Here is a 144,179-nt window from a genome sequence, read left to right as displayed (position 1 = left end):
TCCCTCTAACACTGCATACAATTGGTGGGGTTTGTAATTTTCATATTAAAAACCACAAAAACTCAAGTTATACTTCACTACATATTAGGAAGTTGGTAAATTCAAGTAAAAGTACCCCTGTGACTTTGCTGGCTGAAACAGGATAATATAAAAGATCCTCAAATCGGGATTCTGTTAAGTAGAAATTAGAACCAGTTGTGCAATACTAGGCAAAAGAGAGATTGAGTTTATAAGCTGATTATACTGCTCCCTTGCTCTGACTACAGAGTCTTAGTTGTCTCACTTTAGACTCTGCTGATCGTGCTGACAATTTTAAATTCCAAAAATACATATTAGTATATGTAAAGCCATTAGGAACACACTTAACTTGTCTGTTCATGCATTAATTATAATTTCTGTAAGACCTGGCATGAGTTTGTGGACCTAAAGCACATGACCTCGTGAGACGCATGACATTTTGTCTGATCGTTGGTACCAGTGGGAGTTACGGGCTGATTAGCATTCCTCCCTACTGCATGTTAAAGATTCATTTTCTCTTTCCTACAATTCAGTGCAATATAATGTACAAGAGAAAGACTAGGCAATAACAGTAATTAATTTAAATCCCTGAGGATTCACATATACTATCCCATATCTCCCATATCATATGTTACGGTAGCCAACTGAATCCCCACAAGGTACTTCTTCCCCTGATCACAGGTAGAGCAGGTCCCAAAGTAGCCTGCTGTTACCTACAGTGTTTTCTGAGGCTTATACACATTGCTAAGGTGGCTCATTTTCTCACTTTACAGATTTACCACACACTCTTCCATGTAAGAAATGCTTCACTTGTTATACATCTTAGTTAAAATCATCCCCAAAACAAGCCATCTTGAAGTGAAAGTCAAAGCAGCATCAAGAAGAGTGTGGTCCGCAGGTTGAGGGAAGTTCTCTTCTCCCTCTACTCTGCCCTGGTGAGGCCTCATCTGGAGCCCTGTCTCCAGTTCTGGGCTCCATAGCTCAAGAGGGACAAGGAACTGCTGGAGAGAGTCCAGCACAGGGCCACAAAAATGATCAGGGGATTGCAATATCCCTTGTGAGGAAAAGCTGCAGGAACTGGGGCTGTTTAGACTACAGAAGAGAAGACTGAGGAGGATCTCATTAATAGTTACAAGTATAATTGGCAGATGTCAGGAGACTGGGGCATCCCTTTTTTCTATTGTTATCTAGTGACAGGACAAGAGGTAATGGGATGAAGCTGGAATACAAAAGATTCTATTTAAACATAAGAAAAAACTATTTTCAAGAAAAAATTATTTTTAAGAAAAAACTATTTTACTGTTAGGGTGAGGGAGCCCTGGCACAGGATTCCCAGGGAGAGTGTAGAGTCTCCTTCTCTGGAGGTCTTCAAAATCGATCTGGATGCATTCCTGAGTGACCTGATCTAGGTGGACCTGCTTCTGCAGGGGGAGGCCTGGTCTAGATGATCTCTAAAGGTCTCTTCCAACCCTACCATTCTATAATTCCATTATTTTATAACTTATAACACATTTCTAGCATCATTACAAATATTAATTACAAATGAAGAATAAAGTAAGCAAGTGGTGTAGGGGCAAAGAGGCTGTCAGAGTAGATACTAAATGTGTTTGCATCATGATCATATTTAGATTCCTTATGTTTCAGGCTGCATGGACCAGAGAAAACCTCCTGATGGAAGTCAGCTCTGCTAGATTCTTTGGTCATGCAAATGGTCTATGATTGGACCACAAGACCTTCACACTGTCTGTTTGTACAATTTTTTGACCACTTGACATCACATAAAACTTGTCCTCCACCTGGGTGACCAAGGGTACTGCTTGTGCAGAGTGAAGTGTCTTCATCTGTTGAGCATAATATTTAACATAATTTGCACTGACAAAATGGTCAACAGAAATATCTGAATGGGAAAATGCAAGTGGCTCATTACCAGCTCTTGACTGAGATTAGACATGACTGTAACTAATCACTGCAAAATAACATTAAGCTTTGTGTGGCTGACCTCCTCCACAATCTTCAAGAGAGTGTAACAATTCAAAATACAGATAACAACATGGTGCAGCTTCTTGTCTTACTTGTCTGTGTTCCGTGCCTTTAGTATTGTTTACAATTTCATGTTGTTTCTTCTGTCAACACAATAACTTAATTGGATTTTATGTATCCTGTTTGTATGAGATAGTTTTCTAAAGCTATGCCTATCAAGATTGTATTCACATTTTACAAGAAAAAACTTGGACAAACTCTTATTAGGATGGCTGTAGAACTCACGAGGCAAGAGTTGTCAGAGTCAGGATGGTCGAGGATACTAATTATTGCAGATATCACTCCTTAGCATGTGAGATCAAATACAGTAATCTTCAGATCTATAGCACAAAAGACAAAATTATACCTGAAGTTGCAAGTGACAGTCAAAGAACTGGTGAGTTCGTACCATTCCAAAAGACATTTTTAACAAACTGTAGCTGTAACACACTGGAAAGCAGCCCAGGAGGGACCTACCTCACTTTCTTCAACAAGTTGCTAAATGTCATGATGCAGGAATTCTTGGACTTTTGAATAATTTAAAATTACTTGATTTGTCTACTCACTATCAGACATGCAGGACTCAGGTAATATAGCTGGGGGGTTTTAGTCTTTATTTTGAATATACATTGTGAAAGCTGCTCCGGAAACTGAACTCTGATTTTCAAAAGAGGTTTAGCAATAAGCACGTCTCAACATTGTTTGAAATATCATCTCAGAGTGAAAACATGTAACTTGGTTCGAGTTGTGCATCTTTATGCTGTCAGTAATGTGCCTCCAGTGGTTGTGGACCCCTGTGTTTGACACCTAGCCATTGGAAAATCATGCTCCAACACATAGTAGGCCACAAAAACTTCAGAGACAGCACTAAAGCAGCAGATGAGAGCAAATGGAACACTCTGGACCTTTCATGCTGAGATCCCTGAAGGTCAGTAAGACTCCACCTACTCCACCAGACACTGGAAATCTGTTCATCAAATTACAGTGCCCCTTGTTCAGAAAGCCTGGCACCAGCCTCCTGCACTGTAAAGGACATATCAGATGAAAGCACTGTGTTTCTTCTAAATTACCTTCTTGCCATACACATTCAAGCATAGGTGAGCTGCTAAACTGCAAATGTATTTTATGTAACGACATCAGCGTGTCCCAAACCATTGGCTCATACATGAACTGCTGTGGCAGATTCTAGTTCTCTGCTGTCATTTGTTCTGCTGTGTATAAGCTCCCACGACATCCACACAGTAATTAAAACCGTAGATTCAAACAGTGAAAATGGAAACAGTGGAAATGTAACTTTCATCTGATATCTTTAACCAGGTAAGAATCTTGACTTCTGTGTATTCAAAAAAGGCACTACAGTTAAAAAGTGCCTGCTTAACATAAGGGAATTTGAGCAGCTAGGAAAGAGGTGAGTTCTGGAAGAGCTCAGGGGCTTGCTAGCAAAAAAGAATCCACAAGAATAGTTTTACGTTGTTCCCCAGGTGAAAAGGATGCTGCAACCTACAGGTCAAAACATACAATTCCTTGTTTACTTAGCTTCACTGCAGAGTAAACTCAAATTTCTCAAGCCTTGAAACAAGTCCTTGAGTGTCAGGTACTAGCTGTGTGGTGGGTTGATCCTGGCCAGACACCAGCTGCCCACCGAAGATGCTCTGTCCTTCTCTCCTCAACTAGATATGGGGTGAAAATATAACAAAAAGCTTATAGATCAAGAATAGGGAGATCACTTAGCAATTACTTTCTCGAGGAAAACAGACTCAGCTTTGGAAATTAGCTTAATTTATTACCAATCAGATCAGAGCAGGATAAGGAGAAATAATAATAAATCTTAAAAATATTTTCCAGCCACACTCCCTTCCTCCTAGGCTTAACTTTACTACTGATTTCCTCTGTCTCCCCCACCTGAGCAGCACAGAGAGGAAATGGTTACAGTCTGTTCATTGCACATTGTTTCTGCTATTCTTTCTTCCTTGCACTCTTCCCCTGCTCCAGCATGGAGCTCCCCCAACAAGAGACAGTCCCCCATGAATTTCTCCAATGTGAGTCCTTCCCGTGGGGTGCAGTCCTTCAGGAACAGACTGCTCCAGTAGGGATCTCCCACGGGTTCCCTGGTCCTGCCTGGAACTTGCTCCAGTGTGGGCTTCCCATAGGGTCACTCCTATCAGGTCCTTCAGGTATCCTCCTGCTTTAGCGTGGGGTTCTCCTGGGGCTGCAGGTGGATTTCTGCTCTCCCATGGCCTCCATGGACTGCAGAGGCAAGGACTGCCTCACCACAGTCTGCATCACAGGCTGCAGGGGAATCTGCTATGGGTCTGGGCACCTCCTCCCTCTTCACTGACGTGGGTGTCTGTGGAGTTGTTTCACTTATATATTCCCACTTCTTTCTCCAGCTGCAATTGTCTTTTTTTTTCTGTGGGGTTTATTTTTCCCCCCTCTCTTAAATATATTATTCCAGAAACACTACCACCAGTGCTGATCGGCTTGATCTTGGCCAATAGTGGGTTGATCTTGGAGATGGCTGGCATTGACTCTGTAGGACATGAGTGAAGCTTCTAGCAGCTTCTCACAGAAGCCACTCCTGCATCCCCCCCACCACCAAAACCCTGCCTTGCAAACCTAATAACAACTGCTACAAAGAGCTGTCACCCATCTCTCTTACATATCCCTTAGCAGCAGAGCTGCTTTGAACTCATTAGTGAGAGGCACGTTGTTTGCAAAGACTAACTCCTGCTGCAGATTCTGATCTCAAATATTTATTTTATTAAGAGTCTAGCTTGTTCCTTGCCACTTTTGTTACATTTCCTAATGGACTACAGTAAACATCTGAAAAGGTGTCTTTCACAAGTATTTGGTTAGCACGAGGATTACAGAGTTAGCCTTGCAGCATGTTAAGTTTCTTGTAAAGTGCATTACTAGAACAAGGCAAAAAAACACAGGGCAATTCTCCTGCTTCAGTAGCCATGATGACTGATGGATTACTTACATTTGTCTGTAAACAGGAAAATAACTTTCAAGACCATAATTTTTTTTTTTAGAAGCAGAATTTCTGATCTTATGTGCTGTCCAATTTTGAATAGCAAATGGAAATTATGGCTTTTTTGGCACTTATTTCCAATATTAAGTTTACTGCCTTTGCCATTATTAAGTCCCAAAAAAATGAACCACTAGTGAGTGGGGAAAAAAATATGTTGCCAGTTTCTCACCAAATTCAATGCTTCTTTTAGTATTTTTAGGTGTTATTATGACAATAGTAATGACTTCATAGTCCCTCATTATTTCTCTGGAATTATTTTATTCATCAGCACCTGAACTTTAATTTCTCATGCTGTAATATCTCATACTTCTGTTGCTCATTGCTGCCCAGGATAGCAGCTACTTTGCTCTGCATTTGAGAGAAAACAATTATTAATCACATCAGTGAGGGTGTACAGGGCTTACATTTTGTTCGAAAATTTCAGAGACACCTTGGACAACTTCCTGAAAAGTTCAGTGCTGCAGAAATGATAAATTCTTGTCACAAAGTGACAAAGAAGACTGTTCTTAGATCCATATTTCCAAGTCATCAATTTTATTGCTCCTCGGCTGCATTAGTATTTTTAGATATTAATCTATGCTGCTTACTCAGGAAGTTCCACCATTCTACCAAAGCAGAAAGAGTGAAGAGATACAAACTTTGAATTGTGTTTCTCTTTGCTTGCCAAGAGGAGCAGAATATTATATGCTCTTGTTACTCCCTATCTGAATATTTTATTTCCTAAATATAAGCATTTCTTATATGGATGCAGTACCTCACTGCTATAACCAGTCCTTAGGGATTCAGAACTTTATCTGAAACTGCTGATAATTTTCAGCATCATTTAAAAGTATAACTGCTTTTTTCAATGAGACCATGACACGTTAGGCTATATTAGGCTACTCCCCTTGCATCAAGCCACACAAGGGAGCAGCTTTGGTGATTCAGTGAAATAAGTAAGGATAAGATTCTTCGGTGACAAGACAATAAAGCAAACCATAGAATAGTTTGTGCTCTTTAGACTTTTAAACACTGATATGAGTAAATGTGGTGAACACAAAATATCTTACATTGTCAACATAAACAGGCAAGAGATGTTAACAAACATAGGAGTGAGGGGGTGAACGTTCAAAACTAACCTTCTGAATTCCTAAGCACAGGTCTGTTATTTGCTACCTGCAACCTATATGGGCTTGTTGTAAAATGCTAAACAGAACTGACAAACACCAAATTCTCCAATTTATATAAAGATACATGCTATAGCATGAAGCTAACTCCTCCATTAAGAGGTATATCACATGTACCTACATACATAATATTTAGATGGAGAAAAGTGTGTCTATGAAATTGAAAAAGTCCCTGAAAATGTGGGAAGTTCCTTGGAAATGCACCTAAAAAGCTCAAGGATACTTGGGAACATGGGCACTAACATCCAAGATCGGTAACTGTAAGCACCAGAAAAGCACAAAGTCAGCACTTTGTCTCCAACTGTCCAGGGCAAACTGCAATCTCCCTGATGAGAAGGAAGTCAAGATTAAGTGAATGGGACTTTGGGAATGAGTGTGAGAGTATGTGTGTGAAGTTATCCAGGAGATAACTATGCTCTTAAGTTCTTAAACTGTGTTCTTAAATGTGTTCACCTGTTCTTAAAACCCCAGTATCCAAAACCACTGTATTTGCTCATGGCAGTAAGATGTGAAAATAAAGGAGAAATAAAACAACTAATAAAAATGCATCACTAGGTTATGTGGACAGACACTTCTGTAAAATGTAAACCTACCATAAATCACTGCAAGTTTAGTCACTCGAATAACCACTTAAATATTTGATGAATCACAACACATTTTTTCAGTATCTCTCAGATAGACCCTCTAATATTTGAAGATAAAGAACAAGATAATCAAGCCTGAAAGATAATGTCAGAGAAAATAAATATTGAATTTAAGACAGAATGCCACAGACAGGAAGCACGAGGCTGGTTACCAAGCTTTTCATGCAACACTTCAGAGCAGGATGAAATGAAGGAGGAAAGCTACCAAATCCTTTCTCCAGTAAAAATACTCATACACATTATCAAACCATGTTGAATGGTGCCTACACTGTTGTTCCACAATAAAGCTGTCATTGACAGATGCAGTAAGTAACATCCTGCACTGCCTCAAGGCTAGGTTCTCCTCTCCTGGAGATCTAAGGTAAATTTTTGCCAATGATCCTAGTGGAAGCAAAACCAAACACAGAGAAAGCAAAAAAAAAAAAAAACCACATAAAAATAAGAACATCTTCAACATAGATTCCTGCAGACTTTTCCAACACCCAAGGTTTGCTTGTGTAACCTGCCAGAGTTTGGCTTAACTGTAAGAAATGAATGAGTATCTGTAATCATTTTAAGTACCATGAAATCCTATTTGTATGTCTAAACTGACATCATCCTGACATCTTGATCAGAATTCTTTACATGTAGTTCAGAGGGCTTGCTAAGTGCATTTGAAAAAACTGCTAGCCAGCTCTGTGATCATTTGAAGAAATCTAGTCACCTTCAACAGTTCTAAAACCTAGGCAGCTAGCAGCCACTTCATTGTGTGGTTATACACTTGGCTTGCACCTACCTATACTGAAGGACACATGGCTCCTTCCAGCTCATGATACATTGCTGAGTTGTACATGGATTTTAAATATTTTCCCATATGGAAAGGATATGAGACTTGCTGACTCATGTGATCCGAAGAAACCATCATTTCTATTCACTGCCCAATCCAGTTGTCTGTAGGACTGGCTCCTGAGTCACACACAGCTGTGGGAAATTCCTGGAGAAAACTCGCTTGTCCTCAATGATTTCAACTTACATGAAGTCTTACAGAAACTGTTTCTGCTTATGGAACAACATCCTTTGGTGACACCAAGTAGACCTGGTAAAGCTGCACCAAAACACTGGTGACATCAGAATAACCCAGCTGCTGTCCTTCAACAGACCCTGACTTCAGAAAACCCCTACCTTTACCCTATAAAGGCTTGCACCAAACCTATAAGCATAGACCTCAGATACTATATGAGAAAACTTTTTACTCATCTAGGGTTTTTTAACCATTTCATGACCAGCTTCTGCCAATGCAACAGAAAGTCTCTGATTCATTCCAAAGCTAAAAGAAAAACTGGATGTTACCATGCTACTTAAGACGGTATATGAATGTAGCTTGAGAAAACACAAAGGTACTTTTTAAAGAAGTTACAAACTTCCTTCAGAAAGAATAAGAACTTCCTACATCTAGCATGGTATGGTAACGTTTCTGACAGCAATATGGCAGATGCTTTTAAAATCAATGCCCTTTTTTCAAGCAGAAATGATATTGGAAATGAAGTAGAAAATGAAAGTTTTTTAAAAGAACATACTTCAATATTCTGTTAAAAGCGGAAGGAGAAAGACCTTCAAGTACAGAAATACCATGTCTCAAAAGTTTTTATGTTAGGGCACATGAAAGTGCTGCATTTTCCTGAAAATAGCTGGGCAAGCCACTGGAAAATATGTAACATTTTAGACTCAAAATTTGATCAAACTAAAGCCTCCATTTTCAGTTTCAGTATGAAAATCTTTAGACCTAAAAAAGGCAAAGAATTACAAGTTGCCTTTGCTGGCTCTCTTGGAGTCCCTTAAACAATGAATAAAAGTACTAGTATGTGAACAAACAGTAGGGTATGGAAGTGTCCGTCAAACATCACCCTTCCCAACTAATCCTGTTCAGCCATATCCAACTGTGAAGGGAATATAATTCCTGAGCACAGTCTGCTTGGTGATTGCAGGTATCCCATCTGTTTTGCTATCTAGAGTCACTTTCATGGCAGGTGAAAGGTCCATGAGAGAAAACACATTACATTTACCTGCATGAAGGCTAATGCAGTCACACAGAAGACTTTAAAACATTTCTCAAACCTGACTGTCGTAACAGAGTAGTACTGAGCCATTTTCATAAGCCCTGGGGGAACGGACAAGATTTCCTCTCCTTGAAACTCCTTTAAGATGTCTTGTCAGCAGTGAGCATGGCCGTGACATATTCCACAGGCTATATACAGCTTTTAAAAACAGAGTGTTGCCACAGATTTTCATCAGTATATCTGTGTCTTCCCCAAGAAAAGAAGTAAAACTCACTAGAAGTAAAACCAAGCAAGAACTGGTTATAGCAGTGATGCTAGTTTCTCCTGTCGTTTTCATTTGTAATATGTATTGAAGAAAGCTTTTGGTTGAAGCTGTTTTTAAGCATCTTCCAGAGTTTAAAATTTCCCAACACATACATCTCCAATTTTAAAATACGGTCTTGGGTCACAGCCAATTTTGGTTTATTGTTATAAAGCTTAAAATGACATAATGATCAATGCTTGTTTCTGTATAACACTATTTCCAAAGTTAGGTTTTCCTGCCCGCCTACTGAAACAAAAAATAACTTGGTTTGCAGATGGATGAGCCTGATCTGTTGTACAGCTGGGTTGTATCGTCACACAAATGTTAACAGAAGCAGAAAAATTACCTCATCTGCTGCTGAGAAGAGAGATCGGACCAGACCAGCTGTTGTCAACAGCTGTGTGAATTCAGATTTGACTTCCATCAGCTGTGTAACCGCACCTGAAGAATGCCTTTGAGTCTAAGGAAGACATCAGACAAATACACCCGGCATAGTCACCTGGACCAAGGAAACTAGCCTTAGCAAAGCTCACTCTGCTATGAGAAAGTGTTTTTTCAAAGTGAGAGATACACAAATCACAGGTCATATCTGTTAAAGTAACATGTCTGTCTCTACACTCCAGCTAAACTCTACATGGATTATTGTGCATTTGCTTCAACATCATTTATTATCTTATTGAGGCAGTATACTCCTCCAGTGGCATCACAATGAACAACAGAACTGGATATATCTTGGTGGTGGATTCTCCTTTTCTCGAGTTTTGGAATTTATTTATTTCTAATTGATATGTCAGTAATATAACGTGCACTCCACATTCCTTCATTTTGCCAAGTCAAAACTACTCTGTGCCTTACTATAGCAGATCGTGTCTTGTTGCATTTGGAAAATAACTCTGGAATGAACAAAAAACTCTGAGCTCACAAGACTACTGCTCTATCATAAAGAAAAAAGTATCAGCTTTGGAATATTTTATTAAAAGTATTTCTAATCAATGCTAAGCACCTTTAAAGACATTTTATTGGGTTTATCATGTTTTAAATTTGTGGTTGCTTAAGAGGAACCAACACTGTGATTTCAGCAGCCAAGCCCAAATCCAACCTGTATAAACCTGAACTGCTATTGTGGAAAACTTAGGGGGATCTGACCAGACTGAGGAAGACCAGTGTTATCCCAGCTCCAAAGTGGCTATTGTCTCTAAGCTTTTTAGATATGTAAATTCTGCCTCCCACTATCCATTTATGTAAATATTTTGATGTAATTTTACCATTGCCAGCAGGTTTGGAGGGTATACTACATTTCTTTAAGAGATCAAATTACTCTCTGCATGTGTAAAAGGATCATGAAAAAAGGAAAAAAAACCTAATAGGAATCCTCTTAGGATAAAATACTAAAGTGCTCTAAAATTATGGATCCTTAACTTCCATTTGAAAATTGTTAACTTCCACCAAGTAGCACAAGAATCGTAGGCTGCTGTCTGTCAGTGTGGTGGTTTAAACCTGTCTCAGTCCCAGGTGCTCACCAAGTCATTCTATCACTCCTTCTCCTCAACCAGACAAGACAGAGAGAGAAATATAACAAAGGACTCAACAAGTCAGGGACAGGGAGATCACTCAGCAATTACCATCATGGGCAAGATAGATTCAACTTGGGGATAATGGAAAATTGGTTGATTTATTAACAATCAGTCAAAACAGAGTAGGCAAACATGAAATAAAAAACAAATCTTAAAACACTTCCTCCCACCCCTCCCTTCTTACCGAGTTTCTAACTCCTCCCCTCCAGTGGCACAAGGGATGAGGAATGGGGGTTACAGTCAGTTCATCACGGATTGGCTTTGCAGCTGCTTCCTCTCAGGCAGAGGCTTCCTGACAACTTCCCACTGCTACAATGTGGAGTCCCTTTCACAGGAGATAGTCCTCCACAAACTTCTCCAAAGTGAGTACTTCCCACAGGCTACAGTTCTTCACAAATTGTGCCAAAGTGGGTCTCATCCACAGGTACAAAAATCCTTCAGGAATTAACTGCTCCAGCATGTCTCCCATGGAGTTGAAAATCCTGACAGAAAACCTGATCCAGCATGGGCTTCTCTCTCCATGAGTTCCTAGGCCCTGCCAGGAACTTACTCCAGTGTCGACCTCTCATGGGGTTACAGCCTCCTTCAGGCATACACTGGCTCCAGTGTGGGGTCTTCTACAGGCTGGAGGTGGATCTCAGCTCCACTGTGGGCCTCCGTGGGCTGCAGGGGCAGGGCCTTTCTCACCATGGTCTTCACCGCAAGTCAAAGGAGAATTTCTCTCCCAGTGCCTGGGCACTTTCCCATCTCTCTCCACTGACTTTGGTGTCTGTGAAGATGTTGTTCTCACATTCTCATTCGCTTCTGCTGCTGCAGTTTAGCATCTGTGCAGCAACTTCTTTCCCTTCTCAAGTATGTTATTCACAGAAGTGTTACCTCAATCACTAATTGCCTTGGCCTTGGTCAGCAGTGGGTTCATCTTACTGCTGACTGACACTGGCTCTATCAGCTACAAGGGAATTTTCTAACAGTTCATTTTTTAAAGAAGCCTCCACTATAGCTGCTTCCCTGCTAGCAAAACCTGACCATACAAACTAACTACACACACTAATTAACAGTCCCTATGCTGCCATGACTGTGCATTTAGTAATCTGTAAAGTATAAATATGATAATGCCAGCAGCCTGGGATAGCATCACTTAGACAGACACCTAATGAGATGCAAGTAGCATCAATACCAGAAGTTATGTGAAATTAATTTATACTCACGGGTCAAGCTCAGATGTGTATGGGTCTTAACATTTATTAAAGCCAGTGTTTCTAAGAACATTTCATGTGTTTCTGTGGTGTTTCTCACACGAGGCTGAGCAGCTGAATTCCACTATATTTTGATTTCTCCCTTTCCCTTTTTGCCTATTTACTTCCCTATTTATAGCATGACATCATTTACAATAATGACTCAGGAGTCATACTGAAAAGAAATAAATAATTTGAAACATGTTTTCACTTGAGCTAGGAGCCTGAGCTCATTTTCATCTTCTTTGTGTTCCACAGTCTCTAATTGATTCCTCTGAAGATGTGCAGCATTAAGTTTCATAGCCAGATGTATTCTCTGCTAGGGGAAAAAAAAAATCTCTCTACTCTGCAGCCTGTCACTACTTCTCTCATGTGCCCACAGAAGGCACCTGCAGAAATATTGCTAGGCTCCTCATATCATTTACAATGGGATTGTCACTTTCTCCTCTGCCTGAAGAGGTACAAAAGACTGAAGGGGAAAAAAAAATGACAACAATCAATACTGCTACAAAAGGAACAAATGTAATTCTGCCAATAATACCACTGTGACAGTTATAGACTCAGCTATTACTTCAAGAAAACAAAAAAGGATTTTTAATTCATGCTAATATTTCGTTACATATAACATGGTCATTTGCTCTTAAATACAGAATTCTCAAAACAGTGTCTTATGGTGGTGTGGTTGCCAGTTAGCAAGCAAGGACCACACAGCCACACATTCACTTCCTCCCACCCTAGTGGTATGAGGGGAAATAACTGAAGAGTTAAAGTGAGAAAACTTGTGGGTTGAGATAAAGATGGTTTAATAGGCAAAGCAAAAGCCATGCACACAAGCAAAGCAAGGAATGTATTCCCCACTTCCCACGAGCAGGCAGGTGTTCACCTATCTCCAGGAAAGCAGGGCTCCAGCATATGTAGCATTAGGAAGACAAACACTACCATGCCTAATTTATCATCCCTTCCTCCTTCTTCCCTCAGCTTTATACACTGAGCAGGACATCGTATCATCTGGAGTATCCCTTGTGTTGTTGGGCTCAGCTGTCCTAGTTGTGTCTCTTCCCAACTTCTTGCGCACCGCCAGCCCACTTGCTGGTGGGATGGAGTGATGGGCAGAAAAGGCCTTGACACTGTGCAAGCAATGCTCAGCAGTAACCAAAACCTCTCTGCAGTTATGAACTGATTCCAGCACAAATCCAAACCATAGCCCCACACCAGCTACTGCAAAGAAAATTAACTCAGCCAAAATCAACACTGATGGAGCAGCACTAGGTAAACCCTGCCTTTCCATTCTTGAAGCCTACTTGTCTTACAGCATTACTTTTCTAATGTCAAAGTGGTTTTTTTTAACATACTTTATTGTCTACAATCACATAAGATGCAGTTTATATTTATCTTCACTATTGAAATGTAAAGTTTCAACGTAAAATAAAGGAACCTTTTTTTTTTTTTAAATCACATACATTTACATTTATACAAGCAGTGCAATTCACATAGAATCACAGAATCTCAAGGGTTGGAAGGGACCTCAAAAGATCTAACCCCCTTGACAGAGCAGGGTCACCTAGAGTAGGTTACACAGGAACTCATCCAGGTGGATTTTGAATGTCTCGAGAGAAAGAAACTCCACAACCCACCTAGGCAGCCTGTTCCAGTGCTCTGTCACCCTCACAAGAAATTTTTCCTTGTATTCCTTTGGAACTTCTTATGTTACAGTTTGTACCTGTTGCCTCTTGTCCTATCATTGGACATCATTGAGAAGAGCCTGGCTCCATCCTCCTGACACCCATTCTTTATGTATTTGTAAACAAACATTTTGTAGTTACCCAGCTCTTCGTTCTTACCCTTTTTGAAGACTGGAGTGACATTTGCTTTCCTCCAGTCCTCCGGTACCTCTTTTGTTGTCCACGACTTATTGAAGATGATAGAGAGTGGTTTAGCAATGACTTCCACCAGTTCCCTCAGCACCCGCAGGTGCATCTCATCAAGGCCCATGGATTTATGTACATCCGTATTCCTCAACTGACCCTTAACCCAGACCTCCTCAAACAAAATTCCTCCTTTAACCTGACTTCCTCTGGAGTCTGGGGCTCCTGAGGACAGACTCCAGCAGTATAGACAGAGGCAAAGAAGGCATTCAGTAACCCTGCCCTCTCAGCGTCCTCTGTCACCAGAACACCTGCGTCATTCAATAGTGGGTCTACATTGCCTCTAACATTAGTTTTATCTGCAATGTATTTGAAGAAGCCCTTCTTGTCCTTGACCTCCCTTGCAAGGTACAACTCCAACAACACTTTAGCTTTCCTAGCTGCCTCCCTACATCTTCTGACGTGTCTTATATTAATCTCAAAAGGCCATCTCTTCCTGATTCTACAGAGCTTGATGCCTATCTTCATGTTTTGCATACAGCATGTTAGACACCAACCTAATTCTGTCACTATTAACATCCTATTTCAAGCTTAAAAGCCTCTCTATAAAGTGATGTACCTAGCCCGATGCATTTCCCCCAGCGACCTGCAACTGGGGTTTCTGACGGATTCCTTCACTGTACCCACCCACAGAGCCACTTGGCTTATAAACGCCGCTCTTCCCGGGGCACTGGCGAGGGGCTTCGGTGAGCGTCGTGCTGCCGGCCGCCATTTCGGAGGCGCCGCGCGTGAGGTACCGCGACCCGCTGCACCTGCAGCCACCGGCCAACACGGCTGCGCGCGTGGCCCAGCCAAGCGCCAGCCCTGCGCGGCGCTGCGGGAACTGCGGGCCGGCGCCAGCGCCACCCACTCCCGCCTCCCGCCGGCGAGGGACGGCCCCGCGCCTGCGCAGCAGCGCCGCCTGAGGCCCGCCGCGCTGTGGGCAGGCCGGCAGCCGCTGGGCGCATGCGCGGATGGCGGCCGGCGGGCAGGTGAGGCTGGCGCGGGGCCGGGGTGGTGGGGTGTTTGTGTTTTGCTCACTGGGAGCGGCCGTCATCCCCTCCTGTTTGACGAATGAAGGAGCAGGGACTCCTCGTAGCTCGTTTCCCAAGCGCCTAATGGGGAAGTGGGTCTTTTCCGAAGTTTAGAACTGACCTGGAGGGTTAGAATCGGGCCTGATCCAGGCCGGGAGTGCGGTGGTTCAGCCATAAAGGGGTCGGCTGGTGCCGTAGCTGCCTCACTTGCGGCGGCTGCTGTTTCTAGAGAGGCTGGGGTGAGGGGAAGGAAATCTCTCGTCAGCCCATGATCGTAGGAGAGAGGGCTGAGTGGCGCTGTCTTCCGTCTTCCCTGAGAGGCATGAAGCCACATTTAGAGCCTAAATCGTCCTCGTTTTCCCCGCTGCCATCCCGGGCTGGGCACTGGCGCTCAGGGGGTGGCTTAATGTTACTCAGTCTGGCTAGAGAAGTAGCTGGAGAGAGGTGATTTACCCTTCTGCTGTGAGGAGATGCTCCTGCACAGTGTCACTAGAGACCCTCGCAAGGAAATATAAAAAGTTCAAGTAGGGGAAATTAAATGGTTCCAGAGGTCTGGTGAATTTCAGCAGTGTGAGCGCCATTGGTGTTACTGTCTCTTTGATAGTAGGGCGATCCCCCCTACTGTCACGTGGAGATCTGCAGGCAGAGGAGAGGAGAGCTGAGTGCTTCTCTTGTGTGAGCTTTCATTCACAAAAATGTATTTTAGATGCTGTAATTTTCTGTCCTGGGTTAAATTTGTTCTAAAAACGTCAACATTTAATGTACTCCTGTGATTGTAGTGTAACTTTCAGGGGAGGTGAAACTTCTTGTTATGTTCCGCAGCCCCGTCAAAATGGGGAAGCTGTAGAGGTTTTTGAAACTGCTGGGCAACATGTTTAAAGATTTATGTCTCTGCATAGGAAAAATACATTTTAAAAAGTGATAAGAATTTGTCTTGTGTGGCAACAACCTGCGTATCACCTTGAATTAGAGGACATGTATATTGTATGTCATTTTTCTTATGAGTTGAATGTTGTGCAGGCTTGCCATACTTGTAGAGTGAGTAAAGGGTATTTGAGGTCTGACTGACTAATGTTTGTAAAGCATTCTACTTTGTTATGTGGAAGGAATTCATATACACTTCCTCCTAGAATGAAGTCTACAGTGAAGTGAATTCTGAGGTACAGAAGTCATGTCTCTCAAGGTCTTATTTGGAAACAAAGGAAGATGAGATGATAACAAGTGCTGTTCTAATTTTGGGTCTTTTTCTATGAAAACTTTTTTTGTAGGTCATGTGAACATTTAAGTTATAGATGAGAGAGGAAGCAGGAATGTCAGCTCTTTGTCCACCACCATCTCCTGCAGTTGCTAAGACAGAGATCTCTTTGACTGGCGAGTCACCTTTGTTAGCTGCCACTTTTGCTTATTGGGACAATATTCTTGGCCCACGAGTGCGGCATATTTGGGCTCCAAAGACAGAACAAGTGCTTCTCAGTGATGGTGAAATAACTTTTCTTGCCAACCACACCCTCAATGGAGAAATACTTCGGAATGCAGAAAGCGGTGCAATAGATGTGAAGTTCTTCGTCTTGGCAGAAAAAAGAGTAATAATTGTGTCATTAATCTTTGATGGAAACTGGAATGGAGACAGAAGCACATATGGACTATCAATTATACTTCCACAAAGCGAACTTAGCTTCTACCTGCCGCTTCACAGAGTGTGCGTGGATAGGTTAACACATATTATAAGGAAAGGAAGAATATGGATGCATAAGGTAGGTGTATTATTCCTTACCAAAAACAACTGTCAGAGTTTTTTGAGCAAAAGCAAGAATTAAGACTCCATGACAGTTGTCATGTAGCAATCAAAAAAACTCAAAGGAGACTGACCTCTGTACAAGTTTACAATTTTGGAGGTTAAAAATTACCAATATATCACCAAATTCAAGGCTAGATTTTTTTAGACGCATGATTTGTCCTGATAATATTATATAACCTGTATCAGGCTCTCTGTGTGAAATAGGTACCATGTACAGTTTTCTGTTTTCTCTGAGTTTAATATAAATGTGTTGATTTTAACTATATTAATTAGTATATTTGTAGGTAGATTGTAAATTTACTGTGTTTCATATGATTGCTTTCACTGTTGGGGTCCAGAAAGGGAAACTGATGTAGTTAATGTTGTCCTCATTGTTACAGTTTCTTTTTTTTTTTTTTTTAAAGAGTATCAACAAGCAGTTTGGCCATTGTTAAAGTGTGTTACTTTCATATTCAGTGAAAATGGTTATGTATTTTCGTTTAAATGACGTTCTAATAAGAAAAATCTCTGTCATCTTCATGGAGCATAAGTTGTCTTAGAGCAGTAGATTGCATGTCAGCTGTAGTGTGTAGGGTGATGCATGTTTGTCTTGACAGTTTTTGTTCCTCTTCTGTTCTGAGACCTCCAGTCTTTAGACTTCCTTTTTGAGTGCTCTTATCTGAACAAATTGCAATTACAGAAATAATAAGCTGATGTTATTTTCTGTGGTGTTATTTCCCTTTTGTTACATGAACAAACTGTTGATTTTTGCTGATGATGGCTGGCAGTGTTTTTTGTCACCTTGGCTCTTGATGCTTCTCGCATTTATTTTTCAGAGGAAGAATAGGACATAAAATTCATTGTCAATATAGTAGGAATATAAATATTTAATTCTTAATCTAGTTTTCTAAAAGCCTTCTGGATATGATCCAGAGAGGCCTTGGTAGGCTTGAGAGATGGGCTCCTGCAAACATCATGAAGTTCGACATGGCCAGGTCCAAGGTCCTGCACAGGGATTAGGCAGTCCCCAGTATCATGTATAAAAAACATAATATGAGCCAGGAAAGTCTTCTTGCAGCCCATAAAGCCAACCATATCCTGGGCTACATCAAAAGCAGCATGGCCAGTGAGTTGAGGGAGGTGATTCCCTCCTCTACTCCACTCTAGTGAGATCTCACCTGGACAACTGCCTCCAGCTCTGACGCCCCCAACATTAGAAGTACACAGAGCTGTTGAAGTGAGTCTGGAGGAGGCCAGGAAGATGATCAGAGGGCTGAAGCACCTCTCCTATGCAGACATGCTGAGAGAATTGTGGTTGTTCAGCCTGGAGATGAGAAGGTTCTGAGAAGACCTTACAGCAGTCTTCCCTTACCTGAAAAGGCCTACAGGAAAGCTGAAGAGGGACTTTATACAAGGGCATGTAGTGACACGACAAAGATAATGGCTTAAAAGAGGGTAGGTTTAGATTAGGTATTAGGAGGAAGTTCTTCCCTATGACAGTGATGAGGTAGTTGAACAGGTTGCCCAGAGAGGCTGTGACTGCCCCATCCATGGAAGTATTCAAGGTCAGATCAGATGGGGCTTGGAGCAATCCACTGCCCCAGGAATTCCTGCCTGGGACAGAGGGGTTAGAAATGGATAGTCTTTAGAGTCCTCTCTAACCCAGACCATTCTATGATTCTGTGTTAATGCTTTTGACTTAAGTGAATGCTATCTCATGTTCTTGATTGTATTGCTGCTTTGTCATTTGCTGTCCTCTGTAGTGGCTTTTAATGTGAGCGGTCAAATAAGAGTTGTCCATCTTCTTAACTATAGTACATTTTCTCTCTGTTCGGACATTGATCCAATATCAGTATGTTTCCACTGTTGAAATAACCTTCAAGTGCCACTGATAATGACAAAAATATTTTCTACTAGTTCCCTCAGAAAGTCATCATTACTTCTTTTTAAGATGTTCTTGAAGCAGATAGATCAGCTGAGTTAGCTGAGACAGTGATACATTCTGAAAGAGATGTGTATTGTCTTCCTATTTTTTTCTTTTTTTTCTTTTCCCCATCCCCACCATTTTTGTCCCCTTTTTGAGGAGGGTGAAAGATTCCTGCATATATCTGCAATTTTACTACCTTACCTAAAAGAGAGAAACTTGCTTTGAAAATGGAGATTTAAATTTAGGCATGGGCTATAGAATGATAATATTGAATTTAAACAGGTTCATTTTGTAGTTTGTGTTTTGAGGCAGTTCAGCAGCTGTGGCTGCAACAGAACAAAAAAGTATTGAACTCATATCTGAAACGAACCGTGTATCTGTTCTGGAATTTCTAATGATTGTGGTTATTAGCTCTCATGAATTTCTATGTAGAGACTGACAACAGTTCCGGCTAGACTTAAGAAGAGAAGAAACCTGAGCTGGAGGACTAGAAAAAACATGGAACAGTGTTCTGATGGTCAAAGAGAGACAAACAACTCCACGCAAGTCATCTATGTGGGTTAGGAACACCTTTTATGTATGTCAATTTTATGGTCCACGTGTTTCTACAATAGTTTGGAGTAGCTATATTTCTAAAAAGAAGTGGCTTACACCATTTATTCAGCTTTATCTTCATGAAGACTGACTTCTTTTAAAGCAAAGGATCTTCATTGTCAAGGATATCTAGCTTCACTGACTGAACTCAAGGATGGAGGTGCCCTGGAGAAGTCTGCCTCATTGCAATACTGTTTTTCACAGACACTTCTTTTAGATGGGTTGGCAAATTTTATTAGGACAAATTTAGGACAAGTTACTGTAGCTTGTTCTCTATTCATCTCAAAAAAATTATGTAAACTCCTTTCCTACTTGAAGTTGATAAGCTTTGAGTAGTTCAGTTACAGGAACTAGCAAGGAACCGATAAAAATACAATAACTTTTTTGCATCTAGCAAAAGATATTGTTAGTTCTCACAGGATCTTCTGATTTTTACATAGTGTTCATTGTTCTAGTGATTAATGCCAGATTCACTATGTAAATAATAACTTGCTTGCATTATAAGTTGCATTTGGAATGCAGTTTGCTGCTCAGCTGCTGCTGAGTCTGTTTTGAGAACTTTGTCTAGTGTCTTAGTCTCTTATACATGGTGTTTTGTCTGTCTTGAGGTTTCATGTCTTCTGTCCTTTGTTATAAAACAACGTTTTGAAGACTTGTCAATGTCTCAAGATGTGGAAAAGAAAAACATTCCCATTTTTTGTAGCCTCCCCAGACAAACGATTTTTCTCACTCTGGAGGTCTCATTTTTCTCTTGCTGCATCAGGAACCATCAGTCCGTACCTTATCCATTTGAAAACAAAAATCCATACATAAAGTGGAATTCTGCACCATAATCTGATCATTCATCATTTTCGTGATCTGTAATGAAGAAACTTGATACATTGTCATCATATCCTCCCTTTCCAGCCACTCCTGCCCAAGATGTGAGAGGTTTGGTGGGGGACAGACCAGGGAGCATTTGAGCTGTTTAAAATGACATCAATTCCCGCTAATGTCAACTCTGTAAAAGAAAAGAGACTTGAACATCCAAATTTGAATCTGAGAAGTATGACTCCACAGGAAAGAAACTGTACCATTTGACTGTTGTGTGCATACATATGTAAACAAATGCCAGAGCATTTATATTTAACTGCTTCTCTTGCTCAGGAGAGGCAAGAACATTTCCAGAAGATTGTCTTAGAAGGCATGGAGAGAATGGAGGATCAGGTAAGGGCCATCTGGTTGATGCATAAGCCACACCATCACAAAACTACTTGACTGCGTCTGGTGGCTGTAGAAGTTGGTACTACTGCTTATTTTTGGGATCCAGGAAGATACTTTGGACTGGCTGCAATGACCTGCCATGCACAGGAGGCAAAGTTTTTGAATGTGAGATGATGAAAGCTGTGAACAAGTTGAAGGAAAATATATTTCATCACTGTATGGGTAAAGTGAAAATCTATGAAGAATATTACCTTTCAGAAAAGGAAGGTCATTTACTTGAACTTGAAGCTCTGTAAAGGTAGTAACTTACATAGATTGATGCTTACCTTGTATCAAGGATGGTTTTTCACTAGGTTGATACCTTTTTAAGTTACAGACCTGTGTGGAGTCTGTCATGTTGGAATATGATGGGAGACTGGAAAGAATTTGATTTCTGAAACTGTAAATATGAACTTGTAGCTTCAGTTTCTTGTGATAAATTGGATAAGTAATTTTATATGTTAGCAATGAATATGCCTTGTTTTGGTTTTCTGTCATTGTTAAAACAATTAGAATTGGATCTAAAATGCTTAATAGTAATCACATGGAATATGGTATGATGAAATTATCTCACTCTGAATACGTCTTGTTTAGGCCAATCAAACCGACAGTGAAAATAAGCATAGGACCCTGGTAAGACATTTTAGACTGATGCTGAGAAGAAAGGTATATATTTCCAGTTAGTAATTGTTAATGAGCAAAGCCCAAGCCTGATGTATCAATTTCCACTCATACCACACTTCCAAACAGTGGAAAGTTAAAGATGGTTTGCATGTGATATTGCAAGTTCATGTTAGTATTAACTTCTAATATGGCACAACATGCTTTTACTTCAAGCAGTATCATTTATTTTGCAGGGCCAGAGCATCATTCCAATGCTGACAGGAGAAGTTATTCCTGTAATGGAACTCCTTTCATCTATGAAATCACACAGTGTTCCAGAAGAAATAGATGTAAGTCCATGTGTTCTTTGCATTCTGAATTTTAAAAAGTGGCTTTGGCACTCTGGAACCCTCTTTGGCAGGCAAAACCCCACAGTTACACTCTTCAGTTGTTTCATGTCATGCTCCGGTAAGTGGTCTAGGGAATAGTTTAGCTTAACTGTTGTAGCTTGGTAAATAAAACAGTGCTAGAAGTGCTTTTTATGGTCATCACTTGGCAAAATTGACTGTGTAGGATGATACCATTTTTAAGAGTGGAGTGGAAAGGCTGTTTGATGTAAATGGTTTCAATATTGATACCTGTTTCAGCATGGTTTAGTGTTCCCATTCTCAAGGAAGAAGTATAAATAATCTCATATGCACTAATTGATACATTGATAATTGATACAAAATTGATACATCAGCATTCTGGACAACATTATAGGGAAAAAAACCCACCACTATGAGCAATCTGACTTGTGTCAGCTAAAAAACATTTAGTAACGGAGTGGCTGTCTCATTTTCAAAATGCTTTGGCTGAAATCAGAGGTCTTTTTAAGGTTGTTCATTTTTGAGCAGTCTTACAACTTAGCTTAAATAGTTCCCAAACAATTCCTACTTGTCGTTAAAACCAAAAATCAATTAATTGGAAGGTGTTGCAGATCCTTATCTAACCTTTATTTCTGTTTGCTTGCTTTCAGATAAGTGGCACAGTGCTAAATGATGACGACATTGGAGATAGTTGCCATGAAGGCTTTCTTCTCAAGTATGAATTTCAGTCTTGATCTATGCCATAGAAAAACGGTTTAAACTTCATGTATGTGCATGTGAATGTCTGTTAGCTTTTCTTTGTAGGAGGAGGAAAGATGACACATATTTGGCTTTTTCAGGTTTTTGTCCACAAAACATTGAAGTTGCTGCCTTTTTAGAAGAGTAGACATAGGTTCATAGCTGCATCTCTGTATACTGTGTTGTCACAGTTATTTGCTTGATAATAGAGTTTCTATCAACATTTTTCTTTGGTACTTATATTTTATTTTATGAGGATATAAGTTAAAGTCTTACACTTTTATGAAATGCCAAAAAAGCCTGGATTGTGTTCACAGAATAAACTGTGAGTAAGTCATTAATGGTATGACATTTAGAACATTATTATTGTATATTTCTCTTTCTTCCTCCCATATTTAACATAGAGGTGGAAGTTGTTGCACTTGAGAGCAGCTTAGTCTCTTCAGGTGGAAAGGCATATATCATAGATTTTAATTGTTGTACTGGTACCTTTCAGAATACCTCTGGTGTAACTACATTCAGTACTGTAGTGTTTAGTGCTGTCTATTTATACAACATCACATACATCACTACAGAAATTCATGTATTAAATTAACCAGTTATTCACAATAATGTAATATTTAGTTCTGTAGAGGATTTATGAGGTTATTAAGTGAATGTCATGGAATGGATTATTGTAAAATACCAGAGCCATTAATCCTGCAACAATGAATGAATCTCATACCAGATGGAGATTTATTGGGCAGATAGTAGACTGTAGGTGTCACATATCTCTTCTTGCTGATATTTCTCCCTGGAAATTTTGTCCTGAAAATACAGGTTGGCCATTCATGTGAAGAGTCTTGCTTTTTAGCTTATCTGCAAAGCTTATCAACTCATCTAGTTTCAGATTTCAAGTCTTAAATATTGTATTGTGTGGATTTATATATGTCATTGAATAAAAATGGGATTAAACTAAATGAACTGCTATATCAATAATACCAACCTCTAAAATAAGCAGTCATGCTTCCTTAATAACATCTAAATGAAACTGAGCACCTATTTCTGTCCTAAAGGAATAAATAATTCATTAGTATTCAGATAGCCTTAAATTTAACTCTTAGATTGTGCATGGTAAGATGTCCACCTGTATGATTTCAGAGTCTGAGTGTAGCTATTACAATCATTATCAATTAGAGGTGTTTATTAGAACTGATTAATCACATACAATACATCCTTCAGTAAGATAGCATAAATGTATTTTTTTATATTCACAAGTAGTAGAGAAATTTTTTTTAATACTATATACACTTGCTAGGGTATGTAGACTTTTTGAAGCTGTGGGCCAGGTATTGGGGTGAGCAACTACAGGGGGAAAGGGAGGATGAGGATAGGAAACCTCAGCAGAAATTTCTTTAAGTCAAGTTAAGAGTTGTCAAAGTTATTCCAAGTGTATTTACTGCAGCCTCAAAACTTAATCAGATAAATTCTGCTGGCAACTCACAAGTTGACTCAACTTGTGTGTATCTAGGTGCTGAAGCTTGTGATGTGCTCTTGCCTGTGTAGGTATCAAGAGCAGGACAGTTTACCTGCCAAGTCTCACAAAACTGGCTTCTGATCCACAGTTTCAGAAAATGAGGACAACCATGGAATAGACCTTCCGTCAGGATGCTTTCACATCCTCCATTATTAATAAATCTTCTGTTACTTAAGGTGATTTGTACAGATTCTGTAAGATAGTATCATTAGAGAGCTCGTGTTTGCTTTATAACTGGTGTTGGAGGTTCTGAGTCACAGTATTTTTATTCATCAAAATCAAAGTTATACATATAGGCCCATACCTATGTGTGAAGTCCTATGGATATGGTGACCCAGAGGTATGGGCCTGTATTTATACTAGGATCACTTAATTCCTATTGTGAGGATGATAACTTCTATTTGAAAAGTCTGATCAAATATATTAACTTTTGTTTTTATTTACAGTGCAATTAGTTCACACCTGCAGACCTGTGGTTGTTCTGTAGTTGTAGGAAGCAGTGCAGAAAAAGTTAATAAGGTAATACACTTTCTAATAAAACAAAATTAAATGCTGATTACTAGAAGTGTTTGGATGTTATTTGGAGCAAGGCTTAACTATAAATGTCCTTGAAAAGGAAAGGAATTGTGTTATCTCGTTGTCTTCATCTGATTGATCTAGTAGTTTATAGTTCTGCCTGAAAATTGCCTTTTCTGTTGCATTCTGGCAACTATAAGAAAACCAGTCTGTTCAATTTAGTTGGTACATATATATGCAAGTAGTAAATGAGTCTGAGCTTTTAAGATTAGGTTTTTTAGCTTAAAATATACAAATTGAAAACATTTGAACAGGCTTACCCAGTTCAGCTATGCCAGTGGGTATTGTCTGTGTACTTTAAGAAATTAGTATCTGTGTAATTTCTTGTATGCTAGGGAATAAAGGTACTTCTGCATCATGAACTGCTTGTGTTTCATGGAGCTTCAAAGTTTTTGATTCTGTAGTCACACACATGTATTGAAACAGGCAAGCTTACCATTCCAGCATCTTTTTCTTCATAGCCGTGTTTTGTTGACTTCATTGCCTGTCTAAAACTTAATTGGTAAATAAGTGTACAGAAAACTGGTAGATTTTATATTAGGTTTGGTTTATCTTTCCAGAAGTACCAGAAGGAGGCAAAGTACAGATATAAACCCCTGAAACTGAGTCCTGTAACAACAAAACACTCAGTGTGTTGTAGTTGCTGGAGCACATCAGTAGGGATGATTAGGAGCTTTCAGATTGAGAAAGGGTAAGCAGCATTAGCTGTACCTCTTTAGTGGGGAAGATTATATATACATAATTATGATCAGTTTGGGTAAAAAAAACCAAAAAGTCACTCTTGTAAGCTGTCATTTCAGAACAAGTAAATAATTACTTTTCTGTGGTAGATTTTTTTTTTCCTATGGTGTTACTATTTTTAACTCATGCTAGGAAATATTTAATTTGAACCAATACGAAACTATCACCTACACTGCTTTACTCTAGTGTTTTGGTGTAAATGTGGAGTTTCTTGATGTTTGTTTTAAGCCTACCCAGTATGTGAAGGAAAAGTCAAATGAGGATGTTTTCCTTGTTCAGAATTTTCCAGATACTACTTCTGTATTCAGCTTTTTGATTATACCAGAAAATACTAGTTTTGAATAAACTGAAAACAATTCCTGGAAGAGATACACTTGCATTTACTGTCCATTAGAATATTTCTTAGAGCCTATTTCTTTTTAGTGTAGTGCAATGTATCAGAGTTTTCTTCAGAGGAGTTTCCAGTTGACTTGCATTTAATGGGGTGTTTCTCCATCCTTTCTAATAGAAATACTAAAGTTAATTTTCAGTTAGGATATTCAGAGATAAGTTATGAAGAAGATGATGTTTTCTTTGTAAGAAAATGTGTTTCTCTGTATCAATCTGTATCCATGGCTGAGTCCTTTAATAAGCCTCTTTGATTCAGAATATCACTGCAACTGGGAAGGGTTTCATAACATTGTGCAGTCCTACAGCCTTCAGGCATAGGTGCCACTTAATGAGTATAGCAACAAAGCTGAGAGGAAAAAGTTCTGTGTAATGATGTAGCATTGTAAGTTTTCACTTTGCCTTGGGGCCATGTAACAGCAATAGTCCCATGTCCTGAGACCTTGACAAAGGCCTGAAAGGGGTACATGTGGAGACACAGTGTATTCTGATAACTTCATTTTCTGATAGGGATTAGTTTTTGTATATTGAGCTTTTCTGTCTGATTATGTTTCTAATTGTCATGTGCCAATTACCAATCACCAATCTCCAGTTTATTTTGAAAGACAGAAACCTTCTTTTTGAAGAAAAACTCATTTTTGTTCTTGAAGTTGATGCCCTTTTTGACATATGTATGCATGTATCTGTGGGTATTGCTTCAGTGTGAAATAGAAAATAAGAGTAGTGGGCCTACCACATATGTTGATTGTAGACTATACATATTATATATCATATATTTTATAGTATATAGGGCTCCTTGCTGCAGTCATCTTTTTAAAAAATTCAAGTCACCTTTAATAAAGCTGTGTTTTAAAATAAGCAGTTTATGATGTTTTGTAAAAATTAAGGAGGGGAGGAAGTGTTTTGTATGTATTGGCAATGATGGTGAAGCATCTCCGATCAAATTAACAATAAATGCTGATACTGAAAAATAATCAGAGCAACAGGGGAACCAGAAAAAAAAAATAATCCTTTGTTCTTAGCTGAAATCAGCTAACCACAGTTAATATGTTTCAATATTGTTTCACAGATGTTAGATTTGTACACGATTAAGTTAGCGTAATAGCAGGAATGTTAAAGGCTTAAGTGGTTATAAAAAGCTTAAAATTTGTAGTTCATGTATTAATTAAAAGGCTTTAAGGCCTAAATAATTATGGGTATACTTAAAATAATGTCTTAATAAACTAGACACCATAGGAAAAAACAGTTTAGAAGAATGCAAGTCTCAAGGTACACACAGGGTAATTTAATCAATTCTACACAGGTTCTGAATGGCCATGTGCATGCAACTGTTCTGAAGTAATTGCTTTCTTTATGTTGTGGTTCAACTTTCTTTTAAGTAAAAAAAACACATATTGCATCTTGCTGAAGTGGTAAAAAACATTAGTCAGAAACTGTGTTGTCATTGTTTCAGGTACTTCATGCAGGGACAGAGCACATTGTGCTAGGATAGAGCCTCCTTATATGCTTTCCAGACAGACAGGACATCGCAGGTTAAGACTGGAAGATTAGCAGGGTGGAATACAAGTTTGGATTTGGAGATAATTACTTGTAGCTGTTGCAGCACAGAATAATGAAGTACCATTGTTGCTTTCAATGGAGAGTTTGAGGAACTAATAAACATGGATGCTTATTTAGGAAATCGACTGTGCCTGATTGGAGACAATAGCTGTTGTTTCAATATGGAGTGAATAATATAAGAGGCTTAAAAGGCTAGGGAAGTAATCACAATAATTCATGTTTATTTATAGGAAGAGGTAGCAGAAGGAAAAAATGATTTTGTTTTTCTATGCACTTGTCTAAAAAACAAACTTTGTCATAAAAGTGTTGGAGTTTTTCTTCATTTGACAAGAAATTGGAGTAATATGGCTTAATAATTTAAGCATGTTGCTGTGACCTTGGTAAAGTTTTGGCTTCTCCAATAAACGTGATAAACTTTTTTGCTCATCATCTGAAATGCCTAATATATTCCAGTCAGAAATTGTGTTTGAAGGTTGGTTCATTTCTTACATTTTCATGTTTTTCAAAACTGCTTTTTGTAATGCAGATTGTGAGGACGTTGTGTCTGTTTCTTACACCGTCAGAGCGGAAATGTTCCAGACTCTGTAGAAATGAGTCTTCTTTCAAATACGAGTCAGGGCTTTTTGTTCAAGGCTTACTCAAAGTAAGTATGCGTAGGAAAGTTCTATAGTTTAAGAGTGTTCTTCAATGTATGTACATGTCTGTGCATGTGATACACACACACATACACACATTCATGTTCAAGGAAATATATGCCTTGATCCCTTTCTGATGCCGTAGCTTTCCTTATAACTATTTGCATGTTAAAATTCTAAGCCAGTCTTTTCTTTGACACATCTGTTTCTTGACTACTGTCCAGAATTGTTCCTATACTTTGAGGTATAACTTTGAGGTACTTTTTTTGCCTAGTTGAGGCTAGAATCTCAAAAGGTACTCTGGTTTTGTGTTGTATCAAAACCAAAAAAGAACAATCCATCAGCTCCACACTTTCCAAGAATTTTCAAAGGACTGTAGCAATGGGTGAATATTAATAGAAAGGTAATGCTTCTTGCTCTAGCAAGCACTCTGAAGTTACTAGGTAAATGTAATGGACTTACGAACCAGATGATGCAATACTGTAGTACACAGGTTTTCTTAGTACCTGTTCTCACTGCTATTCAGTGTTGTATTAAGGGATTTATCCAATATGAAGGACTTTTTTACTGGGCTACAGCTACCAGTTCTCTCAAAAAAACACATGTCTAAACAAATGGGATTTAATGTCTAGGCATGATGCTTTAATATTGTTTTCTTCCAATATAGTTTTGGGGTTTTTTGTAAAAAAAGTAACTGGAACAATAATTTTTTTCACTGAAACAGGATGCAACAGGAAGCTTTGTGTTGCCCTTCCGTCAAGTAATGTATGCCCCATATCCTACTACACATATAGATGTAGATGTCAATACAGTGAAGCAGATGCCTCCTTGTCATGAACACATCTATAACCAACGACGATACATGAGATCTGAGCTGACAGCATTTTGGAGAGCTAATTCAGATGAAGAAATGTCTCAAGATCATATTATCCACACAGATGAGAGTTTCACACCTGATTTGTATGTACTTCTTTCTCGCATTCTCTGAAATTTACTTGACTTGGAACAAAAGACTGAAGTAGTACAAAGTGTACTGTCCAATAAAGTATAGGAGGTATTTTTTGCTTTTGAGAAGCTTTTTCAGCTGTGGTAGTTGCATTTGTTTTGGAGCAATTTACTAGTTCTGTCAGTAGTTTAGTTGGATTAAATGTTGCTGAAATTAATTTTCAGTGATACTTTTCTCCATGTTATGTTAATTTTACTGCCTGTTTTAGTTATGGTTATAACAGAGCTAAGTGTATTTTACAGGGCCCGATGGCATTCATCTCAAAGTTTTGCTTTAAAATTGTATATTAGATTTAAAAATTAGCAGAATTATAATTCACTAAAATTTTATTTCTGCCAAACTGTAAACAGTTATACTATTGCTGTGCACAAGTACTGGACAATTAGTGGCCCTTCATGTCATTACATCCCATGCTTGTTTGCTTTTTATTTTTTTCTCTAGAAACGTCTTTCAAGATATCCTACATCGAGATACATTAGTAAAAGCCTTCCTGGATCAGGTAATCATCACTTTTCCAGAAAGAGCAAGAGCTAAAGTTCAGTACTTTGAGCCACAGTTACATATAGTTGAACAGGAACAGATAATTTGGGGGTTTGGTAGCCCTTTCTCATACTAATGCTATAATTCTTCTCTGCATAAAAAGAGAGAAAAGTACTAGTGTTATTTGTAGTATTAATATAATACTGAAACTCTTTACATATGAAAAAAGTGTACATTTTCTCTTGCTGTGCTACAATGTCTGCAGTTACAGTATTGAGGAAGCTACCTGAATGGGATTGATTTCAGATCTGTTTGAAAGGGAAAGTAATACTTTGTGGAAACAGAGTTGTAAAACAGCTTAATTTATTGCATTTGAGCAGCTAGAAAACTAAGAATGAACATTGAGTAGATCTACAAATCTGCTGTTAATGTGACTGCTTTGATATAATTAAGGATGTTACTCATGCATGCAACGTTTCTCGATATTTCAGATTCTTAAAATGATGCTTGAATTTCCATGTCTTCATTTTGTGTTACAATTTTCAACAGATCTTTCATCTGAAGCCTGGCTTGTCTCTCAGGAGCACTTTTCTTGCACAGTTTCTGCTAGTCCTTCACAGAAAAGCCTTAACTTTAATAAAATACATAGAAGATGACACGTAAGTGAATAAGTAGGAGAAAGCAGGCTGTAAGAAACTTTCTCTGTTCTTTTCTGCAACACCCTACTCTGTTGTCTTGCAGGCAAAAAGGGAAAAAACCTTTCAAGTCACTTCGCAGCTTGAAGGTTGATCTGGACTTGACAGCCGAGGGCGATCTAAACATAGTGATGGCCTTGGCTGAGAAGATCAAGCCTGGGCTGCACTCCTTTATCTTTGGCAGACCCTTCTACACTAGCGTACAAGAACGGGATATGCTCATGACGTTTTAAAATTCTCCACTCCTGACACCTAACATTTCAGTCCAGCGTGTCCCGAGAAGAAACCTGTCCGTGTGACCACCGCGCTTGTGACAATCATTGACTCGATTGAGGGCTGGAACGTTAGGAGCATGGTAACGCTACTATCTGTGCCAAGCAGGAGGCTTGTTAGACCTTAGCTAGACAAGCATGATTTTAATGGATCCATCTCATCTGTGTGCTTTTTTTAACTGTGAAAGTAAATGTTACCAGAAGTTCCTTTGCCATATGGGCCTAGTAGGTGAGCATATGTAGGTGTATGGTAAAGGGAAGCATTTTAATTTTCTTCAGAAAGTTCTTTCAGGTGTGTGTCAGTTTTCCTCTGTTCAGCTGTGTCAGTATTTTTAGTGTTTCCACAGAAAACAGTACGTTTGTCCTCTCTAAACATGGAGGTTGTGGAATAGAGGCCTTCCAAAAGTTTCTAAGAGTTTTGAAAAGTGTTTGTTCTTATGTATGTGGTACAAATATAAAATACACTGTTATGGTTTAACCCTGTGGTGGCTTAGCCCTGGCTGGGTGCCAGGTGCATACCAAATAATAATATCACTCCCCCTCCTAAACTGGACATGGGAGAGAGAAATATAATGAGAGGTTTGTCAGTTGAGATAAGGACAGGGAGATCACTCAGCAACAGGTAAATCATCACAGGTAAAACAAACATCAACTTGGGGAGAAAATAGTTTAATTTATTAATGAACCATCAGAACATGGAGAAATAAACCCAAACCTTAAAACATCTTCCCCCACCCCTCCCTCTTCCCAGGACTCTCCTTCCTTCCCTCCCAGCAGCACAGGGGATGGAGGATGGGGGTTGTGGTCAGTTCATTACAATGGACTTTGCTGCTGCTTCTTGTCAGGGGCAGGCCTCATCACACTTCCCACTGCTACAGTGTGGAGTCCCTCCCAGAGAAGATAGTCCTCCATGAACTTCTATAGCATGAGTCCTTCACATGGGCTACAGCTCCTCACAAACTGCTCCAGCATGGGGCCTCCCACAGGGACAGCTCCTCACACCCTGCCCCAACATGGATCATCCACTGGGAGAACAGTCTTTCGGGTACCAAGTGCTCCAGCCTGAGTCCCTCACAGGATCACAAGTCCTGACAGCAAATCTACTCTGGTGTGGGCTCCTCTCTCCCCACAGACTCCCAGGTCCTGCCAGGAACTTGCTTCAGGGTGAGCTTCCCACGGAGTCACAGCCTCCTTTCAGGCATCCACCCACTCCGGCGTGGGGTCCTCCATGCAATGTGAATGGATCTTTGCTCCCCAGTGGTCTCCATGGACTGCAGGGGCACAGCTGCCTCACAATGGGCTGCACCACAGGCCTAAGTACCGTCCTCCCCCTCCTTCTCCACTGACCTTGATGTATGCAGAGGTGTTTTCACATTATCACTCCCTGTTACTGCTGCAGTTCAGCAACTCCCAGCCACTTCTTCCCTTCCTTAAATTCTTTAATCACAGAACCATTACCTAAGTCACTAATTGGCCAGCCCTAGGTCAGCTTAGAATTGAGTGGCATTAGCTCTGTCAGATACAGGGGAAGCTTCTGGCAGCTCTTTGTTTAAGGAAGCCACTCCTGTAGTTCCCTGCGCTACCAAAAACCTAGCCCAGGCAAAACCACTACACCCCAGCCAGCAACTGAGCCCCGCACAGCTGCTTGCTTGCTCCCCTCTGGTGGGATGGGGGACAGAATTGAAAGAGTAAAAGTGAGAAAACTTGTGGGTTGAGATAAAGATGATTTAATAGGCAAAGCAAAAGCCATGCACACAAGCAAAACAAAACAAGGAATGTATTCCCCACTTCCCATGAGCAGGCAGGTGTTCACCTATCTCCAGGAAAGCAGGGCTCCAGCATTTGTAACAGTGACTTGGGAAGGCAAACACCAGAACTCTGAATGTCCTCTCTTCCTCTTTCTTCCCCCAGCATCATACACTGAGCATGACATCATATGGTCTGGGATATCTGTTTGGTCAGGTGGGGTCAGCTGTCTCAGCTGTGTCCCATCCCAGCTTCTTGTGCATCCCTAGCCCTCTTGCTGGTGGAGTGAGAGGCAGAAAAGGCATTGACGCCGTGCAAGCACTGCTCAGCAGTAACAAAAATATCTCTGCATTACAAACACTGTTGTCAGCACAAATACGAAACTATGATGGAGAAAATTAACCCAGCCCAACCAGTACATATGTCTTTCCACATCTCCTTTTTTAACACTACTAGCTCCTTTACTTCATAGATGGTTTGGGTTCGAGACAACCTTAAAGATCATCCAGTTCCAGTCCCCCTGCCATGGGCAAGGATGTCTGCCACTAGACCAGGTTACTCAAAGCCCCATCCAACCTGGCCTGAACACTTCCAAGAAATGGGGCAGCCACAGCCTCTGGACAACCTGTTCCACTTCCTCACAACTCTCAAGAGTAAAGAACTTCTCCCTAATAACTAACCTAAATCTTGCCTTTTTCAGTTTGAAGCCATTACCTTTGTTGTTATCACTACATGCCCTGTAAGTTCCTCTCCATTTTTGCTGTAAACCCGTTTTGGTACTGGAAGGCTGCTATAAGGTCTCTCCAATTTAGAGCATTTAAGGATGTTTGGTATTTTTGGTATGCTACAAAGTGCTATCTTTTTGTGCAAACTGTAGACAATTAGCAGCCTAAATAGCAGCTCTCTACATGTGGGAACTGGGTCATTTTTAAGCAGCTTTGTACATGTAGTTGCCTACTGGGATACTCTGACACAGATTGATGGGCCATCCTGCAGTGAAGCAATTCAGATCTTTGACACCACAAAAAGGAAAACTTGTGTCATTTATCAGCAGTTACCTGTCTGTCCTTCTGTCTGTAAACTGCTGCTAGTTTTTCCATTGTCAGAAAAAGGTTCAGATTAAAGTTTTAGGACTTCCCAAGGGACACTAAGGAGACAACCAAACTAAAAGATAAAGCAATAGGGTTTTTTTATGTTGCCATCATTCCATTTCATAATCTTTAATTATGTCACTCCAGTCTTCAAAAAGGGCAGGAAGGGCGACCCAGGAAACTACAGGCTGGTCAGCCTCACCTCCATCCCTGCAAAGGTGATGGAACTGATCCTGAATGTTATCACTGAACATATGAAGGAAAAGATGATTATCAGGGAGTTAACATGGATTCACCAGGGGGAAATTCTGTTTAACCAACCTGATATCCTTCTATGAGTGCATAACCAGCTGGCTAGATGAGGGGAGGGCATCAGACATCACCTACCTTGACTTCAGCAAGGCTTTTGACATTGTCTCCCATTATAGCCTCATCAGAAAGCTCAAGCAGTGTGGCTTGGATGAGTAGACAGTGAGGTGGATTGAGAACTGGCTGAATGGCAGAGCCCAGAGGGTGGTGATCAATGTTATAGAGTTGAGTTGGAGGCCTGTGGCTAGTGGAGTTCCACAGGGATGGGTTCTGGGGCCAGTCTTGTTCAACATCTTCATCAACGACCTGGATGAGGGGACAGAGTGTACCCTCAGCAAGTTGGCTGCTGACACCAAACTGGGAGGACTGACTGATTCCCCAGAAGGCTGTGCTGCCATTCAGCGGGATCTCGACCAGCTTGAGAATTGTGCAGAGAGGAAGCTCCTGAGGTTCAACAAGGACAAATGCAGAGTCCTGCATCTGGGAAGGAACAACCCCATGCACCAGGACAAGCTGGGGATTGACCTGCTGAAGAGCAGCTCTGCAGAGAGAGACCTGGGAGTCCTGATTGATAATAAGCTAAACACAAGCCAGCAATGTGCTTTCGTGGCCAAGAAGGCCAATGGCATTCTGGGATGCACCAAGAAGAGTGTGGCCAGCAGGTCAAGGGAGGTTCTTCCCCTCCCCTCTGCCTGGTGAGGCCTCATCTGGAGTCCTGTGTCTAGTTCTGGGCTCCTCAGCTCAAGAGGGACAGAGAACTGGAGAGAGTCCAGCGCAGGGCCGCCAAGATGATCAGGGGAATGGAACATCTTCCTTCTGAGGAAAAGCTGCGGGAACTTGGGCTGTTTAGCCTAGAGAAGAGGACACTGAGGGGGGATCTCATTGATATTTACAAATATCTAAATGGTGGGTGTCAGGAGGTTGAGGCATCCCTTTTTTTCTATTTTATCTAGTGATAGGACAAGGGGTAATGGGATGAAGCTGGAACACAAAAAGTTCCATTTAAACATAGAAAGAAACTATTTCACTGTGAGGGTGAGGGAGCCCTGGCACAGGCTGCCCAGGGAGGGTGTGGAGTCTCCTTCCTTGGAGGTCTTCAAGACTCACCTGGACATGTTCCTCTGCAACCTGATTGAGGTGAACCTGCTTCTGCAGGGAGGTTGGACTAGATGATCTCTAAAGGTCCCTTCCAACCCCTACCATTCTATGATTCTATGAATTCAGAGATGAGCACAACTATGAACTAGCGTGATTAGCATTTTACTCAGTGAATTCTAGTTGTTAATCTTGCCAGTCTTAATTTGTCTTCACACATCTCCAACTTTGCTTTGCTTGAAAATGAAAACACCTCAACCCTCTTTCTCTGTAGCATGTAAAGTGCTGTGGTGTTAGTTTGATCCAGGCCCTTTTATTTTTTTCATTTTGACACATGGCTGGTCTGTGTTACATGGAAATCAGTCTTACATTTGTACTGCATGTTGTTGTATTTCTTCTGTTTTTGGAAAAACACAAGGAATATATTTGTGTCGTTTCAGTGTAATTTTATAACTCAATATTCATTGTGAAAGAGCTGCACATGTGATTGGAGAAGCCGTGGTTGCTCTATTGCTTAAATTGTTTATAACACTCCTTAGAGAACAGGTTTATATTCTCATGATAGCTTTTTAGTGTCTCTTCCATGCAGCAAGGCATAAAATTTAACAGAAGTTAGATTTTCCTGATATACCTGACACTCAGATTTTAAAAGGAATACTGCCCTTTATTTAGATGTCCAGAATTCGCTTACATTTCCTGACAAAGATTCACAAATATTTAGAGCTTCTGAAAGATGTGTAATTCAGCCCCAACTGCACACCATTTTTGTGAATTAACATCATCAGCATTACCTGGTTGAGTAAGTAATCACGTTTTCTGGAGCTGTTTTTCTGTAGGTAGGACTCTTGCAGTGAGTTCAGCATTTCCTCAGAAGAACTTAGCAGAATTATGCTGACATAAGTTACTTGTGCTATGATTCTGTTTGTTTTCCTACCCTTACTATTTCCTTCTGCATTTTTAATCAATTGGTGCATTAGGAGAGAGCCTGATTGTGCTTAGTTTTTACTCTCATGTCTAAGATTGTGAAAAAGTTACAGTAAAGACCGCTGAAACTTCTAATGTAAAAATCATATTGAAGCCTTATGGGCTTTAAATGTGCTGATGAAGTTAATCACCTCTTTGCACTGGAAACTTAACCTTGACACTACTAACAAGAAAGCTAGTGTTTGTTTACTGAAGATGTCACTTTTTAAATTAATAAAGCTGGAAACTGTCTCAGTTGCTACTTTTGTTGTAGAACTGTCACAAATGCACTGTCAGAAGTGCAGAATGTATGGTGAAGTAAGTTATTAAATGCATCTGCATGTTGTGTTGTAAATCTCGCTCAGGAAAGAAAATATTCTAATAAAATCCATGCACAGTTTTTGATTTTAATTGCTGCTAATTTTTTTTCATAGAATTTGTGTTCTGTATCTGATAGAATCATTATCTTCTATCCTTTGAAATAAAGAAGAAACCTTTTCCCTTCTTGCTAAATGAAAAATTATGCTGACATGGTGAATCATAGACTAATTGGTAAAAGTCATGTGTGACTTAGTTCCTCCATTTCTGTGAAGGACTTACTCATTTTGAGCTGAGACAACTGTGACTTACTGTACCTCTGATGTGCTGAAATAAGAACTTAGCCTCTACTTTTCAAAATTTTTAATCCCAATTATGAGAATTTAGAAATGTGTTAAGGGGTTCAGTCATATCTAGCAATCAGTGAATACCTTTCTTCAGGATTTTAGTTCCATACAGAATAGGGCAAGTTTGCTTCTTCCAGTTTGATTTGAAAGAGGACTAGTGTTCTAGAGCATCTTTAGTAGCACATTTTCCCTGATCTTGTTTGCTGATCTCTGCATACTTAGGAAGGTGGCACAGAAAGATATCCTTTGGAGTGTCCCATTTGTTAGGACTGCAGAAGATATTCCCAGTCTACATATCAGCATGTAGTAACATCTGGTTTATTCCAGAGCAAAATGAGTTTTTTGGTAATACCCCTAAGCCACCAGTGTGATGTACCAACAGAGAGTGCCAGGGCTCCTACCTTGTGTTCTCTACTGGGAAAAGATGTTTGAAAGATTTCCCATTCTCAGATCTCTGAAGACAAAGTGGTCCAAACTACGATGATTGTCTCCTGCAGGCCTGTTGCTCACCTCCATTGTCTAGTACTTTGTCCTTAATGGTAGAGGAGTATAAACCATATGCATTAGTTTGCAGAGTAGGTTTTGCACATGAATAGAATATGGTTGTGGCTGATTACTTCTGTCCAGGCACAGAGCTGAGCTCTATTACACCTCCTGCCTAGGCAAAGCCCTGAGGAAACTCCATGGTAGCATGTCCTTGTTTACATGGTTGTTAACGTCAGTTAAAGGATGCAATTATCTACTTACAACCATGCTGTTCACATGCATGTTCAGAAGTTTCAAATATAGGAGACTTCAGTTAAAGTTCAGAAATATGAAAAAAGGACATGGTCCTGATAATAGTCATCAAGTAAGTCTGGCTTCAGTTTGAACAAAAATGACAGAGCTGCCCTGCAAGAGCTATTAACCTTCACTGAGCACGAGAAGAGAAATTTCTGTTTAAACAACATGGAATGGCAACTGGTAATTGGTCACTTCTTTTAGATGTTCCTGTCTTTATTGTCATGTAGGTGGGAGAGGCCTGTGAGAACTGGAAAAGAGACAAAAACATCCAGGGAATTGCAGGTTGTGCAGTTTCACTAGAGTACATGGGGGAATCATGGCATATGTTCACTCGGAATGTGTTTTGCCACAAAATGGAGGAGGTGGTAATGGGGAACTGTCAGCATGGTGTGAACAAGCATGAATAATGCTTCACCTACCTCATTCCCTTCTGCAATAAAGTGACTGGATTTGTGGATAAGTGGAGAACAAGTGGTCTCCCACAATGTCCTTGTAGCCATGCTGGATGTTAGGGTCTGGATGGGTGCCGTACCATTGTGGTAAATACCTGGTTGGGTGGTTGTACTCAGAGGTAGTGTTCACTGGGTAGCATCTGCCTGGAGACTGAGACCCCATGAGGTCCCACAGGGTCTGCCCTGGGTCCTCTTCCTGTCAAACATTCCTGCCCATAGCCTGGAAAAGTGACCCAGTGCATCCTGTCACAGATGACACCAAGCCTGAGGGGCAGCAGTTGTTATGTACGAGGTCAGGGCAGCTGTTCAGCAGGACCTGGACTCATGGCAGGAAAAGACAATGTCCCCAGGTACTTGGGGCAAGAGCAAAGGGCAGCCCTGCCCTGGACAGGCAGAGTCCTGGCAGCCATGCTAGTGAGACCAGCGGCAGCTCAGAGGATAAGGCTCTGTCAGAGAGTGATCTGGGCCCTGGAGATAGGGAAAATAGCTGGGCAGTGGGCCTGAGGTCCAGGGAGGTGATGCCATCTCTTTCCTTGGAGGGTTTTCAGCCCTGACAAGATCACACTTTGTGCCCTGCTCTGACCTCACAGCTGAGCCTGCTTTGGTCAGCAGTCAGACCTGCTGACCCAAACTGTCCTGCCGTGCTACGGTGGGCACGCAAGCTGCAGTCACTGTGGAGTAGAACCAGAGAACAGCTGAGGCAGGCAATGACCTCTGGAGGGCAGTGGTTCCAAGCCGCTGTTCAGATATCAGGAATATGTTATCTAGAGTTTTAGCACGTACGTTAAAATTAATGACAGCACATCTATTACTTAAGATATGAGAGCTAATTGGGACTTTTTAAAGAAGCATCTATCTGTAGCAGGGAAGCAAAGACTTTTTAGGGAGAGGAATGCAGAGACATATAAACAAGGACAATTAGGTAAAACCACTGAAGATATTTTTGGCTGAATGTCAAAGTAATAGCCTGATGCTGTGAAGTAGTGATATCTCAAAGGCAAATGTTTGAAGCTTCATGACTAACTTGTATCTAACAATAAGCCAAAATGTTTGAAAATGTACAACAACCAAAAGCTAATTTGTGAAACTTGAAGTTCCATGCCAGCTTCTCTTCCATTTAGAAAATTGTCTCATTATAGTACAACAGAGTGTCTTTTCCAGTTTCAGTTAAATATGACTAACGATTGCCAGATTTTTGCCTTTCAGCAGAAGCAGCCAATAAGAAATTGCAGGTCAGGGAATACTGAAATTTAGTGCTGCACTCTATACACACAGTAATTCAATATTTCTGACTTTAAAATGTTCAGTGGTGTAGCTGTATGATGAAACTGCAGCTTCAGCCTTCTGCATTTAATCCACAGGGATGCAAAGTAGTTTGTTCTTGCTGGGATTCCCATATATTTCAGGCTTCTTCTTCACTGGAAATTAATCCTACACCACTTTATCTCCTGCTGGCATTCCCTGATCTATCTGTGTGACAACAGCATTTGGAAATAATTTCTGATAACCTAGAATCTGGAATTTGAAGGGTTTTTTAGTAGCCAAGGGCAGCTGCACAGATAAACCACACAGAGTATAAAGGACCTGGACAGTAAAAAATGTCTAATTAACTTCATACCCTTTTTTTTTTGACAGAGAACTGGGCACTGGCACACTGGGAAATGCTTTGGATTCAGTCTGCTTTCAGCATTGTTACTGACAAGATCTGACACTTGCTCTTCAGGTTGGAGACTCAAGAAGTGACTGATTCAAACTGATAATGTATTTGGTGATTAATGATCACACTAGAATGAAATGGGCAGGACAGTAACATTCTCAGTGATCTAGGCAATTAGATACACCAGCTTGTAATTAAATAACAATGCAAACGCTTGACTGTGAAACTGTTAATCAAGGGTTTGAAGTCCAGTGAAACATAAGCACATAATCACAATCAGATTACAATTCTGTCATTGTGGAGATGCAAACTGATTTCCTCCCACATCAAATCTGACAGACATTGATCCAACAGCAAGTTGAGTCCCTCCAGCATCCCAGTGGGCTGGGCACACAGGTCAGCATCACTGCTGTCTGCAGGCATTTGTGCTCCTGCTGCTGGGAGATCTATCTGCCTTCTCTTCACTGCCTGATTTCATAATTTAACCATTATTTTTTTCTTATTTTAAGCTTTTTTTTTCTATGCCCTCATTTTCCCTTCCCCACTAAGCTCTTCTCAGCACACAAATCTGATTGCTTTTCCCTATCGGTCCTAGTTTTGCTATATCTATATCCATATTTGGAATTTCTGATAATGCTACTTAGGCAATATTGGGCATATGGGGGCTTTACCAACAGTAAAGCCCAGTGTGAGTGGCTTTGCACACCAAATTCCCCTACCAGGATGTTCACCTCAGCCTGGTTGGACTTAACACAGTTCCTAGTCATTATTACTATATTTTAGTCTCTGTTTCCCTGTCTGGCTCCTATTTAAGCATGAGTAAGTTCTCACTATACACACTGACTGTTTACATGCCAGTACAACAGTTACTTCTTCATGCTTCTGCTATGGGTTGTCACAAGTTCCCTGTAGGATCTTGGATGCTGTGGGAACATGTGCCCCACTGGACCTCTGGTATGCCTAGGCCAAGGCGCCTGTGAGCTCCAAAATGTGCAGGAAACCAAATGAATGAAGCCATGAGGCACCTTTCAGTACCAGGACCTCCAGGAGAGGGAACACAAAGGCACTTACAAAGCTCTTTATAGAGTACAGGGACATGGAGTAGCAGCACAGCAACTCATAAAACAAGTGTGTGGTTATAGTTCAAGGGATCCATGATACTAGCCTGTCGACTGCAGTGCGCTCATGGGTATTTGAGTTCCTGTGTGTCCATCCAATAGGGTTGCTCTTTGATGCCATCTGGTAGTTGCCATGGCATGTCTGTAAAATGTTAACTGTACTTCAGACCCTTTCATTGTCCCTTAAGTTCTCCACAGAAAGGCAGCTATATTTCAGAATGTTTCTTTGGATAATTGCAGCCCACATGACTGTAGCCTCTGGCTGAGATGTATTTACAGCTATTTCTACTTGAGGCAAAATTTTTACATCGATTAAAAACATGCAAATAAAATGTAATCTATGGAAATATGACAAAATTTTAATAGAGCATTCCAGTCATCTTTCTGATGCTGCATTTAAGAAAAAGGAATATATAAAAAAATGTAGCTAATAAATTCCATTAACTTACAAAATGTTGCTTTTCAAACTACCCACCCGGTTTTCACTCCCACCTTCACATATTTCAATACATTTTTTTGTCCATTTGTGAACAAACCTACCACTCTGTGAAAAGAAATGTCTGTTTGTTTGACTAGCCTTATGGATGTAGTGACAACGTGATGTCCTTAGTTTAAGAGAAGCAATTGTGCCCATTACACAAATAAGAAGTAGTTAAATATATAGGTCTAGCTTTATAGTAAGTGTCACAGTATATCTAGTTTTTCAGTTATATAGTTCTCCTAACTGAGAGCATGTATACATAAAAAATTGTGCAATACTAGAGTGAATGGTTGTGCTGGTGCAGGCTGTTGGTTCCAATGTTTTATGTGGCTTTGTTATGCTTTCTCTGCCTGTAATTTTATTTGAGAGTGCAAATTCACAAACTAAATGCCAGGATGCCTTTTGTTTTGCTAAGTACTATGATTTTTAAGTCTCTCTTTCTTTTTTTTTATAATTTCTGATGTTCAGCAATGATACGTATTACAAAACCAATGCACTGGGAGAGACGCCCAAAGGTTTCAGTGTTGGACAAAGCCCAATCCTTCTGCAAAGGATAATATTTGCAATTCACTGCAATTTTGAGACAAGCCTTGGGGAGCCAAGAGCTACCAGAGTGACACTGAAGCCACTGGCTGCAATGAGAGAGAAAACTGGTAACTACAGCTCAGAAATAGAGTTTTAACCCAGTTTCTGAAAGCTGTGGGCCAGTCCTTGTCTGTGAGGCACGGCAGGTGCTTCTGGTGGTCTCAGCTGTCTGCTGAGACTCCCACATTTGCTCTTCATTCCAGGCAAGACGATGAAATGAGCTTACTTAAAAAAAAAAGGAAGAGAGATTGAGCTATTTTGCAGCAGACTGAAGAGGAAACAGTTCAGGGCTCTGAGCCTCAACCCTAATGTGGCTTGCCTGAGGAAGAGGAGCAGGCCAGGAACACAGTTCACCTCCCACCAGCACCTATTACTCAAATTCTGCTTTTGGCTCTACAGCTCTGTGAAGGACAGAGAAGTTTTTCCTGTGGAAAGGGAAATCTCCCCATGGCCTTGCAACAGTTTAAATGGGGAAGAATTAACTATTTTTCACTTGAGGCCATTTGTCTGAACTCCAAAGAGCCTTATGATAGTGCAGAGTCTAAAAGCATTTTTGCTTTTAAACCCAAACAGGAGTGTTTCATTCCTGAAATAAAGTCTGCATTATTCTGCTGCATAATGAAAGATCAGTTCTTTGGGCTGTGAAAAGGAGGCTTTTAGATAACTTGGGTGCCAGAGGCCGCAAAACCATCCTCTGTCCTGATGAGTGCACAGAGATCTGCTGTCAGTCTATGGGCAGCTGCTTGAAACAGCTTTGCTATGGTCGATGGAGCCTGTGGCTGAACCAACCGAGGAGTTGCTGGTGGAGTTTCAAATGATCTCTGTTTGCTAAGAGAATTCACCAAATAGTCTCAGGAAGAATCTGGGAAGAACAGCACAATCACACGGGAAATGCAAACTGTGTGGTTATGGCTGTACTGAAAGAGTAGCATCAGCAGTATGTTAAGGAGGCCAAGAGGTACACAGGGAGGCTCAGCTTGTCAAAGCTTCATGTGACACCCACAGCACTGAGATGAGAGCAAGAAGGTGCACTAGCAGGCCACTGAACTGCCTGTGTGGTAGTGATATCAGTGCATGCATGCTGCTCTTTTACATCCTGCTAACAGTTGGTGAAATACTGTGGGAGTGTTCTCACAGAGCAAAATAATTAGTGCTGAGGATCTGCAGCCCACACTGTATGCGTTTCAGCACTTTCACTTGAGACAAGTTTTAGTTCCATCCCATAACCTGACTGCTCCCTAGCTCATGGAGTGCCTCTTCCCATTCAGTTTAATGGTATGCAATCTATTTTGTGCAGTCCATTAGGTAAGCCAAATCACAGTGAGGAAGGATATATGATAAGGTGAATGCTTCTAAGAGAGCCTTCTAGGTGTGAACTGAGGCACTGCTGCAGATATACCCTCTGGCCAGGCAGGTGATCACAACTAATGGGTACAAGTGCACAAATTAAACCAGATAAGAAGAAGGATAACTCAAAGGAAAACTGGAAGATGGGGGGAAGGAAAGGGACAATTATGCAGGAAGCCCAGAAAGAAGAGGAAAAAGGAATACCTTTATGTTCAAAGCTAGCATGGCATGGGATAGAGACACATGTGTTTTGAGATCTGTGCCTCTGATTAGAAAAATGGTTTCGTTTTATCATAAATTAATTTTAATTTTCAGGTCTAAAAAAAAAAAGTCTCAGTGGTAGAAACCAAATAGATATCAGAATGATCACAATTGCATGTCTTTGGGGTTTTTTCCCCACATCTGCTTTGGATTACTATACTTTTCTTTCTAGTGGTAGAAGATTGTTGAAACATACATACCCAACTCCTTCCTCCTTTGTCCTCCCTCCCAGATTATCCCTAAATGCAGGCAACATTTTTATTTCTAACAGAAAATTCATGCAGTACTCACCAAAAAAAAACAGGCAGAAACACACCTCAGCAAATATTTCTTCAACTATTTTATTGTGAATTTTTAAAGCTATTGTAATGTATATAAGTGCTTGTAAAGACATATGGCTTGATCAGAGGCCATCAAAGTGGACAGAGAGCACCTATTGATATCAGCCATGGGATGAGGCTGTGGAAAAAACTTAGTAAGTTGAAGGCTTTCAAACTTAGTTTGAAATAGTCTACAGAAGGGAACGATTTGCTATGTTCCTTGTTGTAGGTTCCTGCATTCCCAATGCAGGCTTCCATTTAGTTTTATAGAGTTGGTCTCTAAGGGCTATTTGTGCTGCAGCGCCTCCAGTTTTCAGAAGTCTGGCTTTCTCATGAGAAAACTTCTGCAGTAACAGAGAAGCAAAGCATCTTGGAGCCATCTCACACTTGCTTGTGTGCAGAAATTGTGGAATGCTGACTATTCTGCATGTCAAAACTTGCCAATGGCTGGAGAAAATAAGGCCATTATTAAAAACAGCATTTTTTTTCCAACAAAAGCATGACTCATCTGGTTCTTAAACTGTTTGAGACCATGTCGCCAAGGTTAAGCACTGCAGACTTTGCTGACTTAAGGGCAGACTTCAGAACCAGAATATTTTAGTGTTTCATGTTTGAAATTGTGTTGGCTTGGGACAGAGTGGAGGCTGTAGGTGAGCGGCATGAAAATCAAGGGCAAGATCTACCAGTTTCCACAATTCCTGAGGCAGAAGAAACCTAAATGCCATCCAGCACAATCTGGAAGGACATCATGACAGCATCTCAGAGTTTCTGCTTGGTGTGCTGAGCATATCTGGAAAAAAAAAAAAAAAAAACAGCTCTGGAGACTGTATAGTCATCCGGATAGTGTGGGGTTTAGATAGCTTTTTGATGCCCTGGGTTGTTAGCTTTACTTTTCTTGTTGCAAGATTGCACTGATGAGCACAAGTGACTCTACAGGCAGGTGGCTGCAGAGATAAAAGGTGATGAGTTTTATGCCTCATTAATCAGTGTTCTGTGGTTGTGGTGAGCCACTTGAAGCCAGATAAAGATGGTCCAGAACAAGAATTACTCAAAGTCTGCTATGTTTTAATACTGGTTTGTTTTAACAAATTATTTCTCTGAAGGAGAAACTTTGCCATTAAGTTTTGTTGGGAGTGCATGACAACTGGTCTGGGTTAAAAGGAGGCATAAACAGCTCTTGAAAGTGAAAAATTTTAGTTAACAAAACTGCTGGATTTTGTCCCAAGTGCAGACACGTCCCAATGTCAGTTTGAGCTGAGTCATGGCTTGTAAATAAGAGAGTCCTTTCTCTAGAAGGGGTTTCTATAGCATGGTATTTCATAGTCTTGATGATGTAAATATGTCATTAACTATCAGCTAATGACAGGATTGGTCATTTGGACACCCAAATTCAGCAATGAAACCCTGTGGTGTTTCTGTAAGGCTGACAGTTTACTCAGTTAGTAGAGCCACAAAAAGACCAGCCTAAATCCTTTCCTGTCCTTTTATCTTGTAGTTAAGCCTTTCTGTTAAGCACAGAGCCTTGTGGGCTGCATAGCACAAGTATTCACACAGCCAGTCGCTAATTCCTATGATGTGAGGTGACAGGTACATTTCTGATGTCCAGCCTCTCCAATCTCTTTTCTGGCCATAGTGGTTTTCAAGAGGAAAAGAAGGGGAGATGGAAGCAGCAGTAGAAGCAGAAGGTGAAAAGGAAAAAGTAAACAAGCCTGTTACTAATTTCCTCCCTGGAAATATGCCATTTAACTAGTTTTTATTAAGGCACAATGAGAACAATAACAAGTAGTAATAATAATTGTATCAGTTTTGTAAATCAACTACTAGAAAAAAAAAATCTGTGTGTGGCCAAAAAGAAAAAAATATGATGGTATTCTGATTTTTTTTCCAGTTATTCAGTTGCCTGCACATGAAACTAAACAAAACCAGAAAAGCAATTCTTTGTAAAAGCTGTTTCACTTGAGATTACTTTGTTTGCTCTTCATTGTCTGTACAGCAAGTGCTGAAAGGTGAAAGTTGCAATGAAAGTAACATCTCTTAAGCTTTTTGCTGTTTCATTTCAAAGCTTGCAAAGACATTTTTGACACTCTGTGTAACTTGGTTTTTACAAGGAGTGTTACGGCCTGTAGAAGTGACAGTCTCACTTGCTGAAGAGCGAAAATGACAAACCAAAATGTCTCTGTTCTTTAACCTCAGGAATTCTGAATCCTTACATGTTTCTTCATGAAAAGAAATCAGACTCTATTCAGATACAATTACAGAACTAGTCAGACAGGCGCAGTCCTGATGGAACCATCTCCCACTTCATATAATTCATGAAAGTTATGTAATGAATATAAAATCACTCCAGAATGACATACACCTGGGGAAGTTTACCAAGAAAACTTTATCTTTGATGCTTTGGTTTCTGCGTCTCTGTAGGAGGTGGAGTTAGGATTTCGCAGTCTGCATCCTGGACATAATTTTCAGTGTGCTTCAGATACCTCTTCTGTCTCTTTGAATTTGACTGTAAAGAATGTTCTGTCATGAAGCTAGCTCACCTCAAGATCTTCATTAAACAATGAGGACCTCACTGAATTCATAGTTTGCTCAGATTTAAAAAACACAACGCTTTGGGCCCAACAGGAGACACGGTCAGGGAACCAATGTATGACTCTGAAAATCATGATGGAACTTGGTGAGCAAAAAATGTGGTCCCATACCAACTTCCTGGAAAATAAAACAGTGAGATTGTAATCCATGATGACATAATTTGGAACACCTTGAACCAGCTTAGTAAAAAAATGTTTCTGTGATTAAAAATGCACATGGAATTTATACATAAGGAAACTTAGAGGCTGACACCAATGTTTTTTCCTCCTTTTCAAACCTTTTTTTTCTAGATCATAAAATCTCCTTCTCAAGAGGCCACTGGGGCTTTGCTTTCCAGAAAGGACCACCTCTTTTTGTGTCACATCCCTATGAGCAGAAGGAATTAAAGCACTACCACATTCTCTACATTCTGTGCATGTACTACATGGCCAGCAAGGACAGAGTAGTATGGATGGTGTTTCCTCAGTTAAGGTGCAAAAAGGCACAGGAACTGCAACTGGGGTTTTGTTCTTCACTTTCCTTTTATGTTCAGTGCAATGTGAAGCCCTTCCCCTTAGGCTCACATAAAAGGTTGTTTGACCATCTGGATATGCATAACCAGTGATTAGTTTATGTAGCCTGGGAATGCATTTACATAAATATTGGTAATTTAGTCATCTTGAAATGAAATTAAAGCATCTGGACAAGGCTTCATGCTCAAGTCTGTAGAATCCCGTTGGAATTACATCAAAAAGATTTCTTCATGCAGGCAGTGCCCACTTAAGCGTTTTTTATTTCATTTACTCAAACCCCTCTGCTTTTCCTTAGAAAATTATATTTCCTAGGCAAATTGTACCACTGCAGATAATACAAAGGGATGTCTAGAGTACCCTTGTATTTTGAAATGTATTCTACATTCACTTCCTTTAGTCCTTTTCATCAGCTGCACAGTCTTTTCTTGTGGTGGATTAGCCCACATTTCCGTGTCTCATGGAGATGAAGAAGTATGCTGCTACTTGCTCTTTAATTAATAAGTACATCCCATTTTAGCTATGGTCACAAAATTGGTGCTCTGGGAAGTGGGACTATTATTGAACCTAGAAAATGAATTTTAAAAAAGCAAGTCATGTGCTTTAAGATGTGATTTTAGACTACCAGTACTGCCTCTACCATCAAGCGAGTCCTTGAAGTTCAAAAGAGACAGTCACCTTGCAAAATGCAAGCTTTGTGATTTATTTGTGTTTTGGAGCTGTATTTACCTAATTCCTTTAGTTTCTGAAGCAGCACCTTGTGCACCTTTGAAGGCAGTAATGGGTCCTTGCCTTTCCCTCAGCTGCTGTGGTAGGAATGACTCTGCAAAACTTGTAAGATTTAGGAGATATTACTGTATGTGCAATGAAGAGTTACTGCATTCTTCTTCATGTTCCTGTAGATCCACTCAGTGAAACAGAGTGCATACAGAAAAAATTGACTCTGCCCTGCTTGCCAGTGTACATAAAGTTAGCCAACATGTTCCTGTGGCAAGCTGAAACACACTGAGGCTGCAGCCTTTGCGTGAAACAGAGAACCACGTGGCAGGTAAAGAACAAACTTTAGTACTTTCTGCTCCTGCTTCTGTATGCACAGGTTTGAGCCCCTCTTGAGCCTTCAGCCCACTCATCTTGGTGCCTGCTATCCAAGCAAGAGCATCTCTCTCACGGAACCATCTTTTTGTTCATGCTTCGGCTGTAAGTCAACCTTCTCTGTATGGAAGTGGTATCTTAAGATAAAAAAAAAAAAGGCAAACACATGGAAGTGTGCACCATTGTCTGTCTTGTCATGATAGTCTGGATACAAATTTAAACAACTTAGTATTTTGGATCTGTTGAGTCCTCAGATAATAACTTCCAAACATATATTTTATTCGTTTTATGAGACATAAACACCAGAAATATTTTTCCAAGCATTGAATAACCTTCCTAATTCATAATAACGCTCAAAATAACAGAACTTCATAATCTAGATATTCTACCAGCTGATGCTACTGCATTCAGCACCTAAACTAATTACAGGCTGCAAAGAGTTTCTCCTAACCTTTCCTCTTCTGGTTGTCAGACTGGAAAACAGACTTTAATAACACATCTGGGAGTTCAGTCTGGGGAGGAACAGACCTAAATATCCAAGTGCCCTTGCCACCCACTTGTTTTATATCAAGGCTTCTCAAAGTTGAGTGCCTCTTCTGTTGATAAAATAACCCAGACCTAAAGCAATTAGAGACTTGAAAGCTTCAAATTTCCCCTGGAGACCTTCAGTGCAGCTGTCTGAGCAGGAGAGTAATGCTCTCCTGTCGTGAAGTCCCACTTAGTAAGTGGACTGCTAGGTTCCAAATTAGCTTTGGCATCTGAATTGTGTCATTAATAGAAGGAGAGATTAGGGCTACACAGGGAATAGGCCAGCCTGAATCTGAAACAACATTAATCCACAGCTTTCTCAGTTGCATATCCATCTTTCTGAAAAGTGCTAAAGTAATACATCAACACTCAAAGGTAAGATTAAGTGCCAAGCAAAAGTATTTATCATTGTGTGTATAGGGGTCTGATGTGTTCTGATGTGTAACTTTAAATACATGGTATCCAAGAAATGCCATGAACTCTTTTATATCTCATTACATTGTCAAGTGTCTAGTGAAAAAGCATGGCAGACATTGGCTCACAGTGGATCTCCTTTCAAGATGTCGTTGAAATATTTAGAGTAGTACAATTCTTTTTTTTCTTTTTCTTTCCTTTTGCTAAGCTGTTTGCTCCATAATGGTAGACCACATTGATACAGCTTGGATTTACTGAGTTTTGTATGAAGTATAATTCAGAAAGGGTTAAAAAAGTTATATAACTTCTCTATTAAATACTGGGATCACTGAGAACTTGGGAAAATAGGCAGTTTGCATATGGTTCTTTGATGATCTGCTCTAAGCACAAGTAGAGGAGCAATTATGGTACCTTTAAGCTAAGCAGGAGCTCTAAGAGTGGGGAATCTCTAAGAGTGGAGGGAAATAGATCAGATAGATTCTGAGCGGTGCTCTTCTTACCCTTTCCCATAGCATTATAGCTCTATCCTTCTTTCATCTCTGTGTCCCATGGTAAACAGAAAACTCTTTCTCATTTCCTACTGTAGCACGTGCTGATGGGTACATTAGACCTAGGTGGGAAAAGAAGCCTGTCTGATGGTTGATATAACCTGGAGATCAGCTTGTGTCACAGAATCACAGAATGGTAGAGATTGGAAGAGACCTTTAGAGATCATGTAGTCCAACTCCCCTGCTCAAGCAGATCCATCTAGATCAGGTCACTCAGGAATGTGTCCAGGTAGGTTTTGAAACCTCCACAGACAGATACTCCACACTCTCTCTGGGTAGCCTGTGCCAGGGCTCCCTCACCTTCACAGTAAAGAAGTTCTTCCTTAAGAGGAACTTTTTGTGTTCCAACTTTTGTCCATTAGCCCTAGTCTTATCACTGAACACTACAGAAAGAAAGTGTTGTCCCATCTTCTTAACTTAAACCTTTCAAATACCTGTAAATATTAATGAGATCTCACAAAACGCTGCCAGCAAGGATGAAGAAGAGGGCTATGCTTCACAGGGTTCAGGTCATTAGTTCAGATGACATTCTCAGGTTAACCACCGTCCAGCCCATACTTTCTGTGGCTCTAAAGGCTTTAATGATTTTAATGTGCTGGAGAGATCATGCTCTGTCCTTCAGCTATATGGGATCACTGGGGAAAGCATTTTCTGTAATGTGACTTGAGTGGCTGGAAAAAAAAAAAAACCAAAACAAACTTAAATCAAAGAGCTCCTAATACAAATCAATGTGTGCTTTGTGCATCTGTCAGAATGCCTTCACGTTACATAGATGTTAGAGCAATCCCAGGAGGAGATACAATTTTGCCACTAGTTCCAGGAAAGCATTCGTTGTGTTGTGTACTGGGGAGAAGAACCGAGGATTCCAGATAAATGAAAGGAATGGATTTCTGTTCTGTCAAAATGCAGGAAGATTACAGCACTTTCTGATCCACACATTTTTAGCACATAAATTTTAAAGAAGTGTCATAATTACAAGGGTAAAACTAACTTCAGAGAGCAGCTTGAATACAATCATTGTCCTGTTAGAAACCTTGAGCAGTATTTAAGTTAGAGGAAACAATAATGGGATTTTGCTATTTACTTTTTGCTGGGTAGAAATGGCAAACAGTACTCCAATTTCAAAAGGACAGAGGGTACTTTATTGATCACCTTCATATAAACACATAATCTCCTCATATGCTAGGAGTGGAAGATTTTCTTGGTTTATGTTGCTAAGATTGGGGAAAACTTGTTTCCACGTACCTGAAGATAAAATCTGGAAGGCATTATCTAACATCAGCAGAGGTGTCACATTTTGCATTGGAGAGTTCTAGAAAGTTTTTCATAATGTAGAAGCAAGGCTAGTAATTTGGTCACATGCTCCTTTTTCCCTCTAGGTACCGTGCTTTCTCCTTAATTTTAACATCACTCAGAACAGTTGGCGAATGCCAACAAAATTGCCTTAGCATAGAAATACACGAGTTGTCATGTCTGCCCATCAGCTGTCAGCCACAGAAACCTGCTAGAACATCCTACAGGTGAGCAGAAACAGGCAGGCAGCAGAGGTAAACAAAACAATTAATGCAAGTCTCTTGACCTCAGCAGTGTTTTCTTTTTCACTCTTGAAACTAATAGCAAATTTAGACTACTGGCATTCAGCTACTTTCCAAACAAAAAAGGGCTCCTTCTGTGAGACAGTGCCATGGGTTTTGGACAGTAATCACTGTGCCTGAGTACCCTACCTACAGGTTGCTATCAGCATCAGACCTCAGTTAAATACCCATTATTTCCCTTTCCCTCCTCACCACATTTTCAGCCTAGACAATCTTGAGGCAGTTATGACAGAGTTGGGGTAAAGGCAGGCAGCAAACAGCACATATGCACTAGAGTGTGCTCAGGCCTCTGACACCACAATAGGCCACCAAATGCTCTTGGTGATGCCATTTAGCTGCTGAAAAGGAATTGTTCTAAGGGCAACTATAATTATCAGGACAATCAGCAGAGCAATAGCTGTCTTTATAAATTGCTGAACCAGAAAATAAGCTTTTGACAGGACCATCATAATATAGGGATGTCATCCCTAATGAAGCTGGCTTGGGGCCATCCTATGGCTTTATTCAGAGTTCTTGTACCTTCTCTTTGTGTGTCCTGCCTCTTGGCAGATCTGGAAATGGCAAGCTCTAGTTGCAAGGTGCAAGTAGCCATCATACAGGAGCCGGTTGTGAATGCTCTGTGAGCTGTCCTTAAGAACTGCAAAGCTAACTTTATAGCACTTTCTACACTGCTATATTCACTGCTGCTGCTTGATACAACACTGCATTAGCCGGAATATCTCCAAATTGCAGAAAGCCATCCTAAGTTAAAAGAAACCAACAACAAAAACAACAAAAAAAAACCTGAAAATAATTCAATGTAAGAAAAAGCTGATTCTGTGTCCACTCAATAACAAGGATACGGTTTGAAATCCACCCCCTCTCAAGCCATGTTATTTTACCAGGTATATCAGTGGGAGATTTTCAGGCTGTGACACTCTGGAATAAGTGAAAAATCAGGCCTGGTGGCACAGTTACTGAATATAACAGAAAGAAGATTTACTGCTCTAATATTTCTGCTTCATGCCAACAATGTATGTTCACTGTATTTTTTAAAACAACAAAGCGCAATAACATGTGAGTTTAGGGAATTTGGAGTAGAGTATTTACACTTACAATTAAGAACATTTATAGCATCTGAAAGCATATTAGATGTATTGCCATATTAAAAAAAAATAAACTCTATATCTTATTTTTTATGGGAAAGAAAATATCTCTTTCTATATGTAACCACAGGTGTACGTGTGTATGGTGCAGAAGGTAAATTGTCTATCTGTCCCATTAGGGAAGGAGGTGGAGACCACACTTTTGGGTCTCAGTTCTTTTGGCCATGCAAAGCAGATGGCTAGGGAGCAGAAATAAAGCTTGGAATAAACACGTGGAAGAAACGTGTATTTGCAGCAGCAGGTACAAGCTGTATAGGAGCTGCTCCTTATAGAGCAGTTCTGGACTACCCTTCAGATCCTCCCTCAGCAACACCAGTATCAACTCACTTTCCACATATGTGCAAGCATCTCATCAGAGCAGTCATAGCTCTTTGCAGTCCAAGCCATTGCAGTCTGACCTACTGCCTGTTGCAGCTTTGCCAATGTTGGTGAATACTCTTTTATGGTACAGAACTATTTTAGAAGCAACTGTAGTAGATCTGTGAGCTACATAGGAATTTCAAGGGGATAGCATGGTGTGAAAGAGGACTACTGTGTTGAATTAGTCCTTATGGCAAAGGGCCCTTACTGTGCAGTAATTTGGTGTTAAGTCAGAACTTAATGCTCGGTGTTGTATAGATCATGGTTATACTGTCAGTAATGGAGAGCTGTTAAATCACAAGCCAGTCATGACAGATACTGACATGCAGTATCCCACGAACCACCAAATAAAAAGGAGTGCAGGCAGGCAAAAAGCTATAATAAAGTATATTTAATTTTGCATGCATTGTGGCTTTTACCTATTAAGAATTTCATTCTGTTTGAGTCTCTGTTTCAGTTGCTTGTTTTTTGTTTTTCTGCTTTCAATTTGATTTGCTCCATCAGTTTTCTATAGATGGCACAGGGAAGCCAAGTAATACTGGTGATTAAAAAAGATTAAAACACTTTCAAAGGTGACCACATAGGAAGATGTCTTCTACAGATATGAAGGGTACGTAGTGTTCTCTTCCTTCTTCCAAGATATTCTGCTACATAAACACATCCATATCTGTGAGCCAAAAATGGTAAAAAGATAGGCATAATCTATTATGGTACTTTGTTGTAATCTTTCCCTCCCTCCCTCCTTCCTTCCTTCCCTCCTCACATCACAAGACACCTTTCGTATGCTTAGTTTCAATAATTGGAAAAAAAATCACTTTTTTTTTTTTAGAAAAAATGTTTTTTATCTAACTTGTAAGAGAACTTTCGAACACACCTCTGACAGCAACTGAGATATATGCTCAGAGGGTGTAGCACAGCATATTCCTCTGATTTCAGTAAAGCTCTGTAGCTTATAATTGGTAGTAAGACCAATCTTAATATACACAAAGACATACTTACTTCAAGAATAGATTAAGTAAAATGTTCATATGTTTTGTTTTGTTTTAATTCACATTATTTTGAAGTGTCGTGTGCCTACAGCCTTGACATGAGAGACTGCAGTAACCTACTTCAGTGTACTATCAGCTGGTCTGAACTGCCATTGATGATCGATGAGCTAAACAAAGACATTTAATTTTTCACTAAAGCAGACTTAGCTTTAGGGGTGTTAATCATCACCAAATGAGAGGCAATAAGCCACTGCAGACATGCCTTATTTGATTCTGCTGGCCAGTATGTAGCAACAGCCTCCTCTGGTTTTGCTTCAAGCTGATTCAGGCTTTGACATAAAATTAAATTAAATTAGTAAGTGTGATGCAGAATGGAGTAAAAAGTATTTCAAACTTTAAATTTGGTTCAAAAAAACTACAGCATATTTTTTGTACATTCAAATCAAAACCAGAAGCTGGCCACTTGGAAAAAGAAAGATGATGAGGCAAGACTTTTGACTTAAACATCTTTGCTGTATGTGCTTAGAATACTAGTGCATGCATCAATGAATCAATTCCTCATTAAATTCTACTGAACTAAACAGATTGATTGGGTTCACAGTCCTCATCCCTGGCAAAGTAGCAATCCCCTCCCAGTAGCAAAGAAGCAACTTCTACCGGATCTATGGGTGAACATGGCCATGGTAATGATTCGTGTAAAGCATGACTACAGTATAGGCAACTTCCTGTTTGGAAAGTCATCTATTCTTGATGTGCTTTTAAACACTTTGTTCTTTTCACCTCTTGGTCTTGGTGGAGTATGCTAGGAGTGTACTTGGTGAGTACCTCTAGTGGTTCGTGATGGCTAGAAAATAAGAAAGGAGTCATAGATTGAAGTTCAGGAGAAGAATTGTTGTCTGTGGTTTGTCCTTTCTACACTCCAGTTTGTCACCAAAAAGAAATTCTTCACAGGCAAAGCTGGCAGGTTCTTGATACAGTTTAGTGATCATGAATCACAAAAAAGAATGCTGTCCTCAAAGACACTGTCTATCCTTGTTTGAGTATATATAACTAAATGGATCTTATCAACCACATCTACTGCAGTTTAAAAACATTTTTTTCTGCACAGCATTTAGCAGGATGTAAACTAAACTTTTGAGGATACTGGGACAGTGGGAAGATTATAGTTTTTTTAATAGGGAACTTGTCTGAAAACTTTTACTGTGTTGCTGCGTTTTGACCTGGCATTGTCTCAATATTATGCTGAAGTCTTTCCAAATACCTTAGGAGTGTGGCATTTTCTCTTTTTTACCTAGTCCTTCCTAGGAGTCTGATCCCATAAACTCTCTATATGTAACATCTACTGTCTTCAATTTCCTATACAGGGACATGTGATAGAGTAATGACAATGTCAAATCAGGCTGCAGCTCAGCAAAAAAAAAAAAAAAAAAGAACTCACTCACTGGCTGAAAGCCAGGAATTGGTAATGCAATAAAAACCAGTCCTACCGGTGTCTTAAACTTGCTTATTCTGTTATCAGAAAGATTATTTCTACTGCTATTTGTTCAGACAGCTGTGTGAGAAACACCTGATGGCTGACACATTGAGAATAAAAAAGTTGTTTGAAAAAGAGTCACTTCTTAGGCTGTTCTTGCTGTGTTTGTGAAGGTACAAGGGTTGCTTCCACTCTCTTTATTTGCACATTTGGAAAGAGCAGATTATCAGCCACAATGCGATATTTCCTACAAGCAACTCAGTCTCTCCCTCAAGTCATCAACTGCTGGCAGTTTTTTAGTTACCTATTCACCTTTTCTTCTCTGATTTGGCAGCCAGCGTTTCCCAAGTCAAGTTCTCATCTAAGAGGACACAGATTCAGGACAGTTGCGCTTCTGCTTCAATCTGGCCATATGGGAGATGCTGTCCCACTTCAACTCCCATTTGAAGAGAGAAGTTGAGCCCTCCTTGCAATGGTATGTATGGCTGGGGTCCATAGTAGGGGCAAAAGAAGTCATCTTCCTTTGTCTTTTACAGTGGGTAAGGAGACAATGACAGTCTTCTACCAATCCTGTTGATTTGCTGCAGTCTTCTGCCAACCTGAGAAGTGGGCAGCCCTCTTCCCCGTGCCTTCTGAGATACAATTCCTCCAGAGACTGATTAGTCCACAGAGACACTTGTCAATGTTTACCATACTGTTCTTATGTGAAAAACACCATCTGTTTTGCATGGTTCTTTATCTTGCATCTTTCTTGTGTTGTACTGTTCCCCATGAGTTTCTGCTGCCTGCAAAAGTGACAGATTTAGTTTTGTTCACTCAAATTTAGTGAAATTAGAATTTTCCAAACTTAGTGAGCATTGCTATTGGGTTTGAAATTTCTCCACTTAAGAATAAAGAGTTAGTCACACAGCCACTTTATTTTGTGTTATGTGGCACTGAAATGAGTCTCTAATATATCCTCTCTTGCCCTTTCTTGGGATTTTTTGCCTGTGGAAAAGATGGGTCAGATGTGAAGGTGTAAGACCCTGAAGTCTCATTTGGCATGAAAGCTGTACTTATACACTCAGCTGAGAGAATGTGTTTTGTTTCCATTTTTTTTTTCCTACCGAGACAACAAAATCAACATACCTGCAAAGGTTGATTCAGTTATATGACATTGTGTATTAGTGGCCTACTCCCATAAATGTCATGAATCAGATAAACCAAAAATCCCTTTAGCTGATAAAACTGCAACATGACTGCCATTACTTATCTTATCCTCCAACCCCGAGGGAAGGGACTGTGGTCTTTGGTCTGTGGTGATGTGGTAGAGCAATCCTGTTGTGGCAGGCAAGTCTTCTAGACCACTGTGCGTTTATGAGGCACCCTGTGAAAGAAGCTTGTGCGGGTTCAGATTTTGCTACTGCTTGTTACAGGCTCCATGACAGGTCAAGGCTCTGCATTTGCTGTCTAAACCGAGGTAAGTTTTCCACTAAGCTCTGCTAACAACACCGCAGGATTAGACCTCTTCCCGGTAGTCGTGGGGAAGGACCCCTCAGACGGGCCCGTTGCGTGGGCTGGGAGGCCTCAGGGCGCCCGAGGAGCCGACGGGAGCAGTTACTAGACCGAAGCCACGTCAGACCCCGAGCCCGGAGGAGTGGGTCTCCCTGACAGCGTGCGCTATCACCGCCGCCATTTCAGCTGCTCCCACCGCTGTCACCACCGCCCTCACCAGGGGGCGGGCTTCGCCGTGTGCCGCGCCGAGTGTGTGGGGGCCACGCGGCGGGAGCCCGGGGCCAGCGGGCGGGCTCGGCCTCGCGTTAGCGCCGCCGGGACTCGGAGTACGCGGCGGAGCTGCGCAGGGCTGTCGTCTATTTTTCTCTGGCCGGCGAGGAAGGCACCTGGGCGGCCAGTGGCACTCGGTGGAGGTAAGGCGGTGAGGTGGGAGCGGGTGAGGGGAGAGGTCGGCGTGTGTGAAGGGATGGCTCCCCTGTTGAGGGAGAATTCGGTCCCGCCGCCCCACAAAAGTTACCACTGCGAGCGAGTCGCCGGTGAGGACGCGCTCCTGGAGCTCCATCCGACCACCCAGTCCCGTCCCGCTCAGCCTCCGCAGCACCTCCTCGCAGCCCACACCTGCCAAATGCGGAGGCTCAGCCGCTGCCCGCGCTCGCAGGGGAGCGTCTCCTGCTGCCCCGCGGCCGTCGTACCCCGCCGGCCCAGGGCTTCCCCCTTTGGAACGTGGGCGTCGTCTGAGAGAACGAGACAGTCCTTGTGAGGGGCATCTGGCTGCGCGGTCACTTTCGCTGTGTGAGTATAGCAGCTGACTGTCCCGGAGCTCGTGGAAGGTGCATTTTCCTAAGGGTTTTTCTTTTCTTTTTTTCTTTCTTTTCTGATTTTTCCCATTTCCACCGTGTCTCTGAAAGGTAGGTCGTTGCCTGCTTTCCTCCAGAGCTCCAGGGGTTCGCTCGGTCTTGCTTAGGCTGCTGCTGGCTCTGCAGACCTGTTGCCTCGTGGAGAGTGCCTGGAAGCTGGTGGGATCATGCCACAGCTGGCCAGGACGAGGAGGGGTGCGAAACTCCTGCCAGCCCACCGCGTGCTCAGCGGGTGAGAGTCCGTGCAGATTAGGGAGAGAAAGGAGGCGGCATTTTGGATTGTTTTCTGCCCTGCCCTTTATTTAACCCAGTATGGTGTACCCCTCCCAGCCCACATGTCCTGCAGCCCTTCAATACCTTGTGCTGTTGGAGGAAGGTGACATCCAGAATCCTGCCTGCTGGTCCAGTTGTACACGTGTAAAGAAAAAAGAGATGGGAGCCTCAGCATGACAGGCTGGGAGTTTGTCTTCTGTCATGGCAAACCCAGAGGCACAGCCTGTTAAAAATGTCAATTTTGCTGCAGTTCTTTAAATTTTGGGAGTAAAATTAGTGTGTCAAGAAACCTGCTATGCAGCTGATCTGCCAGGTCTTTTAGTTGCAGAGAGACTGCCAGGCTCCTGAATTTACTTTTAATTTACAAAGTCTGTCAATGAAAAATGGTTTATGTTAAATTCCTTGTTCATTGGTGGAACACAGGATTTGAAATCTGCAAGTCTTTGCAGCGTTATGACATTACAGCTGATCTCTCAGAGGCAGACCCAGGGCTTGTTATTGAAGAAATGAGTAATTGCTGATGTGACCTTTGGGGTACCCACTGTCTGCTTAAAAGAGCAGCTGCATTGCAAGCACAGAGCGGTCCTGCTTGACAGGGTCTTCTGGAGAGTTCTGCTTGCGGCTAATGAACCCTGCAGATACCTATCTTTCTTCTGGCAAAACTGCTACCAGCTGGCATTTGAAGACACACAGGCCTTCTTGCTCTCACAGTAACCTTTTCAGGGGCAGGTTATGGGCAGCTCTCATAAACAAAATGTTCTGATTGATGCAGGGGTGTATTGTATACCAAGTTAGCTCAAGAGCAGGTTACCTACATGATTATGAAATGGATAAAGTGTAATTGAGGATCCTTCCCACTCCTGCTTACATTCCAGTCATTTTTTTATGTAGGCAACAGGATTGTTTCTGTTCTCTAAGCCTTCTCTTTAGTTTTGTTTTTACACAGAAATATAATTTGTATATAATGAGAGATACTCATGAGAAAATCCTCTGGACGTTCTTCTCAGAGTCGTGAGTTTAAGGGTTGGATACCCTGTAGCAGGTAGCTGGGGAGAGCTTGTTCCTCCCTCTTCCACCCTGGCAAAGCCTGTTATTCAGAGGTTTGCAGAGTCTTTGAAGTGGACAAACATTTGTGACAGTTTAGCATCTCCAGTCCATGGAGTAGAGAAAACAGCCCTCCTGCATGAAAAAAAAAAAAGGAAGAAAAAAAAAAAAGGAGGAAATGGTTCTTTTGTGACAGAGTGTACACTTTTTAAAGAGGGTTCTAGAAAAAAAAGGTGAACACAAGGTAGACAGGATACAGTCAAGAAATACTGGGTTCCAGAAGGTGCTGAAGAACAAAATAAGATGTGTGCAGAATAGTGTGATGTTGCTTGGCATCATGCAGCCTTGAGTGATGATTTAATGCTTTTTGCCGTGGTGTTGGTTTTGAGTCGCTGGTGCAGCTGAGAGTACATTAGTGAGTGATGTGAAGCTTGGGACTGGACGAAATCACTTCAGATCTCTTGCTGATATTTCTCTCACAATAAATGTTCCTTTATCAATTGCTAACAAGGTACTCGGTGTTATTTGAGATGCCTGAGGAAGGTACTTGTGTTTTAGAACAGAAACTAAGACAAACAGAGAAGGCCAAGTACCCTGGGAACAGGGATCACTGAGTCTTTTGGAATAGCAGTTGTTCAAAAACATGACAGGAAAAATGTACTGTTCTTTGTTTAATATTTAGTCTTTATCATGAGTTGGGTAAACTGAGATTGCAGATGGAATAGTTCAAGACAAAACACAATGTTATTTTCATTTTTCCATTTTAGGATATAATCTCAGCATTAGATGCTTTAATAGTACCTTTCACAGCTGTGGGTCTTATGAGCTGCTTCTGTGCTAGGGACTTAGCCCTCTGCAGGTAAGATGGAGACAGCTGAAATGAGTGAGATGTAACTCATTTTAATGCTAACTAGTGTACAATTAAATTTACTTCCAGAGAAATTACCAGCTTACTACTGCATTAAGATTCTTTAGTGATGGGTAATTAGCACATTAGATTGCTAAAGGAAGAAGGCTTATAAATGAACTATGAGTGTGGTAGAAGATCTAATAGTCCTACCTAGAGTATCTGAGAGGCTCTTTTGAAGGAGTTTGGAACAGGTAACAACAGAAGAGGAATTTTTACTCACTGTTTTCTTGTGGTTGTTAATCACTCTTGCTGCCACACTCCCCTTTCTCTTTCCTGATGATTGTTGTATGCAGTGTTTGTTCTTCCTTGCTTTACTTGAAATCTTTACCTTGGAACAAAAGTGTGGACTTCATTTTTTTTTGGGTAGTTTCCTGTTGGTCTGGTGAGCTCCAGAAAAGGTTCAACAAATGTTAGAGCAGGACAAGAATGTGGGATTGAAAAGTGCTGAAGAGAGGAAGAGAGAGTGTATAGTTGAGTCATTGTACTTTGTGAATGAAAGTTTAATTTTGTTTATGCCAAAAAGATAAAAAAAGTTAGGCTAATCAAGTATCTTAAAGAGAACATTATTTAATAGCAGAGGGTCCTTGAGTCAAGATTTTCAAAGATCTGTTTGATCTAGGAAGTCTGCATTCAGATTTAAAGTATCTGCTGCTTTTGCTGTTGAGGGCATTTCCTTACCACCCTAACATAATCAGAAAAAAAAAAAAAATCTCTGTTTTTGTGTCAAAATTGAACATAGCCATATGCTATCATACAGGGTTTTAATGCAGAAAGACAGTAGCAAATTCTGTAGATAATAATATGCAGTATGGCCAAGTATTTGATAATAAAGGACCTCTCTCCTGTTAAAAACAAATCTTTCCCCACTGTAGTATTGGGTTTTGATTTTTTTGTAATTTTACTCTTAACTACCATTTAGGTGTACAAAAAAAGAAAAAAAAAGTCTCATAATTATCACCCTTTGGTCCTGGCATTTCTTACAGTTACTCTAGATCTTGGGACAACTGCAATTTGTGTTTTACATCTCACAACTGTATATAAAGTGATCAGACTTTTGATTCACCAGTACAACGTGGCATAAATGCTAGCAGTAAACAACGAGGATGGGACTTCCCTGAAAAATACAGACTTCCACTTTATTTTCTTGACTGTTTTCGTGTGTAAAAAAAGCTTTCCTGTTAGGGAATCTTGAAATTTAAACAGACTTTTTCTTAAAGATATTCTAAGTGATTTTGAATGTGTGTGCTAATACCAAGAGTCTTAGAATACCATTCTTATTTTCTCGTTTTATTGTCTTTTTTCCCCTTTGCTCTTGTATGGAAGTACCCATTGACAATGGAAATAGGATGCTCAATATGGTAGACATTGAAGTGGTGTGTATCCACAGTGCTTTCAAAAACAACAATCAAAAAACCTTGAACAAATAAACATGTTTTTATTTCATTGGTCACGTCATAAAAATTCACAAAAAGTTTAATTATAAAAGTTATAACAATAGTGGAGTAGTTTTTTTTCCTACATGAGAGCAGTACTTCATTTCTAAACACTCCTGCAAGAGGAAAGGTCAAGATTTAAAGTTATTTGACTTCAAATATTAGAGAACCGGATTCAGTCTCAAACACTGCTACTCTTTCCACAGAAGAAATTTGCAAGTATATCCTCATTGAGTGTTAACACTGAACTCCTGTGGGAAATTATGAAAATAGTATTGTCTACAGTAACTTCTTTTTTTTTTTTTCTCCCTAAGGTAGAATTAACTTTTACTTGTGAAAGCAAAGATTTCTTGCAGAAAGCTAGGATAGATGGCTCTTAAACATCCATTCCCAATACATGCTTAGGTTACACCAGTCAGTTAAGCTTGCCTGGGTACCCCAAATTATCCTGTAATGAGTATATGGCTTTACAACCTCTCCATTTCCTCCTTTCAAAGAAATACCAAACTGCTGCATCTTGAAATGTGAATCACAATTAACAGTAAAGCATGCATGACTTAATAGGCATATCTGTTTTAGACTGGTGAAAGTACATACCCAGACAGCAAACAAAGGAAGTGAATGTTTCCACACTGTCCAGGGATGGGCTTTAGCTTGTGGCGCTGTCATTGCGTAAACAAAATGTGCTGTCATCTCATGAAGAATTCATGGAATACAGTAGAATGTGAGACTGTGTCCAGCCATATCTACTGAAATCTGTGCTGACTCTTGCCTTCTCAGATGCTGAAATCCAAGTGCAGATTTGAGCCAAGAGAAGTATGTCCAGCATAGTTATAGGTACATAGATATAACTTGACATCATCTTGCGTGATGCATTATGCACAGGGAAATCTCAAGTTCTGGGCTTTATTTCAGCAAGTTGAGTGTCCAGAACTGGACTATATTAATTCCTCACAGTAGCCATAGATGAAAAGCAGCAAATAAAAAAAAAAATCAGAATAAAATATGCTTTAATAGATTTGCCTGCCATCAAACGTCAGTGAGATGTCAAAGTAGTTACAAAGTGTTTAAATTAACAAAGTAGAGAACTCAAATATTGATTAATTGTTGGGAATTTAACATTAACTATGTGCCAAACTGATCTTATGCTCCGTATAGGAAGTATATTCAGGAGTCTGAAACCCATTCTGTAAAACAGGAGCATATGAGTTAAAGTCTCCTTAGCTTGATGTCTAATTTAGGTGCCTAAAATTAGATGGCTGTAAGTTGTTCTCCTGGGAGCAGGAATAATAATACCATTCCATTAAGATTGCTACATACGGAATTGGTTTGCTTTTTTTGTTTGGTTTTTTTCCTGCTCTCTTTCTCTTCTTTCTCCAAAGTGAGAAAGGCTTTTGAGATGTAAGTTTCATTTAAATAAAGACGTAAGACTAAAGTTCCTGTCCAGCCCTCAGACTTCTCAGGCAGAATGTTGACCTTTTGTCCTTAGGTAATGGTAACAGCACATTGATTTTTTTTTTTCTTTTTTTTTCTCTTAAAAATATTTCCTTTTTCTTTTCCAGTCATATATAGTTATATAAAAACTGTATCTCTTTTCCTCTTACATTTCAATTTCACACATAAATTAAATGTATTAAAAGTCTCTTGAGGAACAGTTAAACTGAAGATGATGACTTGAAGCACTTCTTGGCTTTGCCTGTTTGAGGGAAAGATAGATGGGAGAGAAGTGGAAGAAATTTGCTTGCGTCTGTGTGCATATAGTAAATATTTTCAGATTAATTTTGTATGCTTATGAACTCAAAGCAGGTAGAGCAGATACATATTTTCTACAATGTTGTGAACCACACATGATACAGTTATTGAGTATGATGTATAGAAAGGTGGAGTTTATATTCTCCTAGGATATAGATATGTCTATTTGCAAAATAAGGATCAAAAGTGGGAATTGGCTTTTATAGCTCAGAAGGTCTCCCCACTGTTATTTTTTAGTTTAAAAATATGCAAGTCATGTTAAATTCTCATCAGTTCTGTAAGATTTTTGTAGTATACAGGACTCCAGGAAGGTCTCTTTTCCTTATACATGTCTGCATCTCATACTTTTTTTCTGCATTATAGAAGTAATGCAAAAGTTAAATCTATGCACTGTCCAAATGCAGGAGTTTCAGATCGTAAAACAATTGACATATTCTGTGGAAAGACCATAAAATTTATTTATAGTGAAAAGAAAGAATACAGAAGTTTACTGCTTCTATAGAAGTTCTTTATACCAAGTGTTCCTTCATGTTTAATGTTTAATTTGAAGCACTGAATGCTTTTTGAAAACAAGCCCCAATTAACAAATTGAAAATTATTAAATTGTTGAAATTAAAAACCTATCAAAAAGAGCAAAACTGTTAAATTTTTGTGATGAATCAATAAATAGAAGATGTATGTTTTTTCATGAGATATAAGTTTTTTCATGAGATTGTCAATTATAAAGCATGTTCTCAATTCCATTTGGTCTGTGGCTGTGTTACTTATCTTTCATGAAAGGTAATGGTGATTCTTTGGAAGTACTCTTTCACACTGAATGTTGTACTTTAGGATGGTTGTTTGAAAGCTGCTCCTTGTTTTTAATCTCTCTTCTGACAAACGTATCTTTTAATTTTTCAATTTGATGATGATTTCTGCTTTGGAATTTCCCAGTCTTGCTCGTATTCCAGGCACCATGGGGAGGATGTGCTAAATAGTTGGAAGATCTGTTGGAGGAACTCATACATGATCACTGTGATGTTTTTTGTGTGCCCTTGGTAATCTCTGTGGGGAATCTGAAGTCAGTTGCTTCACTGAGACATTGCTGGGAAAAATATGCACCAATTTTGCACAGAAAGATCACATTTTGTTAGTTCACTTTGATTCATTGGAAAAGGCAAACTGGATGCAAGATTTTGATGTACAATGCCAATGTAATACAAACTCACAGTAAACTTATCTGAAGCAAGATCAGCATGCTGATGAAGTAGTCAGCACTGCTTTCCTTGCCTTTTTTTTATTCATAAGCTTGCAGTTTCTTGGTTGTCTATGCTCACATACTTTTCTTTCATGCCACTGAATTTATTTCCTCTGTGCTGGGTATTACTCATTTTGTAGGAATTGTGTTTTTATCAACTGTGATCCTGCCAAGGTTTACTGTTTATTTCAAACAATTGCAAAGGTTTACTCAATTCTAGTTTGCCTGTTATTAATTGAAAAAATGAGTCAGTCAATCTGGTCACTTTGAGGACACGGACAGACTAGCAGATAAGAGTCTGGTAAGGGCACTTTGTCTTCTCATATTCTTACTAGAACAAGCAGTCTTGCTTCATGCTGAGAAATTTTACTTCAGTGCTTAACTTGCCAAAGACTCTGAAAAATAATTGCATCCCCAGCTAACAGATATGCAGATACATGAAAGATGTTGTTTCCTTGATTTAGAAATAAATGCTTATTTTGGTAGGAGAAGTTGTTTTGTTTCTTAGCTAAATAAAGCTGTTGTTGCCACAAACATTGACTCCGTAGGGGGCATATGTCCCTAGTACTATAATGACCAAAAAAGTATATACAACTTTTAAGACAGATGCTTTTCCCTCAAAAACCTCTGGAAGTTCACTGCTCAGAGAACTGCTATCTTCTACTTCATCACTTGATGAATCAGCCTAAATTTTTAGAGCTGTACAGGAAAGCATGTTTTTATGTAAAGAAGAGGAATCCCATACATTTCAGAGTAAGAATGGTTCTGTTCTGAAGCTTCCTTCTGGGAAGACAAGCTGTCAAGGAGACTGAGTTGACTTGTGTTGGTAGCAAAACATCCTGTCTTCAGGACTACCCCAGCCAATGTAATTCTGGAATGTTCTTTCAGTGTCTGGTGTCATGGTTTTGCCCAGCTAGCAAAGAAGCATCATGACAGTCTCTCACTCAGTGCCCCCCATTCACCCCCACCCTCACTAGGATGGCAGTGTACTTCTCTGAATGTCAAGTCTTTGGACTATCTTGTGGTAGGACAGCAGGTAGCCACCAGCATGTGAACTGTAAGTGCCCAAAGCAATCTCAGCCTTATGTGATGACAGTTCTGAGATAGTGCTACATAAGCACTGTGGCTTGAAACACAAAAGTTCTTAGTTGGTTCCTGAATATGCAATGGCAAAGTGCCATATTTTTAGGTACTGCTGTTTTTCCTCTAGTGCAACACCAGGCCTTTAAGGAGTATATCAGGGAACATACCCTTAAGTAATTCAGCCATTATAGTTAGAGTTGCTTGAAAAATAATGTTTAAAAACTTGAAAAATAATATGGAAAATGTGGAAGCTCGGGAATGTTTGATGTAAGCAAAACAACACCTGGATACTCTTGAGATAAGAAAGTATTTTGTTAAGAAAAATAATCCTGTTGATGTTTGGAAGTTGGCTTGACTTGTTAAAGTGTGACAGACTGAAAGATTGGTATGGATCAGCAGTTTCTTTAGCAAGCCACAGGATGACTTCAGCAGTTATGTGGTAGGACCCTACTAGTATGTTCATGTTCCTGTGTTTTTTCTCCCTGTTTTGCTACTGTTGATGCTAATGCTGCAGCAATATTGTGGTATTGTCATAGTTCTCTACACCCAGAGATCCTGAGAAAAGTTAATTTATGAATGAAATTGTGAGGAGGATGGTTTTGTGTTTAAAGAATCGAGAAGGCTATGGTAGATTTAATGCATGGGTATCTTTTGTTCAGACATTGAGTTACTTTCTTTTCCAGTTCTTCACTATTTTTAAAGACAAGATTATTAAATTTCCCTTGTTTTTTGTTTACTGTATCTATATTCCTTAGCACACTTAAGATAGGTGTGACTTCTAGTGTGTAAGCATGTAACTTTAGTTGAAGGCATTGTCTTTGTTAAACATCTTCTGTTTGTTGAAGTCTGTGTGCATATCAAAGTAATTTAAGCTAATTGTCATGTAATATGAATAGATAGTTATAGACAGATCAGAATCTCTAATTGAAAGTTAGTGTAATAGAAGTTTACTGAAGCTTGTACTAGAAGGATAACTGAACTCTCCTGAAATTAGACCTATCTCAACAGATCCCAGGATACGGAACACATTAAGTAGTTATTACACACAGCCTAAAGAAGCAGCAGATGTGTTTCTCTGACTTCTTTTTTTCATGAAACATGAACTTAGTGTTAAAAAAAGGCACTAGAGCATTTCTTTTTTAAGCAAGGAGGTTATAGTGTCAAAAAATTCTGGCTTTAATAGACTTGACTGAGCAGAATGTAAAGTAGCAGACTGAATCAGACCTTGATGCATAGTTGTAAGTATATGACATCCGATAAAGAATGTTTGCTGAGCCGAAAGGGGTTCATCCAAGGCATCATATGAGATTAAATCACATCAGATTCATGTCTAGGCTGGAGTAATTGCTTTTAGAATGTCTATACAGAAACCAGGAACACAATTTTAACGTATGGCCAAGGTTTTGATAGCTCAGTTTAGAATTAAGTGCTAGTTCCTCTCACCTTTAATTTGTCTCTTTGCAGTAAAAATCTCAGGACAAAATTTCAATTTGGAATACATTTGCATTACATGGAACAGTGCCGCGAAGTTTTTGGCTCTTGGCCTGAAAAACCAGGCTCGAAGTCTGCAAACCAGGCTCGAAGCCTGAAACCAGGCTCGAAGCCTGAAAAATGAACCAGACTCGAAGTCTGAAAAACCCAGGCTCGAAGCCTGAAAAACCAGCTCCAAGCCTACTTCATGTGGCGATCAACCCAGGGTCCGATTCTCAGCTGGGTGGGAAGAAATCAATCCTACTCAATGTGAGTGATAGCAGAAATCTTCTTCTTTATTGAAAGCAGGCTCTAACTTATATACCCAGCAGGTTCAAAGCTAGCTGAGCAACAGCAGCTAATAGATTACATTTTCATGTTCATCCTTCTTGCGGTTTCTGCGATAAGCAAGCTCCCTCACATTTTCCCATCTTGTTTTTCTCCGAAGTTGTTTTCCACCTTGAGCTGTTAGCTCGTTAGCTGAAAACAGCCCAACCTTGAGGGAACAGAAAGCGGCCTGCTGTCTACATGTCAGCAACTGCTTTAACCATGGCTCTGACTCTGGTCCTGACTGTGCACCAAACTCACACAACTAGAGCTCAGGCTGCCCTGCCCCAACAGGCCCAACATTATGTCCCAGGATCCATGTCCATGCTCCCTCATTTTTTCTCCACAGAACAGCACTGATTTAAATCAGGTGAAGACCAGTCCTTTTATTTAGTAACGCAACACAAAAAAACCATTTTTGTGTTGGATAACAAAGCTGGATTTTATTAACTGTTAACAGTTTTATTCTGTTTACACATTGGAGAGTAGCTGTCCCTTATGATTTCATAGGAGATCGATGAGCTATTTGGATGTCATGAAAAACACTAAAGTTTAAAGGAAAGATTAAGCAATAATTAAGAGTCTTTTAGCTGTTACTAGAGAAACCAAAGGAATTTTATTTTCTTAAAAAAATAAATAAAGAAAGAAAAGGCAGCAATAGAAAACTCCACTCACAGTTGCTTGTAGATGAGCTGATTGTAAATGGTGAAAGAGAGAATATGCTCATTGTGGAAGAACCTTTTGGCGTTGATTAGGCATCAGACACCTATTGGCTTTATGCTGCTTATCTAGGGACAAATAAGGATAGCTGCTTCCCAAAGAAGCTGTCTTGTCTCTACACAATACTAAGTGTAACTCTCCTACTTTGAGGACATCTGTAATCAGAAGATTACTGTCTTCTAAATTAAAACTCTCCTTCTCAGAAAACACAGATAGGAAGAATATATGTACATGTTTTACCTTGTATTGCAAGTCGTTCACCCTAAGACCAATGTCTTTATATTCATCCTGACTCTTCCTGCAAATATGGAAATACTTTGAGGAAATAAGAAGAATGGCTTGAATGAGTGAATCAGGTACTATGAATCTCTGCTTTTGTTTCTGTGCTTCAGGTATCTCTAAGCTTTACATTACTTTCTTTCATTTTAAACACCTCTCTGGAGTTTGATGAAGGAACCCAGAATTGCTGGAAGAGCCATTTTTGCTCTGGTGAGATGGAATAGATTTATCATTGAGTTTGTTTTTAAAAAAGGGTATTTTTGCAGTCACTCTATTATAGATTTTATATCTGTAATGAGTGAGCATCAGAATGTTGTCTTATACTCTCATAGACTGTCATACTTTAGCAAAGGCTAAAGAACTTTTCTTGGTCTGTGGATCCATTTTGTGCCAAAGCAGCTGAGGATATGAAAATTCTATGTCTCAAGTGGGAGCTGAAAACAAGATTGAGAGGTTAAAACTGAGCAACAGGATTAGTACAAGGGCCTAGGAGTCAACAGAATGGAACTGAGATCTCAGATCTGAATTCTTCTAGGTGATGCCTACATGTTCAAAGTGTCTTAGTTTTCCCTTATTTTAACTGTATTATCACAAGGGAGGTACACCTAGTTACTACTTGCCTTGGGAGTGTTACACAGCTGCTCCCAGGCTCTGTGTTCTGTGTCATGGTTGTCTAGTGGAAATATAGAAATGCTGAAAAAAAGGGGGGAAAAAAGGATGAAGCCTGATAAATGCAAATCAGTTTTCAATCCAGATGACGCTGGTTTCTGAAAAAGAGTCTAATTTCTGGATGGTCCTTGTTTCACGCTGTTGTACTGTTTTCTTGCTTAAGAAGCAATGATCATAAACCCTATTAGTTTATATGCTAAAAAACTTGCTTACATCCCACAGTGTAGTGCAGAGAGAGATTTGCAGATGTAGCAGCCTGAATAACGCTTGTCCTGGCTGCCCCTAGCCTCATTACAGCAGCCAGCAGCCCAACATAAGCCTATCTCCACAAACCCAGAGGAGCACGGGCACAGTGGATGGTCCTGGGAGACTCTCAAGCCTATGACCTGGGAGTCAATGCTGGAGCACCTTTCAGACTTCCTGGGGGTTGCTGCCTAGAGGTAGGGGGGAGTATTATGGAATGCAGAGGAGCATTTCAAGATTACACAGTACCTGTTACAAAGTGTTTAGAGGAGGAACCAAAGGTAGGGAAAGGGTTGGATCTGGGTGTTTTGGGAAGGAACGGGCATGTGAAAATGGAATAATAAAAGGACTAGTCATGTGTAAACAGCAACTGGTCAATACGTTTCTCTGGTTGTGCCCTGTACCTGAACAGTAGTTATGTCCTCTGTTCTTAATAAACTCAATTTCTAAGTTATTTTCCAGAGTGAGAAACTGTATTGTGTAGATGAGAGTATGGGGTCTAAGTGCCAGCACCTAGAATGAGACTACAGGTTGGAGGGCCTACGTGTCATTAGCACCAGCAACTGGAAAGACCAGAATCAGAGTACTTAAATGCCAGCAGCTGGACTGGGACCAAGAGTCAGGTTATCCATGACACCAACGACTGCAGCAAGTGAGGTTATGCAACAGAGTGTTTAATTGCTACACTCTAGACTATCCAGTGCATGGATAGTGTAGTCTCAAAGCCATGTGCATGTCTGTTTCTGGAGATGACACCAGAGGAGAGATCGGCTATTGGAGGAGCCAGGGGAGTCCCAGTCATCTGCTGTGGAGCTGTGTATTGTGTGCTAGTGTGCAAGGGCATCTGTACTAGCAAGTGGAGAGGAACTGAAGACACGGCAGCCCATATGTCCAAGTGCCAGTATCCAGAGACAGTGATAGGACAGATGCTGTGTCTGAGCCCAGCTGCTGGAGGGATTAACTTTGTACGTATGTGTACATGTCTCTATCTCCACTAGCAGATCTTCATCCTCCTCTGCAAGATAATTAAACAGTAATAATCTTATCTAAGTGCTTATAAAGTACTGTCTCACCTAGTTCATGTTATTGAGGGCTTTGTAAGTCAAGAGACACTTGCAGAGGTAAGAGGAAAAGATTGGTCTTTATGGAGTATCTGCTGTGGGGCAAACGTAGAGGTCATAGCCTTCTGGAAAAGCAGAGGTGGAATAGCTTACTGTCATGGGTTTATGTGGAGCTACTTTTTGCTAGGTAACAGGGAGAGGAAGCTTCAGTGCTGTCCCAGTAAGCAGTTCTCGAAACATCCCCAGTCTTTGAGGTGACTATCACTATTTAAGAAGGCAAATCTGAGCCAGATGAGGAGATGAAGGAGTGGTACAAAATGGAGGCAACCATGCAGACCTCACAGTCAGAGAAGGAGGAAGGACAGAGGAGCACCAGATCAGAAACCCCTCTGCAAGCCGTGGTGAAAACGCAGCTGTACACCTGCAACCCATGGAGGGCAATGGCAGGACTGAGAGCCACCAGCAGCTCTGTGTGAGTGAGCCCGGACAGGCGAGAGACTGTGTGAGGAGGTGACCATGGCACAGGCGATACTGGAAAGCCTGCGGGCCACAGAGCAGACCCACACGAGAGTCAGAGAGGAGCTGCAGCTGCACGTCAGGGCGGCTGTAGGGCTGCCCAGAGTGTGAGGTACACCACACCAGATCAGTGAGGAGTCTACCTGCCTTAAGGAGAGAAAAAAGGAGCCATCGGGAAAAGACTGACTCAAACCCCCATTCCCTACTCCCCTGTGCCATTTAGGGGGGAAGAGAAAAAGACACAAGGATCGGGGCTCTGAGACCAGGAAGAGGAGAGGAATGGGGAGAAGGTAATCTTAAAGGACTGGTTGTGCTCTTCATCATCTGCTAGTCTGTGTTTTTTTCTGTTTGTCTTTTTGGTTTTTATGTTTTTGGTGGATTGAACTAATTTCTATTTTCTTCCCCAAGCTGAGAAGCCTTGTCTATTTTGCCTGGATTCCTTGTGTTAGATTTTTGTCATTCCAGTGTTCTCATTTACTTGCAATCAATTGTAATCAACAATTAGAGGGGCATTATTGTTAATTCATTTGCAAAAGATCAGCTTGGCAGCAAATAAAATGGCAGTCATGAGAGCATCTGAACAGCCATAGGAGATAGAATGTTCTTAGTGCTTTCTCACTTGTACTAGTCAGTGCTGGTTGTGTTAAAATTTTGTTTCTGTGGTAAAAGAAACCAAAATGCCAGACTAGATTCCAGGAGTGATACTTGGTTTTCCTGCTGAGCAAGGTTTGTTTCTTTCTGGGAAGAGCGCAAACATCACTATATTTCTTCTCCCAGATGTTAAAAACCTTTAGGCCCGAATCACAGAATCCAGTAAACTATATAGGGAAAGCTCCACCCAGACAACTTGTTTACTCCCAACTGCAGAGGAAATGTGCTTTTAGAGATCTTTGTCAATCAAATCACTTTTGGGAGCAAGCTTGTAATAGGGCACAGATGATGTGGTGCTTAGGGTGAAGTTTTACCACATACAGCCAGATTGATCTAATAGTTCCTACCCAAAGAGCTGGTCCTGTTTGGCCTTAGAACTGTTTCAAGTTGGGAAACTAAAAGGACTGAAAAGCCATCCAATCCTCTTTCCTTTCTCTGAGACAGATGAGGTGAGGGTGAAGGACAATTTTTTGCCTGCTTTCTACCTTGAACTGGCTGATCAGTAGAGCTGGTGCTGGCACACAGGGACAAGTATAAGAACGTGGCTGTTAGCATGTGAGCAGGACCTGCTTTCCTCAGCAGGTATCTTGCTGCTTTCCTATGGAAAGGTTTCTGAGGGGGGAAGAGCAATCTTAACCATTAAAGTGATTGTGACAATTAGGTTCAAGTGTCTTTGCCTTCAGACCTTTTAAAAAGGAGACAAGACACCAGAAATCTGGAGACTTGGTATTCTCAGTTTAACTCTGATACTGTTTTGGAAAATGTATCAGTGTTCATTCCCTGGGATGCTCCATCAATAATTAGAAATGTTCTGTAAGAAAAACCCTTACAGCATTTTTTATACCATGATAGTCTTAAGGACAAGGGAAGAGAATTACTTTCATTTAGTAGATACAGTTGAGAAAGTAACAGACAAGCTTTCTGGTACAAGAGAGCGGGAGTCCACACTATACTCTTTGCTTGTTGTGTCAGTACTTAAAATGTAAAAACTAGTCTCAACAATTGCTTGAAATGAGGTTGGGGTGAGATGGATGTTGATCTCCTAATTAGAAGTGACTGGACAAGAGGAAATGACCTCAAGTTGCACCAGAGGAAGTTTAGATTGAGTATTAAGAAAAAAAAACCCAACATAAGTGTTATTAAGCATTTAAACAGACTGCTCAGAGAAGGGACTGAGTTACCATCTCTGGAGGTATTCAAAAGACCGTAGACACTGCACTTCTTAGTGCTGGATGTGGCAGTGCAGGAATAATGGTTGGACTTGATGACCTTAAAGGTCTTTTCCAACCTAACCAATTCTGTGTGATTCTGAGAATTATTCTGATTGTCCTGCATTTTTGAACTGAAACAGACAGTTCTGGATCTGAAAGCCTCTATTTGAAATGAGTGTTGTCTGCTAGTGTGCAGTTAGTACCACACCTATTTTTATATTCACAGTTAAGACATTAGAACAAGAGTAGAAATAGGATAAAATTCATTCTATGAAATAGATATTTTAATGCTTTCAATAACTGTCTAAGTTTACAACAAGTTTCTGTTTAAGCTAATTACTGTATGTAATACTCCTGAAGGCTACTGAAGTGTTTTTATGACAAGAGTGGAATATGATCTGTAAACGGAATAGGGTGCTGATTTGTACTGCAGATGTGTTATTTGGTAGGATAGCATTTGTGTAGGTCTGGTGGTCTGGAATTCCCCCACAGTACAATGTAATGTAGCAGGGCACTCTCACCAGTGAAAAGATACAAGCTGAAAATCAGGCTGTTTTCTTGCAGTGAAGGCCATTACAAACCAGCCTGACTTGGCTATCTCAAGAATAACTTGGGAGGATGATAAAATTGCTGGGAGAGCAGTAAGACAAACATCTCAGAGGTAACATTGTTCCTGGAAACTAGATGTTCTTGCTGTGTCTACAGAGATGTAAATTCAACAAGATGACTGACAGTCAATCTCTTTATTCTATGAAAGCCCGGGATTTCTGCATGCTCTCCTTTGGAGTGTGTCTGAAAATCTTCCCGCTTGAGCAGGGACACCCCTCAAGGTTACCCTCTCTTGCTGAGAGAAGGATAGTCACCCACTGTCTTTGATATGGGTGAATAACAACATTCTCCATGAAACAGGTTTTCTCTATAAAATAAGCTAGCTTTAAACTGTTAATTCAATTAATAATAACTAGTAGCTACAGTATTCATCTCATGTAGTAAGTGTTCCTCTAACCCATTGCCTACTAAAACAGAAACCTCATATTCTTTTCCTGATTGAAACTGTATATGAAATATATTTCTAATTTCAATATTTGTATTATTGTGTAAAAATAAAATTGTGTTTTGCTATACTCTCTGAGTTTGCCATCATCACCCCGTGGACATGGGAAACAGGTAACTCTTAGGATCAAAACTGAAGAGCAACAGTTTTTAAAACACAGTTCACACATAGTACTATTCTGTTAGTGATGGCAGGCAAGAATTTAACCCAGTAAGCGTGTTGTCTGAGAGACATGAGAGGAGACAGAGTATTGATAGTTGCCTCTATTCTCCTTTATTTATTGCTTCCTTTACCATGACTGATAGAAAGATGCCTTTATTTTTTAGCAGCATTTAAGCTTGGGCAACCAAGAAAGCTGTAGGCTGGACTGACCAGTTTGGGAACTGGTGTTAAAAAAAATCCCTCCATGTCAAAGGAAAATGAGAACTTGCACAATTCTGGTTACTAACAACATTTTCTGCCTGAAAATTGTATCTTGGCAAAGTGGTTAAGAGAAGTAACTTCTGGTTAACTTGCATCACATTTCTGTAGTGCTAAAAGGACAAGGATTTCCTTACATTATTTCCAATTAAAAAAAAAAAAAAGTGAGATTACTTTCAGAAGTGGAAGTGCTGCTCTGGCTTTATGGGTTTTTCTACCCATCTTCTGTGATTGTTTTGGGCCACCTTTACTTTGCAGAGATGTTGTATTGTCCACAAAGAGGGTCCATTTGTTAACTTGTTGTGTGGTTTGTAGTTTGTAGCTTATACAAAAGCTTTGTTTTAAATGCTCCACAGAAAGGGCATTAACAATTCCTGTTGCCTACCAAGCTCGTATTCTCTGTCAGGAGAACTCCCAGTACTGAGTGCCTAGCACTGACGTTTTTTTCTGGACAGAATTTGGGTTAAAGAATTAAGTCTTTGGATCTCTGTAAAGAGAATTGGGATGCTCACATAGACCTTTGGATCTTCATCAGAGGAGGTTAATGGTAAGCTGTTTCTAAGGAGTTTACTTTCTTGTAAGGAATGTTCTTACAAGTAATATATATTCTTATAAGTAATACCTTTATAAAAATTATGCATGAGATTTCTAATGAGATTTTGAACACAGTAATTTCCTGAATTAAAATATTTTTTTCCTTATTTTTGTTTTAGTTCTCAGCACCACAAGCATTACTGGCAAATGAGGGCCTGACTTCTTCCTTCAGTGGGATAGTGATAATTCATGAGTCATGTCCATACTTATTCCAATAACTTGAGCACTCACCTCCCACTTCTTCTATTTTCTGCTTTGCTTGCAGGTTGAACACCCTAGTTTAGTAATTGTGACCATGCCTATTCTAGTTTAATGACATGAGAGTTTAAGACCAGTGCAATTTAATGGCAGATCAGAGAGAAAACTTTGAGGGATCAGAAGATGTTGAGTTTGTGCTACCCATTTTTCTGACATCTTAAAGTCTAGGCTTTCATTTGCAGTGTGAATCAGATCCAGAGGAATCTTGTTATTCAGTGAAAATTGTTACAGATGATGTTTCGTTGAGCAGATTAAAGCTGAACTGAGTGCCAAAGTCTGCTTAAGAACATGTTTAGAGTCTGGTTTTATAAGCAGATGGCAAATGAATGAGACAACTGTGGTTTTCTTTCTTGGTCTACTATTAGCCTGCTGTATGACCTTGGACAAATGATTTGCTCTCGTATTTCTTGATTTCATCTGATCATCTCAAAGCACTTGAGGAGAGAAATATTTTGGACAAGAGAGTAGGATTGGTTTTGATAATTTTGCAATTATATTTTACAATAGAGGAGCCATTTGAAAACTGAGTAATTTGCTATTATGATAAAGCACCTTTTATAATCTTGATTTCTTTTTTGGTTTACTGTACTGATAAAGAAACCAAACGTAACTTGATGACATCAATGATCTTTAACGAACTATAAAGTTGGAAAATTCATCTTGGGCTGTACAGCTCATTGTGCTTGTAGGTGTAGGCGTCTTTATACCCTAGCTTTTTCTAATGCTTTGTGCTAACAATGTACCAGTTTCTTGAGTGTCACTGTGTCTGATTGCAAGGGCTTTGCATTTTCATTAGATATGTAGGGGATGAAAGAAACCTAAGATATAATGTAAATTCTGTAGAACAATGATGGCATTCCACTGTAATCCTGTCACAAAATCTTGATTTACAAGAGACTTCGTCTTGCAACAAAAATGCTTAGACTGAAAACCCCTCTGCTGAAGCATCTTGTCTCTGATGATGGAGGAAAAGAATAGAATGAGCTGCTAAAAGTAAGGCTGATCCCTGTAGCGAACAGCACAGGGATGCAAGATTTAACACTCTCAGTGTCCTGAGAGCAGAGGAATTTGGAAAACTGATTTTTTTCTACTTGCAGCATTCTTGGGGATTTTGCATTCCTTCCTGACTACATATCTAGGCAGCTTTTATTTCTCTTTTATGTGGGATTTGGAGGAAACAGAACTTTATCTAAAGCATAAAACAGAAGCAATCTTGAGTCTTGTTGCGTGCTGCTTCACAAAATACAATCACTCAAATGTGAGTGGCAGGCCATATTTTTAGGCAGAATTGCAAATAATTTTATTAGTTATCCATCTCTTACCAGTAAAACTGAAACCTGTATAGCCCAACCCTCCCACTCAAACAGATAGGTTTGCTGTAGAGCCATCAAAACTGGCTGCAGAATCCACATGGAATGATGAATGAGAATCTGCTATGATGAACTCATTAACTGGTATCTTCTTCCAAGTGCTGGCTTCTGCATCATACTGTAAATTAACTTAGTAACAAAACTGGACTTACCATATAAAAAAAGGCTGGGAGAGAGCAAGCTGTGCCAGTAATCACTGATAGAGCTTCTGTTTTCCAAAGTCTGGCATAACATTGCTCTCATCTAGGAATTAGTTAGAATTAAAAGATATCTTGAAGTCTTGTAAGAGAAACTAAGGTAGGTGTAAGAGGTTCATTTATGCGGTATCAGAAGACTTCACATGATATGAGGGACTGCATATGACTTATTACATACAGAGTTTAGCTTTGAGAGTCTGAATTCAACTAGTTAGAGCCTTTTAATGTAATGCCTAGTGCTTTGTCACAACCTATTTAAGACAATGAAAAGAAAACATGACTGGAAAGAGGTGATTTGTAAGACATGGATGTAGGCTATGTAAGGCTATTTGAATTTAGAAGTCATTTGTCTTGTATAGGTAAAAATAAAAAACGGCTTACAGGGAACTAGCAAGGACCAGCAAGAAAGATCTGATAGTTTCTGGTATTTTTCAGCAGGGCCAAATTATTCAATAGATTTCTACCAGTTGTGCTTAAAAAATGTTATGGAGATCTCATCAGCATGTTCACATGCAGTGGAGTTTCAGGTGTTACACATCTTTGTGAGTGAAGTTAGCTTAACGAGAGCAGGACGGCTTTTTGTCTGCCGTGGCAGCAGATAGCCTGCTTACATTTCTAAATGCTGTTAGATTTTATCAGTGTGTTTTGAGTAAGTGAAATTGCTTTATGTTTAAGAGAAGTAAATCTGAAAAGAGTAAAGTTTCAGTGCTGTATGTGTGAGGACATCAGTGGTTTCAAGAAAACCATAAGGCCCCAATGGGATTAGAAAGAATGTCAGAATCTGGGGTTTTTTTTGTGATTGCCCATAGATTCTTGTATGTCTTGTATGTATAAGAATCTTAGATCTCTTAATCTGTTAGGATCATAGAATCATAGAATGGTAGGGGTTCTCTCTGCCCAACTCTCAAGCCAATCGAGATCCCGCTGAATGGCAGAACAGCCTTCTGGGGAATCAGCCAGTCCTCCCAGTTTGGTGTCATCTGTCAACTTGCTAAGGGTATACTCTGTCCCATCATCCAGGTCGTTGATGAAGATGTTGAAGAAGATTTTGAACTGGCCCCAGAACCGATTCCCGTGTTACTCCACTGGCCACTGGATTCTGTGCCATTGATCACCACCCTCTGGGCTCTGTCATTCAGTCAGCTCTCAATCCACCTCACAATCCACTCATCCAAGCCACACTACCTGAACTTTCTGATGAGAATGTTGTTGGAGACAGTGTCAAAAGCTTTGCTGTAGTCAAGGTAATTGACATCTGTTGCTCTCCCCTCAACTAGCCAGCCAGTTATGCCCTCATAGAAGAATATCAGGTTAGTCAAACAAGATTTCCCCTTGGTGAAGCCATGTTGACTCCCCCTAATAACCATCTTTTCCTTCATATATTTAGTAATAACATTCAGGATGAGTTGTTCCATCACCTTTGCAGGGATGGAGGTGAGGCTGACCAGTCTGTAGTTTCCTGGGTCGTCCTTCCTGCCCTTTTCAAAGACTGGCGTGACATTGGCCTTTCTCCAGTCCTCAGGCACCTCACCTGTCCTCCATGATTGTTCAAAAATGATGGAGAGAGGCTTAGCAATCACATCAGCCAGCTCCCTCAGCACTCTAGGATGCATCCCATCAGGACCCGTTGACTTATGAGCCTTAAGCTTGCCCAACAAGTCTTCAATCTCTTTCTCTTCCACCCAGGGCAAGTCCTCTGCTGTCCTGGCCATCCTGTTATCATTGCCGCACTGGGCTTCCTGAGGGCCAGCCTTGTCCGTAAAGACTGAAGCAAAGAAGACATTCAGTACTTTGGCCTTCTCTGCATCCTCAGACACCAGGACACCCTCAGCATTTAGCAGCAGGCCCACACTCCCCCTCATCATCCTTCTGCTGCTGCTGTACTTGAAAAATGCCTTATTGCTGTCCTTAACATCCCTGGCTAAATTTAATTCTAGAAGGACTCTAGCCTTCCTAGTTGCAGCCCTGCATGCCCTGGCAATGTTCCTATACTCTTCCCAAGAAGTCAGCTCCTATTTCCACCTCTCATAGATAGCTGCTTTCTGCCTGAATTGTCCTGGCAGATCCTTGCTCATCCGTGGAGGCCTCCTACCTCCTTTTCCTGCTTTCTTGCATATTGGGACATACTGATCCTGGGCTTGGTGGAAATGTTGCTTGAAGATTGACCAGCTCTCTTGGGTACTTCTGGAATTTTGTCTCATGAGATCCTAGACCTATCCAAATCCCCACTTGTCAAGTTCCCACTTGAAGAGGCCAGAGTCAGCTCGCTTGAAATCCAGGGTCACAGTCCTGCTTTGTGTCCTGCTTCTTCCACACAGGATCTTGAACTCTACCATCTCATGGTAGCTGCAGCCGAGATTGTCTCCAACCTTCACATCCCCAACCAGACCCTCCTAATTTGTCAGCACTGGGTCCAGCAGCACACCCCTCCTCGTTGGTTCCTCAATCACCTGTGACAGGACGTTGTCACGAACAATCTGTAGGAACCTTGTGGACTGTGTGTACTTGGCTGAGTAGCTTTGCAGCAAATATCAGGGAGGCTGAAGTCCCCCATAAGGACCAGTGATTGTCACCATGAGGCAGCTCTCAGCTGTTCATAGAAGGCCTCCTGATCAGGTGTCCTGTAGCAAACTCCTACAACAATATTGCCTACCCTACCCTGAAAATTAATTTTCACTCATAAGCACTCAATCTGCCCCTCATCCCCACCCAAGCAGAATTTAATACACATTAATTGCTCCCTCACATAGAGAGCAACTCCATCTCCTTGCCTTGTCAGTTATCAGATCATCTACCATGGAAGACACTTTTACACTTACTAAAATTGAGTAGTGAAGCATTATTCTGAATACCAATTATGTCTGAAAACCTAATACAATGTTTACATAGTTATTACTAATTTCTGAAAGTGTCTTACATCAAGGAATCACACATGTTATCCTTAGATATATTAATTAAACCTTGTTTCCCATATAAGCATCTACTGTTCTTCTGGTAAAACAGCAGGAGAAAAATGGGCAGAGAAATCACAGAATGACAAGGGTTGAAGGGACCTCTAGAGATCATGTAGTCCAACCTCCCTGGCTAAAGCAGGTTCAGCTCAATCAGGTTACAGAGGTATGTGTCCAGGCAAGTTTTGAAAACCTCCAGAGGAGGAGGCCCCACAGTCTCCCTGAGCAGCCTGTGCCAGAGCTTTCTCACCCCCACAGGAAAGAAGTTTTTCCTCATATTCATGTGGAAATTCCTATGTTCCAACTTGTGCTCATAACCCGATGTCCTGTCACTGGGCACTGTAGAAAAAAGACTGGCCCTACCCTCCGATTAGGTATTTATAAGCATTAATAAGGACCCCTCTCAGACTTCTCCAGGCTGGACAGCGTAAGGCCTCTCAGCTTTTCTTCACCAGAGAGATGTTCCAGTCCCCTAATCATCTTGATAGCCCTCTGTTGCACTCTCTCCAGAAGTTCTGTCTCTTGGAAAATCAGAACTGGATATGGTACTCTGAATACGGCTTTACTAGGCTAGAGTAGAGGAGGAGGAGAACCTCCCTTAATCTTCTGGCCACACTCTTCTTAATGCATTCCAGGATACCATTAGCCTTCTTGGCCATAGGGGCTCATTGCTGTCTCATGTATTTTGCTGTCCACCAAAACTCCAAGGTCCTTCTCCAAGGAGCAGCGCTCCAGCAGGACAACCACCAGCCTGTACTGCTGCATGGCAGTAATCTAATGATGTGCTAGTGATAAAGGCATGAAGCAATGTTAAGGATGGGATCTGCAGCTTCCAACTTACATTGTAAGACTTGCAGTGCCTTAGCCTACCTTCATTGTGAGAAGAAACACATAAACTTTGTTTGATGCATCTGATGTATTTTACATGTCTAGGATGAAATGAGTTATATCATAGACATGTGTTTAACTTCATAATCTATATAGGAGTCTAGACAAGAACCAAATGTGTCACAATCTGCAACACAAATAACTACATTTGAACAGATGGTTCCCTTCCCAAAAGGTTCTGACTTTGTATTGCCTATATATCTTACTACTACCCTACACCTCATTACAGAAGAAATACATTCCATGGGTTTATGTACTTTGCTATGACAGTCACCCACATGGTTTATCTGAAGGCTTTAACTTTTGCCATGTTCTCAGTCATGGCAGTGGCAGCTATGGTTGCTCCTGCTGTACTACTGTATTTATCTGTGCCAGAGCCATCAGTGTTCTGCATTATGGAAGCATCAGTTAGTTTAAGCATACTGTTGGACTACTGTGGTCCAAAGGGCCAGAAGGCCTCCCTAGTTTTCATGCTCCAAGGAGTGTAGTGAGTGACACTTTCAGGTCTGAGCTGGGCTTGTAGCCACAAAGCCATCAGGTTTCTGTGTCCTGGATGTGCCATGGTGAAGCATCAGTGCTGGCTAGGTCAGGTGGCTTGTGTTGTGCTCGGTATGAAATTTTCTCTGTCTGGAGTTGTGTTGTCCCTGGGAATTACACAGTCAAATTTTTTTCATTCCAAAGCCCTTTCAGAATTTAACCTGTTTCAAGCCATGTCTGTCCAGAGGCATAGTTGCCTTATTCTTCCTTTTCCCCACCCAATAAGCTATTCATAGTAACTGAGAATTGATGGAGTTGCTTTTTAGAAACTTTTTCATGCATTTATTTGGTGTATATGATTGTTTATTATGCCATGTAATCTGTCATTTGGTCCAGAAAGGTGGAGTTGCTGTGTTATTATTTATAATTATTATATTTCTAAGGCAGGGCCATTAGTTGCTTTTAATATGGGCTTGGGCTCAGCAATGCAGTAAATTAAGCTAATAGATATTACATTCTTGTATTGTTCATAGAATCATAGAATGATAGGGTTGGAAGGGACCTTTAGAGACCATCTAGTCCAACCCACTTGCCAAAGCAGGTCCACCTACATCAGGTCAGACAGGAATGCATCCAACCAGGCTTTGAAGACCTTCAGAGAAGGAGACTCCACACCCTCCCTGAGCAGCCTGTGCCAGGGCTCCGTCGCCCTCACAGTGAAATGGGTTTTTTTTAATGTTTAAATGGAACTTTTTGTATTCCAGCTTCATCCCATTACCCCTTGTCTTGTCACTAGATACAATAGAAAAAAGAGATGTCCCAACCTCCTGACATCCACCTTTTATATACTTGTAAATATTAAAGAGATCCCCCATCAGTCTCCTCTAGAATAAACAGCCCAGTTCCTTCAGCCTTTTCTCATAAGGGAAGTTCCAATCCCCTGATCATCTTGGTGGCCCTGCACTGGACTCTCTCCAGAAGTTCCATGTCCCTCTTGAGCTGAGGAGCCCAGAACTGGATACAGGACTCCAGATGAGGCCTCACCAGAGCAGAGTAGAGGGGAAGGAGAACATCCCTCAATCTACTAGCCACACTCTTCTTGATGCACCCCAGGATGCCATTGGCCTTCCAGCAGGTCAATCCCCAGCCTGCGCTGGTGCATGGGGTTGTTCCTCCCCAGATGCAAGACTCTGCACTTGTCCTTGTTGAACTTCATGAGGTTCTTTGCCCAACTCTATATATAATGTTAATATTGCCCTGTCACTTGTAAATTGTGGGGCTTAGTTGTGTGCCAATCACTGTGTTTATATTGTTGCAGTGACACTTAATCAGGCATTAGTATTAAATTCAGCACAATCTGTACATGTTTTAATGGTGAAAGCTAAGCTCTTTAGACAAGCCAGTCTTGTTTCATGAGTTAAACCAAAGGAGGGAATGTACAGTGGTCCAGTATATATAATCTGATGTGAAAACTGTTTTTCAAACATATCTAGGACTCTTAAATTAGAAGATTTATTTTCAAAAGAACTGGATGGCAAGCACACAAAAAAATCAGATCCCCTAAAAGTACATTTTCACTGTGGTTTTTCATGTGGAAAGGCCAAATCTTTGTTGACCCTCAGAGTACTCTTTTACCACTTAAACTAGGTAGAAAGGAGACAGAACTACCATTAATGGACTGGTTTAGTGAAATATTACAGAAACGAGCAATTGCAAATATATTTTGTGAAATATTAAAACCTCATGAAGTAGATCTTAAAGCTTTGTAGTTAAAAGATCCTTAACATTACATTGCAACTCATGGCTGACAGGTATAATATTTCCAGAGGTGGTTTCTTCCTTTAACAAAAATATTTTAAAAGAACTGTTACAAGTTATCTTTTATAGCGTCATCATCATAGCTTTTGTCTGAAACTAATGTACTGCACTGTAGCAGATATTTGTTGCAAGCATGAGTGAATGTGTATGAATACAGAGAAAGACAGATCCTCAGTCTGCAAAAACTGGATTTGAAGTTTTAATTTGACTTTGAGCATGTTTACCCACAATAAGTTTGCAGCTTTACTTTACGAAGGTGTTAATTTGATTGTGGGGTGAATTTAAGTCTTTACAGGACAGTTTTGTGCTATTCTCTGTTCCTGTTCATCTCTGTCTCGGGGAAGGAAGAAATGCCTCAGTTCTTATTCTCCACTTAGAGCAAGTGTAGCTTAAATGATAATATTTTTTTTATATTTAAAGTTTACTCCTGAAGATCTTTCTATGCTAGTGTTTCATCTCAAAACAGACTCTATGATAACAGTAGGAGTTGTTTTAGTTCTCAGGGAAATTGAGGCCTGCAACAATAAGTTGATTCCTTGTATTCCCCACAGATATCACTTTTTCTCAGTCCATTTCATTATGCCTTCACATGAAAAAAGAAGTGCAGCTGAACCAATTCACTTGTTTGGGTTGCTGCCTGCACTCTTGGAATCTTTTCCAGCAAAGTCTCATCTTGTAATGCTCATGTGAACAGTAGTACAGCAATGCACCATCTGCACCCCAGACTAATTGTATTTATCTGATAATGTCTTAGAAACCAAAACATTATGAAGTCTTCAGCAGACAAGAAGCGTAATGCTGGACATATTTCCTGTGTTTTTTCCAGTGAAGCAGTTCTGTAACCTCTGCCTGATACTGGAATAAATGATTCAATTAATCTAACAGTCCTAATGACAAAGGGATGTGACAGCTCAGAAGCGAGCATATAAGGTTACCCCTTACTCTTTAGTAACCATATGTTGAAAACTCTTTTGTGTAAGACACAGTTCAGGTATGAAGTATGCAGTTTCACAGTCTGGATACAGTATGCCCTCCAACACAAACGGAATACGAGTCGGTATATCCAAAGATCGCTGGCAACAAACAGAAGTTTTATGTGTCCAGCCTGCCACAGATGACAACTGTTCTGTGGAGTTTTACAGGCTATTATGTAGTTTAGCTTAAGAGATGTTGGATAGGTAGCGATATATTAGAAATTAAGGGTTATATTTTGCCTCCATGGAGTGTGTCTTGAAAAACTGGAGATTAAATCAAATGTACAAGATTTCAAAGAAAATTATAAAATGTGAAAGGAGTCTCTTATATCTCTTTAGGCCAGAACAGCTACATATTACATGAATGCAACTCTGGTGAAACCCTACTTGCAGTACTACATCCAGCTCTGGGGCCAGCAACATAAGAAGGACATGGATCTGTTTGAATGAGTCTAGAGGAGGCCACAAAAAGGATCAGAAGGCTGGAGTGCCTCTCCTAAGAAGAAAGGCTGAGAGAGTTGGAGTTGTTCAGCCTGGACAGGAGAAGGCTTTGGAGAGACCTTATAGCAGCCTTCCACTTCCTAAAAGAGCCTACGAGAAAGTTGGAGAGGGACATTTTACAAAGACATCCAGTGACAGGACAAGGGTAATGGCTTCAAATGAAAAGAAGATAAATTCAGAATAGTATGGGACTTATGGGGTGAAGGTGGAACACAAAAAATTCCACTTAAATATAAGAAAAAACTATTTCACTTTGAGGGTGAGGGAGCCATGGCACAGGCTGCCCAGAGGGGTTGTGGAGTCTCCTTCCTTGGAGGTCTTCAAGACCTGTCTGGACATGTTCCTATGCAACCTGATCGAGGTGAACCTGCTTCTGCAGGGGGGTTGGATTAGATGATCTCTAAAGGTCTCTTCCAACCCCTGCCATTCTATGATTCTATGATAATATAAGAAAGATATTCTTCACTGTGAGGGTGATGAGGCACTGGAACAGGTTAACCAGAGAGGCTGTGGCTGCTCCATCTGTGGAAATGTTGAAGGCCGGCTTGGATGGGACTTTGAGTAACCTGGTCTGTGGAAGGTGCCACTGCCCACACAATTCCAGAAGTACCCTTATATTTTTACTATGTTTTCAAGACTTGTCAATGTGTTTGTAATAAAGTAAATCCCCGTTAGGCTTTCAGAGAGATTTAGATGGACTTCTGAAAGTTATCGGTTATCTTTTGTTGAACTATATTGGCATGACCACTGGGTTTAGTTTAGCTCATTCTGTTCAATCCAGTGAACAAAGTATATTTGAATCTGAATGTGTACTTGGAAGTTAGCTTTTTATGTTTCCATATTTGGAATATTTCAGTTTGCCTGTTTTGTTGTTTGTGGTTTTTTTTTTTAACTAGTTTTTTTTTTCTTCTAGTAGGAAGCAGAAAATATATTGCAAGTATTCATATTTCATAGAATAGTAGGGTTGGAAGGGACCTTTAGAGATCATCTAGCCCAACCTCCCTACAGAAGCTGGAGCTGAAGGAAACAGAAGAGTGATGATGCTTAGCAGAATTTGAAAAATCTTGATTTCCTGGAAGTAGTTGATACTTCCATTGTAATTTTAACTGGTGTAGTAAGTATTTTAAATTTTTTCCTATATTTTATATGCTCTTTTATAGTGATCATGTTCTCTAAATTTATATATTACTTGTGCCACACTTTTCATGCTAGCTTTAGCAGCTGTACTAGAGGATGAATCACAGAGTACTGGATTTTGTCTTGAATTCACAGATTTGCCACATCAGTCTGGTTCTGACCTAAATGAAGGTAATCTGTGTTTATTTTAGAGCAAACAGGTGAGGAATTTGTCTTAAAAGCTATAATGTCCTATCTTAGAACAGGAAGTGTGCAAGAATACTCCTCTAATTGCATGTACTTCCACATTTATGCAACAGTTTAATAATTGAACCTGTGCACGTGATGATAAAAAAAGCAGCAAACACAGTAATCTTCCCATGGTCAGGCAGTTGTTCAGCCATCTCCAGGAAAGCAGGACTCCATGTAACAGTGACTTGAGAAGACAAATGTCATCACTCTGATCTTACACCCCCCACCTCCTTCTTCCTCCAGCTTCATACAATAAGCGTGACATCGTGTGGTCTGGAATGTCCCTTTGGTCAGCTGGGTTCAGCTGCCCTGGCTGTGTCCCTTCCCAGCTTCTTGTGCACACCAGCCCACTCACTGGTGGGGTGAGATGAGAAGCAGAACTGTGTAAGCACTGCTCAGCAATAATGAAAATATCTCTGCATTATGAACACTGTTTTCAGCACAAATCCAAAACGTAGCCTGTACTAGCCACTGTGAAGAGAATTATCTCAAGCACAGCCAAAACCAACATGCTGGGTTAGGCTAAGAATCTCAGGTGCTAATTGATTTCCAAGACCTAGCAGTAAGTCATATTTTGGGAGAATTGTCTTTGGTGGTGTTTTTCTTCAGTAAAATACAATTAACTTCAATGTACAAATTATGATTTATGCAAGGTTCTCCAAACTATATGCTGAAATTGTATCTTGCAGCCCTCCTGGGAATACTTTAAAGTCAGTTTTTCAGCAGCAGAATATTGGTGGATAATGAAGTGCCACATATTCAGATTCTCAAATTGGGAGCGAGTTATTAAAATAAGTGCAGGTGTTGCGGGGCTGTTTAACCCACTGACTTCTCCACACATTCTGGTAGATTTCCTGCTTTCCTGCTTCTGGTTTGACAAAGCCTATTTTCTTTCTTCAATAATCTTGCAATTTGTGTTTTTGTTGGGTTGGGGGTTTTTTTTGCCTATAATTACTCTCAATCAAGCTCTGCTTTTGACATCTTAAAGATTATGTGAGTGGCTGAGTCTCATGAAATTGTATTTTGAGGAAATAAGAATCTTATTAGTGTATGGATTATGCACATGTGTTTAGAAATATGCTGGAGGTGCTGTGAATTCTTCTACTGGTGTAACCACTGTAACCAGCTTTTGCTTTGGATATTGTGCAACATATGTTCCCCAGGATCTACATTCTTAGCAAAAAGTGCCAGGACTTAGATGCCTTTTAGCAATTACCTCTAAAGCTCTTCTATCCAGCTCTGCTTTAAGAGATGTGAGGCTATGGGACAAGATACTGTGGAAAGTAAAAATCTTAACGATTCATTAAGAAGCGTCACCACAGAGCCTACCTCCCTACTGGCATTTTAGTTGTACCAGCAAACAAAATGTGTTGCTCTGGTCAGGACCTAAAACAGATGGAGACTTTCCTTTTGAGTCACAGCACGTGCTACACACAAGTAGAAACAGAAAACTGTTAGATTTTCTTTTTTCTTGGTCAGAAATTTGTTGGGGAGTTGCTGAACTTATGGTGTGGGAAAAATGCTGCATAAACCAGTTCTTGACAACTCCCACCTTCAAGCTGTGCAAGCTTTACAGTCAAATTTTGATTAAAATCAGCAACTGGCTTTACGTTAGAGCTAAACTGAACAGTGCCAGGCTGTGGGGAACCACTGTAGTTCAAAGCAGTCCTTCAAATGGCATTTACCAGAGGTTATCCACTGCGCTGTCTCTATTGAATGGCAGTGATTTTTTTTTTTTTTTTTTTTTTTTTTTTTTGCTTCAGAGTAAACTGCTTGTTGTATTATAATGGTTGGGAAGCAACTCGTCTTATCACTCCCTGCTGGTAATTTTTGCATGTGGTTTGAATGATGACTTTTGTTCCTTTCTGTCTGTAGTATTGGGTATTTACTAACTACAGCTGTGGTCAGATTGGTTTGAAAAGACAGATACTTAGCTTGCAGTGAAGGAAGTTTTCTGCTTCTTTTATTGAAAGCTTGGTCCTACAGCTCTGTCACAGATTTTTGTTTGTTTGGGTTTTTTGTTTCTTGGGTGTTTTTGCATGGTTAGAAGCAGAGTACTGCATTGTGCAAAACAGTTTGGGGAACACAAAAGCCTGGATGAGATCTTGTGTCAGCAACATGAAGTTAAAAGTAGTGTTTTGTAACTGAAAATTACCATGCCTACGTTGACAATTCTCAGAGTTAGAAAGTGTGCAGTGCACTAACTGAAGGTGCCATAGCTTCCTTGCAGATCTTTGCTTTGGGAAACGTCTCTGAAACCATGAGCTTCTTAGGACAGTTGCGGAGACACTGTGTCATCAACCCATCTCTCCCCTGTACACCCTCACCACATTAACTTGAGCCTTTGTGGGGGAAGCCAGACTAAAGCTAAAGGGTGTGAGTGGATGTCAGGTGACCTTCTTACATCTTGTTTTCAGTAGCAAGGCTTGCAGAAAGTGCTGTTTTTTTTTTCAAATGGAGTGTTAGTTCTGCTTGTCTCTGCCAGCACAGTGTACATAACATGACTTTGTGTTTCTTTGCGTGCTTTTCATGGACGAGAAAATGGGTAGTTTTAACTGAAGTGTCACTGAGATGGAATATATGATTTAGACTTTTTTCTTAAATATATCTTTTTCACAAATGTATGGTTTAAACTTAAGATTCAGACAAAAAATGGCACTAATGTTGGCCACTGCATGCAGAATGGGGCACTTGAAATTCTAAGGGTATTGCCTTACACCTTTGGTTGATGTGTTCATAAAGGAGAAGAGTGAGGCTCTGACATGAGATCTAACACCACAGTTTTGTGTGACCATGTTTTGCTGTTGCCTGTCACTCCATGACCTGACTAGCTTTTATTTCAACAAACTTAAGCCTCAGTTGTCTGATATAGCCGTAGTAAAATTCCTCCTTGTGTGGAAAGTGAGCAATGAAGCCAAACATGAGAAGTCTACAAAATATTGGATTTTAGCAGGATTTAGATCAAGTTTATGATTTCCTACAGGCTCAGTTGGCTTTGGATCAGACTGTGCAAGTTCACAAAATGGAAACTTAAATTTTGGAAACAGAAATGTAGGAAACAACTGATGCAGAATTGGTGTTAAGACAGCGACTTGCTGGATAGACAGCTTACTCTTGTGTTTGATGCTGGGAAAGTCATGTCTCCTCACTTTCTGGATTAATAAAATTGGAATGTTATCAGCTCCCTTCCTGACAGCCCTCTAAATCTTGCGTAGCTCTCACTAGAGTGCTGTGATGAAACCTGTGTGTTTATAAACAGTGTATCATTTAACATTGTTATGATCTGTAATTTAACAGAAAGTATGTGACGAAATCATGTAGCATGTTTTTAACACAGCAGTGACTCAGATGTGGTAATCACAGTGTGTATTTTGTTGTGGGTGGTTTTTTTAGTGATCTCTCTGTAAGTAGGATAAGTTTGTTATTTCCATATAGTGACTTGGTATACCTGATATTTAAATTGAATTGTGATGTCTTTATGTGCATTTAAGATCTTTATTAATTATCTGGATGAGGGGATAGCGTGCACCCTTAGTAAATCTGTAGATGACACCAAGCTGGGTGGAAATGTTGATCTACTTGAAGGTAGGGAAGCTTTACAGAGAGATCTAGGTAAGCTGGATGGCTGGGCCAAGGCCAAAGCCAGTTCCGTGAGTTTCAATAAGGCCAGGTGCCAGGTCCAGCACTTGGGCCACAACAACCCCCAGCAGTGCTACAGGTTTGAGGAACAGTGGCTGGAAAGCTGCCAGGCAGAGAGAGACCTGCGAGTGTTGGTTGATAGCGGCTGAACATGAGCCAGCAGTGTGCCCAGGTGGCCAAGAAGGCCAATGGCATCCTGGCCTATATCAGGACCAGCGTTGTCAGCAGGAGGAAGGAGGTGATCATTCCCCTGTGCTCTGCTTGGAGGCTGCATCTCTAATACAGTGTCCAGTTTTGGGCCCCTCTCTACAAGGACACTGGGGTGCTAGAAAGGATACAGAGGCAAGGTGCCAAGCTAGGAAAGGATTTGGAACATGTCGTCTTATCAGGAATGGCTGAAGGATCTGGGGCTGTTTAGCTTGGTGAAAAGAAGGGTCAGGGGAGATCTTATCACTGTCTACAGTTACTTGAAAGGAAGTTGTAGTGAGGCAGGGGTTGGTCTGTTCTCCCTAGTGATAAGCAATAGAACAAGAGGAAATGGCCCCAAGTTGCACCAGGAGAGGTTCAGGCTGGATATGAGGAGTAATTTCTGTACTGAAAGGGTTGTTAGGCATTGGAGTGGGCTGCCCAGGGAGTTGATGGAGTCACTGTCGCTGGAAGTGTTTAAGAGATGAGTGGATGTTTCTTCAGCCTCTGAAGGATCCAAACCTAAAGTGTCTGTTTAATCTCTGCTGAAAATCAGATGAGCCTGTATTTTTGGCTCCTTTGAGCAAAGTGAAAACTTTTGTGTCCCAGGGAAGTAATGGTTATACTGTTTGTAACTGTTTTGATAAGCCTAACCAATTGCTTGGGCGGGGAAGTAAGGGCAGCTGTTCAACCTGAAGGAAGGCAGTCTGTTTCAGAAGTGAGGGGCCAGTCTCAAAATTCTTGTTTATTTCTGCTTTAATTTCTTTTAGCTTTTGAGTGAACACATAGTTTTAATTAGGAGCCAGGATGTAAATATATATTTCAGAAGACTGATTCACCACAGAGTTTATGTGAAATTAAGGTCATACACTTCCCTGCTTTACATTCTTGCATGTGAAAATGCATGAGAAAGCAAGTCTTTCCATCCCCAGGCTCTGCACAGCTTTCATTCATGTTGTAGAAGAGAGAAAAAAGGTCAGCTCCTCTCTTCTCTTAGAGTAAGTTAAACAGTGAGTTTGAGTCAGCAATCAGCAGTGAGTCCACCTTTACAAAAATAATATGTAGTTTTGTATTGTGTAAAGTGATAGAAAGATGAAAATGGAAGAGCCTTAGTTGTTATTGTAAGATGCCAAACAAAAGACTCTCCACACAGGAAATGTATAGGGAAATCTTGCCTGTTCTGATTCTGCCTTGAGTGAGTTAAAGAATGGGTTCATCTGGCTGCATAGGAGAGTCATCTTCTGGATTAGTCTTTGGGTATGTGTGCTACAAAAGAAAACTTCAACATGTGACTTCTGATACACAGACGACTGAAGATAATGAGTGGTTTGCTGTATATTTAGGTTGCTTTTTCTCTACATTCATTGGTTTTCTGCAGACTACTGAATGTATGCAGAAGAGCTAACGTCCTTATTGTAAACTGGGACATTGGCTCCCTGCCATCGCAAAGTGTGTCAATCACAAGCTCAGTCAGTGAAGCAGTATTTACCTCATCTTTGAAAGACTTAAATTAACAGCTGAACGCCGCACAACTTTTGAGACCTGGAGGTTACGGGTGTTAGTAACAAACTTTCTTTTTAGAGTGCCTTCATTCCTGCCAGTGACAATTAACTAAGTTGTTCCAAGGCTAGTTGTGTTTAAAGGCTCCTTTCCGAAACCTTTGTCAGGTTTCAAGATTTCTGGATTTTAATATTATTCCAAGAGGCATGTCAGATATTGACAATAGTCTCTCTGGAGTTCATCCCTGAACTTCTTGTATTTTGCTGGCATAGAAAGAATGACTGTTTATAAACACATGATTGGATCGTCCCTCCATCATGCCATCAACAAAAGGCAAAACAAGCATTTCTCTGCTGGTTTTGTTTAGCTACTGCTTCCTGGAGAATTGGCTGGATGCTGTTCAGGAGAAGGTTTTTTATGGCACTTCAATTGTGTGGGGACCAGATTTCTCTTTGCTTAGGTATGTGTTTCTTTCTTGTGGTGCTTAAGAAAAAAAAAGTACCTTTTTCGCTTCTCAACTTCATCAAAGGTTTGGGTAACTGTCTTCAGAAGAGTTTAGTGCTTTCCGCACACAGCACAGAAAAATTTTCAATAAAGTGATTTCAGTTAAGGTGAAGCATACATAATCTAATGATGAGAATTCATCATCCTGCCATAGGGTAGGATTTTTGTAGTAGTGTGCAAATTTAAAATGTAGTATGTTATTTGATTTAAATAATAGCATGAAATCTTTAGTCACTGTCTTCAGTCATAAAACCTTCATTATTAAAAAGAAGTCTAATTGAGGTAGTCTCTGTCTACTCTGTCACCTCCTAATTGTCTGTGTTTACTGGTGATAATTCTCTCCTGCATATGTGTTTAAAAACAAAGAAAGCTCTTATTTTTTCGGTCAGAGTGGCAATTAAAACAATTATTTGTTGCCAGAGTAGGTTAGACACAACACAAACTCTATGCACTTCCTTTTGTAAGAACAATATGCCAAGTATTCCCCTGCGGAGAAGATAAATAGGGCTCAAAAGAAACTGACAGCTTCAGCATTGCTTTCTAATTATTCTACATAATCCAACAGGAAATTAAGACCACTGCTGAATTCTTGAAGGTGGGTCAAGAAAAATAATAGTCTCTGTACAATTCTGTGGGAAACAGGAGTTACTTCTGTGCAATACTGTACATTTCACTCTATCTGGGTGTAGTGGTTTTTCCTGGGCCAATTTTTTTGGTAGCTGGGGAAGCTACAGAGGTGGCTTCTTTTAACAAAGATCTACCAGAAAGGTCTCCTGTAGCTGATAGGGCCAGGGCCAGTCAGTTTTAAGGTGAGCCCTGCACCTGACCCAGGCCAGGCCAATTAGTGATGGAGGTAATACCTCTGTGAATAATGCATTTGAGAAGAAGTTGTGCAGTTGCTGAACAGCAGTAACAGGGAGTGAGAGTGTGAGAACATCTCCACAGACACCAAGGTCGGTGGAGAAGAAGGAGGAAGAGGCTGCTTAGGCCCTGAAAGAAAGACTCCCCTGTGACCTGTGGTGCAGCCCATGGTGAGATGGATTGTCCCCCTGCAGTCCATGGAGGACCATGGGGGAGCAGAGATCCACTCACAGCCCATGGAGGACTCCATGAGGAGGCTGTGACTCTGTGGAAGGCTCATGCTGGAGCAAGTTCCTGACAGGACCTGGGAGTCTGTGGGGATAGAGGAGCCCACACCAGAGGAGGTTTGCTGTCAGGACTTGTGATCCTGTGAGGGACTCGGGCTGGAACAGTCTGTCCCTGAAGGACTGTTCTCCCGGTGGATGACCCATGTTGGAGCAGGGTGTGAGGAACTGTCCCTGTGGGAGGCCCCGTGCTGGAGCAGTTCATGAGGAATTGTAGCCCATGAGAAGGACTGATGCTAAAGAAGTTCATGAGGGACTGTCTCCCATGGGAGAGACCCCACACTGTAGGAAATGTCAGGAGGTCTCTCCCTAAGAAGGTGTGGCAAAGTCCATCTGTAATGAACTGACCCCATCACCATACACCATTGCAAAGGGAAGAGGGATTGTCCTGGGAAGATGGGAGGGTTGGGGAGAGTGTTTTAAGATTCAGTTTTATTTCTCATCTTCCCCACTCTGTTTTGATTGTTCATTAATAAATCAAACCATTTGTCCCCAAGTTGAGTCTGTTTTGCCCATGATGCTAATTTCTGAGTGATCTCCCTGTCCTTATTTCAGTTTGTGAACCTCACATTATGTCTCTCTCTCCCCTGTCCAATTTAAGAGGAGGGATTGTAGCACATGGGAAGGACCCACGCTGGAGAAGTTCATGAGGGACTGTCTCCCGTGGGAGGGACCCCACAGTGTAGCAGTGGGAAGTATGAGGAGGCCTCCCCCTAAGAAGAAGCAGCAAAGTATGTCTGTAATGAACTGACCATAACCACAATCCCCCATCCCCTGCACTGCTGGTGAAGGAGGAAGGAAAGTCCTGGGAAGCAGAAGGGGTGGGGCTTTTCATCTCCCTGTTCTTATTGTTCCTTTAATAAATCAGTCCTTTTTCTCTCTGAGTTGGTTTTGCCCGTGATGCTAAGTGCTGAGAGATATCTCTGTCTTTATCTCAGCTCACAAAACGTTCACTATATTTCTATGTGAGTGATATTATGACTTGGTGGACACCTGGCTAAACCACGACACTGAGTTCTATGAGGTTTGCAAAAACAAATAGCTTGTTAATTAAAAATAGAGAACAAATATGGAAAAGTCTTGTTTGATTTTTTTTTTTTTCCTATGGAATAAAACACTGCAGCTATGACGAATGCTTAGAGGCACCATGAGTCACTTTAGAAGTAGTTAGATAAGACTTCAGAATTGTCACACACTGTTTTATTCACTAAATTTGTACACACATTATGTATGGTATGCAGTCACTGTAAAAATGCAGCAAAATAAAAAGTTTGGTTAAAAATGATCTAAAGATGAGACAATCATAAAATACTTAAAGAATTCTCATCATTGTGGTAAATTAAGAGCCTCTGTTTAGGTATATATTTAAAAGGGACAGAGAAGTTATTCCATAATACTTTAAAAATTAGGTCCTTTTTTTTTCGTTTTCAGTGTTTGTCACCGTAGAAGCTGGCCAGTTTTTAAGGCTAGCTTGTTTTATATTTGCTTTTTAACTCAGTAGAAAATGATGGTAAAAACAGTAACAAACTGACAGGGCCAGACTTGAGCTTACCACTAATGTATATTGTTTCCATATCCTTAGGGACAGGAACCTACCAGGAAGACTTTTGAGAGAAAAAGCTAATAGACTGCTCTGAAGTTGGTACGAGATTCTCTGAGAAAGACAGCAGTGCCTGAAGAACCTGTGGACAGGAAGCAACTTTTTCAGATACCTGCTATGTTTTTCTGCCAGCTGCAGCAGTGCAGAAGATTAGCAGATATGTCCATAGCACTCAAGCAAGTCTTTCATAAAGATAAGACCTTCCGCCCAAAACGCAAGTTTGAACCTGGAACCCAGAGATTTGAACTTCACAAACTAGCACAGGCCTCTCTGGACTCAGGTGTGGACTTGAAAACAGCTGTGCAGTTGCCCAGCGGAGAAGACCAAAATGACTGGGTGGCTGTCCATGTTGTTGACTTCTTCAATAGAATCAACCTCATTTATGGAACTATCTGTGAGTTCTGCACAGAGAGGACCTGCCCAGCAATGTCTGGAGGCCCCAAGTATGAGTACCGTTGGCAGGATGACATGAAGTACAAGAAGCCCACAGCATTGCCAGCACCTCAATATATGAATCTTCTCATGGACTGGATTGAGGTACAAATCAACAGTAAAGATATATTTCCTACAAGTGTGGGTAAGTACGAGGAAGAAGTCCTAAAGCATAAACTGCCTTTCGTTCTGTGTACTAAGCATGTCATTTTGAGGGACTGTGAAATTTAAGCCTTTCAACATCAGATGGGGAGTTGGAGGGTATCTTGCAGGAATTGTGTGAAATGTATGAAATGCTGACTGTGGCTGCTAGATCAAGTGGGTTTTGTTAGCATAAAATATTTTGCTTTTAGCCATTTATTCCTGGTAAGCCTCTTGCCTTTTTCACTAAGGGTGGTGGGCACTGAATTATTAGCCTGTTGAAAGCTAATCAAGTTTACAGTGCTTTGCACTTTGCCTGGACAGTTAGGCACATACAGAAAAAAAGCAGATGGAAAGCAAAGCCTAATTAGAGGGGCATCCTCCCTTTGAAATGTGTACAGCTACATGCAGTACAAAGCAACGGGAAGTCAGAAATGCAGTGAACTCTGCCTTTGTACCCTCTCTTCACTTCCATTTCAAAACTGATTAATCAGTAAATTACTCTCCAAATTACCATTTCTAAGGCTTTTTGTAACTAACAAGCTTTGTTATGGTTTAACCAGATAGCCCAGATGAGAAAGCTGTTAAGGATAGCACTGTTTTTCTTTTATAATACTATAGTTAGTTTTCCCGAAGAATAGGGAAAGTAGGTGGATGCATCTTTGCTGGTTAGTTTCCTCTGGACGAGGACAACTGTGTAGGATAGTGCACGTCGTAGTGTAGACAGCCTAAATCTTTAGCTGTAGCTGCAGTTAATAAAAAAAGATGGGATGTTATACCTTTAGAGATGTCAGTGTACTTGTGTAATTTTTATCAGATTTAGTTAATGAGTTTATCAGTTCTTGCAAGAGGGAAAGACGGGAGCTTGCTCTAAGAAGAATGAGATGTTATATGTAAGTACTTGGCCTAGATGAGTAACAAACAAGAGGAGTGCTCCTATGTTAAAATTAGTTCAGCCAGATTTTTTGCAGTTTATATGCAGCAAGGGCAAGATGATACATGAAGATGCTGCGTCTATCAGTATTTCCTGACCTTTGAAATACCTTATTCTTGGGCTTGACAGCTATTTGTCTGGACAAACTTGTGTTTTCTTTCCCAAGTCCTATAACTTATCTTTTCTACACTAATAGGTAGAAAGAAGGCAGTAAATATATCTTTTAATCTGGACTTTGCCAACACAGAAAGAAGGACGGTTTCCAAGGAAGCAGTATCATATTTTGTGTACTGAAAAATGGGTTTCATTTCTCAAGTGTTTGTCATTTTATGTTTCTTCAGAGTGAATTATTTTTTTAATTGAAACTGCAGTGAAGTATGTGATTTTGCTTCCATTGTTATTTCTGCAGGCTTCTGTTATACCAAGTTTCCATCTTGGAGTATTCTTGTATTACTCTGTGCTCTTGCAGTTTGCATATGAAGGAAATGTAGTCTGTCTGCAAGTGTGGGGAACAGTTAACACACTGGCATGCTGATGAGCTTTGCTAAACCAACAAATAATCTCTAACACACAAGCTTTTAGCTCTAGATGTTCCCTGTTTGTTTGCAAAAAGATACATCTGAAGGAACTTTTATCTTAAAAGCTCACCTATTGTAAGCCTAATAATGGAATTAGTAAATGCCCTCAATCTACTGTTTTTTTCCTCCCAGCAGCTCCTGCTGTTGTAGATTAAAGAAAATCTGAAGAAACTGAGAAGAGGTAAAGACTGTGGTTTCTGGGATTGAGCTGGACTCTGACACAAGTCAGAACAGGAGTGCTGTGAAAATCTGTGAAAGTCTGTGAAAATCTTTGCCTCTATTTGAATTCACCCAAAGGAAAGGGAAAAGTCTGCTTGAGCCTTTGTGAATTGATGGGCTGTGCTGTTGTTGTATTACAGACCAAGATGACTGGACAGTCCCATGTAGAGGTTTGATTTATATTCCACAGACCATCGCTTAGATCTGTATTTTGCTCTCCCCTCTACTTGACCCATTGTTGCAGTTACCTTAGTGGCCAGCTGCACACGTCTTGTTGTCATCTTGATTCACCAATTTGGGTATGAAACTGTTGGTAAAATTGCTTGGGAGGCCTTAGATCTTACCATTCAGAAACATCCACATTGCATTGAATTTGGAATTCTGGGTACCTCTTGTTTCAGCAAATCCCCGATTAGGTACAGAGAATGGTCAAAAGGAAGTTCCTGACTAAGTTACTTTTCTTTCAAGGCAATCTTTCTGGTTTCATAGAATCATAGAATGGTAGGGGTTAGAAGGGACCTATAAAGATCATCCAGTCCAACCCCTCTGCAGAAGCAGGTCCACCTAGATCTAGTCACACAGGAATGTGTCCAGATGGGTTTTGAAAATCTCCAGAGAAGGAGACTTCATACCCTCCCTGGGCAGCCTGTGCCAGGGGTCCCTCACCCTCACAGTGAATTTTTTTTCCTTATGTTTAAGTGGAACGTTTTGTGTTCCAGCTTCATACTATTACCCCTAGTCCTATGACTGGACACTGCACAAAAAATGTATTGTCCCATTCACTTGACATACACCTTTCAAGTACTTGTAATTATTAATGAGATCCCCCACAGTCTGTTCTTCTCTAGACTAAACAACCCCAGTTCCCGCAGCCTTTCCTCATAAGAAAGATGCTCCAGTCCTCTGATCATCTTGGTGGCTTGCACAGCAATCCCCTATCTGAAAAAAGGAAATGATACTATGTGACAATGTGTCTGGGTACTCCTATAAAGCTTATGAAATGCAATTACTCAGCTTGTATTTTGTTAGGCATTTTTCTGTTTCAAATTGACCAGGGAGGGAAGTTTTATTATTGTGTTGAGTACTGCTGTTCCTATCTATTCTGCAGTAGCCTTTGGTTAGATGCACTGTAGGCTTAGTATTTATGCAATCCTCTGTTTTCATTTAGATAAATTAATGATTGTTCATTCTTCAAAACTTTTGAAATAGGTCTTGAAAGATGATGTACTCAGACATGAAAATAAAATAAGCTTAGGAGTGTTGTTACTAATAGTAAGCAAACTAATAGTAAGTTTTATGAAGAAATGCTAAGTGGGATTCATAGGAACTGTCCACAGAATCTTTCTCATCTTAATCCTATTGAATTTGTCCTCCGTCATTTGACATTTGTCATGCAAACTATCTAAAAAGGAATTTCAAGAACTGTGATTAAGTGCAGTGAAGGGAAATAATTTCAGGATAGGGATAGCCAGGCTTAGTGCCTTTGGTTTTTTTGGAGGGGTCTTTTTTTGTGGTGGTGTTGTTCCTCAGTGGTTTAGTTAACTGAGTTGTAAATTGTTATGAATGTTAGATTTAACCCTGTCAGTGTTTATATCATCTCAATGATCTCCAGCCACTTACCAGTCTCTTGCTTCCTGTGGTTTCTTGCTATTTCCTCTCTGCTTTCTCCAGTCATTCTCATCTGTTCATTTACTGGTAAAGTGCCTCTTCTTCCAGCCATTCTCCTACCATTACTGAACTGACTGTCAGGAGAAAAGGGAGCTGGTGTAGATATAGAATTCTCAAGAATTGTGTGCAGGTGACAAAAACGCATGCTGTATACTTTGGATTGCTCAGGTGAAGCCATCTATATTAGTCCCTGTCATGAATTTTTTGATTGTGCTGGAGCTTTATTTAGCTTTAAGGTAAACTCTTTTTCTTCAGTAAATACTAGTTGCTTTTCCAGGTACCTGGTAGTACCACTATTTAAATGCTCTTCAAGGGATATATTTCCTAAGCTCATATGGACAACTTTAATACTCCATAGCCTCAAAAGTACATACACACTCGCTTTAAAAAAAAAAAAAAAAAAAAAAAAATATATATATATATATATATATATATATATATATATAGTACTTCTTGGTAAATAGGCTGAAGAAATCGTTTGGAGTGGGAAGCAGTAGGTCCTTGAGACAGCTGCAGTTTTTGATAATTTGTGGTTGTCAGCTTTCACCATATGTGGACAGTGTCAAAAATGGAGCTAACAAAGCCAGCAGCTTTCTACTTCTGTCCTTCCTTCAGACTCTGATTCTCAGACAACACAACTGAGACTTTTTCTACTCACTGTGGCCTTAAATTGGGAGGATTTCTCTCTTGTTTGGATTTTCAGTGAAAGGAGTGGGGTTTTTTCTGCTCAAAAAGTTGCTGGGAAACATATGCAGATATTTAAATCCACAGGGAAATATTATTCTAATCTGACCTCCAGCATAACACAAGCCAGAGGATGTCACCATGAGGTTTATTCATCAGGTCCATAGTTTGAAATGAGGAGACAATCAGAAGACAAAGCTCTGCTATGGTAAATAAGAACATGAACTACTTTTCTGACTTGACATAATAAAAAACGTTTCCCAATAAGGATAGTATAGCAGTTGATCTACCATCCTTCAAGATTTTCAAGACCAAGCTGGATAAAGCTCTGAGCAACCTTATCTGATCTGATGGCTATAAAAAGCAGAAACCTGGGGATGCAGACCTTCCAGATCTGTGCCAGCCTAAATTATCCTGGGATTCTTAATTCTAATTTCAGCATTGGCAAGTTGTTTCAGGAACAAGAGCTAAATTGAATAGAAACTGATTAAACATTATGAGAAGCTGCAATTTGGCATGTAATAGAAATACAAAGTCACTTTTAAGCTATGAGAGTTTTTATAGAGGAAGACTTCAAATATGATTAAGTCACTGTAATCAAATAGCCTAGTTATGACTGAACAAAATCAAAACATACTTTTAAAGTGTTTAAAGCCCAGGACTTCAGTTGAAAAATTAATATATCTTTAGAAATACACTGCCTGGTCCATCCTTGACTAGTAAATTTTGGTAGCTGGAAACATCAGAGTTTTTGCACAGACAATGTGTGCACTGCTACTTTTGAAAAAGAAGCTCAACATGTCACCATAATAAACTACAAAAGCAGATGAGGACTCTGGAGGACCCTCATGGACGTGATTGAAAACAACCACTATATCAAAAACTCAACTTTTTCAGTTGAGGTGCCCACAGTATCAGCAAAGGGGCATTTGCTGCATATAATTTTTCTTCATTCTTTGCATCCATTGCAATTGTACAATCTAGGAATTGACATTGCTTCATGCACACTTTCTCTGCAATAAAACCTGTACAATCTCTACAGCTGATTTGTTTCATTCATTTCAAGAAAAAGCTTTGCCATGGGCTGAAAGAAGGATAACTTTTCTGGCTATCAGTGGTCATTCAGTGGTGGATGCATATGGCTGTAGGCTACCAGAGGAATTGTTGCAAATTCCAAACAATTATTTTTGCATGATCTTTGTACACCTGTCACAATAATTTGTGATGTGAGCTAAAGCAGACTTTACTTTTATAAAGCTTATCTTCTTTTCATTGTTGCTGCCCTTTCTTCACCTCTCTTCAGCATGGGTGTTCTTGAGTTAACCTCTTGTGATAATGAAATAATAATGAAATAAAGAAGATACTGCAAGATGTAGACTATTGTATGGCTATGGAGTCATTAAACCTCTTGAATTCTGCGCATATATATATGTTACAGCAAAGTTAATGCAGCAGCACAGCTTTGCCCTTAGAAGATTTGATGTCTTGAAATATGTGTGCCTGGAAGCTATCAGGTAGATATTTTACCACAAGATTATGTGTCAGAGCTTCGAAGCTCCTCTCCTCTTTTTCCTGTTCCTGTGATTTGAGATCTAACAGATGCTTCTGTGTAAACTAAGTTGGCAGATGAATTGACTCAAAAAACTACTACACTTCAAGAATGACATTGAAGATTGATAAAAATAGTCTTGGCCCCATCCGCATGGTGATAATATGGTTCACTGGATAACTGTTTATCTGGCCTTCTTAGCATTGCATTACTTTCCTGCTGACTGATGGTGCTTTGGTGCAATTTGATTCCTGGTGGTTTTTGGGGTTTTTTTCCCTGGTGTCTGAAATGCCTTTATTAGTCTAGGTATTCTGCTGATGCAAAAATGGAGGCCGAACCTTTGGAGTAGTGTAGGCAATCCTCAAGCCCAATCATTGTTAACTGACAGGTGAATGCTCCCAAATCTGTCCTCCCCAACTGTCTTCCCCAGGGTACCTTCATGATCTGCTGCTAGACATGTCATTTAAAGAACATATGGGTCTGCTTCCAGCTAAGACGTATAAATGAACCTATTCTTCAATTTACTTCTGATTAACAGAAAATCTGTGCAAGAGAAAGTAAGTGCAAATTCTTTAGCTCCTTATGATTTTCTCTTTAGCTCATTTTGATTTTCCTTGAGAAGATTTTGGTACAGCTGGTATAAAGAAATGCAGTCTTACCTGGAGAATAGAGGTCTGATGCCTCACATGCCAAGTTTTCTGTATAATGTCAGTCATTAAGGGCTGAAAAGCACTTTTACAAATAAATAGAAAAGAGGTGTCACCAGATCTCTCCTTCAAAAAAATCCCCATGAGTGGAAGGAAAGCTCATGGTGAGAAGGATATGCTAGCTGATTCTGCAAAGGCTGAAAGCTTCCAGGATCTCTGGTCTCTCTAATAGTATTTGTTAGGGCTAGGATGAAGGCTGGACTGGATGATCTTAAAGATCTTTTCCAGTTGAAATGATTCTGTGATTCTATGATACTACACTGAGTAGAACAAAGAAGTATGAAACACTTGCAAGAACTGATATTCCACATGGGAGGTGGAACAGCTCTGTTGTAGCTGCCAGGTCACTTGTTCTTGAGGAATTTAGCTCACCAGCAGAATGTGATTGCATACACTGTGGGACATTGCCTTAATCTCTTAGAGGATCTGCAAGTCCACAATCACAGCTTCTAGCCTCACTGTACATGTGACCTCTTCAGCCACCTTCAGAGCACAGCTGATGTCTACAGTTGTGTTCTGTGGCATACTGTGGTTGAGCTTGTGCCAAACTCAAAGTGTGGATAATTCAATACCTTGAACATAATTTGCCTTAGAAAGTGAGTTTGTGTGAACTGAATAGTCTGCATTCCACAGTGTTGTGTGCATTCCTTTCCTTCATGAGTGAATAGCTCCTTATTTGAAATCTTATAAAACAGACTTTGTCAGATAGGCTTCAAAGCAGAGTATGTGTAGCAGTAGCATTTACAGATCATAATGACATTGTTGGTTCATATTTTTTTTTAACCCAAATGAAATAAGATGCACAAGTGGCAGCTTTCACAGTGGCTACTTTTTGCCTATTTTTATTTTTCAAAACTTAATTCATTTTTTAAAGTCAGAAATATTGAAGAAAATTTATGGTAATCTCTACTCCCATAAGATTTTCATCCTTTATATTTTTTTTTAGGGCAATGCTTATACCTTTGGGACTTGTTTTATGCATTATTTAGCCAAAGGAAGAGACGTGTCAGTTTTGTCTTTAGCTGCCCCAGCCGTATGATAAGAATAAACAGAAGAAAATGTCATGGACGTGTGAAAATAAAGAAGAATTTATTCTTGTTTAAAGTACAATCTTGATTTAACTTCACAGTTGAACAGATGGAGTGCAACAGTTGTGTGGTTCTAAGGGAACTTCTGGAATGCCTAAAGCAGGGATAAGGTCTTTGCTTTACTCAGAGGCATATGCACCAACACTGCCTTTAAGTTTGTCCACTGTCATGATTTTAGACCCAGCTGAGCACAAGGATCACGGTCTCAGGCAAAACAGAAGGGCTACTTGACTTGAGGGAGAAACCGAAATCCACAAAAAAACAAAAGAATAATAAAGAGAAAACAAAACTGAGTGGGTTGATGATGAAGAGTACAACCAGCTCTTTAAGACCACCTTCCCCTCACCCCTACCCTCTATCTGGGCTCAGACACCTGATCCCAATATCTTTACCTCCTTCCCACCTCAGCAGAAAAGGAAATGGCGATTGCAATCAGTCCTCTGCTGATTACTCCTGCACTGTCTCACCTCAAGTGAGGAGGACTTCTCACTATTCCCCTGCTGCAATGTGGAGTCCTTTGCATGACAGATAATCCTGTGTTTATCTTAAGGGCTGCAGCTGCTCACTGCCTCCTGCGTTAGCCTCCTCCATGGCTGGCCCTGAGCCCACCCTATCCTGCTTCATGGCTGCAGATGGCAGTGGCCATCTCACCATGGGCTACAGGAGGGTGCACCTCCTCCCCTCTCCCCCCACTGACTGCAGGGTCACGTGGTCGCCTCCCATCTTGTCTCACTCCTTCCATGTCCTCTTGCTGAATGTTTCCCTTCCTAAACAGTGATGGCAGAGGTGCAAGATTGGCAGGTCTGAGACAGAAGTGGGTCCGCCTCAGAGCCAGTGGAAATTTTGAGAACTCCCTGTGGGGACCAACACTGCAGCCCCAGTTACCAAGGAAAAAGTGACTCCACACAAACCCGACACAGCCACCTTCTTTCAAATAGAATTTTGGCCTTCTAGATTCACAAAATATGTAACTAGAGCAAAATTAGAGGGCTCAATAATGGAAAAGTCATTAGTTTCTTTTCAATTAAGTCCTCATGTCTTTTATAAATATCTTTTGGATGAAAGTCAAGTATATACTTAAAAAATTCATGGTTAAAAACCCCATGAGTTGATAAAAGCCATGTGTGAGCCTTTGTAACTAAACAGTGTTGCCAGCAGGACCAGGAAAGTGATTGTCCCTCTGTACTCAGTGCTGGTTAGGCCATACCTCACATACTGTGTTCAGTGTTGAGACTCTCACTATAAGAAGGATGTTAAGGTGCTGGAGCATATCCAGAGACAGGTAACAAAGCTAGTGAAGGGTCTGGAGCACAAGTCTGATGAGGAGCTGCTGAGGGTGTTTAGTCTGGAGAAAATAAGGCTCAAAGGAGACCTGATCTCTCTACACAGCAACTTCAAGGCAGGAAAGGTGACCCTTGGTCTTGTCTTTCAAGTATCAAGTGATGAGCGGAAATGACCTCAAGTTTTATCAGGGAAAGTTTAGATTGGATATGAGGAAAAATTTTTTACCAAAAAGATTGTAAAGCATGAGAACAGACTGCCCAGAGAAGTGGTGGAGTCATCATCCCTGGAGGTATTTAAAAGATGCATAGTTGTATCACTTAGGGACATGATTTAGTGGTGCATGGGGTGGTTTACTGGTGGATTTAAGCTTATGGTTGGACTTGATCTTAAAGGTCTTTTTCAGCCTAAATGATTCTATGATTTTCTTACTCTTTAAATCCAAAGGGAAGAAGGTCATATGCAGATAACTTGAAACATTTATGAGCCCATTGTTCATCCTTATAATGCTGCAGATGAAATCATCAAACTTTCTTATCAATAATATTTATAACCATCAGAACATCACTTGTGTGGTTTTCATTACTAATACATTTCTGTGCCTGGTTATGCAGAAATTCTCTGCTTTGAGGAATTTACGTGCTCAGAGAAACAAAACGTAGCAAGAGATTGTGGGAAGAGTAATTATTCCCAGAGAAAAAGTGTTTAGCATGGGTGCTGCTAGAATTTATTTTTCTCTAACATATTAGTTTGACTACTGGCTTCAGCTGAAGACTCACTGGTAGTGCTGCACATGACTAGCCCTTGTCTACGTGGCTGCATCTTATGGTTTATCTTTTCTTCATGAGTGTATTGGCATGTGTTTGCACTGGAAAAGGCCATACAAAAAGAAAAAAAGAAAATGGGATATAAATATGGTGGTTCTTGAAGTCATTTTGTTTCAGAGTCTCAAGAGTGCTTCCCCTTTAACTTTGTGGGCATTGGGTTCACCATTTCTTTGGTATGTGGGCCACTGTAATCCCTCATGCAGAGGATTGTCAATCGTCTGTGCCTTAGCTATTCACTACCTTGAAGAAAATGTGAAATATCAATTCTTGATGTGATCTTGAAGAAAATATCTGTATTCTTTCTATTGCATTGAATCTTAAGGATGATGAGAGACCTAGTACCTTAACAGATAACAGGCATGAAGTAAGAAGGACAGTAATCTCCTTTTCTTTTGAAAAATGTAAGTTGATACACCCTTGAACACAACCTTATAAGATTGCTTAGGAGGTACAGGAGAAGGAAAAAGCAGGGACCAGTCTTTGCACTGTTAAGGACAATGTTCATTTTGTTAGAATTTTTCTGAAGTACACTCGAAACTGTTTCTTATTCACTTTGTCCTCAGCAGAGGAGACTAAAGTTTGTAGTTTCTGTTCCACAAGACTCTGTTAGAATCATTCAGCCGTTCATTAAAATGGAATACATTTAAGCTTGATTATCTTCTACATTCAGGAAAAACAGTTTCAGTTCATTATTGGCTCAGTAATGCTGAAGAGTTTGCTAGTATCTTTTGTCATAGCTTCCAGGCTACCAAGGCCACATAGGATTCACAGTTGATGGTCTCTATTCAGCTGAGGGAAGCCTAGTATTGGCGTAGCAGAAAGAAATGAAGATTAATAGGGTGAGGATTGGGTCTGAAGTTGGTGACCTTAAAATTAATGAATCAAACCCTGTTTGGTTACACAGGTGTGCATCAGCATGAGCACCAGTTTTCAGAACATCTCCATGTTCAAGCCAGAACATTTATTTTGCTTAGTAGTCATACTGATTGGTAATAAAAAGCATCTTTCTTGTTTCTACTGATACTTGTGTACAGGTCAGAAGGATCTTTGATCAGAACATCTATAACAAGAATGAACCTTGTTTTACCTTGTCTAACCAGCATCATACCTCATTGTTTTTTATCTAGTTAAACCAGGCACGTGCTGCTGATGTCAGCTACCGTCCAACAGAGGTAAAGCATTAAATGGTTTGTGAGTGTACACAAATATTAGTTAGTGATACTACTGTAAAACCTGTTTCTGTAACGAGCAAGGCATTTTTAAGTGGATAATTGTTTTTCTGTCAGAAATAAAGTTTGTGTGTAGAATTTTTTTGTTAGCCAGTTGTACTGTTATATCCCCAAATATGTCTATCTGAAGTATCTTCGCTAATGGAATCTTCAAAAAGGAAGCAGCACAGAATAAATAGTTGATGATTATTGTAGCTTCCATGTGCCTAAGAAGTGTGCTGCGAGATGTCAGATAATTTTTGTTAGACTGTAACATCAACAACAGGAGCCCCACAGAAAGGCTCTGCAGCCTGCTGGTCATTCCCACACTGAGTTGTGAGCTCTGTGTCACAGAGGTGAACTACTTTTACAATAAAAATTATTTGGTTACACAAAACATACATATGTAGCATATGGACTGTGAAAATTTCAAATTATTTCAGTGTTTGACACTCTTTCTATTATTTCCAAAGTCTTGTGGTTACACATTTAACTTCAGATGATTATTTTCAAGTAGACAAAACCAGATAACCAAGCTCTAAATTGTTCAGTTTTCCCTGAAGATTGATAGAAGATGCTCTCCAGCAGATGGTGCACCAGAGTACTTGGTGCCTCTACCTTCAAATAGATATAGGAGTTTCCTAAAACGCAGATTTCTATAGTGTTTCATGAGTCTTTTCAAAAGTTTGCTATGCTTAGAATCCTTGTAATAGTGGGTAAATGCATACTGCGTTACCTGATGGGTGACTGTTTTGTATAACTGAGCAGAAAAACCTTACTTAGAGCAAAGTCAAAGGTTATACAAGACTTGACAAATACTCAGAACATCTCAGCAACAAAATACAGAGTGAAACAGGCTTTACAGATAGTGCTAACACAAAGGATTTTTTCTTCTTTCCATCTCACAGTGAGTCACATCTGAAGAGCACCGTGAGTTCTCTGCCCTTTCATATGCTTGAAAATATACAGTGGAAACTTGTATTTCCTTCTCATAATGTGAACCATTGGCACTTTGATTCAAGAGAAACAAAAGGAAAGTTGCTGAGACATCTGGAATCAGATGATCAAGAAGGGAGTAATTGAAGTCTGTGAAGTCTGTTGGAAGGGGAAAAGGAGGACAATGAACAACTTGTCTTTTAAAGCCAACACTCACATCTGGATATGGAAGGAAGTACTTTTTCTTTTAAGAAGTGAATGTTCAACTGAACTTAGAAACATAGTACTTTACCAGTAAATGTATACTGTCAATATGGTGAAATGGAGTTAGAGGTCTCGTTATTGTTCCTTCAGAGGATTGAGAGTCCCCATTTTTTCTAATAGTTTGTCTTTTGGAGTCTTAAATTTTCAAATTGAGAAGCTCCTTTTCAATCTTAGTTACATATTGTGGTAATATAAACCATCATCTGCTAAATTCCTAGCCTCTGACTACTAAGTAGACATTTCCAAACTTTTCCAGTTCTAATGAACTTTCACTCTTTTACCAATAACAAGAAACTGAACTATCTACCAAAACTATCTACCAAACTACCAAAATATCAGTCATTTTCTGCCTTCACTGAGGTACACAAAAAACCTTGCTGAGCAAGTACCTAAGTTATCTGCACCTCTGAATCTGTTCCTGTTGCAAATATGGTGGGGAGGAAAACTCACCTAGACAAAGTTAGATAAGCAGAGATGTCCTTTATTTAACAATGCGCACTGGGGACATGGGATCATTCCCAATGAATGTCCAGTGAAGCATCAAAATTAACAGATATTTATATTTAACATTCTTTTGTTCTGTTTTATTATGCATATAAAGCCTGCTTATAATTGTTCACTAAATTTGCCCTTTACCTTGATTGGTTATTTGTTGCTTTTGCACATTACATCATGCTTATTGATTGGTCCCTGATTACACGTTATACATATTCATATACATTTTTTGAAATCACCTGTGTACCTAACTGATCTAAGCTGTTGATTATGTGGTGTTCCACACCAGAGTGGTAATAGGATTCTGGAACAGCTTAATTGGCTGATAAGCAACTCATTTCTTCTTCCTTTAAAGCAGTTACTCTCATCAATTGTCCTTGGATATTTTATGGCTTGCAGACTGGGGATTCTGAATAGCCCACCATGTTTTCATTGTGTCTGATTTCTCCTGAATGGCTTTTCCCAAGGGAGCAGCTTTACAAAGGAGGCCTAGTTTTGCTCAGTTATGCTAACTTAAAAACTTACTTATAAATTTACTGTTTGGTAAAATCTTGTATAATTTTTATACTCATCTAACATTCCCAGTCTCCAGGCTGTGTGTGGTGTTGGTCTGAAGTGAAATGTACTTGCTTTCCTCTCCCACTTTTGGGCAATTAATAGCTCTCTGCACCTGCCAAAGTGCTTGTACTTGGTATGGTTTGGTCTAGATCTGGTACCATAAGTGACTCTTGCCATAACGCTCATACAGTTGTTAGACTACAGCTGCAGGTGGAAGTTATACAGCACAACTCCGGTATAATTCCAGGCTGGCAGATGGAGACAGGCCACAAGGAAGAGGGAGGGATGGGGAGAGGAGTTTTAAGATTTGGTTTTATTTCTCATCTCCCTGCTCTGTTTAGATAGTTCATTAATAAATCAAACCTTTTCTATTTTGCCTGAGCAATCTCACTGTTCTTATCTCTACTCACAAAGCTCTTGATATATTTCTCTCTCTTCCATGTCCAGTTTAGGAGGGGGAGTGATAGAATGAGTTGGTGGACTCCTGGCATGCAGCCAGGGCGAAACTACCACAATGACTTACTTTCAGCTTAGTCTGCTAGAATCCAAAAGTCATTCTCAGCAAAGCTGCTTTCCAGCCATTCAGTCCGCAGAGTGTACTGGTCCCTGGATTGTTCCTCCCCAGGAGCAGAGTGTCTTCCCTGTTGAACTTAATGAGGTTTTTATCTGCCTTTTTTCCAGCCTGTAGAGATTTCTCTGAACAGCAGCACACCAGTGTGAGGTGTCAGCTGCTTCTCCCAGCTTTGTGTCATCTGCAAACTTCCTGAGAGTACACTCTGACCCGTTATCCAGATCATTAATGAGAATACTAAACAGTATTGGCCGTGCTATTGAGCCCTGAGGTACATGGCTAATGACTTGCTTCAAACTGGGCCTTGTGCCACTGATAACAGCTCTCCAGGCCCTGTAGTTCAGCCAGTTTTCAATCCACATTATTGTCTGCTTCTCTAACACATACTTTATCAGCTTGTCTATAGTGATGGGATACAATGGCTTCACTAGAGTCAAGATAAAAACCATGACTCTTCTCCCCAGAGAAAGTAAAGTAAAAATTGTAATTGTGTGTTCTCAATTGGAACAGCTTAAATTTACCTGAAAACAGTAATTTAAAGGTAAGTGGATCTGGAAGGTTGTTCTGTGTGGTGACTAACGAGGCTATGTATTTTGCTTTTGAATTTCTCTCTTTAATGCTTCCTGAGCTGCTGCATGTTTGCCTTTTTGTTCAGCAGAGATGCTGTAGCTAGTGTCAGTGTTGCATCCTAAAACATCTGTGCTGTAAACAGATTTTTTGAATTGGCAAAGTGCCACAAACATCTCAGATTCACAGACTTGCAGCTTTTATTCTAACCAGAACTTTACTGCTGGGAAGGAAGTAAAGTATTATGGACTGCACATACAGCTTAATGATCCATGCTCCAAGAGAGCTTTCTTTTATATCCATATTCTTGCATTTGCCTGGTTGTTAAGTGATGCTTTCCACAGTAGCAGCGTTTCTGTTCAGACTTATTTTAACTCGACGATCTGAAGGAGCACTAAAACTGTAGCAGAGTTACTCTGTAAGGATCCATCCATAGCAAGTAAAAACTTATTGAATGGTTGCACTGTGTGGTCAGTGTGATGTTTCTGTGTTCTCATTAGTCATCTGAACCTTCAGTCTGTCTTAATAACCGAAAAAGAGCAGACTTTAAAATGAATTTATTTGTTTTAGTCTTCTGGATATTGTCTTTAGTGGTTGTGTGTCAAAATTGTTTTCTGCAGAATCAGGAAGTCTCAAACCTTGCACTTAATTTTGGGATAGATAGTAAAAGATGTTGTTTATAAGCGTGTATTTTTCATGTAGCTGAATTATTCCAAGAGCTTAAGTGCTATGAGAAAAAATATCTGTGTAGAAACACTTGTGATGGTGCCGTAAGAGTTCCCCATACTCCATGAGGCAGCACTCTCTCTAAAGCCCTTGGTCTGGACCTAAAGTCAGTCATTTTTTAATGTCTTGCAGCCTATTTGAAATACATTGACCATGTCCCGAGACTGATAAGTGTATTGTCCTGGGAATTTTCCCACTGGGAAAGAGTTCTGAATCAGGAGCAGCAATAGAAGACTCTAATCACGGTGATGCTTTCAGGGGGAAAATAAACAATCTAACAATGACTTTAAGTCTGTAGAGAGCAGCGAAATTGTGTCTCTTGAGTTCAAGGTAAACTAAAATCAATTTCCGTAACCAGAAATATAGAAGCTCTGCTGGAATGTAGACTGCACTGGTGCAGTGCTGCTGTCCAACATTTTTTCATATTTATTCACTTTTTGTTAATACAAAAAGTAACATTTCTAGGAAACCACAAGTGGATTCCTTATCATGGTATTGCCAGAAAGTACAAATTGTTGCAGAAATTAGTATGTGAAGTTGTGTGCCCTGCATATTGAAAGTCACTACACTGCAGTATAAGTCTGTTACGGCCAACAGTATGGCAGCCATTTAGTCCATCTTACTACTTCTATTCCATATAGCACATTTGTTGCAGGAGGTTTTTTAACACAAACTGTAATAGTTTTTCCTTGAATATCATCGTGTTTTCCAACACAGATCCATCTGAGTGGTGGGCTGAGCCTCAATACTTTGTTTTCCTCAGAGTCACATGTTAATTTTTAAGTGTAATAAATAGATGAACCTGTTCTATCTCAGGGCATGCACAAATAACTGCTTGTCTAAAGAATACATTGCTTAAGTTCACAATTGTTTATGTAGTGTTTGCAGAAATCTGCTTTTGAGGTTTAACAAGCCTATCTGTATTTGCAGATGAAATCACTGTATTGAAACTGCAGACTCATCACTAGATCCCTTCCCATGCTTCCACTTCTCATACAGTAGCCTCTTGTGATGGACCAACAGTGCATACTGTGCTATTGTTAAAAAAAAAAATGTTTTTCTCAGTGTTTTCCTCTTTCCCTGACAGAACTTTATGGTGCAAGCAGAAAAAAACTTTGTCTTTGGTCTTGGAAGACTGTCAGTTTTGTCTCATTACGGTTGCTGGCAGTGAACTCCTTGCTGTGAAAAATGTTCTTTGAACAGTCTTACTTCCATGGCCATGTTGAGCTGTTGCTGCCAGCAGAATCACAACTGCTACTGCATTTATCTCTGAGATACAAGGAAAGAAAAAATCCTTCATTATGTAAACTCTAGAGCCTCTCTATATCTTCTATCACAGGTGGTGTTGTCTAGTATATCCATAACAAATTGCACCCCAGCAGATATTATTTACCTAACATTCAGTTCCTGGAACATCACTGAAGAGTAAATTCGCCAGCTGACTAGTTCCTGCTCATGAAGATCTAATGTTTTAAGACACACTAGACTAGAAATCCTGAGGGTAAATCAGAGAAATGGATCTGTAATAGTTTGAATCTCCATCCAGTCCTACCTTTGGTAGTCTGAATGCACTTAGTCTTACTGTAGGTTTCTAAAGCTCTACTAAAACCAACAAAAAATCTCTGTAAAGCCCACCTGCAGTTAAATTGTCCCTGCATAGTAAAAACAATGAGAGGATCCGACTAGTATGTCACTTGTAAGGTGAAAGAAGGCAGAAGTTTAGATGGTATCCATTGTGTGTCTAAGGAGCGGAGTGAGAGTTTGTTTTTCTGTCATACAAAAAATATATTTTAATAATCTGTATGGAAAGCACACCCCTAAAGAAACAATTTATTATTCAGTTTTTTAATTTCTTTGTGCTTTTCATTCATGAAAATTAAGGTCTAATGAGTGTTTTCTTGTTCTTCTTGTGAATGAAATAAAAGTCATTCTTGCAGAGCTACCTTCTAGAAAAAGATGCTAAGCTTGAAATATACTTTGCCTTACTTTCCTTTCAGTACTGTCACATTCAGTGGGCATTAAATACAATAACAGACAATGTTTACAGAATTTTCAAGACCCAAAGAAGTGTTCATGCAGATGAAGTTGTTGCAGTGTAGAAATGTTCTTCATATAATAGTTCAAAAGATTATTGATACAATGGTGTTGCCTGTGACTAGTGAGGCCTGAAATGTTTCTTTCAGAGGCAGTATTTGATGCTGTCAAAACCTTGATATTCTAGACTTTGAGGAGTGGGAGTTGAAGCACAGTTAAAGAAGGATTCAGAGTGCAGTAACTGTAAAAGATCTATTAAAGACAAAAATTTACTCTGGTGATATCAGGGTGCCTCTGTTTCTCAACTGAATTTGATAATAGATAAAATAAACTTTTCTTTTTGCTAGTTATGTTTTAAAATATCCCTTTCACTTGTTCTTCTTGAAAACTTTTGTTCCCATAGTGCACTTGGTTTTTGTTGACTTATTTCCATCCAAAATTTTTATTAGCACATGAATCCTGTAGAGTCGGTTAAGGTCAAGTTAATGCAACTTTTGAAATTGCTTCTGTAATTGTTCTTTGATAATGGCATTAAGAGAATACTATGTTGCCTGGCTACATGATGCTTTAAAAGAAACAGTATACTCTTGCTCATTGATTTTCCAGGCTCATTTTCAATGAAATTAGTGGTAAAGCTTCTTTCTTCTGATTTCCAGATGGCAGATGGAGCTGTAGGCATCTGAAGAAACTTATCTTACCTGTTCATGACATATTGGAAGAATCTGTTTAAATTATAGCAACTCCTTTGTGTGGGCAATTGTAGGGCTTGAGCGCCTTGTAAATCCAAGAGCCTTTGGTTTACACTTTAATAATATAGATAGTTTTATAGAAGATTATACAATCAAAATATTCAAACATATTTTTTATTACTTTAATTCCTATTTTGCAGTTGCACTGGGTCCAAAACCTGTTAGTCACTGACAGCTTTACACAGGCTTCACAGTATGGATGTGTGTGGGTGTCTTTGCATGAGTGGTTTTGTGTGTGTGCACACGTGCCTGCCAACATAACCCAAAATCTCTTGAAAAGTACTGTCTTCTGTGAGTGTAAAGTCCCACATACTCTGATTCTGATAGCAGAAATATTTTAAATGTGTTTCCCTTTATGGAATGAGTATGATACTGCAAAATGCAGGAACAATTCCAGGATCAGGACTTTACTCGCTTAGTGGCAGAGTCATGCAATGTCTTCTGCTGCCATCTGGCATTACAAGTCTACTCTTCCTTTTAGCACAGTGGTTTCAAGATGTCATGATGAGTGCAGCTGCTCAGGTTCATCAGTTTTCTGCAGATAAACATACTTCCACACAAAACAGTACAAAGAGATTTGAGTGCCCTTAATTCTGAAAATACCACCAACCAACCTGAGTGGCTATATAAAAGACAGACACCACTACTGTTTCTGGCTCTGCTCTGAAACGGTAACAGTCACCACTACCTTTGGTACTGAACCTGATGCAACCAACTCTTATCAGCCATGTGCTGAACATTCCTGAGAAAAGATGGATATCCTGTTTAGTATTTGAAGATCAGTTAGTGTTTACATGAAAGAAGGGGACTGACCTCTTCCAGAAAGGCAGTCCTGAGAAAACAGAAAAGTTGTCTGGGGAAGTCCTTGGTTGTGCAAGGGCATGGGCAGCAACTAAGACAGAGTGGCTCAGGTTGCAGTTACCTCTTCTGAAAAGTGAGTCTGGCTTAGTTCTCTGATATTTGAGAGTGCTTAAATGTTCTGGGAGGTGGGTTCTTCTGTGAATCTGTGATTTTACAACTGTTTAACAGTTGTAAAAACAAAGTAGTGAAAAACATCTGTTGTGTTACCCCCAGATCTGATGTTATAAAAGCAAAAATAGTTAAATATGTTAAAACATATTTTAAAGTCCTGTCTGGCTCTTGCTTGTCAGCCTGCAGAATTCTGTCCCAGGACACCATACTGTATTCCAGGCTGCACTGTTGTAAATCAGGTTTAACAAAGCAAAGTCAGGGACCAGGATTCTGTTCTCGAGGATTTTTTTCTTCATTTTCTGGATCAGAAGTTCCAATTTTCCACTGAACTGTTGCATACTGCTATAATATTCTTCTCCTATCTCATGAAAGAGCACCATTATACTGGAGTGAAAAATGACTCACTTAAAACTTCTAAATCACCTCTCCATGCACAGTGGATGTTGTCATACATATACAACATTCCTAAATCAGCACAGTTGTGAAAGGAATAGAAAATTACTTGTTTTAGGAGACAGAAGAGCTGCGATCTGAGGTGTTAGAACTGCCTAATTGTTTCTTTTAATGTCCTACTGAATAGAAATTTAGCACAGTAGTCATCTGAAGAGGAAACATTTCTTTCGTGTTACTGTCTGTCAGCTACAGTTACTTGTTAATGATCATGTCATAAGTCTTGTCCAGACTCCAGTGTTCATACATTGGTTTAATAAACTCTCTTTTCCCATCCTAAGCAGTAGTACTGCTGAATAGCCACTATATTTTCTGTCCCATAAGAGACTGCATTTTGTTCACCTTTACTGTAGTTCCTGCTAAAGCAGGGAGAGCTCAAAGTTATTCTAATTGCTCTCCAGGCCTATGTTAGACTATGTGTATGTTAATGCCACAAAGAATTGTTCAAACACAGTGCTCCAACAAACCTCATTTTGTTACTATGGTGAACATGGATCTTCCAGGGCAGATGAGTTACACTGCCACATGCTATCAATATGATTATTGTCTCCAGTAAAATTAGTCTTGCTTGGTACAGGCAACAAGAACGTTCATGCTTTCTGATATTGCAGTGTTTCTCTTCTGTTCCTCTACAACAGCAGAAGCAAAAGTAGTAATAGGGAGGAGGTCAAATTGTAGTCAGGAACAGCCATTGTAAGTTCACTTAAAACTCGATGACCTGGCTTATACAGCACAAGGATTTAGGTCCCTCTGTTCTCTGATTTCAGGAAGGGTAAATTTGAGTGCTTTGTATACTTAGGTGTTTTGCAGTACTTGCATTGTAAGACACCTCTTTTGATGAAATTGTTAAAAGACAAAGTTTAGTGCCATCACTCTTTTCTTGTTATACAACAGCAGGGTGAGCTGTTGTGGATGTTCAAGTAGTGCAAAACCTCAAACAGATTTCTGATCTATACCCAGTTCCATTTAGAGCTCTGTGGAGGACAGCACATGAATACTTCTGTTGAAGTTCTGACAGTGGACGTGGCTGTTAATTTATTCACTCAAGAGTGGCACTGTTGGAGATAGTTCCACATAAAAAAGGAGAATATTTTGTTTAGAAGGCCATATAATCTCAAGACTATTTTCCTTTCTTTTGCTGTCTCTCATATGAGAGCAGAAAGGAGGGCAGTATCAGGAGGATGTAGGTACATGGTAGTCCAGTTTATACCTAATATTTTCCAACTATCTGTTTATTTATGTGAGGAACAAAGCCGAGCATTGTTTTCATTGTCCCTTGAGACAGAAACTTCCCTGACACACATGCTGAGATAGCATTAAACACCTGCTTGGATCAGGTCAGGTGTTTTTGCAGCAAAGCTGGGGGCACTTGTTGCAAATTTTTTACTCAGGACAAGGATAGGAGAAGGAAAACAAGGAGGGAGGAGGGGAGGGAGGATTTGGTTGAGATACCTTCTCCAAATTGTTTGTTTCTGGTAATGCTGTTTTCTTGCTCCATATTGTAAAACTGAAAAAAAGAAAAAAGCACAACCTCTTGCTTTACCAGGTTGGATTGTTTTTTAAACTGTGTTTCCAGTGGAAAAGGGAATATTTTTCCCACACGCATATTTTTAAAAAACAATGGCTTACGGCTGTGACCTATAAAAGGATTTTCAATGTGCAGCAAAATTGGTGTGCGCAGTTGCCAAAAGGTTTATTGGCTTCTCTTGAGCAAAGAAAGACTTAAACCCACACAAATACAGAAGATCAGAAATGCCTGTCCATCTTGCATCATAGAAGATGTAACTGGGCACTCGTTTTCATTGTATGTTACAGACAGGAGTGTGAGCCAGTTGAGAAATCCATGTACCATTACAGGCAAAAACTCTGTGGTGTTCTCTGCAGTTCCTCCGTATCTCCTTTCTGGGACGACATACTTCCTGACTCTTACCTAGAGATACTGAATTGGGCAACAAAGCCAAACTGTATTATGACTTTATTTCCTCTCTAACTGACCTATTTCAGAACAGACTGTGATTCATGTTGAAGTTAGAAAATTCACGATTATCGTATATCAAATGAGACAGACTTTTTGCCTATTGGATTGATCTCCCTCATTTATCCCCACCTAGTTTAGTTTCTTTTAACTTTTAGTCTGTCTTATTCCACTGGGGTTTTCTGTGTGTGTCATACAAAGAACAAGTTTTGTAACTGCAAGGTTTAAAGAGAACCTTCATACTGGCATTAAAACACCTATGTTTTAAAACAATAGACTGATAACTTACTGATAATCACGGCGCAAGATGGTTGGCATAGAATCATAGAATGGTAGGGGCTGGAAGGGACCTTTAGAGATCTTCTAGTCCAACCCCCCTGCAGAAGCAGGTTCACCTAGATCAGGTCGCATAGGAACATGTCCAGACGGGTCTTGAAGACCTCTAAGGAAGGAGACTCCACAACCCCTCTTGGCAGCCTGTTCTACTGCTCCCTCACCCTCACAGTGAAATAGTTTTTTGTTATATTTAAAGGGAACTTTTTGTGTTCCAGCTTCATCCCATTACCCCTTGTCCTGTTGCTAGCTACTATAGAAAAAAGGGATGTCCCAACCTCCTGACACCCACCCTTTAGATATTTATAAATGTTAATAAGATCTCCCCTCAATCTCCTCTTCTCCAGACTAAACAGCCCCAGTTCCTGCAGCCTTTCCTCATATGAAAGATGTTCCATTCCCCTGATCATCCTGGTGGCCCTGCACTGGACTCTCTCCAGCACTTTCCTGTTCCTTTTGAGCTGAGGAGATACTGGAGCTGAGGCATACTTTCCCATGCTACTGTGACAAGGCTTTTGAGCAGATAGCAGTCATAATCCTGCTTTAGGGGGTAAGTGTCATGAGAGAAGGGTAACTGTCACACACTCGATAGAGGTCAGTCATGGGTACAGTCATGCTGGCCTTGTTTGTTACTGGTTATATCATGCCTATGAGTCCCTGAATTGGTTTGCAATTGCTATATGACCCTAAGTAAAAGGAGCTTCTGCTCTGTGACTGTGACTTTTGAAGGCTGCTTGCACATTCCTGGGACATAATGTGGATCTCTGGGGTGTTGAAGACCAAGTTGACAAAAAGGACTCAGGGAGGTAGTAGAGTCACCCTCTCTGGAGGTGTTTAAGAGAAGTAGATGTTGCACTTAGGGAAATGGTCTAGCGGTTAATAGGGCTGGGACAAAGGCTGGACTCTGTGATCCTAAAGGTCTCCTCCAGCTGAAACAATTCTATGATTCTGTGACCTTTCTGTTAATTTCTTCTCATCCAGCAGCTCAGGGTCTCACCTACAGATGTATCAGGGCCAACAGTTCACTCATCCAGAAATACTTCATCAAGTAGCAGCTAGCTCAGAAATTTCAGTATCATCTTTGCATTTCTTTGAGTTTTAATAACAATAACTCAGAAACTTCAATTTGGTGGTTTTACATTCTATCTCTTCACAGTATCATCTTGCAGGTAGTAGTAAGGTAGTCATCTTTCTTCATTGAAATTTTTTGCACAGTTAAAAAGAATCTAAAGTTTTATTAAATAATTCGACTTCTGGTGTGTTTGTTGTGGGGTTTTTTTTCTTTCTCTTCCTCTCTTTTTTTAATTACAGATTTCTAGGAAAGGAATTATTATACCTGGACTCCACTTTAAAGGAGGATTTGGAGTGGGAGAAGGCAAATGCTACTGTGGCAAAGCTGAAGGACAGAGACCAGACTCCTTAGCAACTCAAAGGTCTAAATCTGAGACAGTTTATTCCCAAGAGCCGCTCATGATGATGTTCTGTGGTTGATTTATTTATAACTATGGCAGTTGCAGTGGGAACAAAACATTAGGCCAAGTTCTGACCTCAGAATATAAATATAGAATAATTTCACTCTAATTTTTTAGATTTTGATGGCATTACTTCGAGTTCATTCTACTGTAACTGAGATTAGAGTCTCTTCTGTTGGATTTTTTTTTCCTTTGGGGCTACATTTCTGCCATCTGTTTTATCTCATTTTAAACACAAAGAGCAGCAGATCGTATATTTAAACTAGTGCTGCAGCCACCTCCATATGCTCTTCCGTACCTTGGGGCTGACCAGATTTTGAGCCTCCTCTCTCCTTTAGGGATAGACTATCTGGAACGCTCTCCAAGGCAGAGGAGTCTAGCTAACCGCACACCTACCAATTCATTTCAGTCATACAAGGAGGCACTTTTTAGGGCAGTATCAGTTTGTAAGTCAGTTTATCAGGAAGGGGAAAGAAGTCAGAGAGACATTACTTAGGTGATAAATCTGTGATAGCAGCAAGGTTTCACTGTTTGTGTAAGAGTAAATGAAACAGTTAGCTCTTCAAAACTGGAGAAGTTATGCGAGAGCAAATGAAACCACACAGCCTGTATAAAAACCTAATGCATGTGAGGAGCAATGAGAACACTGCAAATTTATTATGCATCCAAGGCTGTTCTGCACCAGCTATTTTTTTTTCCGATGTGTTATTCACATGTCCTCAAGCTGACTGCCTAACGTGTAAAAAGCTGTCAGATCAAAGTCCTTAACTACAGCAGAAGCAGTGCTCTACAGCTTTTGCACTTACTACTTGAAATTGTTAAGTAGGAACATGGACTGCAGAGAAGTTAAAGGATTTGTCAGCTTGGTTTATTCAGCTTGTTTTAGTCAGTTAATACAGAAATAAAATGTTTCTTCATTTACACTAACGTTCTTCTGTAACAGTCACGTCAGGCCATGGGAAGATGAAACTGTTCATCTCCCAGTTCAGTGAACTAGCTTGCAGTGACAAGTGCTGGCTATTCCCCATCCCTCTTTTTAAAGACCTAACATTTTCTTAGATATGTTTTAAAAAAATCTGACTCAGGTAGTTTTTACAAAAATATAAAGCAGGCTGCTGCTGCAATAAGGCCTGAAGTTGGCCATGTTCTGATGGCTGAAGGGTGATCCCTTGGTCAATAGCAACTAACTTGGGTTTCTTTTATGGTTTCTGATAGATTATATTTATTTTGTCTTTGGAAATAATAACAATTGTTTGTTGTAATCCAGCTGTTTGAGTAACTGTGTGGAGTTTTGATTTAAATATTGCCATGACATCTGTAGGTATTATATCTGTAGTTTAACAATATCATAAGTGGGGTTCCCCAGGAATCAGTATTAATGCTGTAAGTGCCTTCAAAAGTGATCTGTGTGATGGGATCAAATGTATTTGATGAAGGCTGACAACAGTGCCAAACTGAGTGAGTAAGTGGACATGTCAGAAGGGAGAGCCACCCTGCAGAAAGACCTGGATAGGCTGGATGAGTTCTAACAAGAACTGTATCAAGTTCAACAAAGACAAAGGTCTTGCACCTGGGAGAACATAACCCAGGAGTGCAGCACTGGCTGGTACATACCCATCTGCTGAGTAGGTCTGTGGAAAGTGACTTGGGGGTCCTGGTAGTCAAAAAGCTTAATATGAGTGCACAGTGTACTGCTGCAACAAGGAAAGCCAACATGATGCTGCCTTGCAACAACAAGAGCATTGCCAGCAGTAATAAAGTCATTATTCTACTCTGCTCAGTACTTCTCAGGCCACATCTGGAATGCTGTGTTCAGTTTTGGTCCCTGATATCCAAAAAGGATGTGGACAGACTGAAGAGGGTCCAGAAAAGGGCCACAAGGGTGATTAGAGGCCTGGGAAGCCTACCATGTGAGGAAAGACTGAGAGAGCTTTCCTTAAGGGAGACCTTATCACTATATTCTGGTATTTAAAGCGTGGCTACAAAGGAAATGAAGACTTCCTGTTTTACAAGGAATGACATGGAAAAGGGGAGAGGTAATGAGCACAAGTCACTTCTGAGGATCTTCACTTCATTCTGTCTGGATACAAGAGGATCATTTTTCACAGGGAGGACAGTCAGACAGTGGAATAATATCCCCATGGAAGTGACAGATTCCCCAACACTGGATACTTTTAAGAATTGACTGGACAGGGTGCTAGACCATTATATCTGGACCATGCTTTTGCCTAGACAGGTTGGATCAGATGAGTTTTTAGATCCAGCCTGGTATTCTCTGATTTTGTGATTTTAGAATGTGTTAGTTCACGGCTTCACCATTTAAACTTCCTCCTCTGTGACCTTTGATACTAGCTTTAGCATTAGAGATGTAAGGATGAGACAACCAAAACCAACATTTCTTAAGGAGGTGAAATAATTGTGCTTTGATGGATGTGGTAATTTCACTGGTCACTAGTTTGTACATTAGGAGTAAGTAAGGCTGCACTGCATCTCTAAAGCTACTTGAAATTATACCAAATGAACCCTGTATGGACCAAAACCACATAAGATACTTTCCCACATTATCTGTATGTCAGTATTGACAAATGTAGAGATAGTTCAGGGATACACTGAGCAAGACATTTCTGTATGCTAACAGACACAGCAGTATCTACATCTTCAATGGGGTTATGGGACTAGTTAGCTGGGAGGTTTGGGTTTTTTAAAAAAGGAAGCAATAACTACACTGATGTAGTTAAAATCTGACTAAAATATGAACTGTAACGTGTCAGGAGGATGTTCAACAAAGCAAAGTAACAGTAGAGTTTCAAGCATGACACTAACGTCGCCATCTCAGACACAATCACATAAGGAGATGAACCCTTCAGTTTTTTTAGACTACTTGGTGGTACACAATTCGTTGCAAGATCAGTCTTCAATGAAGTGTGGTTTTGAAGGAGTCATTGATGCCACATTGTGGATGCCTGGCTGTTTACTTGCAAATGTTGGTCTGGCTGCACAGTGGTGTAACTTCAGAAGGGCTGTTCCCATGTCTCTTTGAGAGTTTTTCTATTAAAAAAGCAGTCAGATTGGTACACATAATGAGGAGGAAGATGAAAGTGAAGAGTTCTGTCCTTCAGTCGGTCATTTCAAATTAGTTATTAAATTTGATGCTGTGTAAATCCCACTTGTGATTAACACTAGAAGGAGAGTGTCCATCACTTATAGGGTGAGTTCTGTATGTATCAGTATGAGGAAATGCCATCTTAGGATGTTGTCCTGGTTTAGCAAGGAGCAGCTTTTGGCTTGGTAACAGGGGGAGCGGGTTGCGGTGAAGACCCTCCCCCGGCTCCTAGGTTCAGACCCACCTCCGGCCCGGCTGGGCCAATCTGGCGCCTCTGCGATCACTATTTAGGGGACGGGAATTTGAAATGCGAGTCGGGAGGTGGAGAGTGATACAAGATGGAGGCGACCACGCGGTCCCTTCAGCCAGAGAGGGAGGAAGGAACGAGAAGCAGTAGACCGGAGACCCCTCTGCAAGCCGTGGCGAGAATACAAGCTGTGCCCCTGAAACCTATGGAGATTCGTGGCAAGACTGAGAGCCACCAACAGCTTCGTGTGGGTGAGCCCGGACGGGCGGGGAACTGTGTGGGGAGATGGCCATGGCCCAGGCCGTGTTGGAGAGCCTGCGCGCCGCAGAGCAGCCCCACACGAGAGGCAGAGAGGAGCTGCAGCCTTTGGAATAAGTGGGCATCGGAGCAGCCCGTGCAAGTCTGCCATGCTTGTGAGTTACCCCACGGACTTGCAGGGAGGACTGGTGTGGAGTTCACCCGTCCTGAGGAGGGACAAACGGCAGAAGCTCTCGGAAACCGACTAACTGAACCCCCCACTGCCTGCCCCCCCGAACCGTTCAGGGGGGGGCAAGGTAAAAATGCCGGGATCAGGGCTCTGAACCCGGGAAGAGGGGAGGGGTGGCAAGAAGGTGTTCTTAAAAAGGCTGGTTGGACTCTCCATTGATGTATTACTCTGGGTTGTTTCATTTTGGTTATGTTTTGGTTGATTTTGCATTAAATTATTTTCTGTTTTCTTCCCCAAAACCGAGTAGCCTGGTCTGTTTTGTCCTGAACCTTAAGCGGCAATTAAGCCCTCCCTGCCCTCGAGCAATCCTCAGCCTCTTCGGTACTCGAGGCTAATCGTGGCCTTTGTTCCCTGATGGGCCTAAACCACGACAGATGTAAAGTCATGATATTAATGGGACAGAATGCACTGCAGTGAAAATCACATATCTGAAAGTTATAATACCAGACATTCTTCCGTTAAATTTTTCAGGGAAAAATGATGAGTAGCTATCGGTCTTGATCCATTAAAGTTGCTTAAAAATTTGGTTATCTGTGTGCTATCAGTCAGGTAAATGTACGCATTAAGTGATCATCTGGATTGCAAACAAGGCCTAAGAAGTCATAACCTAGTTTACAGTTACAAACTGACCGTTTGGTCCAAATTTGTTTTCTTGGGAGGATGATAGGATGGTTATGACAACTTTGCCTTTTCTATTTACAGGTGTTCCCTTTCCAAAGAACTTCCTTCAGATCTGCAAGAAGATACTCTGCCGGCTTTTTCGGGTGTTTGTTCATGTCTACATCCATCACTTTGACCGTATCACCCTTATGGGGGCTGAGGCTCACATCAATACCTGTTACAAGCATTTTTATTACTTTGTAACAGAGTTTAACCTCATAGACCTCAAAGAGCTAGAGCCTTTGGTAAGTGCAGAGTCTGGGGGAAAGCGCTGGGAAATTTTCCTTCTCCTTTTACTGAGCCTCTCCCACACTTGTTGGAGTGGATTTCCTCTGGGAATAAGGTCCATGGTTGAACATGGGCAGTTTAAACGGATGAACTCTGTCCTCTGTCCATACACCCATCCTGCTGCAGTTGTGAGATACTCAGTAGTCTCAGTAGAAAGAGAGATGTGCAATGCATTTTGTATGAAAAAACACAAGATAGGAAATACTGCCATTTGAAAATAGAAATTGATTTATCTTCTGTTCCTTCCCGTACTAAACATTTTAATTGTAATTTTATTCTGTCCTTTTTCATTGGTCAGTAATGTCATGGTACTCATAGAAATCACTTGAATGCATGTGAAGGAAATGGTGGTCTATATAAAAATTAATTGTTTTGGGTGTTTAAAAAAAAATCATTTAAGTAGGGGTTTGTGAAGGTGTTGAGTATGTTAGATTCAGAGCACACCCTATATCTGAGTGAGAAAGATGATTTGAGACAGAGGTTCAGACAATCAGCAGCATAACAAAACCAGACACTTCCTTTTAGACTGAAATAGATCAAAATTAAAATCATTGTTTTCAAAAGTAAGGCTCCAGAAGTGGAAATACTTTTGCCATTGCTTGCAAATGCAAATAAGATAAAAGTGTAGGCAGAGATGGAAAAGTAAGCTGCAATTCATAAAGCACTTTATGCACAAACCCTCACTGTGGGCATTTAGCCAGCTTTGAAAGTGAGCAGGGCAACATTTCTCTGTGGGTCAATGTTTGGAAAATACTGTATTGTGCAGCTTATTGATGAAGTGCTAGAACCACTGAGATTTTTTTTTTCCCCCATAGAGTAACTGAACAGCTGAGGTTGGCTGGCACCTGTGGATATCATGTATTCCAAATCCCTACTCAAAGCTATGTCACCTAGAAAGGGCTGCCCAGGACTACATCGAGTTTTCAGTTCTTCCACATAAAGGCATGTTGCAAGGAGGTGTAGCACGTAGCTGGAATGAAACACTTCTGAAAGTGTGGCAAAGTGATGTTTGCCTGACTACTGCAGGGACTAGAGCTGTTGCACCTGTGGTCATGTATTGGGTTATGCTGATTAAGGGAAGATCTGTGAAATGAGACAAAATGGATAGTCATGTTTTCAGCATTTCACAAGGCGTGCTGAAAAACACTGCATATGGCACGTTCTGATAACTTGTAATGTATCTATGATTTCTTTCTAAGTAGGAGAACTTAATATGTCATCTAAATGTGTCTTAAGCCCTAAGCAAAAGAAAACTTCCCTGCCAGACTAGTGACCCTGGATTAGTTGTAGCTGTTCAATGCTGAGGATGTGTCACAAGCAAGATACAAGGCAGAATATCTCAGAGGTAGGGAGTGGGGTTATCTTAAAGCTGTTACAAGATCCTTGCTTGCTTTGGAATACAGAGAGCACAAGAATTACTTAATACCAAAGTTGATGGTTAACAGTATTTCTGCACTGCACAGACGGATGAAGGATTTGGGCAAGAGAAGTGCAGGAGGTGGCCAGAATCCAACAGCAGAGCAAGCTAGGAACGTGTTCCAGCTGGTGTGCTTTCCCCATGCATTCTGTGCATTTCCTTCTTTCACAAAATTGCTCTTAGCATTGTCATGCTGGCGTACATGGTCTCCCAGAGAAATATTTCACCTGCACTGGGGAAGCACTGTGTCAGTAAACTGATAAAAGTTCTGTGTGCTTCCATCTTCCAGTCCTTGACTTGAGTGGGTGTCAGCTATGTGGAAATACAGAGAAAAATGTATGTCAGTACTTTTGTCTTCGTCTGGGCAGAGAGAAGGGAAGGAGTTGACAAACAAAAGCAGACATTACAAATAATCTTGAATTTTAATGCAGTAGCTGAGGACAACCTTTGCCCTGATAGGTTCACCATAGCAGGAAATGAGCACACATCATCTCCTTTAGTTGGAAAATGGGTCAAGAGATGATTAAATAAACAGGCTACCACATGCTGTAATAAGCCGGAAGACAACTAATTTATCAACACAACTTCAAGAAGGGAGAACAGTTAGGGAAGCAGGCAGTAGATGAATAGTAATACTAGCCTGCAGGGCTTATGCTCCTTGTTTAAAATAGATTTTATCAGCCTTTTGAATCCAGTACAGCAGTTCTAAAACCAAGTGAAGTAAATGAGTCAAATTGGGTTCCCTCTCCCGTTTGGGAGTTCTATAACTTGTCCTTTCTGAAATAAAAGATGGGGCTATAATTTGAAGTGCTGTGAATCTTTTTCCCATCACTATGTTAATTTGACAGATCCCCAAGTCTTTCCTAGAGCTGTTAAAAAAAAAAAAAAGCATGTCCAATTGCTTAATTTGGTAAAAAGAAGTCTGAAAGAGTATCTACCCTTTGCTGCAGCTAACAGGCAGACAAAATAGTCTGCATGGTGAGAGCTCTCAGAAGATCTTAAAGACGTGCCTCCATGGGGAGGCTATCAGGAAATACACTAAGGTTTGAATTTTAAGATGTAGCATCTGCTTTGTGCTGTCTCCCTGTGTGACCAGCTTTATTTTCCACTGGCAGTAGTTCACCTGAATTAACTTCTGAGCTTCTTCCCATGGCCAAAACTGCCTGGCAGAGTGAAGCCTATTGCCTCCATCCTGCCCTCACTCTGTGCAGGTGACTAGTGGTACAGGGTGTTCTAAACACTTCATCTTAAACATGCTCTTCAGTGAGAACTTTAATGCAGCTGCCTCAGCACAGTAACTTCCTGTTCAAATGGCAGCCCAGCTACAGCAAGTAGTGCCCCTTCCTGAGATCCCTTTTCTCTGACAATGGATTTCATAGTATATAGGACTAAGAAATACACCATAGTACTTTGTAAGCACTTCATGAGCAAACTAGTCTTGGTCTGGGAAATTTTACTTTATTTATTGCTGGTTCACAAAACTTTTGATTACATATCTTGGTACTGAAGAAAAGACAATCAAAACACTTGGTGAATAAACACCTTTCTTCTCCAGTTTCTAATTCATAAAAATAATCTCCCCTCTTTCCTCAACTCACCTTGGTTTTGTTACACATTACACTCAGCTATCCCTAGTCCCTTTGGTGAAGTGCGAGGTGATGGAGGAGACTGGGGATGTGTGTACTGCTTCCTGCTTCTTACATGTTTTCCTCAGTCCATTCAGAGATGTGTCTGCTGTGGCACAGGGCGCTTCCTCCCAGGAGTACGTTTCCAGTCACATCCCCAGTAGTGCCACCAGCCACGTGTCCACGCCTCTTACCTGCTGCTGCTGCTTTCCTAAATGTCTATGGTTAGAGGCACCTTGTACTTCTCTGACTGGTTGAAGTTTTGGCATGTGGTGGGTTATATGCAGCAATTTCAGGAAGAGATGTAAGTAGCTGTGACTGGCACAGGGTGGTTCATGGCCTCCCATCACAAGTTGCCCCTGAAGTTCCCTGCTACCAAAACCTTGCTGATCATGCCCGCTACAGAGCATCCTGTGCAAAGCAAGTCATATCTTGGTTAAAGCTTTGCTTTCTGTTTCCTGTTTTCTGTTTCTCTTGCTTGGATAGGTCACTCATCAGGCATTTTTTAACTTCTAAGGAATACAGGCTAATGTATGCAAGCCAATATAATCCCTTCCAAGTATTTTTTAATTCTCTTTAGCTCAACAGAGCATAAATCTACATAAATCTGATTTTCCTTTAAAGAGAGCTGACTGCTTACTCTGATATGCATATCCATTACTGCCATGTCAGAAAAGAACAGCTAACTAGCAGAAATAAAGTACTGCTGCAGGTAGAGCAAGTCCTCCCTAAAGGAATCTGTCATTTGAAGGTGTCATCTAGCAATGTGGCAGCATCAGGTCACAGAAAAAGTTACTTTGGCATAAATAGCTTTGTTTCAAAGAAGAATAATTCCTCCTTGCATTCCTCAGTGTGAGGGAGTGGGTTATCTTTCTTTGTTAGTAGCTGGTGACCACCTTCAGATGTCTGGTTTGGCTTAGTGATTGCTGAGGTTGTTTATGGCTGCACTCCCAGCTTAGCTGGAGCAGGCACAGATCTTGTTATGAAACGTGAGGATCAGTGCAGCCACAGCAACAGGACCTTGACAAAGGGCAAGGGAAAGAGAAAAAACTGAAAACTCTTCTAAAAAGAAACAAAGTTAATGCCAGAGAGGCATTAAACCACAAAGTGGTTTGGACTTTTTCTTCCTCTTGGCAGGAAAGTGTCTGTCAGAGATGGAGGCAAAGTATCCAGCAGCTCTTCCTCTCTTTCAGTCATGTAATGACTTGGATTTGTGACTGAATTTCAGTAGAAAGCATTTTGTTGGATAATAGTTGGTGATGCAGCCAAGTCTACTCCCTATGTCTCAGTGTCCATCTGTGAGTATTGCAGTATCTTGTTTTGAGTTCTAAGTCTGATATTTTAACTTGCTTGATATTTCACTGTGCCTTGTGTTCTTAGTTACGTAAAAAAAAAAAACCTAAAACGGAACAAGCATGTAAAAATATGGTGAGATTTCAGTGTTAAGTCAGATCTGAGCTTTAAACTTATGGGAGGCGTGGACCTAGCTTTTTTATTCATTATTGTTCATAACTCATGAACACACCTTACATTTTATCTCTGAAGAGGAGAGATAAAGTATTCGGTCTTTGGCTGTGCAAATCTGTGAAAGGTCATAGAGGATATGAGAATGTGCAAAAGGCTTGTATATTCAAGATGTGCTCTGAAACCTGTGTTCTAATGAAAATTCTATCTGGTAAACCCAAGTATATTTCATCTATCCGTAGCCACCCAGTTATAGAATTCTGGGCAGATGGAGCATTCTTCTTGTGCCAGTGAGCAATGGCAAGTGATGCAAAAGGAGGACTCAGCCAAATAGAAAGCAAAGATTCAGGTGTTTGGAGTGCACTTGCTTCTCTCACAGCTATTAAGAATTGTCAAATGCATGAATCTGTTTGCCAGAGATGCCAGTATATGCCATTTTTGTACACTTTTCTGTTTAAACAATATAGTGCCCTCCTTCAGATAAAAGAGTACCTTTTGTGTTCTTTCAGAAATATCAAAAAATATATGACAAAGTCAGATTCTGAGCAGATTCCTACATATCTTTGGAAACTATTGATGACTGAGAAATTTCCCTTGAAGGACGGAGGCAAAAGACAGCAGAACGTGGCCATCCTCTTTGCTTATTCTCCAGAAGTGGGGGTTTTTTTTAAGTCCCATCCTGTGCAACCTTTGACCTTTTTCTCTGAAGTAGCTTTTTACAAACATTTTGTTTGTGGTTTTGTTTATGAAAACAAAATGTAATAATTACACTTGAATGAATTAAAATAGAGAAGGATATTGTTTATGTGTGCGGTTCTGCTAACTGTTAAAATACCAGCTGAATTAGATGCAGAGACAGTCAGCTATGGTAGCAAGTGGATAGCCTTGAGGCTGAAGATAGTAGCGGTTAGTGGACCTGAGTGTATGAAAATGGTGAAGCTGGTGATTGCCTCCATGAGGACAGGGCTCATCTGCAGGATAGACAGATACTGTAAATATTTCTTGCCTTATTCTTCATTATTCTCAGTGTAAAAGCTTCTATTGGCTTTATAGCATGATCAGCTTCTGATAACATTTTCATTCAGTATTTGGAGCTGCTTAAAAGTAACCATCTAAATGTGGGATTTTTTTCCTTTCTCTATAGAAAACTATCTTTCTGAATGGAATTTCTAGTGCCTGTCCAGGCAGTCTGCTAAGTAAAGAGCTGAGTGCAGAATACATTAACCTAATCATTAAACTCTCCTTGGTTGTTGTTTTGGGATTTTTTCTCCTTTCTCTCTTTTTCCCTCCCTAGGAAGCAGTATTGTATGTTACTTGCAAAAACTTATTATGATCCGGATGACAGAAGATTTCACAGTTAAATGTGTTTAGGAAATTACACATTGAGGTTTTTGCAATGACCATAACCCTGTCTTCCTATATTTTAAGATTCAGGGATACAATGATGCCCTGATGACACTGATATGATTTTGAGGCACTTTCTTTTAAGTCAGTGGAGTTATTCCAGATCTTCTCATAAATTTAGAGAAAAGTCTGTCCCTGCAGTCACAGGTGGCATGTTCATATACTGATTTTTGTGCTACTGTTGGTGCTCTATACCTCTTGTATGTATTAATTCACTAGTTTGTAGGTACATTTGACAGAACAACCAAAAACTGCAAGAAAAAAAGGAATAATTACTTTTGTATTTAAAGCCAGGATGTCAGAAGTGCAGCCATATGTGTAGCATTGCTTGTGAAGAGAGAGCATTTCCTTCTCTGGGCCTGTCAGCCAGTATAATCTGTATTTTTTTTAAAATATCACTGAAGATATAGTTCCACAACCATTTTAAGCCAAAATTAATGCAGTCTGAAACTGCCCTTTCTGTCACCAATCACTGGACAGTCCTCTCTCTTTCCTTCCAACAGAACTAGCCTTTGTGTTACCATAGTCAGATTCAGGGTTGGATCATCTGACCACCAGTACAGCCAGTGGTTCTCATAGAATCATAGAATGGTTTGGGTTGGAAGAGATCTTTAAAGGTTATCTAGTCCAAGCCCCCTGCAATGAACAGAGAAATCTTCAGCTACATCAGGTATCTCAGAGCCCTGTCTAACCTGAATTTGAATGTTTCTAGATGGGACATCTACCACCTTTTTGGGCAACCTATGCCAATGTTTCACCCTCTAAGACTAAAGTCTGTCCTTGTCTTCCTTACAAGCTCCTTCGAAGTGTTGAAGGCTGTTATAAGGTCTCCCCAGAGCTTTCTCTTCTCCAGGAGGAATAACCCCAATTCTCTCGGTCTGTCTTCATAGAAGAGGTGCAGCAGCCCTCAAATCGTCTTTGTGGCTTCCTCTGGACCTGCTCCAACAGCTCTATGTCCTTCCTGTGCTGAGGCCCTCAGAGCTGGAGGCAGCACTGCAGGTGGGGTCTCACCAGAGCAGAGCAGAGGGACAGAATCACCTCCCTCAACCTGCTGGCCATGCTGCTTTTCATGCAGCTCAGGATGTGGTTGGCTTTCTGGCCTGTGGGCACATATTTTCAGCTCTTGTCAAGCTTTTAATCCATCTTTTAATCCACCCCAAGTCCTTCTTCTGCTCTCAATCCCTTTATTCCCCAGCCTGTATTGATACTGCAAGTTGCCCTGACTCAGATGCTGAACCTTACACTGGGCCTTGTTGGACCTCATGAGGTTCATGTGAGCCCACTTCTCAAGTTTGTCAGGGTCCCTCTGGGTGATAACCCATCCCTCAGATGCGTGAACTGCATCACTCAGCTTGGTGGTATTTGCAAACTTGCTAAAAGTGTGCTCAGTCCTACTAGCTATGCCATTGGTGTAGTTATTAAACAGAACTTGTCCTGTTGCAGACCTGTGACCTCCATCTGGATATTAAGCCCTAGTCCACTGCTCTCTGCATATGACCATACAGCCAATTCCTTATGTACTGGATACTCCACCCATAAAATCCATCTCCATCCAATTTTGCAAGAAGGGTATTGTGGGGGACCATGTCAAAGGCCTTAAAGCAGTGCATCTGAAGCTCTTCCCTTGTCCACTGATGTAGTCACTCCATCATAGAAGGCCACTGGTCAGGCAGGACTTACCCTAGGTGAAGCCATGCTGGCTGCCTTGAGTCACTTCTCTGTCTTCCGTGTGCCTTAGCACAGCTTGTAGGAGGTTGCATTCCATGAGCTTCTCAGGCAGAGAGGTGAGGCTGACATGTCAGTAGTTGCCAGGGTTTTCTTTTCTACCTTTTCTAAAAAATGGGCGTAATGTTTCCCTTTTTTGAGTCACCAGAGACTTCACCTATCTGACATGGCTTTTCAAATACCATGTAGAGTGGATTGGCAACTACAGCAACCAGTTCCCTCAGGACTCTAGGATGCATCTTATGGTCTTGAACCTGATCTTCTCTTAGAGTGGAGGGTCTTTGCTCCTCTAATCCAGTCTTGTGGTCCGTCCAGTGGTGAGGTGTGAGAAGAGATTGGCAGGGAAGACTGAGGCAAAATATTTGCCAAGTACCTCAGCCTTCTTCTCCTTTGTTGTCATATTTGCCAGTTGTGTTCATCATAGGGGGCGTGCTTTTGTTGAGCTTCCTTTTCCAGATGACACACTTCTTGTAGCCCTTCTTATTATTCTTTGTGCCTCTTGCCAAGTTCAGCTCCAAACACACCTTGGCCTTCCTGACTCCATCCCTACACAACTGGGCAGTGTCCCTTTGCTCTTCCCAGGATACCTGTCCCTGCTTCCACTGTCTGTGCATTTCCTTCTTGCCCTTATTTTTACCAGCATATCTCAACTCAGACATGCTGGTCTCATGCCTGTGCTGTACGGAGTGCCCTTTAAGACGTGACACCTCTCTTCTGCTCCGCTGTCCCTAAGTTTTCCCCGATTTCACAGAGGGTGCTATTGACTAACTTTATGAAGTTAGAAATTCTGCCAGACACTTTCCTTTGTGGTTACACATAGTCTAGTATGGACATAAGTCAGGTGGTGGACACATGGAGCAGGGGAAAAAGTGATGATGCAACTATTGCTTTTGCAGCAGGCTGCACTTCTCATGGCACAAACACAGCCAAAAACATAGTCATTCACCATGTTCTGGAACAATGAGTGTCCCTGCCTTCAAGTAGGAGGCTGGGCTTGCAGGAGTTGCTAGTGCTAGTGCTGCCAGGTGTTATGGGGACCCCCCCAGAAGTCAAGATATGAAAACAAGAAGTCTCTATTTCCACATGGATTTCTGCAAGCATCCTATTTCAAGACGAGCTAATTGAAAGTACTGTAGGCAGATTACGCTCAGGTAAATACTAAGAGGTTTCTTCTATGCTCTTTGCTTTGCTAGGGCTACATCCAGGCACAAATACCAGTCCTCCAGCTCTGTCCCTGCTGTGCACAAGGCCCAAGTAGCTGCTGTTAACATCCAGTTAATACAAAGAGTACATCTTAGACTCGTAGTATCATTTTGGTTATAAGAGACTTTTAAGATCGTTGGGTCCAACCACTAACCTAATACTGCCAAGCCCACTGTCCCAAAGCACCTCATCTAGGCATGTTTTAAATATCTTTTCACAGAATAATTAGCAGCTTTACTGCATCTTTGTCTATACAACAAAAAATGTTTACTCATCAGGTAACACTCTGCTAGAAATGCCATAGACATAGTAGAAATACTGTCAGCATAGTCCATCTGGCACCAGCCCTACACGCCACTTGCAGTGGAAGAGTCACAGAAGCAGGCTTAACAAAACATGGCAAAGTATCGGCGTTTTGGTGCACACAAAGTATGGCCAAGTTAAACAGGATGGTTAAATCAGACTTCTGGAGACAATTTTTTCAAGCATATATTTTTAAAATATACCTTTCACTGGATATTTTTTCCAAGCTATTTTGTCTGCTTAAATAATTTTTTTATGTTTATTTTGTAGTTAAGGTTTAATTTATAGATTCTGACTGAAAAATCTGTCACTGAAGCTTCTGCATTGAAAGCTGCTCCTTGCATGTTCTTCTAGCCTTGACTTTGGGCCATTCAGAGGGAGAGCTGACAATCCCCCTGCTACTCTGATAAGAAGAGGCAAGCCCAACCCAAATGACTCCTGGAGAAGCTGGCACCCAGCTTTCCCATCCTTTGTCTGACATGCATTTGTCTATCATCCTACAAAACTGCACACCCTGTACCCTACTAAATGGAACTGACTCTCAGCCAAACTGACTTAATGCAAAACCGACTTGCTAAATATTTGCAATGTGCCCTGTAGAAAACTATGCCCAGCAGTGGCATGTGCCAGTAGATGCAGAACTAATACCTAATATCTGTGCACATGCATATTGCTGTCAGAGGTCTTGTACCAGCATATGTGTGTGTTTGTGTTCAGTGATTCTCTTTAGGCATGTAATGAAGGCATACAGCTACTCTAAAACTATTCAAAATTCAGGTACTTGCATGTTCCACAAGGACAATTCATAATATGAATTTATCTAATAATTTAATTTTTCTACAAGGTTGTTGCTTATGGTTGCTTTTAATTCTGTTACTCATCACAGAGTGAAACAGTGACTTAGTATATGTTTGGATAATATCCAAAAATAGATAAATATTCATTGAGCCAACTGCAAGGTAGGTCTAATTTTCTTTCTTCTTTTTTACCCCTAGTTGTTTGCTTTAATAAAAGAGTCTGCTTTAAGGCAAGCCTTGTCACTGCCCTCAACTAGCCAGTAGTATTTTTTTTTCCTTCTTAGAAAAAAAGAGGGGAAAAAAAAAAGAATAAACCAAACATTTCCTGCCCACAGTCCAGTTTTTCACTTTGATGAGATATCGTGATAATATCCAACAGGATTTCTTTTACACTGTACCATTGATGAGAATTTCTCAACAAACTGACCAAACAGATCACTAACTGAAAAAAAAACAGTGATAGCTAAATAGATGCCATCTTTTCCATTTCCTGCAAGAAATTAGGGGAAAAGGGCAACTCTAGAACTTAACATTGCTGAAAAATAGGATTCTCCACTTTATTACTCAAAGTGGAGTCATTAAATGCACTGTGGTGCCAGAGTTTTGGAGTAAATAATTCCTGGCATGCATGTTTGTAATGACTATTTTTATCACATCAGCTGGTTTGCTTGTACTGAACCCAGCACATGCTGCTGAGGAGGACAGAAGGATGTTCCTGTGGGCAATTTTCAGTATGTGATTGGCTCACCAGGAGTGATTCTTTTTTGTGCCCTGTACTAAGCTCTCTGCCATTTTGTGTTTTGACACTGTTGTCTCTTTTGTGGGTATGGAAGTGCAGGTTCTGTTGCTGGTGAGGAGTACACCAATTAAGTGCTGTTTAAAAGTTTAACTAATGGATGTAAATTCTAGCCTGCTGAATAAAAAAGGTTTCTCCAAGTTAATCCACATTTCACAGTTTGTGATAAACAGCACTAAATTCTTACTTAAATTAATACAAGATAAAAAAGTTACAGTTAGCAGTCTAGAGTAAAGCAAAACCAGGAAACTTTTGAGGAAGCTTGTTCCTCCAAGAGTTTTCAATTTTGCAAAACATTAGAAGAGCAGAAACTAATTGCAAGACAGCATCTGTCTGATACCTTTGCACTTCTTTTGTCTTTCTTCTTCATTTTGTTTTTTTTTTTTTACCATGAACTCCAGTGAGATTGCTATAATAAAAAATTTTGAAACACGATAAATGTTTTCCGTAGTTATGTCATTAATTTTCAGCTTCTGATGAATTCATGTGAATCCTGCCTAGTCAATAGATTGTGCAGCTTATCACAGAATCATATAATTGTTACGGTTGGAAAAGACCTTTAAGATCCTCAAGTCCAACCACTAACGTCACACCACCAGGCCCATCACTAAACTAAACCATATCCCTCAGCATACTTCAGTAGGTATGAGGATAACTGGCTTGGTTACAGAAACAAGGAGAAAAAAACAGAGTAGAAAAAGGCAATTGTGGTCACCAAACCTCAACAACAGAAAAAAAAAAGATGGGTGGGGGTGGCATTCCAGGTCAGGTGCGATTCAAAAAAAAAGGATTTTGAAACTTCGTACTTTATAATGGATATGTAACTGTTTCTTTTGTTCTGCTCACATATGAGCTTCTTGCAAATCGACTTGCCCCTGTGTGTTAAGTTCTAAGCGGAATCAGAGCTCAACTTGCTCCTTAGTAACTACAATGTGACACTTTACTCTGCCTGTTCTAGAAACTTGCAGTTGATGTGAATCAAGAGTCACAGTTCATACCCCACCATGGGAAAACCCTAGAGAATAGGCTGTAGGTAGAATCGGAAAGTAGGAAAACCCTTAATGAAATAGGTTTTTCTGACTCTAATTTGTATAGGCTCATATCTTTTTTACAGAATAGCAAAAGGAGTCCTTGTTGATATCTGTGCTCTGTGTGGAAGCCACATTAACAGCAAGCAGAGGTTGGAAAAATCCTTTTGAAAAGTAGGACAGGAATTCCTCCACTGTGGTTCCTGTAATGCTTTTGGAAATGCTTTTATCCTATGTGTCTCAACTGTTTTTATTACTATGGAGATGTCATGGTTTTGTGAGGAGCCACTTTTGCTTGGTAACAGAGGGAGAGGGCTGCAGTGCAGACCCAGTAAAGAGTTCTTGGACTTTCCCCTGGCTCTGAGGTTCTGACCCACTTCCAGCCCGGCTGGGCCAGTCTGGCACCTCTGCCATCACTATTTAAGGATAGGAATTATAAGTGCTTGAGAGGGAGGTGGAAGGGAAGGGCAAAATGGAGGTGACCAGGCAGACCCTGCAGCCAGGAAAAAACAGAAGGAGAAATGCAGGACCAGAGACATCCTTGCAGCCTGTGATGGAAAGCAGAGACCCCATGACAGACTCCGTGAGAGCTGGAGACTCCAGGTCAGAGGGAATGAGAAGTTTAGACCCCAGCCTGGAGAAGATGAACAGGGGTTGCAGCAGCCCATGCAAGGCTGCCTGGTGTGTGGGAGACCCTGAGCTGGAGCAAGGGAGGGCTGGTGAGAATCACTTCTCAGGAGTGCCATAAGCAGCAAGGGACATCAGGAAAGGACTGAGTGCACCCGCCATTCCCTGGCCCTGTCACTGCTTATGGAGGGAGGAGATAATGACACGGGTCTCAGGGCTCTGAGCCTGGGGAGAGAGAACAGGTGGGGGAAAGGTGGTCTTAAAGAGCTGGTTACACTTTCATCATTCGCCCTGCTCCATATTATTTTTCCATTGGATGTTTCTGTTTGTTATGTTTCCCCAAGCTGAGTAGCCTTGTTTGTTTTGTCTATGAATGGCAATTAAGCCCTCCCTGTCCTTCAAGAGTTTGTAAGTCTGTGGTACTTAAGTCTAGTAGTGGTCTTTTTGTCCCTGGATGAGCCTAAACCACAACAGGACAGAAGTACTGCAGTTCAGCCTCTTGGACAAAATATCATCTTCCAAGTTTAGATGTATCCTGTCCTTCTCTGAATAATGTAAATCAGCTGCACTTACTAGACTGAAGTGAGGAGGCAATCCGGTGCTTGAGTATTTGTTAACCTTCATGAATAAAAGACTACTTAAAATAAAAAAACAACAGCAGCAAAATTTGAGATTTCCTAGAACTCAAAAAAACAATGTGAAATTTTAGATTATTGACTTTAAAAAAAAGAGTAATTTCCTTTCTGTAACATGTAACAACTTAATTCAGTAGCCTGATTGGCATCAGAAGGAACTGTGAAGACATTGTTTAGAAAAAGTTTCAGGAAAGCTAATAGACCTAATTAAAAAGATATACTTTTGTAATTTGAACAGTACTTGTTGAGTGACTGTGTTAGTTCTCTTGAGTGTTGGATTGGGCTATTCTTTCTAAACCTGTGTGAAGAGGGAAACTGAGAAATGGCAAGTCCACTTTTTCTGGTTGCCAAAAGGAAAAAAAGTCTAGTGCCACACGAACGTGGCAGTTCGTTGTGGCACTAGACTTTGTGGCAGTTGTAAAAACAGAAAGAAAAAGAGAAGAATAAAAATGTGTTTATTGTCCCATTTAAATATATGTTAGTGTATAAAATTATTTATGTAAAATACCTACTGTATGCAACAAAATTGTAATTCATAGTAGAGAACTAACATGTCTCCAGATAAATTTTCTGCAATATTTTATGCTAGAAAATTTTATACAAAGTTCCTATTTGCTTATTTACGCTGCATGACCACAATGCCAAAAGCAGCACATTTGAAATCTATTTAATAGAGTAAGATATACGAAAACAACCACATTAGGACTTTTATTTATTTACAGAAGACAAAAACATGTAAAAACTGAGAGTACCTCCTTGGAATATGATGCCTGTAAGTAAGCTGGTGATCCAAATGCTTGTTCTGTATATCTACCTGTATCTGACCCTACTAACTGACAGATGCATTTATTAGTGTATTTTCCTGATTCTGCTTCCTCTTGCAGTCAGTTGATAAAATAATTTTGTCATCAGTGATAAGGGATTACATTTACAGACAGAGTGTGCTGCAAACATGACTTTACAAATTCAGGAGTAATGAAGTAGGATTATTATCAGGCCATCTTTGGCTTCAAAATAAATACCCTGAAGCCAAACAGATAGTAGGAGAGATTAATTAAGTCCTATGCATCATGGTGATTGAGGCTCAATTCAAGTGGAAGAGTCCTGAGGCTTAACAAAGGAAATACCAAATGATCAATATGCCTGTTGAGTACAAATTGCCAAGCTGTTGTTTTTTCCTGTTAGTACAGAATCACAGAATGGTAGGACTTGGAAGGGACCTTTAGAGACATCTAGTCCAACTCCCCTGCCAAAGCAGATCCACCTAGATCAGGTCACACAGGAACATGTCCAGGTGTTTTGAAGACCTCCAGGGAAAGAGACTCCACACACTCCCTGGGCAGCCTGTGCCAGGGCTCCCTCACCCTCACAGTGAAACCGTTTTTTCTTACATTTAAATAGAACTTTTTGTTTTCCAGCTTCATCCCATTACTCCTTGTCCTGTTGCTGGCTACTATAGAAAAAAGGGATGTCCCAACCTCCTTGACATCCACCATTTATATACTTATTAATAAGATCCCCCCCTCAGTCTCCTCTTCTCTAGACTAAACAGCCCCAGTTCCTGCAGCTTTTCCTCATAAGGAAAGGTACATCTTTCTGTAAAATCACAAATACTAACAAAACAGACATATTTCTGATGCTTACAAAGTGTCTTGTTAGTGTTAACTCCAGTGAGTGAGAAAGTGTTTTAAGGACTTGACAAATAGTGACTCTTTCTCTTTGAGTTACTTCAAAGTTAGGTCTGTGTTGAATTCTGCACAGTGGCTGGACTGTGGGCATATTGAGCACACAGGTACAGTCCAGATTTTATTTTCTGGTTTGTATTTTGGCTTTGAAAAACATCATTTTATTTCCATCTTCATTTTTTGAGTTGTGATCCAGAAGTAAGAGCAGGAACAAGTCTGAAGGCATACAGAATAATGTTCTGGAATTTCTTCTGATTAGTTTTCAAGAGGAATCACATCTGGTATCAAAAGCTCTTTTATGGAGAGTCTCTGTTAACAATGTTTTGAGTGGCACAGAAAGACTTTGACAGCTTTAAATGCATTTTAAAATATTTTTGTGTGTCTGTCCCCGTGTCTGATTCTTTAGCTTATCTGTCTGGCCTGTTTCATTTCATATACAACTGGGACTGGGTATCATAGTAGTCAAACGACAAAGCCAAAGAGCCACTGTTCCCAGCCTTCCTGCCTTCTTAGAAGAGTCAGTCAACAGCTGGTTGTAATTTCCCATGGTCGGGAAGTACCTTAGGTGCTTTAAATTGATATTTATTAGTGAAGAACATACCTCAACACCTTTTCCAGATTAAAATGAAGAGTAAAGCCTCAGGAAACACTGAAGAAGAGTCAGCTTTGGATTTGTGATGGAGACGGTGCTCACCTCATGGCTGTGCACCATGAGAAAAAGGAGCCATGTCTCTGATGAGGTTTGAGAGGCACTGACTTCTTCCCTGCTTAAGAAGTTCAGTGGAGTGGGACTGTGTGCCAGGTTCCCTTACGCCCATTGGAGTGAGTGAGAGGTTTTCCAGCAGGCTGTGTCAGGAGCAGGTGATGGATTTCTAAAGGCAAGTAGGTACCTCAGAGGAGGTGTTTGTGGTTTGCTTTGTGAAGGACTCTGCAGGAAACTTACATGACAAACAGGTGTAAAGCCCCCTAGTCTACATCTCATGCATAGATTATCTAGGCTCCTACTCCTCCATTTGTCTAACATTCTGCCTCTGATGCTTTTTTTTTTCTTCTTTAAGGTCAGAATGGGGGTGCATTTTGCATGTGAATGTGTCACTTACAATGTTTTATTATTCTATTGGGAGGCAATTTGCCTCCCACTGCTCCTGAGGGAGTGTACTGAAGTTTACAGTGGCTCTGATACCATCCACAGTGGTGAGATGTCTAACAACAAGCAGCTACTCATTAGCAGTGACAGAAGAAAAGTGGTGATCCATCTGGCAGACCTGTCAGCTGTGGTTATAGGTAGTTTAGACAGGAAGTACGTGTAATTTTAGGGGTCTGCAAAGATTAATGCTGCCTGAGAGACATTAGCACCTAACTAACCTTCAAATAAGGGAAATAAAAGAACCATTTGAAACATGAGAAAAAAGCACAGGCTTTGGCAAGGAGTGCTAGGCTACCGTCCTGAGCACGTCTTATCAGCAGGTATTGCAAGGAAGGTGGTGCATGGTCTGGGCAGGCATGTGGTCACTGGGCTCAGACCACATCAACAGGTATTGCAAGGAAGGTGGTGCATGGTCTGGGCAGGCATGTGGGCACTGGGTGTCAGACCACATCAGGGCTGTGGCTCTTGCCTTGCCCTGCCCTGCCAGTGAAGGGCTTCCTTAGAGCTCCAGGTCAAACTGAATGCTGCTGCGTTTTACCAGCTTCTAGGTGCCTGCCTTATTCAGAGCAAGTTATCATGGTGTTGATGTAGTAGTATATTACATGCCAAGCTTCAGTATTATCTAGCATAGCTGCTTTTTCTGACCTCTCAAAGAAAAAGGAGAGGTATTCTGTATGTGCATATATAGAAAACAGCAGGAAATTGTCCTACGGTGTGCTGAATTGAGTTCTGCATTTGGCTTTTATCCTTCTGAAAGAATAAGCAGCTAATTGCAGCAGAGAGAGTTATTAAACACTGTAACGGGCTGCCCAGGGAGATGATGGAGTCACCATCTCTGGAGATATTCAAAAGACGCATAGATGAGGTGCTGAGGGATGTGGTTTAGTTTAGTGATGGGCCTGGCAGTGTGAGGCGAGGGATTGGACTTGATGAGCTTAAAGGTCTTTTCCAACCCTGATGATTCTGTGGTTCTATATGGATGCCAAGCCTCAGTTCCTAGTGGAGTCTGTGAATACTCCAAGACCCCATCCTAAAGACAAATGCCACAGCTCTGGTCAAATCTTAAGGAAGATTTATGTTCATGTGTCCTTTATGTGCCTGTGTAGGCAGAAATAATTACAGAAAAGAACATGTCTGCATTTTTGCTGCTGGTTGCAGGTTCAGTGATGATTGCAATCCTTCCTATATTAAATTAAAAGGTTTCTTACTTTTGCAGGTGATTTATTTCTCTTTTATGGAATGCAGCACCATTTACCTGACGTGGCTAGGGAATTAGCAGGGTATTAAAGCTGTCAAAAATGACAAAATGCTACATGCTAATTACCAGTTACATACCTTGTCCTTGAAAGTGATGGAGAGGAGCAGAGCCACGGTGGCATATAAACCACATGAATTTACAGAGATGCAGAAATGTTAACTGGGAAGAGGTATTCACACACTTCACAACAAATGTCATTTGCCTTTTCATCTTCCCTTCTTGTTTTACAGAAAGAGATGACAACCAGGATGTGTCACTAAAAAGCCACTCACTGAAGAAAAGTCCAATTTCCTTCGTACTGCAGAGTTCAAGAACATGACAGCCCTCATGGACTAAGCCTGCTTGACAATCCATGAAAGTAGGAAAGCTGTGAACCATGGCTACTTGGACAAATGTTTCCCACCACTGTCAGTGTTCTTAACCCTGAATATGCTGCTCATCTGGCTGATGTGGACTGTTGAGCAAAAGAATCATCAACTTCATATTACTTCTAGCTCCTTCATTAGGGATAAGAACCTCATCAGCCCTGAAGGATGACAGACTCTGCTCCTGCTGCTAAAACTTTAGTTACATTCAGGTTCTAGGGCTGACCTTCAGATTACTTTTGAAACAAAGCTCTATTTTTAGCTGCAACTTTGTTGTCTTTTTCTTTTGTTTCTTGGAATGTGCTTGGTTTCCTAAGAACAGCAAATTATTAAGACAGTCCGGAATCACACAAGACTTTCAGCCTTTAAGGTCCTGCATCCCTCACCAGGTCACCCAAGCCTTGGCCACCTTTCCCAAGTGCCAGTGAGCCTTGTGTTTCCAGGAAGACAGACACATCCTTCAGTCGATGAGGCAGTTTGTGCTTCATTGTGACTGATAATTGGGTGACAATGGGACAGTTTCTGATCCCAATTACATGAGCAGGAATCCAGAAATAGCTCTGCAATGTGTAAGTCCTTTCTTTGAATTCATACTGTGACTGACAGCAGATCTGCTCAGTATCTCCCTGTTGCATAAAAAAGTAGCTGTAGTCAGCATTGTCCTCAGGTACTCTGTGAAGTACACCGATCTGTAATTTGATATCCTCTCAGAAGAAGGATCCCTCTCCTTCACCTTAAACTTTCCACTTTTCAGGGAAAAAGAATTTTCACTTCAGTAACTGCAGAAAGATACGGTAAAGACTAGTATAAAGATGAGAACAGGAGGGACTAAGTGAAGGTTTCTGTTTCATCCAAACAGTGTACAGGAAGTGTGTGGTTTGCTTTCCATACTGGACTGACACAAAACTTTTTTCTTTTTCCAGTACTCAGCCCAGCTTGGTTAACACCTGTACGGGCATCCTGGAAGTATCCACTGCAGTACATGAAACTGTCTCTGTTAAATAGATCCTGATAAGAGAACATAAATAAAAAGTTCAAAGCAATACTTAACAGATGGATCACAGGAGAGATGCAGTCGAATAAACAGGAATCAAGTGGAACACACCTATGTATTCTGTGCCTTCTGATGAATTTTGCACATTTGTGTTATTGTGAAAGATTTTTCCTTCCCGAGTAAGTACTGAACCCTGTCGCCAACTTCTCTTCCAGTGTTAGGTGTGTTACAGCTTCTGAGACAGTATCAGAAGCAAATCCTGCAGAGTATCCAGCAATTGCAACATTTAACTACAGAACAAACTGCAAACATTTTCTAGCTCAGACTGTAGTATGTTCTGCTTTGCTTACTTAAAATAGGGCTTGCAAATGTTAGTGATCACGTCCTGGCTGGGACAAGGGCTTTTGTCTTTGCACATTCAATGTAGCTTCCAAGGAGGTGGCTTTTCTGCATCTTTAGAATTACGCAAGCAGCATTGTCCTTTGCTTTCAAGGGGATTGACTGAAGTGTTCCTACCTCCTTCAGTGTTCTTTGCAATCTTTGAATAAAGTACAAGTTTTAGAGCCCTCTCACAAAAACAAAAGAAAAAAAAACCAAAAACCATTCCGTTTGCTTTTTGCCATTTCTGCTATTATTCAGCTTTCTCATACTTCACTGGACTCAGTTTTCTGAGGAATTTGCCTTTTGCCTTTTAGTCTTCCTTTTGCTTCCCCAAGGAGAGCATTGTTAGAAAAAGTAGCTTTCTCATCTCTCCCTGTGCCTGCAGAAAGAATACCTCTCACCCATGCCCCCTGAGGAGAGACCAGTAAGGCCTGGGTTTGCATTATCTCTTCAGAGAGCAGAAGCAAGAGGGCAGGAGGTATCTGCCAGAACTGCAAAACAGGATGCACTATGTACAAAATAGAAATACGCTTGCTGCTCTAGAACGTGCTTTAAGTGCTTTAGAAAGGGGATAACACTGGGGGACCCAGTGTAGACAAGTGGTCAGTGTTGAGAAATTTTTTTTCCTATATACTGGAAGAAGTTAAATATTTTTTTTAAATAATTATGGAGACTATTCCCAGGGTGAGTCAAGCCAAATCAGTGATAAGAACCTGGTAGTGTTAGGCATTTAAATCTAAAATTGTTAAACTTGATTTTTCGTGTTATTTCATGCTAAGTAGACAGGCAATGTTTTTCAAAGTTTAGACAAATAAGTTGGAGTTATTAAAGTGGTTATTTCTTAAGTTTTAATAAGCTTATAATGAGTTTTGATAAGTTTTCCTGTTTCAAAGACAGATATAATATAATGAAGAGCTATTGTAATTTTCTCTCAAAAAAAAATAAAATACTTGTCCAGTCTAATGCATGTGTGTGTGTGGGTCCAGTCCTGCTTACATCTGTGTATACAGATCTCTGTCTTTGCATGGGGATGTGGATGGGGGGGTTGTTGCTCTGTGGATATACACTCCCGCTCTTCCCCGCAGAAAACGTTTTTTCATTTTGGTAATTTTAAGAGGTATGCATCTTGCTAAGGAATAAGTAGATGATACCTTTTTTTGGTCCGTCTTGAATCATCATTGTTTGGTATGTTAATTTTTGTAGCGATGTCAGGTGTGTCTGGGGCTCTTTGAGTTAGTTTGGTTTTTATTAAATGGTGGCTCAGCTGCACAGGAAGAGAGACCAACACCAACTGTTGTCACTGAGAGAGAAGATTGAGATACATCACTGCCAACACCCCAGCTTCCTCACAACCCTCTGGGCACCGATGTGATGGACCCTGATGGTTGGGAGAGCTGTCTGTTCACTCGCTGGCTCCAGGGGATGGTGCCTGGCTGTGAGGCCTATTTAGCTAAACTGTCCCAAGAGATCTTGCTCATCAGTCCTTTGAGCTTGAGTGTTTTACATCATAGTCTTGATCTGAGTCCTGATGCAACCCCCCCAAGACTGGAGGGAGCATGTAAGTTGCACCAAGCCGGTTCAGGGCAGTTTCATCTCCTAAAAACAGAATTAAAGAGCCTTGGTTAGAATTTGGCTGCTGCAGAAGGAAATGGAAGTCTAATAGAACGACAGAAAGTATCTATGCCCAGCATATGGACTTGCAGCTCATTGGACTGATTTCTGTGGTCCTTTGGCACGATTCTTGACCTCTATAACCATAAATATATTTATACTGAATATGAGTCAGTTCCAGACCTTGAAGGGAGCAGGAGCACAGGGGTTAGGAATGTCTGCCAGCTATGAAGAGAGCAGCTGCCAGGAGAAGAGCTGATGCTGGACTTCGGGTGCCTCTCTGGTAGTGGGAAGGAGCTGAAGACTGGATATGCTGAAACTAATGGAGTAACTGTGAAACAGCTGCTGAGGGAAGCTGAGGAATTAGGCAGAGCTGAAGGAAGTTCAATGGCAAGAGTGGCAGGAAGGTTCTCAGGGTAGCGTGTGGATATCAATACCACAGACAGCTGTGCCACCATTCAGACTGTCCTCCATGGGTTGGAGAAGGCCAAAAGAAACCTTATGAAGTTTAATAACGGCAAACATTAAGTCCTGCACTTTGGGAGGAACAGCCCCAGGCACCAGCATTTCCAGGGACACCCAGCTGGATAGCTGCTGGGCAGGGAAGGACCTGAGGTAGGGGTGGACACTGAGCTGACCATCACCCAATTATCTGCCATCATGGCAAACAAGGGCAACGGCCTCCTGGGCTGCATTAGGAGGAGAGTTCCAGCAGGTATGGGACTGCTCCCCACTCCCTTCCCCCATGTTGCTCAACCCTAGTGAGATGCCTGCAGTGCTGTATCTAGCCCTGGGTGCCTCCATACAGCAGCACAGGCTGCAGCAAGGGCAGAAAAGGGCCACAGGGCACACAAGCAATGGACACAAGCTGAGGTACAGGAAACCTGTCTTAAATGTGAGAGTGGTCAAAGATGAGCAGACAACCTGGAGAGGTTCTGGGGTCTCCATCCTTGGAGATACCAAAACCTCCAACTGCACAAAACCCTAAGCAGCCCTTTCAAAGAGCCTGTGCCCTGAATGTGGGGATGGACTGTGAACCTCCAAGCCCACTGGTGTGAGGAGCTCACCACTCCAGCAGTGGCATTGGCTCTTCAGCAGTGGTAAGGCTCTTTAATCTGTCATTTCCCTGTGTAGGCCAGAAGAGACCTATGCTGTCAGGGGAAAAAGCTGCAGTAAACTCTTCCCTCTCCCTCTTTGCTGCATGCCTCCCTCTTTCTCTAGCCTGACTCAATGAGGCAGTGAAATCTGAGTAGTAAGTGGAAGGCCCCTCCTGGGTCAGCTGAGTGAAGCAGCAGGGGAGGAGCGAGGCTGGCTGTTCCACCCACACACCCTGCTGCACTGAGAAGTTGTCTCAGCTGTGTCGTTGCCACTGGATCTGGGATGATGCTTGCCTGCTGCCACACAATATGATGGCAAAGCAGGATTCCACCTCCCTTTCCTGTTCCATAGTGCTCTTCACAGTCCTTGGAGTCAGCATAAAATAAAAATGAGGCGAAGCCAGCAGGTGACACTGTAAAAACCAAACAGATCTACCCGATTTAAAAAATGGTTTTGACATAAAACAGATGCACCTCATAATTTCAGCCCTTGGATTGTGTTTAACCCATCACAGCAATTAGAGCAATTAAAGTACATCGACTGGTCATCTAAAGGTGTGTCCCACCTGGTGCATGCATTTTGGTAAGTGTAGCCATTAGTAGCACAGTAAAAGCCGCACATTACTCACACCCTTAAAAGCCCTACTCTAGGTAATTATACTAACCATGCATTAATAAATATTGCACAAGGAGTAGCATTAGTTAGGAGGGGAGGTGGTGTCCCATTGCAGCAGCAATAGATCAATCCTCTTTCCTGCTGTAAGCAAAGTTCTATGACTTTTTAGCAATCAAACCACCACAACAGTCCATTCTAAAATCTTGACATGTATCAACAGGAGTTGTGCCACAGTGTCCTCTTAGAGCGCTGAAAAAATATTGTCAGGCTAGTCAGCTCTGCAAACTGGGACATTTTTTTTTTTCTAGTTCAGTCTGAAGCACTTGTTATGCTGCTTTCTGCCTTAAAACAGGCAACTTCTGCCAGCTAGCAGTACTCAGAAGTGACACTGCTCTTCACAGCAGGAGGCAAACTTCTGAGAAACGGTATTGTTCTCACCAAGCTAGGGAAGCAGTTTGCTGAACACACCTACCTTCATATGGGTGGAGCAACAAACCAGACAGGTGACAAGGGAACTCACTGAACTTGGCTGCACCCTCTATTGCTGGTAGCCTTTGGCTCAATGGTGCTGTCATTTTAGACAAATCATCAAACAATTTGTTTTCTACCCAGCATCATCCATATTGATAAGGGAAACAGTCAGCAGATGCCACGATAGCAGCATAATTCAGGCCCAGGTTTAGAAGACCTCTTTCAGACAGGCCTAAATGCAGCTGTGAGTGATTATCCAAGGTCTGTGCTGGCATGCTGCACTGTAGTGCACTTCACTCTCAGTCCCCGAGTCCTTCAGGCTCTCCTTAGCTCAGGCCATAAACATCATCAGATGTTTCTACAGATTTTTCTGTTCCCGACAGAAAATGCTTAGTAAATTAAATGCATATGTAAGATCTGCACAGCTAAGACCAAGCTTTAAGTCACCTGTC

The 144,179-nt window shown here is 40.6% G+C and overlaps 2 protein-coding genes across 6 annotated transcripts; both read left to right on the top strand.

Annotated features, from left to right (window-relative positions):
• The first annotated feature begins 14,844 nt into the window (after positions 1–14,844).
• C9orf72 (C9orf72-SMCR8 complex subunit) lies at positions 14,845–35,700 on the top strand. 5 transcript variants are annotated; one of them, XM_062018657.1, is made up of 11 exons: positions 14,845–14,926; positions 16,237–16,722; positions 20,413–20,472; positions 21,366–21,461; positions 22,130–22,194; positions 24,180–24,252; positions 27,524–27,640; positions 28,357–28,592; positions 29,080–29,137; positions 29,668–29,777; positions 29,860–35,700. In XM_062018657.1, exons 2-11 carry the CDS (start codon positions 16,261–16,263, stop codon positions 30,044–30,046), a joined length of 1,464 nt encoding a protein of 487 aa, XP_061874641.1. In that variant the 5' UTR covers positions 14,845–14,926; positions 16,237–16,260; the 3' UTR covers positions 30,047–35,700. The 5 variants fall into 5 exon arrangements, 4 of the variants coding, with proteins under 4 accessions (XP_061874641.1, XP_061874642.1, XP_061874643.1 ...); XM_062018658.1 differs by lacking the exon at positions 20,413–20,472; XM_062018659.1 differs by lacking the exon at positions 27,524–27,640.
• A 20,371-nt stretch (positions 35,701–56,071) lies between these two features.
• MOB3B (MOB kinase activator 3B) lies at positions 56,072–138,737 on the top strand. Its single transcript, XM_062018347.1, has 4 exons — positions 56,072–56,108; positions 92,858–93,452; positions 120,833–121,035; positions 138,423–138,737. Exons 2-4 carry the CDS (start codon positions 92,993–92,995, stop codon positions 138,450–138,452), a joined length of 693 nt encoding a protein of 230 aa, XP_061874331.1. The 5' UTR covers positions 56,072–56,108; positions 92,858–92,992; the 3' UTR covers positions 138,453–138,737.
• The last annotated feature ends 5,442 nt before the right edge of the window (positions 138,738–144,179 follow it).

This window comes from Colius striatus, chromosome Z, assembly GCF_028858725.1.
Source record: "Colius striatus isolate bColStr4 chromosome Z, bColStr4.1.hap1, whole genome shotgun sequence".
NCBI lineage: Eukaryota > Metazoa > Chordata > Aves > Coliiformes > Coliidae > Colius > Colius striatus.
The sequence above is the reverse complement of the archived record's forward strand: the minus strand, read 5'-3'. Positions and strand labels throughout refer to the sequence as shown.

Coding starts and splice junctions, on each gene's coding strand:
- C9orf72 (XM_062018657.1), top strand. CDS start 16,261: ATGAGAGAGGAAGCAGGAATGTCAGCTCTTTGTCCACCACCATCTCCT. Junction 20,473..21,365: donor TGGAGAGAATGGAGGATCAG/GTAAGGGCCATC, acceptor TTTATTTTGCAG/GGCCAGAGCATCATTCCAAT. Junction 29,778..29,859: donor AAATACATAGAAGATGACAC/GTAAGTGAATAA, acceptor GTTGTCTTGCAG/GCAAAAAGGGAAAAAACCTT.
- MOB3B (XM_062018347.1), top strand. CDS start 92,993: ATGTTTTTCTGCCAGCTGCAGCAGTGCAGAAGATTAGCAGATATGTCC. Junction 93,453..120,832: donor TATATTTCCTACAAGTGTGG/GTAAGTACGAGG, acceptor TTCTATTTACAG/GTGTTCCCTTTCCAAAGAAC. Junction 121,036..138,422: donor TCAAAGAGCTAGAGCCTTTG/GTAAGTGCAGAG, acceptor CTTGTTTTACAG/AAAGAGATGACAACCAGGAT.